The following is a 144,179-nucleotide window of genomic DNA, read 5'->3' on the forward strand; positions in this document are numbered from 1 at the left end:
CTTCTCCCGCCTTGAGTTCATGAGGTCCTTATTTCACCGTGGTCCATTTCCTCACTGAATCGTGGATCTCTCTGGCCTAACATGCAATCTCAGCCTTCTAGAGAAACTCGATTACTTACTAGCCGATGACGTGACTTCTGCTGATATCGTGATTCACTTGGTGAGTGGAACTGGAGTCATAAATTATGTCTAAATTTCGAATGTTCCGTTCCCTTCTAATGTGTTAGTGTCCATTTCATGTTTAACCCTTTGTTTACTTCCTCCTTTCTTTTCAAATATCGATCTTTAAATATATATTTCATATTTATTTTAATATTAATTTAATTTCTTAAGAGAAAGCGGTAATAACTTTCTTTCTCCCCTTCTCAACACCACTCAATTTGTGGAATGGATCATTTGTAAAAGGAGACCTCTCCAGTTTTCTTTTAATTTTTATTTATTTTAAATGTACACCCAACGATCTATATGAAATTATTCTCCATGAATTTCTACCTGTCGAACGTGGAATGTGATGAATTGTACATTCCTTTAGAGTATGACACTTATTTCTAAGTTCCTTCGATAGCCCTTTAGTAACATTAGACAAATATCCTATTTGTAAACCTATTAGACTTTGTACGGCTTGTCCAGCAATGACATCCCGGCCTATAATGGAAAATTTTCAAAAAATATAAAGTTCAACGATCTACGGACTTCGATCGCGTATACAGTGTTATTGAATATGCCGATCTCTACTACGACGTTGCGAACAACTGGCCAGCTTCTGAAAAGGAAGCACTGCCAGAGGAAGAATTCTGAATTTTCTTAACGAAAAGCTATTTTGAAATAATGAATATTTTAATGATGGTAATAGGGCTAGCTAGACCTCTAACTTAGATACTTTCCAAACAGAACAAATGTTACCTAGGCCATCAAAGCTTAACTGGATAGAGCATCCGACGCGAAATCGGATGGTTGTTGCTTCGGATCCTATTGGTGTCCGGTTGGCCACTTTTGTTCTGTAATTTACATCTTTTCTATAGGAACTGTATATAATGAATACGACATGATGTGTTGACAGTTTGTTTCCAATACTATTTGAGGAACTTTTCTTTTAATGCAAAAAGAAGTCATTACTATAATTTATATCCACATTATGATGGTTATGAATTATAATATTAAAGAATAAATAGGGCCGATGACCTTAGATGTTCGACCCCTTTAAATAAGCATCATCATCATCATCATCATCAAAGAATAAATTTATTCCAATGGTAATACAAGATATATTGTCCGGCTCCATGGCTAAATGGTTAGTTGCTGGCCTTTGGGCACAGGGGAACTGAGTTCGATTCCCGTCAGGGTCAGGAAATTTAATTATCAATGGTTAATTTCATTGGCCTGGGGGATGGGTGTAAGCCTACCTGTCGTCTTCATCATCATTTCATCCTCATCACGACTCGCAGGTCGCCTACGGGCATCAAATCAAACGACCTGCACCTGGCGAGCTCAACATGACTTCGGACACACCCCGCACTAAAATCAATACGCCATTTCACAAGATACAGTGTAAAAAAACAGTCCTTATTGTTTACCAAAACAAGTTAAGTACTTTGTTGTCATAAGACCTATGCGTATCGGTGCGACGTAAAGCCACTAGCAAAAAAAATCATTAGAATGACAGAGATTAAATATGTGTGTTTAATTTCTAAAATTTCAGTTCACTAGGGATACAAAAGAGAACAAAATTTATCTATTTTCCCTTCAGGGATGGAACCTAACATCAGCATTATGCGAATGGAAAATCCTTTACTTGGTGTACGAAATACCAAATACGGCTTTAAAAATTGTACTCAATTCCTGTTTATTGATATCGTTCTCTTTCCTGTAAAATTTACTTTTGTGGGTATGTATCATTTTCAAATACCAGATTTAGCTGAGATGAATATTGTTTTGTTTATGCTAACAGTGATATAATGAGAAACATTGTTCATAATGCCAGCATGTTCAAATATTCTGATCCCCTAGAAGGTCGGCGGACAATTCACACTAACCGTAACATTATATTACGAGATATGTCAGCTGGAAAACTAGGAAGATGGCTCGATTGTGTTCGCGTGCAGGTCTGAGTATCCAGTGGAACGAAACTACGTAGATTAGATTTCCAGACAAATTGCATCTCTCATCAAAATACTATTACACCGTAGTCGAGATTCGAACACGCTACCAGTAAGGTATAGTTGAAGGCATGCTATCAAGAGGAATGTTCACGAACTGTCAGGTAACTCTCCTAGACAAATAACCAAAAGATCTTTTGAAACATAACCGTAATTTATTTGCTATTCCGTGGGCCCTGCAAGATTTGCGAATCTTTCGGAGCTCCCGTTATTCGTCCTTTACACTCCCATTGAGCTACAAAGTCAGGAGAGAGATGTGGAAGTGGTAAACGCATCTTCGAGTTAGTACTAGAAGAAACGAGGAAGTGACTGTTTTCCTCAGTACAGATAATCTCATCTGCTATGCTGGCTTCACCCTGGTTTGAAACTAGTTTGCAAATTGCATCCTTGAAGTCAGCTCAAAACCACAAGTATAATGTTACTTCAGAGGTCAACAATGAGGAAAAAGCTACCTCAGCGGTTGCCTTAGTTTCTACCTCTTCCATTCAGTGTTTGTATCGCAAGGACACGCTTTACATTTAAAGTTAATTTAAAAGTCTCAAATGTTAAAATCAAACAGGAAAGCAATCGACTTTTAGGCTGCTGGTTAGTACAGTGAATGCCCATCAGAAACATCACAAAAATCAATCAAACAAACAAACAAACAAACAAACAAACAAACAAACAAACAATGCATAATAACGATGCAATAATATTACTGAACTTCGCACATTACGAACATATATTTGATTATTATTTTTTCCGTTCGGTAGTGGTGTTATACTGCTATAAGCAAAATATCTTGGTAATAATCGACAAACGAGCGGAGTTTAGTTAAATTAAGTTCTGATAATCTACTGATAAATCTAAATATATACTGTATATAAAAATAGAAAAATTTCACCTTGCAGCCAAAACTACCCACCGCAGACCACTGGTGTTTAGTGTGGTAGTAGCCCCGAGTTTCCCATCGTGCAATAAAGTGGTTGCGTGTCGGTAGCTGTGGCGGGGTAGGAGATGTGCGAGGTAGAAAGTGGCCGACTATATAAAAAAAATAGATGTGTCCGTGTGTTTCACCTTGCAGCCACAGTTACTCACTGCTGACCGCTGATGTCTGTGTGTGGTATTGCCCTCGATTCTCCCAACGTAAACTGTAGTGGTTGCGTGTCTGTAACTGTGGTTGTGGGGGAGATATGGGGCTTGAAATTGGCTGACTTCGTCATTGAACATACCGTATTAAAATGAGTGAGAATGTGTCTAGATGGATGAGATGTGTACTCCTTGGTTTTATATTTTTGATTCATCTCGCAGTATTATGGCGGTCTCAGAACTATGGCAGTTTGTTGTTTGAGTACATCTGTAATTCTTGAATATATAGCAGATTCTTACTAAAACAGCTCCTTAACTAAGAATTTGCTTTACGTCGCATTGACACAGATAGTTTTTTTCTTTTTTTGCTATTTGCTTTACGTCACACCGACACAGATATGTCTTATGGCGACGATGGGATGGGAAGGCCTAGAAATGGGAAGGAAGCCTTAATTAAGGTACAGCCCCAGCATTTGTAGGTCTGGTTCACATAAGGTCAGTTCTACTTTGCTTTCTCACGTGTCGGACAAGGAAAAAATCTGTTTGTGCATGCGCCAGACAATAAGACTTCAAATGTAGTGTATAAGAATGTATTTTTACGAAATGATACAGAATGTAAGATATTTATTTACCACGAAAAGAAAGAAGCAAAGAGTGGTATTTTGATGTACTTCTTTTGTATTATATAGAGAAAACCGCACGCACGTACAAAAAAACCAGAGAAGCGGGTTGTCTTCAGCTAATAATAATAATAATAATAATATTACGTCCCACTAAGTACTTTGTGCAGTTTTCCGCAGGAGTAAATCTAACAACACGAGGCTGACGTATTTGAGCACCTTCAAATACCACCGGACTGAACCAGGATCGAACCTGCCATGTTGGGATCAGGAGGTCAGCGCCTCAACCGCCTGAGCCACTCAGCCTGGCATTGACAGTTAGTAATGTGTGAGGTGTGTGAATCGTTGGAATGTTGGAGAGACACAAAAAGACAGTCTCCGAGACAAGGGAACTAAACATTTAAGATTAAAATCCCTCGACCCGGCCAGGAATCGAACATGTGGCCACGAAGACCTGAGTTCTACACGGCCCGGGCACATCCGCAATAAGCTGATTCGTACTCGGCTCGAAATGAGTGGATCGGGAAATGCCCCGAACGCGTGCGGTACAACCCGAATACATTGGGGACAGAGTAATAATCGAGGGTGGGATCGGGCCTAGAAGCAAGCAATATTACTGAGTCGGACTCAGGCAGGCCCATACGTCTATGTTTCAGCAGAATGACTAGGGATAGAGGACAAGGCATAGGTTCTCCGTAGAAAGTGCCGTATTTCTGAGAAATGCCACCGGCAAAGTGCTGTAGAAGGCGCACTCTTTCTTACAGCTACCTCCTAGCTTTATTTGATTTACGGTCATTTAAAACCGTATAAGTGACACTCCGACTTACAAACAGTACAGAAAAGTTTGTGTAATGTTTATGGTACATGTTATGAGTCTCATTGTGATAACCGTATTGGAGTACAGAATGTAAAAGTTTCATACAAATTTATTAAAAAACCACCATTCCAATACTTTACAATCTTTAAGATACAAATGTTACATGTATGTTAAAAATGGGGCATGTTTCGCTTAGGCTTTGTAAGCATCTTCAGCCATACTTAATCCTAAAGCTAAGTCAGGGCCCTACGTACTTGATTCTCTACCAACAACGTTCGAAGATTTATTTTTCGATATTTTAATTAATCCACGCTTCATTAATATCAAATAATCTGTACAATCCAAATGTATGTCAGATCATTATGACTATGTCTCGTTCTACAAATAACCAACTTGTACTTTTTTAGACAAACACTAGTATTCTTTCCTTGTACATATAATGCTATGAAAAGTTCATTATTGAATTTTAGTTGCATTTTAAGCATCGCTTTCTCCATAGACTAGATTTTTATGACTGTTTTATCTTGTATTAAAGCATGTATTATATTTTAATGAGGAACCCAGTTCAGGGCCCTGACTTAGCTTTAGATTAAGTATGGCTGAAGATGCTTACAAAGCCTAAGCGAAACATGTCCCATTTTAACATATATGTAATATTTGTATCTTAAACTTAAAGATTGTAAAATAATGGAATGGTGGTTTTTTAAAAAAAATTGTTTGAAACATTTACAGTGTTTATGTTGTCAGAATGCTTTGCAGTTAGCTGTGTATTAGGGACATAGTTCTTCCTTGCACAACACGTTTTATGCCATGTTCACCCAATGGAGTGACTGTGTGAGGCTAAGCTAAGCAACAGCATCTGGAAGCTCAGGATTGGCAACAACGGAGTTGTGCATTTTGAAGGACTAAGTTTAGTGCTGTTGTAGATGACGCAGGTGAGAAGAGAACTCTCGTCTCTTCTAAATAATGCAAGAAACTGTACTGTGATAAAACAGGCATGACACCTACACTGTCACATGCGGGAATTCTTTTCAATGAGGCCAAGACTGTTTCGCAAGTAATAACGTACACGTTGTGAGCACAAATGAACATACGAAGTACCGTGGTTCACAAGTGTTAAAATTAAAAGGTATGTATTAGAAAAACCATTGGAAACTGTTTTACAATTTTCTTTACGCCGCATCGACACAGATAGGTCTTATGGCGACGATTGGAAACTGCGGCCGGTAGTGGATTTATCAGCATTTCTTAAATATTAATTAGCGTGTGTCTCTCTGATGGTGAAGTTGATGCCAACAGTGTGCTGCGACGCACTGCACAGGAAGTCAGGAACGCTCTTCAACATGAAGTGGCGAACTCGATTTTCGTCCGCTCAGACGCGCTCTTAAAATGCAGGGTGGACAAGCTGATGTGGATTAGTCTAGGATGCATTTTATATATACATGGGGCTCGCCTTTACACTAGACCTTGCATATTTCTTAGTAGAATTGTGTTAAATACATTAATAATAATAATAATAATAATAATAATAATAATAATAATAATAATAATAATAATAATAATAATAATAATTTTACCGGGAGGTACACCTCAACGCCGCGCATTCAAAATTAGCGCCCTAATGAACTCCTATATCGACCATAAAGTGAAACTGATACCACATGAAGTTGGAACTTTAATCAGAAGATGTCACTACCAAAATATTAAGGAATTGTGTTATTGTGAGGTTTCCTAACCTCATTGAATTTCTCCTTGTTTTGTTTTGCCATTCATCAAGAAGTTCGGACATTCTTTCACAGATGACACTACTAAAAACTCTGATCATGCAGTCTGGTGCAAGGTGAAAGAACTTACAACTTAAAGAGGTTTAGTATTTCTAGATTTTCATAACTGAATCTACGTTCATTTATTTTTGGGTTGGCAACAATTCTTTTTCTTTCCGCCAGTTTTGAATCTAGCCAATCACGAATTTTTGTAATTAATTTTCAACCAATCCCGCATTTCTTGTTCACTTTGAATTTGCCAATAAAAATTAAGAGGGTGTGTCCTGATTAGTCCTGAATTCTCTCGAACCATCGCTGAGCGTATATAAACTGCGGTTTTTCTGGGTACCTTGTCTATTGATCGTCGTCTTGCTAAGTGTGTGTGTTAAGGCAGGAGGCGGGGCGCCTTTTTCTTCGGCCGCCAGAACATCTACCAGATAATGGCCACATAAATTCTCTTTTCTGTAGCTGTCTCCGCAGCTTTATCCGAGGGGAAGGTCCGATTCTTTAACTATGTAACAAACGTTTCTAAAATGTAAATTCTCTTTCGACTAATATAAAATTTCCTTAAAGCTTTTAACTGTAAATTCGGGGATAGGGAGTGAGTTACCCTCTCGAGCTCCCCTTCATCTTGGTTTGAGGTGACTACGCTTTCGTAATCGTTTTTTTCTGTAATGTATTAAAGTTATTTCCATGCGAGCCACCTGAGTAGATTGGGACTAGCCCCAGTTTCAGCCGCCTGAGAGCCCGGTGGGTTTTTAACATTTCATTATCTGGAGCGCAGTGTTCGGCTCCATTCCGTTTGTGTTCGGGCAGTTCATTTAACCTGTTCTTTTTCCGTAAAGGCCCAGTTGGTTGGGTACTAGATACCCCTGTGTAAAACTGTTTCCTTTTGTAATTCGTGCCTTGTGAGGCCAGAGAGTGTATTGTTTTGATGTAATGTTGCCTTGAGTGGGCTGTAAGAAATTGGGAGCATGTAAGCACTTTTCAAAGTTTTGTAATAGTAGGGGTTGCCTCTTGGAAGGCTAAATATTGTAACTTCTGGAGCAAGTGCTCTTAAATCGGGATATGTCCGTCCCCGTTTAAACCTTGTGGGTTATCAAGTTTTGTAAACTGGATCCGGTATTTCTGAAGTTGTAAACGAAGGGCTTGAAGCCTTCAAGCAGTAAACTTTGTTAATCTTGGATTTTTCCAAGTCTGGGTTCTAGAATGGCATTGTACCTGACTTGTCTTTGTTATTCCACCTAGTAGAAATTTGTTAAATTTGTTTTTTTAATATTGAAAGAAATATAACCTTTGTTAAAGATCTAATTGAATTCTTGATATGGTAGTTAGACCCATTCAGGCCCGCACCTTTTTTCACCTCTCTGCGTTCCACTAAAACACGGTAACAATAATAATATATAAAAAAGTATGCATAAATTTATGAACTCATTCTGCAATTTGCACTGCTGTAAGATGGAGAATTTTGATTTAGTTTATTTATTTTATTTTTTTATTTTTTATTTCGGATATTTGCAGAAGAGAATTTATATCTTCCACTTAGTTCAACTACTAGCTGTTGTACCCGTGCTTCGCTACGGAATTCGCAGAAAGACTGTCCTTGTGGATTTCCCAACTGAAGTCAACATAAATTATTACAATGACGTCAGGAGGAATGTAGCGATTAAAACAATGTTATATAAAATAATCGATCAAATGAAAAAACGCACATTTACTCACTTCTAACGAACAGTACGACGCGGCCGATCTAACAGTCTAAATTTCCAGTCTTAGAATGACCAGGTTGCAGACAGCCGTGAACACTCCTCTGCCATTATTCCGTCAAATGTGCACGCTGTTCATTCTAATCAGTTCCCCAGAGTAGGGATAATAGATAGAATGCTATGATGAACCATTGATTACGTACCGGTAGTATCAGGAAATTTGTGAATCAGATGAAAGGAACGGCATGCTAAATAAGAGAGAGATCTAATTTCCCAGCTACTTCCCGCCAATATTCAGGCAGGCTGCTATACCCCGTACGCAGCAGTAATCCCATCTATCGGAGATGAGTGGCAGCGGAAGACATAAAGCACACCACAGCAAACAATGGTCAATGTAATGTTATTGTTGATCAATTTTATGAGCATTCTACATTGTAGACCTTCACATTTAGTTTTCTTCCCCGCTCTGTGATATTAGTATAAAATTCTTTATAGCATAGACTGTAGTTCCTTATTCCCCGAAATTACATACTGATTTTCATTAAAATCTGTTTACCCATTTTCTCATGACTCGGCGCTGTTATCAACTTAGCGACAATAATACAAATTCTTTAACATCTCTGCTATTTCAACGTAGTGGACACACCATACTGTTCCTGTGATGCCCAGTCGATTCAGGACATAAACCATCTCTTTTTTGCATGTGCTCATTACCACCAACAGCAAAATGTGTTTATTCCAGCTCTACTTCATGCTAAGCAACAGTTACCAACCTGTGTAAATACACAACTGGCGACCAAAAACAAAAAAGTGTATGCTATTATTGGGAACTATTTAAAAACAACTTGTCTACAAATTTGATTGATTTTCTATGGAAATGTATGTGATTTTAATGTAATGATGTGCAACATCTATGTCTTTTATATGTACTGTATATATATTTTACACTGTGACAATGACTTGTAATGGATTGTAAAGTTCAAACTAGCGTACTGTAATATCCAGGTGGCTGTTTGGTCTGTAACTGATCCAAAGCCAAATAAATTTTAAAAAAAATCTCTGCTATCATAGCTGGTACGGTAAAATGGATAAGACATATTTGATCGTAAATTTAATACTATATAACTTTAATTATGTAGTATTTATCGATAGGACCACTAACAACATACATATTTGAGAATTAAATTTTAGGCCATTCCCTAAACTACTATTTCGCTCAGCGTGAATAAAATTATTTATGGCCTAGATTGTTGCGACTTATTCTACGACTTTACATACCGATTTTCATTAAGTTCTCTTCAGCCGTTATCTCGTGATTCGCGTACAGACAGACAGACAGACAGACAGACAGACAGACAGACAGACAGACAGACAGACAGACAGACAGACAGACAGACAGACATTACGAAAAATTAAAAACCGCATTTCCTTGTTACTGTGGACACTCACTGCAGTGAATATAAGTTTGTTACACAGCAGGGTTAGAATCAGAAGTACGTTCATATTGAAAGCCTCCTGCATCGACATCACGCCATGGAAGAATACAGGTAAGGTAATTTTAGAAATAACAGTGCAGCGTATTTTTGCAGTAAATCATCTTATAAATAAAGTTGTAGGGGGTCCGCTGTCTGTAATTTCGTTTGTTTTGCCAATTTTTCAGATTTTTATCGTTTTAGGTCAACTCAAGACCGAATCAGTGGTTTTTTACTTTTCGTGTCTGTTTGTCTGTTCCACCATCACGGCAAAACGGCTGGATAGATTTCAACCAAACTACATATTTGGAGTATACTCACCCCGAGGAAGATTTCTATATACTTTTCATTTTAAAATCTTTGATTATACTATTGATTTCCTGTAAACTCCGTGGACCGTATGTGAAACGTCTCTTCATTATAAACAACTTTCGTTATGTTCATAATTTACCTTACTATTCAAATGACTATTTACTATTTACTATTTTCTGCGGGTATCATGGTCTGCGTGTGTGAAACACCGTATTGGGAACCTCACTATGCTGTTTCTCGGATAACGCCAAGAGGCATGCCATTTTAAAACAATCTTATTTACTGTATGTACAGTATTTACGTCGATATTCGAATACAATGTAGAATACCGTAGCGAAGCACGGGTACATTTGCTAGAGAACTACATAAAAATATACTAAATGTTGACCTGAAATGTTACCTCAATTCAGTAAGTTCTATCACAAATAATATGTGAAGTGAGAGGTAGCAGCAATTCTCCAATTCGAATCACTTAGTAAGATATCTAACTGATGAGTTGCCGAGCTGAGTAGCTCAGGCGTAAGAGCCCCAGTCTCCTGAGCTCAACTTGGCAGGTTCCACCCCGCTTTAGCACGATGGCATTTAAAGGTGCTCAAATACGCCAGCCTCATGTCAAGAGATTTCCTGGCGTGCAAAATAATTTTTGGGACATTCTTCGGCACCTCGGCGTTTCCAAAAATCGTAAAAAATGTTGTTAATGGGACGTTAAACCATTATTATTATTATTATTATTATTATTATTATTATTATTATTATTATTATTATTATTATTATTATCTGATGGATGTTCAAATTATGCCTGTCAGGACCCAGTACCTACAACATTACGTTGGCTAAACGTGTTAGGACCGAGCTCGATAGCTGCAGTCGCTTAAGTGCGGCCAGTATTCGGAAGATAGTGGGTTCGACCCCACTGTCGGCAGCCCTGAAGACCGGTTTCCGTGGCTTCCCTTTTTCACACCGGGCAAATGCTGGAGCTGTACCTTAAATAAGGTCACGGCCGCTTCCTTCCCACTTCTAGCCTTTTCCTGTCCCATCGTCACCATAACACCTAACTGTGTCGGTGAGACGTAAAGCAACTTGCAAAGAAACGTGTTAGGAAATATGTTCCCTATCATATTTCGTAAGAACTTTTTCTCTGAATAAATTGCTGGATTACTACTTGTCGGCAAATCATTATTAATCATTAGTTGATATAGAAATTCCGCTTACCTATGATAGCACTTTTGTCAGTGGTTTTAAGAATGACACGTATCTTGGGCCGGGCATGCCCGATATATTACCCTGAACCGGAATAGGTAGGATCCGGGACAACCTGTCTACATTACGGCCTGACCTGGACCATGCCCGAATACAAAAAGCTCGACTGGGCCTGTCCGATTACTTGCTGATTCAGGCCGGATCGAGCCGGGGTTAGCAGGCCTCTGCCGAGGACCGAAGACAAAGGCACTGACGATTCAGCCATGCAGCTCGACAACAGAAAACGTATCTGACGTAGTGGAGTGTATCTGAAGTCCCATTATTTAGCGTACTAGAAAAATCTGCTTTTTAGTAATATGCTCTTTTTTACTTGCTCACTCATCACTCATCACTATTTTGACCATTTGCTTAATAAACGAGTTATTCTTTGTCGCTCTCGTCTTTGTCTCCAGGAAGGGGACTTAGTCATTGTTGCCAACTGTCCAGCGAGTGTGTGTGATTAAATGGGACTAGGATAGGAAAGGAAGTAACCGTACCTATACAATGCTTACTGTAAAGTTCTGACATTCAACTTCAAGGGAGGATAAAAAGAGCGGAAAATCCCTTTTAAAATAGTGCAAGATAAAATTTTGTGTTGGATGTGCCAAACGTGTTAAATCACTCAACCTGCAGGGTGCGGGGGATGGGATTACGTAAAATAAAATGTAGTTATATCACTAACTATGGATGGAGAATAGTACTAACCTTTCTTCAAACATCCATAAAATGCTTACATCTGCTAATGGGATTATACATATGATCCTAAACTTTCAAATGCGAATTGCATACACAGCACAGAATTTCTATATACTTCCGTATACTTCCGTTCTCAATTACGTTATTTTTATTTATTTATTTATTTATTTAAGAGCAATCCCAGTTTACACTGAAATCACGATATATTCTTAACTTAATGGCGTATAAACTTTTTAATTACTGTGGCTGAATTTTGTGGCAGATGCTACTCATGAGGCTGGTCGTGCTGCAATAGTACTTTTTGTCCCAGTGAGGAAAGCAATGACAGTCTTCATTTTGTTTAGTTCGCCTCATTTCGCGTCGCTATTGCCTTTTGTAGTTTCCTTATAACTGCAATACCTTTCGTGTTACTATCTGGAGCTCCAGCCAGCTTCTGGTCTGATTACCTTGCAGACAGGCATTCGTTATGTTTAATTTGAGTAGCTCTATCATTACAATTCAGGTCTGAAGCGGGAACTATTCGTTTGCTCTATGATGAATGTAATAAGAAAGAGATTACAGAGGATGGAGGCTGATTAGTAAGGAGAGTTAAAGATTAATGATTCAAATAAACATTTACACTGTATTTCAACTTTTATTTCAGTCAACTTACTTTCTACAGAAAAAATGATGGTTTCAGTATTAACCACCCAATTTTAGTCGACTTCAGTTTCTTTCTGTCCTTTTATGCTTTATTAAGTGACATTTCAGAACACAAGATACTTTTAAAAAACAAATATGAGGTGGATAACATAGAGAGCTATTGATTCAACCTTCTTGATATAAGCATTGTGTTGTTTTCCCTATTATTCCACAGTTGGATAATTTATAACTGAAATAAATATTTGGGGCAAATTCATTGGGAGGATCCATTTAATTCTACCTCCATATTATATTGAAAAATAATGTGTCGTCCATCAGGCATGTACCTTAATAAATTATTCTTAATTTGGTGTTAACAACGAGCAATACTGTAAATAAATAATTAATAATTAATTAAATAGGTATAGTGTCCCCTTCCGATCTAGTGACCATTGGGAAATTACAAGGAAAATGTTTCATATATTCCTCAACTGAAAGGCTGGTAATAGGAGTGTGGTTTGCCTCAGGTTTTCTAGTTGAGTAGTTAGTACATTTTTCTCTGAACCTGAACAGTATCCCTGAAATCGATAGGAGATATTGGTTGATTGCCTACGTGCTTGCTTGTTTCCTTGCTTGCACCCTTTTAAATCTTTGGTAGATGAGCTTGTCTGGTCATTATATAACAATTCAATAGATGAAATTAATTTTCTGTCAAAGAAAGTGTAAACGCTACCTTTCTTTTAAGATAAACTTATACCCCATGTCTACATGACTTTCATTATAAGTAGAATCTGTCGTAATGAAAATGTAATCTCACAAGTAGATTCATTTTCTGTATTGATTCTTGTGTTGATGAAACTGGTTAGTACACCAAATTAGCTTGCATTTTCATCAAAATCAGAGAGAAATGACTGCATTTGTTGTTGGAGTTAAACTTATACTCGGTTACTGGATGAATGTCTTTATGGGACGTATCTACTCCTTTGAAAATGTACCTTCATTTGCAGATCAATGTACTTTATAGCTCTTATTTTGATGAAACCAGTTGGAAAATCACAATAGATCTTTTATTGTCACTAAAATTAGACTGCATCGACCTTGGCAAGACCTTGGCAATTATACATTCTTCAGTGACAGCTACGGCTTAAAAGATATCTCTTTCTTCATCATTCACGATCATCCTCCTACTAGTCTCCATGACTATGATTATTGATTTTAATTCATACAGAGGGTTGATCTTTGTTCCTATACTGTAAACATAGTGTTCTTTATTTGGAGACAAATGACAAGTGTGACTAGACCGTGGCATATTACAGCCTTCCTTGGCAGTGTGAGAGGTGGAATGTCTAACACTAGTTGATACAGTGGCAGGTATCTCTCATGTTACGTCTCACCCACTCCAGGTACCGCTGTACTCGTGTATACACTCCAGGGTATCCCTCTCGTCCGCAGCCAACTCCCCAAGACACAATTCCTGGAAATTAGAGAAGAAGCGCGTTATTATTTTACAGCGAACACCGTAGTTATTGTGGAAAATCCTGCATAAGAAGGACAAGTTTTTCACATTTAAAGTTATAAATAAATAACATAAGAAGGTAAGCCAAACGAAGTCATATTTTGAAGATTGGCCAAAATAAACATCGTTTCACGAACTCAGCTGGCACTCACATTAACACTTCAATATTGGAACCCGTTCTAGTTTAACCCAAACACAATCAAGCCGACTGCAACTTAGTTTTATTAGAAATCACTAAGCCCTTTGATAATATGGAGCTCAAGCATCTGAGGAATGCCCTTTTGTGTGTTGGATTACCTTCAAAATTAACGCATTTCTAAATGAAATTACACGTCAATAATACTACTCAAATAGAATTACAACACAGGGAGATTAAACCAATTGTTATAGAGAAAAGTGTAATCTAGGGTTCGCCCTTATCGCTTGCACTTTACTACATTGCAACTGATCAGATTTTAGCAGGACTGCCTTCAAAATAATTTCAGGAAGAGTGTGGTTATCCTGCTATGGCCGACTTTCCTAAGATAACAGTCCTAGGTTTTACTGATGACACCCTGATTGTAACGAAAAACGAAAGTCAGCAAGAAAGATCACAGAATTTGCCATCAAGAGATTAGAATAAATCTGTTTATTGATTGATGTCAAGAAGAAAATCATTACATTATTGCCAGGAAATCGTATACCTATCACCTGAAGGGACAATTCAATACCTTGGTATAAACTGGGCAATGTTACAGTCTTATGTGAATCAACAATGGAAAAATCATAACAATAAACAATATGCTCCACTTTTGCAACCACATCGGGAATTCCACATGCTATAAACATTCATGTACCCATCTTTGATCTACTTATTTGATGAAATCCTTGGTCACATTTTAGGTTCTTGTTCATTTAATGAAACGGTGCGAAATTTACGACATCATCATATAAGATCTATGATTGCAGATGCTCTTAGAAGAAAGGAGCACAGGAAATGGATGGGGTGTATATACCGTGTCGTGCCGCAGGACTGACATGATAGCTATACCACCCAGTCCACACCATGACCTTCTTAGGTTTCAAGGTCTCAGTCATCGTCAATAAGAGGAACGCCTTTAATTTGTGGATGTTGACTGAGGAGATGTGTCCTATTATTGCGAGGCTAAGCCTAGGAATAATGTCAGAACGACTTTTCCTCTTGAGAGAAACGATGACAATCTTCAGATATTTTTGTTAAGAGGGAAGCTATTTTTCAGCGTTGACGCAGTTAATGGAACTTAGGCCTAAACACTTTTCAGTCTCTCGAAACGCGAAATGTAACACCGTTATAAATGTTATAAGTGTCCATTACATTTCGTGTTTGGTCAGAATATGTTCTAAAAATCTCTAGAAATAGAGGGAAGGTTAGAGAAAAGACTTCATGATCCTGGCTGCATTTTCCGAGATCACCAGTCACCTTCAAAGTTCCCAAACTTATCGATGCTATATTGAAACCACCTGATTTCACAGAAGTTTCTTGAAACTGAGGCGTTTGAGATAAAACATATTGAGGGAAAGAAGAGGAGATACAGCGCACTTCCTATACAGGCTTAGTTCAAGAAACAGGTAACATAAATAATTACATTGAAGTCACTGGATGTTCAAAAGAAGAATTTGCTACACTGTTCTATGATTCTTCAGAGCTCAAGCCCACTCTTGATTTATTTGTTAAACCCTTCTCCGTATAAGTTGAAGATGTTCCACATACCTTGCAGCTGAAGATCGTGGAACTACAGTGCAATATCAGGCTGATAATTCTCCTACTTTACAGAAGTATTACAGCAAATTTCTTCAAAAAGAGTAAGTGAGATGCCATAAGAAGGTGATAAAAGTGCTCTCCACGTTTGGATCTACTTACATCTGTGAAAATCGTTTTCCGACTTTAAAGCGCAGGTTTCGATGCTCTCTCTCTCTCAGAGACGACAACCTCCACCACTGTACGCGACTGACATTTTTCAAGGAAGCTTGTTCCGATACAGAAAAAATGGAAATAAGAAACATCGTCAGTAACTTACGGCAACAATAACTTCAAGTTATCATAGAAATAATTTGCTACCTGTACAAAATATTTCCTTCACCATGCACTTTGTGTCACTGTGAAAACTCTGGTATTTGGGGGAGTGATCGGAAAAGCGAAGAAAGGAAATTGTAAGTATGACACTCCGAATGTCCTCTACGAGATAGTTCTCCCCACTACTGACCTACCCTCGACGTCTTGTAACCACGACCGATTCTCACAGATGGGTGGTAGAGGCTCGGCACGCTTCAGTGCACATTGCCGCATCACAATAGCGCACCTGGGGCGCAAAGTCAGGACAATCCAGCTCTGACCCGTACCGTCATTCTAGAATAATATTAAACTTCTATCAAAACCAGCCAAAATGTTCCAACATTTCTAAAGTAATAGTGAACGCAGTATGAAACAGATGTTCATCAGTTCTTATAATATCAATGCGTGCCAAGCCATGGGCAAAGTATGACATACACGTGCCAGCTCCAAGAAATGACATTCTAAGTTCACATTCACTCCACAATTAATTACTATCTTCTTCATAAAATTAGCCGCTTAATGCGATTGCATGTGAGATTTTAAGTTGATAATTTTTAATTTGTTGTAAATATAATGCTTCATATTCTTAATAAATAACGCATTTCTAGCTGCTATAAAATATTTCATTTTATATACAATTCTTAAGATCAGTTATAATACACAGCAAGGGCGGTAACACGTCGATCGCGATCTATCGGTAGATACTGAGAACAAATTTAGTTGTTCTCAAGCTCTGATGAGAGAAGAAGGGTTTTCAGGAGAGACTCAAATCACCCCACGCTAAATCCCCACTCAGGCGCTAGGAGAAGTTTGTTTTGCATTTCGACTTTCATTTGTTCGTGTATGAGGTTCTGCAAGGGATGAAAATATTCCCTCGCATAAGTTAGACCGAGCGAGTTGGCAGTACGGTTAAGGTCACGTAGTGGTGAGCTTGCATTCGGGAGATGGTGGATTCGAATCCCACCGTCGGCAGCCCTGAAGGTGGTTTTGTGTGGTTTCCCATTGTCACACCAGGCAAACGTTGGGGCTGAACCTTAATAATGGCCATAACTGCTACAGTTCCCATCCTCGCGTCGCCGAAAATCTTCAGTGTGTTAGTGCGACGTTTAACCACGAGAAGTTGAGATTCTGATCAATCAACCAAACCCCTTTTAAGAGTTTGATCTCCATCAGTGCTCTCTGATCTGTGCTTCTGAGCTGGTAATCTTTCCTATTTCTGCTGAAAATTCTGTATTTCGTTTGACGACTTATAGCTATTTCGTCGTTCTGCTAATGCCGCAAATATTCTTCAGTAGTTGGATTCTCTCGTCTAAATGAAGTGACCTTCTGCCAGTTTTGTTGGATCCATCCTACAATGTTTCACGTACACGGTACTATCTAATCTTCTGAGAGCATGACCATAACTTACGATTAGCATCACACACTAAATATCGAGCATAGCTTTTCTTAAGACCGTCTGCAGAGGTCTGGCCTCGCACTCTGAATCAGTCTTGCTGTGTTAAATTAATTAGACAGTAGAGCGTTGGCTGGCTGTCCACAAGGTAATGGGTTTGATTCTGTGTTAGTTCAATGGTATGTGATAATGTGTAACTCGCGAAAAGCTGCAAAAGTGCCGGTAAATCGACCTGTACAGTACATAAATGAACTCTTGCGGCACAAAATATCCGCCTCTTCGGCTTCACTAGAAACATTGGGTCGTAATAATAATGGCGTATGAACTCCGGAGAGACCTGGTGCGGGTCTTTTTCTCGTAGACGGCCTATTAGGGTAAAACAACATTATTAAAGATGTCTTAGTCAATAGGGCACTAATGAACTAGGTAAAATGTCGGAAGCTCCAAATCCCACTGGACTACAGCCTACAGGCACGGGAGACTTGTCTTACGATGTCGAAGTCTTCTGTAGATGACTTAACTACTTTTTGCATATCACTTTGGGGACTTACCAACAATCTCATGCTTATCTCCAGCACTTATCACCAATGGACCGCCACTGTCACCCTGGAAACAAAAATAACACTATATACAATTTCATGAACGTGACAAACTAGCACCAGTACATGTTAACCCACGATACCTTTCATTGTGCATCGAAGGACATAGTTGAGTGTTTTAGCACAGCCTTCTAGTGGAAATATTTTATCTGACAAATTGAAGCTGGCCTTGTGAACTTTGGGATAACCTCAGGATATCTTTGAAAATTTGAAAATGAAATTGTGATATTTTGTTGGTTTGCTTTCATTTAGAATAAGTGAATTCGGAATTATCACAATATGCCACCATATCATACTTCCTTTCCTGAAATACTGTGGAATGGTTCAAATTTTACTCAACTGATTTATATCAATAACTTACTGTACCAGGAAGTATGCGTTTATCATCTAACTTGCGTAATTACTCTTTCACTTTTACGTAAGATATCCAAAGCTATAAATCACGAGAATGAATTATATTTTGAATACACATTCTTTTCCCATAACTGAAGGTTGCCTAGACTGATAAAAATTAAAAACAAGACAGCTTCAGGTATGACATTATATTTAAAATAGAATTAAAATAATGCTGTTTTAAAAACTAAAACTAACACAAATAAAAGTTATTTAGATAAAATTTATAACTGTGATGACAACGTGATATAAAATTATATTAATTACATTTATAGACTATAACGTTCTTGGATTCTGCATTAGCCATAAAACGTTCCGTAACGATACTTAGAAAACTGTTCACATTTCACTAATCAAAAACTGCCCTAGGTCGAACTTTGTAAATAAATTGAGAAATATTATGGATATTGTCCCTCTAGCACTAATCATAGTTCCTATGATTTCAACAGATGTTAACATATTCCCTGTAGTATTGATTGGTAGAGTAAAGTTGACACTTCTCTTTATGTACTTCTACAGGCTGATATTTATACTTTTCTTTTGGTAGGATCAGTAATAGGGCATAAGAGTTCTGCTCTCCTGGATAACGATCATGTCAGTATTCCTTGACGACCCATTCTCATCTGAGCTGTGTGCCCTTACATCCACCTGCTAGTTTCCTTCACACAAGGATTCGATCCTGTGGTAACAGGTGTTTCTTGATAATTCTCATTAAGGACAGGTTCTCAGAATGTGTGCAAGGCCTTCCTTCTCGTTATGGTAAGACCGATAGCGGGTTCTATTCTGAGTCCTGTCAGGAAGAGGATGTACAAGGCAAACGTTGGTGATCATTTTAATAGCACTTTGCCGTTCTTGCTTGTCAGGCTATCAGGTTTTCCTATCCACAACCGCTTTTCCTTTCTGAGGCAATGAAATTTACAAGTAAAACTCATTTTCTAGAAACCGTCAATGAGGTACTCTTATACATTCAGGCGGGTAGTTGAGATTTTATGACGCCTATCTATATTACCGATGAAGTCACGAGTATTACAAACATAGATGTTATCAATTTTATGAGGACCTTATAACCATTGATGAACTGCCGAAATGCTACCCAGCTTGCTTTATAAAGTCTAAGAAATTAGCGTTCACTTGATGGGTCATAAAGAAAAGTTGCGGTAAAAGCATATATAGTAACATTACTGAACTTTCAGATTCAAAACTATACGTAAACAATCATTGAGAGATTACCAGCGGATGGGATATTTACTTGTCTCTGGTTCCTTTAAGCAATCAAATGGAATACCTTTTCGAAACCAACAAGCTATGGATAGGGATTTTGTCTTCATACCGGAATAATTATGTAGCTGTCTCAAAAATGTATTTGTAAACGGAATTAAATGTAAGCTTCTCGTGGTCATTCTTAACAGGTTGTTATAATTTTACTGTACCCTACTGCTGGTTCGTGAAGAATATTAACATTTGGAACTCACTGATTCTAGTATATTGCTATGAAACGGGCAAATAGGAAGAGCATAACACTTTTCAGAACTTCTGAACTGTAGTATGTATTCTTGAAACTTCAGGAAGTCCACAACTGTAATTGTCCACATTGTTGCAGTGTAAGTGAATTTGTAGTTTCATACCAGTTGACTTGAGTTCGATTTCTGGTTGAATTGCAGGACACACATCCCCTCGACCATGTAGTTCATATTAAACAAGTTTTTTTTATTAATAGTTTCCCACTCAACTCCATGTGAGTACATGAATGGTCTCTACGTACAGGATATAGCCACTTAACTCTCTATCCTAGCTCCTCGTCATTACTTGTACACATACTAGTATCAATCCACTCGCAATCACACGTATTATTAGACAGTCTTCACCCGCACTAAGATCATGTTGTATGTTACCCCAGTATCCATAGCTTCTTACTTGAAACAATGACCGCAATTTGAATGATAACATTGGCCAACAGAGTTGATACCTTTCTGTCAAGCCTTCTATAATATTTCTACTGAAATTTTCTCCCGTGAATATGACTAATTACCAATGGAAAGAATTAATCTATTAGTTGCGACAGTGATTGACCAACTGGCCTGTCGTTGGTTACTGGGGTTTTTGTCGGTAAAATCAATACCTAATTTTCACCTAATAGTCTATGAAACTGACCCTTTAAAAGAACCATTTACTCAGTCTGCTGATGTGACCGCTGCTTCCCTCTCACATATGCAGATCTCTTCTGTAAAGGTCCTTCTTCTACCTCGCTCTCTTCTGGGTATCGAATGCACAGTGATGGTTGCGTTAATGAAAGGTTACGAACAAGAATCCAAACGACAAGAATGTTATTCACGGATTCGCAGATGTTTTCTATGATATGAACATGCCTACTCGCCTAAAATCAAATATATATCGCACATTGGTGAGGCCACTGGCACCGTATGGTATCGAGAGCCGGCCTACTCCTAGAAGTGCCAAGAGCTCGCTACATGTTGTGAAGATGTGAATGTTGAGAAGCATATAGGAGATTACTCTGTACTATCATTTCAATAATACAACCATCAAACAAGTAGCAGCGGAGGCTCCAGTTATTGAGAAAATACTCGAGGGGACACTTCGTTGGCATGGACTCGTCTTATGAGCTTTATTCTTAACCAATGTATCGGGACCATTGTCGGGAAGCAGGGTCTACGATTCTCTCTAAATAGCCGCAATATACTCGTCCGAAATTCTGACAATATCCCAAAAGTCTGGAATGAAGAATAAGAAGTGAAAACCTTGAAAGAGTTGATTTTAGGGCACAATGCAAACTCTCCTTGAAATAGATCATACCACGAAATGCATAGAGAGCTCTAATCTCTACCATCAAATACAAAGAGAACAGAATAGCAAAGGCACCTAAACCTATGATAATATTTGCAAATCAACTGATAAGCGTAACTCCCTGCTAAATAACCTTGGCAAAAAGACTGATGATAAGAAAACCTTATAGGCCTATAAATATCTTCTAATAACCCTTCGCATCTTTAAAATGTTCCATTGAAATCTGTAAAAATGTAAACATTGAAAACCCTTGCATTGGTATCTTCTCCTCAATCATGAAATTGTGGAGATGAGGGGTTTTCAGGACAGAGAGCATTTCCTGAGCAATCCATTAAAGTGATTTCTCAACTCATCGGCTGACCTAGAACTACTTTCAGCCCTTCCAACCTCCAGCCCGTTCCTTCCCCCACTCCCCCCACACTAAAATACAGCCGGTACAGAACTGCTTATTGACTATCGATTGGCCGTATTGTCGCAAAAATTTATTGATTTTTTACCTGACAAGAGTCCTGGTTAGCCCGTCCAGCGCAGAGCATATTGCTGGTGATACGACTAGGGCGGTATTTACTCTTGCGACACTGGTCTAGACTCAAGATGGGCACCTGTACCTCCTGGACTACGCCCGGTAACTCTCCACCTTCAGATGTGCGACCCCAGCCAACCACAGTACCAACTTTCCCTGCTGGGTCTTCTTTTTCTGAAACATTACAACACATTAGATATTTCATTTTTCCGTTCGACAAATGTATGAAGTTGCAGGAATAAGTCCAATGAAAGATTCGTACTACCTCCAAATGAGGTTTGGCAGTTAATTTAAAAGTTAGTGGAGAAGGTTAGTATCTTAAGTGGAAATAATGATGAGGATATGATGATGGCTTTTGTTACAGCCAAACATAGAGGATATCTGTCCTTAAGTCTTCTTCATGTTTCTTCCGTCGCTACTTCCGTACACTGGTGGGATCTGGGTATGATTTGTTACTCATTTTGGTTTGGACCAGTTTTACGACCGGATTTCCTTCCCCACGCTAACTCTATGTGGAGGGATGTATTCGCTGTTGCTTGTTTTTGTAGTGGCTGGTAGAGTAATGTGTTGTATGATTAAGAAGAAGAGTATATTGGGACGAATATAAATATCCAGTCCTCGGGTGAGAGGAATCAACCAGGCGCAGTTAAAATTCTTGATTGAGCCGATGAACTAGATGTTAGGCTCTTTTAAACAACAAGCAAGCAAAATTATTGATCCGATCAGGAACCAAAGCTCTCGACGCTGACAATTAAGCCAAGAAGCCGGATGTCCTTACGGAGGAAATTTTTATAATAATTGATATACATTCAAAAGTAATTGTTCTATCCATCGCTGATGGATTATTGCACAAATTAAAATTATAGGGTTAGCAGGGGTGCTAACTTGTGAGACGCGAGGGGCGAGCACGAGGATCCAGATGGGCCTTAGTTTAGCTCCTGGCCGTGCGCGTAGAGGCGCGCGGCTGTGACCTTGCATCCGGGAGATAGTAGGTTCGAATCCCACTATCGGCAGCCCTGAAGATGGTTTTCCGTGGTTTCCCATTTTCACCCCAGGCAAATGCTGGGGCTGTACCTTAATTAAGGCCACGGCCGCTTCCTTCCAACTCCTAGGCCTTTCCTATCCCATCGTCGCCATAAGACCTATCTGTGTCGGTGCGACGTAAAACCCCTAGCAAAAAAAAAAAAGTTTAGCTCCTGCCTTCTCGTATAAAATTTCTCATCGGCCTTCCTTTGTAAACTTTTGTTTTCTTTCTGTTCAGCGTTCTCAAGATATTCAAGGCCTGTGGAGTTTTTTCATCTCCAAAACTCTCATTTTTCCTTCAACCCCCCTTTCGAATGATCGTTCTACCATCTTTTCCTCCTCATTTCTATAGTCGCCATTATCTTCCTGAACGTTATATTTTTGATTCTTCTACTTGCGCAGTTAAGTTATCTCAAAAAGGAATCTAGGCTTATTACAACTTTTAACTGCTTTTGAAATCTGCAGTGCTGGGAATTCTTAATGTAATGAAATGTATGTATAGCTCTATGAAGTACGGCCTGATATATTTAAAGCAGCAGAGTGCTGTAATATTTGTGATGAAATAATATTAGCTCATTCCCATGGTTTATCTCCTCATAAAAAATAACCACACCAGTATCTACAACCATTTCCAGTGAACTCGTTCCCATGATGTATGAACAAAATTTCCATGTCAGTGATACTCGCGGTTGATAGACGTATCAATGAAATTCTAAATTCGTTAATGTCTTTGTTATCGCGACCCCTGCCCTGAAAATGTATGGACCGGACGAGTTGGCCATGCGGGTAAAGGCGCGCGGCTGTTAGCTTGCATCCGGGAGATAGTGGGTTCGAATCCCACTGTCGGCAGCCCTGAAGATGGTTTTCCGTGGTTTCCCATTTTCACACCAGGCAAATTCTGGAGCTATACCTTAATTAAGGGCACGGCCGCTTCCTTCCAACTCACAGGCCTTTCCTATCCCATCGTCGCCATAAGACCTATCTGTGTCCGTGCGACATAAAGCCCATAGCAAAAAAAAAAAATGTATGAGATATAAGAGATGAGGAATTGCATTTCCTACTATGTTTCTTGTGCACATTTTTAGACCGAACTAATATTTGCAAATATACGTGGATGTTAGTGAAAATGTACAGAATCATCGCCAAGGTATTGTTGTCCGTCTTAAGGTAAAAACGTAAGAACAGATAATTTGGGAAATAGTGTTTATTAGCAATGTTGTTTCGTATAAGTATTCAATACAACTCATTTTAACGGAGATATTTAACAATTCCTGTCTTGAACTCTCAACCAATGTTGCTACGTCACTGTACACTAAGGAAATAATATTAACTGTCTCTACGTACACTATCGAAATTTATACTGTAAAGTGCACACTGCTTCTACTTGTATATACTGTACTTCACCGTATGTGAAAGAAATTAAGGTAAACGTATTAATGAGCATGATAAAGCAACGCTAAGTACCGGCAGCATACTCAAGAGATTTTTGGCAGTTTCCTGTAAAACAACAAGTTACAGATTCGATAGTATACGTAGGGACAGGCAATATACAGCCTAGTGCACGCCCCAGCTACACCTGAACTTAAATACTAAGTTTCTGAAATTCTGCCACGTTGTTTTCTAATAATAATAATAATAATAATAATAATAATAATAATAATAATAATAATAATAATAATAATAATAATATTGTGTAGCCTCAGGAAAGGCTTGGTGCAGGTCTTTCGATTTGCCACCGTATAGGTGATTGCACGTCTGTGAGGATGGGGGCTTGTCTGAGATGAAATATAATGCTGAAGAGTCACAAAACCCAGCCCCCGAGCCTGAGGAATTAAGTGATGAAAGTCAAATTCCCCGACCCGACCCGGAAACGAGCTCGAGGCCCCTTGAACCGAAGGCCTGCATGTTAACCATTTACTCATGGAGCCGGATATAACGTCGTATGAAGCAAACAAACAACCAAACCAATCGTACTAACGTTGAGATGAACTTATTTTCTATTTCTGTTTTGCCTAATTCGAGGTTGGAACGAAGTATAGGGCAAAAATTTTATGTGTGTAGGATATATTGATATAGGTATTTTAGAGAAAATTATTGTAGATTTGAATGGTAAAATGAAAGGGAAATATAAAATAGAACACCAAAAATTGTCTCGTACATTGGCCACAAATTTCTACTAATTAAAAGTAATGATTCAGTTCCAGGAATTATGAAACTTGGTTCTTTTCAAGCAAGAGAAACTTTATTTTGTATTCTCGTGCACTTGGAGAATCATTTCTCAAACTACGTACGGTGAACAAAGTCAGAAACTGCGTTCATGCTTCAAACGTTTGAAAATTTGAATGTAGTAGTGTCAAAACGTGGTTTTGGTTAATGTAGCATTACAACCTTCAACTATTTTTAGTTTATAACTACTGTTAGATAGGGGCTGCCTGGCTGAGGCGGTAAACACGTGCTCGGTTCGCACGGAAGGACGTGGGTTCGTATCCCCGTCAGGAAGTCGTAAAAATTAAGAAACGGGATTTCCACTTCCAGAGGTGCATATGGCCCTGAGCTTCACTCATCCTACACCAAAAATGAGTACCAGGTTAATTCCTGCGGGCAAAGGCGGCCGGGTGTAGAGCTGACCACTCTACCCAATCACGTGCCGAGGTTACGAATGGTGGAAGCCTTTACCATTCACCCCTCCAAGGGCCTCCATGGCCTGTACCGAGATGACTTTGCTTTGCTTTGCTTTAACTACTGTTAGATAAATTTGAATGACAACACTTTAGTGTCACATGTTGCATGAGTCTCCCTTTAAATTCTACGAATACTGTTTCAAAGAGGAATAAATAGTTAAGGAACAAGATTCCTTTTCAGATGACTTTTAACATAGGGTGCGTTTACTGGCGAGACCTAGCGTTTACTTTGTCTTTTAGTATGGGCTAGAACAAATTTGTTACTTTCATTGAACTGTCTCAGTGCCATCCTTGGCTTTGAAGGTTAAGAAAGAGGCTGAGATATGAACGATGCTAGTAATGCCATTCCTGTTATGATTAGTGTAAAAATGTCACTCATAGAGTCGTTTGACGCATGAATTTTAGTGGGCTTGGTAAACTGAAGTATAATAGTAACTTTTTTTTTTTTTTTTGGTATTTGCTTTACGTCGCACTGACACAGATAGGTCTTTTGGCGACGATGGGATAGGAAAGACCTAGGAGTTGGAAGGAAGCGGACGTGGCCTTAATTATGGTACAGCCCCGGCATTTGCCTGGTGTGAAAATGGGAAACCACGGAAAACCATCTTCAAGGCTGCCGACAGTAGGACTCGAACCCACTATCTCCCGATTACTGGATACTGGCCGCACTTAAACGACTGCAGCTATCGATCTCGGTAATATAGTAACTTCTGGTTGGGCGAGGAAAGCAATGGGCAACTATCTCACTCATTTCCCTAGAATGCCTCTTCAGGGAGCCTGGAGCATCTATGACACTTGATGTTGGAGCTGTTGAGGATCAAACCAGTCTACGAGTTGAATACCTAACATACATACATTTAACTTATGATTATAAGTCACAGACCTACAATAATTGTATTTAGAAACCGAACGACAGGGACACAAATTTTCATTTCATAAAAATATCTCTTACTTTGGTCGGAATTCGAAACACAACCACATCTAGTGATGATGTCACTCAATAATAGTATAATTATTCTGCATTTAGATTGGTCTGTTGTAAGTTGTACGGCAATGAGGTGAAAATGGTACCTCTAAAAATTATCTGTTAATCGTGTAACAACTTGGTACCTTACCTAGAACAGCCATCAATAACTGTGATCTAGTCCCGCCGTGTAGGTGTAAAATGTCTGAATGCCTGCCTCTTACATGAAAGCCCCGATTTCCAACTATCCCATGTATATTAATTCTGGACTGAGAACTGGGTCGGCTTTCAGTTGGACTCGTGAGTTCAGCTGAGGAACTATCTGATGTCAGAGAAAGCGGACTCAGTCAATAGAGGCAAGCAATACACTGATGAAGTAGTCATTGAAATATTTGCAGGAAATCTCCGTGTGCTATTTGGAGTGATGCATCGCACTATAGATTGTGACAATCCAAGTGGAGGATTTGTGTGCAGCGAATGTTTGGAGAACAGTATCGGCCAGGATGCGAAGTGCCAACAGCTATATTTGGAGGGGTTTGAGGTGGTCTTTTCACGAAATTGACTTAGTTCTCTCTTAATATAGCACGGGATTCTAAACATAAAAATGTACGATGAGATTTTGACCAGCTGCATATTGAACACAGTAGAAAAACACTTCGGTTATGATTAATGTCTGCATTAGGATTATTATGTTCCCTATCATTAAACAAGGCCCAAGAATTAATTGTTTCTTTAGAAAGTAAGGTTCCAGAAATAGACTGGCCAGCCCGAAGCTCTGACCTGAGTCCTGTGAAACGGCACTGAGACAATTTAAAATTTCGACTACGCTGCAGACCCCAAAGACTCACAGCACTAGCTGCTCAGTCTATAACTCTCCAAGGAGAATGATCTACCATTCTTTCAGTGATGTTCAAACATCTGATGTGCCGACTCCCGGGCAAAAATAAAGATGTAATGAGAGAAATGGTTTGGCCTCCCCGTATTAATGTCCACTATTGGGAAGTGTGTCCCCGTAATTAGAGTTTCCAGTAGATATCTGAACACATTCGATCAGATTGTGTATACTGTCCTCGATACTATTTTCTACTTTCTGATGCAGTCTGTAACCTTGTAGTTTCAATTTATAGTCCTCGAAGAGTTCAATACCTTTTAAAACTGACAACGACCTGTCTCAGCATTAATGATTTCCCTCAGGTATATAAGTCCATATTTAAAGAATCCAAAGAGTACAATAATGCTTAAAGTAATAATATTACAGAAAAAGAAATGCACTTTATATACATTCATGTGCAATTGAATTAGAGATACTTGGCACCCCCTTGCGCCTTGGTGATGTGGCCTTGCATGGACGCCACAAGACACCGGAAACATTGGGGGGCAGTACTGATCCATGATCGCTGCACAAGGTGCATAACTGGTGTTAGAGCAAGCATATACACTCATGTTCATAAAAAGCAGAAACCTTGAAAGACTAGAGATAGGAAGTTCGTATTCACAGGGCATGTGCATTAGTATGTTCTGAAGAAATGATTAGCATTGGGAACTTGTAGGCCCTCAGGTTCAAGGTCCACATCGATATCTCGGCACACCACCACCGACGGGTAAAATATGCCTGCTGCTCTCGTTTTCTCTATAAACTGAAGCTAATGGACCAGTGTGACTTGAGCATAGGTGAGGATGCCTCGCAGACATATGCGACAACCGTACCGTCAAATGAGTGAGTTTGAAAGAGGGCACATTATTGGTATGAGAGAACGTGATGCATCCATCTGGAAAATTGCTGCTCATGTGCGACAAAGTGAGTCGGCAGTGCAACGGGTGTGTACGGAATGGCTCACAGAAAGCCGTAGAACACGACGAGATAAGTCTGGTCGCAGCACCATGACCATCCCGCGATAAGGTCGACCATCCGAATGACATTGCAGGAGAAATCTGCGTCCTCCTCGGCTCTGGCACAACAGTGGAACAGTGTAACACATCGTACACTATCAAGAGTGACAGTCCGTCGCCGTTTATTACGGCTTGGGTTAACGGCGCATCGTCCACTTCTCCGCCTTTGACTAATGTGCATAAACATGCTAGACTGCAATGGTGTATGGAACGACGTCACTGGGGACAGGAATGGCAGCAGATAATGTTTTCGGACGAGTCCAAGTTCTGTTTGTTTGAAAATGATAGCCGCATTTTGGTTCGCTGCAGACCGGGGGAAAGGCATCACATTGATGCATTCGCAGAAGGCATACAGTGCCAACTCAAGGCCTTATGGTGTGGGGTGCTATTGGGTACAATCACGAATTAAAGTTGGATTTGTTTCCAGGGCACTGTGACCAGTTTGACCTACGTGAATTACATCCTGCGACCCATAGCCAAACCCTTTCTGCACGACACCCCAGACGCCATATTTCAGCAGGACAATGCGCGACCACATTTTGCTGCACGAACACATGCCTCCTTGTGGTCACAAGATGTCAGACTGTTGCCATGGCGCGCCTGATCTCCGAAATTGTCGCCAGTCGAAAATGTGTGGGATATGATGAATCGACGGGTGCGGCGCTGTGACCTAATACCAATCACCAAAGATGAACTGTGGAACCAGGTGAATGCAACATGGATGGCTATACTCCAGGACGTCACTGGCGCATCATTCGCGTCGATGCCATCACGCATAGAACAAGTTATTAGTTGCCTACTAGGCAACATGACACATGCTGAACCTAGGTGACGGAAATGCTAATCTTTTCTGCAAAACATACTAATGATCATGACCTATGAATATGAACTTCCTATCTCTAGTCTCTCAAGGTGTTCTGTTTTTATGAACATGAGTGTAATTCTCGACAGCATCTCAGAGGTGCTCAATGGGAGTGAGGTCGGAGCTCCTCGGGGTTGAGGAAAGCAACTTTCCATCCGCTAAGCAGTCATCAGACCAGACAGTGACATTTCTGGAAGATGGGCTAGAGCATTATCTTGCTGTAGGTACAGGTCGCCTGCAGGGTTCTGGAAGCGATAAAGTGGAGAACAAGATCTTCCAGCAGGTTCCTATAACGTTCGCCGGTGTGGGACGTTGTCAGATGTACCAGGGTTCCCATTTCATCCTAGGTGAACAGTCTCCATACGAGGATATGACCACCACCGGCCTGAATTGTACGCTGCTGGCAAGAGGTATCCATTGCCTCATGTGACTAAGGACGCGCTCGTATCCGGCCATCAGCGTGTACCACCGGATACCTCGACTCATCTGCCCAGGCAACCTTTTTTTTTTTTAAGCTTCGGACATCCAATGGCGGTGTTCCTTTGCCCATGTAGTTAATTGTGCTTTGTGACGGGTGTTGAGCAGAGTTACCGTCGTTAGACGCTTACATTTATACACCATGTTGAGGTGATGCTTCTGAATGATATGGATGATTATTAGTAAATGTTGTTGTCCAGCACTGAATAGGCGAGTGATCTGCTGCGCTGTAGCCCATCTATCAGCTGTTACGATCCGAGCTAGCTGACAAAGTATTTTGTCATCAACGTATCGTACGCCTCGACAGTTGGCCCTGGCGGCGGTGATTTTGTCCCATTCCACGTACACACGGTACACGCTTGATCCCGTAACCTTTGAAAATCTCAGTCAGCCATACGTCTTACGCTGACAATCTGGCCGCGATCAAATGCGCTGAGGTCCCGTGTCTTATCCATCCTGTAGTCTACGGTTATTCATACAGCCCTACGAGGTCTGATGTCCTCGATGTTACATGCTACGCTCCCCTGTTACATTAACCGCACAGCGCCATTGCTGCGCCACGGCAGCTATTTCTAATTTAATTAATCATGAGAGAGAGCAATACTTGTGGCAGAATTCAAACAGCAAAATAAAGCTTGAAGTAGTAATATATACTTCAGTACATCTTCATTATTGTACAAGCATTAGAGATTTTCTGAAATAAACGCCTGTTGTGCAACATGCCTTTCAACATACTACACAGATTTTAACGAGTGAATAATGCAGTAGAAGGCTAATATTCTAACGGTTGTTTCTGCATTCCACATTATGATTTTGTAATTTTTGTGAGACCTATAAATGTCAAAAATGATGATAATTTAATAATTCAGATAATGAAAGGATATAAACACCGCATAGCCTGAAATACCAACTTAGAAGCGACCAGAGATTCATGACGAAATAGTAAGAAAATTCAAGATTTCAGGTAAAATGTCAACGATATCAGGCCAAACTTATGAACCGAAACCTAAAATTGATGAAACCACCATAAACAATTTCCAGAGGACGTACCAAACTGAACAGTTTCGTCTGTTCGTACTTGTGTATTTGGAACATTAATTCAGTTATGACAATGAACTTGGCTATATGCAGGACTTTAAGTCATAGTGGATATTTATTCCATCTATAATTTACCTATTAGTAAAAATTGAAAATGGGCACATTTGAAGGGCTTATTTCCAAACTGACGCAACTCCACTTTTTTCAGATTTCAAGCTAAACGTGAAAATGTATTCCCAAAATAGTACATTATCACGTGGAACCTATACATTTTCAACGTGGATTATATTGTGATTAAAATGCCAACGAAAAGTTGTACTTATTTCCATTGTGACGTAAATCCTGGATGTTTTTTATGTCCATAGTGCCACTATTCCACATGACCAATAGCTCGGCGCGCACATATCACGTGACAGCTTACTGGTTGTGGCGGGACCGCGCTCTATAGCTGCACTCGCTTAAGTGTGGCCAGTATCCAGTAATCGGGAGATAGTGGGTTCGAATCCAACTGTCGGCAGCCCTGAAGATGGTTTTCCGTGGTTTCCCATTTTCACACCAGGCAAATGCTTGGGTTGTACCTTAATTAAGGCCACGGCCGCTTCCTTCCCATTCCTAGGCCTTTCCTATTCCATCGTCGCCATAAGACATATCTGTGTCGGTGCGACGTAAATTAAATAGCAAAAAAAAGTGGTTGTGGTGGGGCTCTGCTCTTTTGTTCGTGGTTTTGCAGTGTGGAAACACACCCTTCTGAGAAAAATGTAGGAAATGGTTATTTCTTGAAGGGGAACAAGGACCATTGGGCAATGTGATGAAAGAAGACAAAATCAACGACATTAAGATCTTCCTCGATAAACTGGGTGTACGTGAAGGATATCCTACCATGGCATTTTATGATATAATGCTTTCTTCTACTTCAACTGCTGAATGTTGAAACCCACAAACAATAAACAGTACGTCCTTCAACTCGAATGTAATCATGATTTTTAAATGTATTTTTTGAGTTGAGCATGTGAAGTATATGGACCAGTAGGTCCTTCCAATCATTTCTCTACCGAAAATTTGTGTTTTCAAAAGTATGGGACAATCATCTTTATGTTTTTAATATTGTAGACATTTTAATTTCCATTCATGTTATAGGCCTATGCAGTTTGGAATTCTTAAATTGTGAATACATACAGCATTTATGAAGTATTAAGCAATATATCTTGAATATTTCAGCACCTATAAAGGAACCTAGCCTACACGGTTCTGCATAATTCGTATTTCGAGCCAGTCTTCATTTCCAAAGTGACGTAAATCCATGATATCTCGTCAATTTTTATGGAATTCTTTGCACTAAGATTTTAGCCACCATGACAAGCAGATTTTATTCGAAGTGATGATGAATTCTCTATCTTATCAGGAATTCAAGTAATTAAAAATGGTGATTTATGACAATTTGTGTACCTTGGAGATGCGTCACTTTGGAAATAAGCCGTTATTTTTTGGTGTTACCACGTTTCAGCGATTTATTTAACTCCTAACCACACACATGAAGTACAGTACATGTGTTAGGATGTGAGGCGCTTTCTAAGTTCATGAGGAATATTCGAACAGATAACGGCATTAACCTGGTGAGGTAGGGGTGTATTGAAACATACGGTATCCCCAGCGTGTCGGAGGGGTTCTTTCTTTATGTTCCCGCACGAGTTCAACGATACCTTGATTCTTCGAAAGGTCAGACCCTGTCCTTTTTTTACTCTTATTGTATTTAGTAGAGAAAGTGTATATCGTTTATATCCCTCTAAAACAATAATTATCAACATCAGTCGGTGACATTTCAGAGCATTCAAATACAAGATACAGACTCTACATTTAATGTTTGTTAAAGAACTTTCTATTTCTGAAGTTAATCTACATTAAAATAATCGTAAACCATATTACGTTTGTGTTTTAGCTTGGATTAAGCCTACTAGATAAGATTAGCTAATTCAGAGTAATCATACCAGATGCTGGTAAACAGACAGGTCGGATGCGCTTGTTGAAGCTCACAGTTTTTCTCAGTTTCAGTAGAGCTATATCATGGTTGTAGGAGTTCACGTCGAAATTCCGGTGTCTGATTATCGCCGTAACAGCTCGCATGATTGCTGGTCCATCAGTTGTCTGGAACTGATCGTGATCTCCCAGGAACACACGGATCTTTGACCTCTTCAGCCTGAAATGTGACCAATAAATGCAATGTATTAAAGCGTAACCCTACATGGAAGACACTCAATAGACTGAGGACAAAAGTTCCACGCCGTAAGGCCAATCCGAATAAGTAGAACATGCTCGAGAGGAGGAATGAGCTCTACGACTGCGATAATTCACAGCCACTAAATTACTTATTACGCTGCTCCTTGACGAACACTTGTTTATTGAACTTGTAGGATTTTACTCCCTACACAATTACAATCAAAACTCAAGCTGTATCAGCACAATATTTGTTACATGGACAGGCTAAAGAATGAAGGATTATACTCATAAGAATTAGCAGCACACACAATGAGAATGAACAAAAAGGAAACTTCAGTCAAGAACTTAGCGATGTCCCACATCTTGTACTTTTACAAAGAGCTCATGAACGCAGAACGTAACCATGGCAGGAAACAAGCAGTGAACAAAGCAATGACAAAATATTATTCATATGAAGCCGATAGCCGATAAGTTAGTAGTTTGTGTTTTGTCGAGCGCGGTGAAAGCCCTTCGGCCTGTGTAGAAGTTTCCTACAAAATTACGTCCATAACCATTACCACACACTAGCAAAATATTATTTGATCTGGACAGAAATGAGTCAATTACTTCAACATAATTAATTTCAATGAAAAAAATAAAATGGGGTATGGCTTTTAGTGCCAGGAGTGTCCGAGGACAAGTTCGGCTTGCCAGATGCAGGTCTTTCGATTTGACACCCGTAGGCGACCTGCGCGTCGCGATGAGGATGAAATGGTGATGAAGACGACACATACACCCAGCCCCCGTGTCAGCGAAATTTTTTATTATGGTTAAAATTTCCGACCCTGTCGGGAATCGAACCCGGGACCTCTGTGACCAAAGGCCAGCACGCTAACAATTTAGCCATGGAGCAGGACATTAACTTCAACTATTCCATAACAAACAAAAGGACCTGCTCTGCGTTCGGCCAGCGCAAATCTCATTCATTTCTTTTAAGTGCACCTCATATAGTGAGAGCAGGCAAGAAGGCAGAATCGGAGACTGCACGTTAACCATCTGAAACTTCTTCTTCCTAAATTTTTTCCGGCGGTGGGTGTAGATTAAGCCCATTTTTACGGCCAGATACCTTTCCTGACCACAATATATCCAATGTTGCATATTCTTTTGTGGTGGTCCGTAGTCCGAAGTGTCGTATGTAAATGACGACTGTGTATTGAGAAGAATTGCAGACGACCGCTGACTTTTAAGCAAAGAAACTGCTCCTTGTCCGCCACTGTGGTGTAGTGGTTAGCGTGATTAGCTGCCACCCCGGGAGGTCCGGGTTCTATTCCCGGCTCTGCCACGAAATTTGAAAAGTGGTACGAGGGCTGGAACGGGGTCCACTCAGCCTCGGGAGGTCAACTGAGTAGAGATGGGTTCGATTCCCACCTCAGCCATCCTGGAAGTGGTTTTCCGTGGTTTCCCACTTCTCCTCCAGGCAAATGCCGGGATGGTACCTAACTTAAGGCCACGGCCGCTTCCTTCCCCCTTCCTTGCCTGTCCCATCCAATCTTCCCATCCCTCCACAAGGCCCCTGTTCAGCATAGCAGGTGAGGCCACCTGGGCGAGTAACTGGCCATTCTCCCCAGTTGTATACCCCGACCCAAAGTCTGAAGCTCCAGGACACTGCCCTTGTGGCGGTAGAGGTGGGATCCCTCGCTGAGTCCGAGGGAAAAACCGAACCTGGAGGGTAAACAGATTAAGAAGAAGAAGAAACTGCTCTTTAATTGGCTTACACGAGTAGGTGGTAATTTATTGGCCTTTTTGACGGTATTGAACATGATAGTGAAATTCGCAAGTAAATCCAAAGAAATCTTTTCAAGTAAAATGTATATCAACTAAAATAAAACAAAAATAGAATGAAGCAATTAAAATTGTTGTTTCCGCTGGTTAACATTCATCTCGACATAAGGCGCTATTTTACGTGCTCGACTTCGCAGCGGCCGACCGCAGACAGTTATTAACTGTTTTAAACTGTTCAGATTAAAGTATTAAACCGCACGCATAATAACTGTAACTAGAAACGTAAATAAAAATAGAAATAACAATAAAATATTCGTGTTTCACAAACCGCTCTAGGATGGTTATTTCTTCTGTGTAACTCACAACTGATCTTCTCCTCTACCGCAGCGATGATAAGTGATTCTTTGATCTATACCGGTTGTTTCCTTAGCTGTTGCGCGCACGATACAACACAGATTCTCTCCAGAATGGATATAAATATTGTAAGATACATAAAGAATAAATACCGTAACTTAAAATTTAATTTATTTTTCTCCTCAATCTTTATTGTCCTCTTACTGGCATATTAATTGCGGTAGGGCTTGTTCTTCTGTCTACTGGTAAACTAGATGGCAACTATACTGGAGACCATCTACCCAGAGTTGTAACTCCTTTGCCACGGTTCCTTGTATACTACCAGCTATGTATAAGCGTTAGGTAGCTACCGGGGTCTAGACAGAAATATACAGGAGCTGAAAGGACTGATTTTCAGCTAATTTTCGCTTTCGTTTTAGTTTCTGATTATTTTCAGAAGAATGAAACTTATTTCGATCGTCTTACCTTTTCTCTACCTGTAATAGATGAGTATTACCAAAATGATTAAGCAAGAGCATCGTGTAACTGTGACAGCCTGAGAAGCAAATTCATGAGCAGTCTTAAGTTAATGCACAAGGTCATAACTGAAAACGAATGTATTCTAAGGTGACTGGGAAACATTAGTCAGGACTTTGAGAGAACGCCTCAAAGTTGCTAAAGAGGTAATTAGTCCCCAAACCTTGAGTAGTTTACGATAGTGAATTAATAGCCTTCTCAGTAACAAAGGCTAATCTTCTCCGGTCACCATATTGATTGCAGAACACATTCTTTTCAGTTATATCCTGATGATGGTGATTATTATTATTATTATTATGATTATGATTATGATTATTATTATTATTATTATTATTATTATTATCCAGGTTTTCTGAAGTTTCCCCGGTGTTCAGTTGATATAAGCCTAGTGATATACTATTGATATTTTGAGTATCTACATGTACGGATCCTTCACATCTCTATACTTCTATATAGCCTATATAAAATAAGAGTTTTGTCTGTACATTACTCGGAATTTAAAAAGGATTGTACTTCTGTATCGGTCGTGTCCACTGTAACGAGAAAATGCACTTTTAAATTTCCCGTAATGTCTGTCTGTCTGTCTGTCTGTCTGTCTGTCTGTCTGTCTGTCTGTCTGTCTGTCTGTCTGTCTGTCTGTCTGTCTGTCTGTCTGTCTGTCTGTCTGTCTGTCTGTTTGTCTGTCTGTCTGTCTGTACACGCATCACGAGAAAACGGCTGAAGAGAATTTAATGAAAAATCGGTATGCAAATTTGGGGATGAGTCGCCACAATCTAGGCTATAAATAGTTTTATTCACGTTGAGAGAAATGGTAGTTTAGGAGAAGGCCTAAAATTTAATTCTCAGATATGTATATTATTAGTGGTCGTATCGGTAAATACTACATAACTAAAATAATCATCATCATCATCTGTTTACCCTCTAGGTTCGGCTTTTCCCTCGGACTCAGCGAGGGATCCCACCTCTACCGCCTCAAGAGCAGTGTCCGGGAGCTTCAGACTCTTGGTCGGGGATACAGCTGGGGAGAATGACCAGTACCTCGCCCAGACGACCTCACCTGCTATGCTCAACATGGGCCTTGTGGAGGGATGGGAAGATTGGAAGGGATAGGCAAGGAAGAGGGAAGGAAGCGGCCGTGGCCTGAAGTTAGGTACCATCCCGGCATTCGCCTGGAGGAGAAGTGGGAAACCACGGAAAACCACTTCCAGGATGACTGAGGTGGGAATCGAACCCACCTCTACTCAGTTGACCTCCCGAGGCTGAGTGGACCCCGTTCCAGCCCTCGTACCACTTTTCAAATTTCGTGGCAGAGCCGGGAATCAAACCCGGACCTCCGGGGGTGGCAGCTAATCACACTAACCACTACACCGCAGAGGGGGACAACTAAAATAATATAGAATTAAATTTCCGATCGTTTATGTCTTATGCATTTTGCCGTACCGGCTATGATCACCGAGATATCCATGAATTTGGATTTTTGTTACTAAGTCCATATCAGCGCCGAGTCACGAGAATTTAATGAAAACCGGTTTGTAAAGTCGGAGAATAAGGAACTATAGTCTACGCTATTAATAATTTTATAAGACGCCCTATTATCACAGAGTCAAAAAAAAACTAAATAAAAATGAAATATCGTATGGCTTTTAGTGCCGGGATATCCCAGGACGGGTTCGGCTCGCCAGGTGCAGGTCTTTCTAGTTGACACCCGTAGGTGACCTGCGCGTCGTGATGATGATGATGAATTGATGATGAAGACAACACATACACCCAGCCCCCGTGCCATTGGAATTAACCAATTAAGGTTAAAATCCCTGACTCCGCCGGGAATTGAACCCGGGACCCTCTGAACCGAAGGCCAGTACGTTGACTGTTCAGCCAACGAGTCGGACAGAAAACTAAATAACTACAATATAGAAAGGTCAAAAGTGGATCAGCTGTAAGATTGTAACATTGTTTGTTGTGCTTTGTGTCTTCTGTTTCCACGGAATAATGGCAGAGGAGTATTCACGGCTGCCTGTGACCTGGTGATTCCAGCTCTGGAACTTTGGACTGTTAGATCGGCACCGTAGTGAGAAAATGTGCGGTTTTTCATTTGAATGGATGAAAACAATAACGGTATAAGTGACATTTAAAGAAAATGAGTTGAGTGCAGGATGTAACTCCGGGAGGATGTATCCTTTCACCAGCAAAGAGATACAAGTGATAGCGGTAATGTTCTGCGCTCTAGTGATGGGTGGTAGTTACAAATGAGTGTTAAGATGTTTAAAATGCCTTTTTCTCTGAATGAACAGAATGCTACTTATACCGTTACGGTTTTCATCCATTCATTTGATCGATTATTTCATATAATAGCATTGCTTTAAATTGCTACATTCCTATTGACGTTTTTGTAATGATCTCTGTTGACTTCAGTTAGGAAAACCACAGTCTTTCTGAGAAAACCGTAGCGAAGAACGTGTACATCAGCTAGTCCTTCATACGGCTGATGTTCTTGTTCTTGTTGAGATTTACCTTGTGAAGTGCATCAGACGGCAGGCGGGGAATTTTCATTATTATTATTATCATTATTATCATTATTATTCTCACCCCTACTCGAACAATGACAAATCTATCCTAATGACAAATCTCTCTCATTCCGTTATCCACGGTATGAATTTTTTTCCTTTTAGACCTGTTCTTTCTAGTTGTGACCTGTTTTTCTCAGTCCATATTTTACGGGTTGAATTTGTATACATAGTAGGATGTATAATCGGTACCCTTGCCCACACATATTCGCTGATAATGTCTTTAGCAACGTTGTCATGCCGCTAGGTGTTCTCTGCTGGGCTATTGCACAGAGGCCACTTATGATTTGCTCTATATTTTCTCCGCCCATAATACACATTGTACAATCCTTTGGTAGGTATCTGTCTTTGATCGTTCTTTCTTGGCTCCGTTGGGACTTATAACGGTAATCATGAATTAATCTGTTTCACAGAAAGTGTTATCCACTTATAAGATACATCAAAGTAAATATCTGGCTACTTAAAGAAGGTCGGGTATCTGCCATGAAGCTGTTTAACTTTCCATTTTTGCTGTTTTGCATCGTCGTCGTCGAACTTACTCGGACTGCTAACCTGATGGTTGTGAATTGTGATGCACACATACAGTAGACTTTAGGTAGTGCAATACGGAGTGAATCCTTCCAACTTCGTTCATGGAAATACTTCCTCAGTGCAGTTATTTATTATTATTATTATTATTATTATTATTATTATTATTATTATTATTATTATTATTATTATTATTATTATTATTATTATTATTATTATTATTGTGCTGTAAATCCTGGAAACACGTAACCTTTACAGTTCTGCTACAAGAAGTTTTCGGCCCTTGATTACTATTTGAAAAACTCCATGATCATCATTGAAACTATATCCGCCTCCATATGGTAACGTCCTTCTGACCTATGCCCGATTTCCAGTACTGCCAGAGATGAAAGAATGGTAGGAGGGATGACATGTGGACAATATGGCACAGGTGCCTGGAAGAAGCGGGACCGAGGACACGAGTTTACTTTTCTTTTTCTTTTTATTTGGTATTTGTTTAACGTCGCACTAACACGTCGAAGGTTTTCGGCGACGGAAGGGTGGGAGATTGGGATGGTAGCGACCGTGGCCTTCATTAAGGTACAGCCCCAGCACTTGCCTGGTGTGAAAATGGGAAACCACGGAAAACCATCTTCAGGGCTGCCAACAGTGGGGTTCGAACCCACTATCTCCCGAATGCAAGCTCACAGCTGCGCGCACGGCCACTTGCTCGGTTTACCGAAACTACTCAAGAACGTAATTCATTAATAAAATCTGTAAACGTAAATTTGTTCCGTGTAGTACGACTCAGTATTACTGTATAATGTTTTTGCTAAGAAATACTTCTTTGTGAAGGCATATATCTTTAGATTAACATAATTTACAAAGTACACGCATAATTTAGAATGAAATATTTCCCAATCTAGAATGAATTCAGCGAACCCGCAATGAACACCCTGAAGAAATACGTTTAAATTAATATAACTGGAGTCATATTTGGCTCAACCACACTAGTGCTACAGAAATTGGAATTCGGCAACCTTACCTCAGTTGGCTTTGCAGTATATCACAATAGTCATCTCCAGGTTCTTAGGTGTAAAGGATCGTCAGTTTTCAGACAGCACGTTGCTGATGGGGTAAAAGTTCCTTTTGGGGATCATTGCAAGTATCTAAGTGTTAATAAAAGGAAGGTTCTTCATTGGGGTAATCACATAAATGGTATTGTAAATAAAGGGTACAGATCTCTGCACATGGTTATGAGGGTGTTTAGGGGTTGTAGTAAGGATGTAAAAGAGAGGGCATATAAGTCTCTGGTAAAACCCCAACTAGAGTATGGTTCCAGTGTATGGGATCCTCACAAGGATTACCTGATTCAAGAACTGAAAGAAAATCCAAAGAAAAGCAGCTCGATTTGTTCTGGGTGATTACCGACAAGAGAGTAGCGTTACAAAAATGTTGCAAAGTTTGAGCTGGAAAGACTTGGGAGAAAGGAGACGAGCTGCTCGACTAAGTGGTATGTCCCGAGCTGTCAGCGGAGAGATGGCATGGAATGACATTAGTAGACGAATAAGTTTGAGTGGCGTCTTTAAAAGTAGGAAAGATCACAATATGAAGGTAAAGTTGAAATTCAAGAGGACAAATTGGGGCAAATATTCATTTATAGGAAGGGAAGTTAGGGATTGGAATAACTTACCAAGGGAGATGTTCAATAAATTTCCAATTTCTTTGTAATCATTTAAGAAAAGGCTAGGAAACAACAGATAGAGAATCTGCCACCTGGGCGACTGCCCTAAATGCAGATCAGTATTGATTGATTGAACATCGAGAAACTTTTCTCCTCACCAAGGGACGTTAAGGGTTCATACTTGAAGCAAGTTACATCTTCCTATTCAAAAACATTCACATCCAAATTTTCTCCTTCAATTATTTCACTTATCTTGCACATAATTTGATACCCCTAGATTTTTCAAGCATTAGTTTCATCTTTTGATTTCGTTTCATTGTCATTTGCTCTCTTTTCAGATGCGGTTCAAATATATGTATCTCCTAGAGAAAATATATTTAGGAGGTGATGGATGAACTAATGTTGATTTGAATTGAGAATGGGCAGTAAAAATATGGTTGGAAAGAGCTGAAGTGTAAAAAAGGCTTTAAGACCTAAAAAGACCATATCGAAAAAAAACGCTGAAAAAGGCAAAAAAGGACAAATGAAACCCACAATTTTCTGGCCAATAATAACCCAGAATGAACACATATTATGTTGGACCTTGTCTTCGGACATCTGAGAAAGAAAAGATTTTTCCTTAACTTCCGAGCCCTAGTTATAACTGTATATAGCATAGATAGCTGTTCCCTTGGGTAATTCTCTCTCTCTACACCAGAGTTGCGAATTTGAACGGCCTATTGCGGCCGTGCTGGCTTGACTGAAATGCGCGCAGCTTACGAGCCAAGCATACGTCACAGTCAATCGAGAGAGAGAACACGCTTGGCAAGGCACAGTAGTGACATTAGATTGTGACCGCGAAGCATTCCTCACATTATTTGCAACGAAATGTTGATTGGGGCACAGTGCAAAATAAACATTGTAATCGCTTGTAGAACCTAATCTTATTTTAATATTCGTGTTTGATTTGTACTGCGCTCGATATTACCAGTGATGGTATGATTTTTCTATATTTACATATTCGAAGAAAACTGACATGTTACAAATTTTTTCTTACAATGTACACAGATACGGCGTTTAAGCGTGCAGCCTACTATTTACAGTTTCGTGGATTTGAATGACAGAATTTCCACTATGAAAAGGAAAATTCCTGCCATTCATTTGGTAGAACGTTGGAATGCTCCCTGACTGGATGGTCATCGTATCAGCCTTCGGTTGGGAGAACCCCGGGTTCGATTTCTGGTCAGGTTGGGGATTTTTAATCGCGTGAGTTTGATTTCTCTAACTTAGGGTCTGGGTGTTTGTGTTCGTCTTAACATACTTTTACATACAACTCCACAGCCCACCACAGAAACATGTATTAGTAAATACATCCCTCCACATAGAGTTGGCGTAAAAAAGGCATCCGCCCTTAAAAATGGGTCAAATCCAAACAACGTGTCAACTACATGTAATTGGGAAAAGGCGAGGAAGACGAAGGTCATGATTTAGAAAAACGTAATACATTTACATAATGCGACAAATTTAATGCTTGAATTTGCACAGTGCTGTAGTGCTAAATGACTTTCCCAGTTCAGTGGGTATTGTAGTAGCATTCTTCATTATACCTTTTCGATAGAACAGGCTGTCCACAAAGTATTGCAGCGTCACCTGCTTGCGTAAAAGTACTGTTAGCGTCATGTTTCGGCACAGCCCGTCCCTTGATCTTTGTTCTCATCTTCCACCCTCTCTTTCTCGTTCCAGTTTCTTCCTCAGGATTTTTCTCTTTTTTCTCCAGTTATTGTTTCATCCCATACCGTCCTAGTGCCATCATCTTCACTGTTACCTTATAGAGTCTGATCTTCGCGTCCGTTGATATGTTTCTTTTAATGCACAATTCTCTGGATGCGAGGTAGGCAGTCTTCATCCATTTCACACTCACTTTTATGACCTCGCTGGTACTGTTCCTTCCAATCACACATTCCCCAAGGTACTTGAACTTCTATACCTTCTGAACGGTGTCTTTTAGTGTTTTCCAATCTCCATGGTTTTCAGAGTCTTCATCTTGTAATGCGATACGTAGTCCTACCCTTCTGGCTATATTGCTTATGTAGTCACAATATTTCTTTACGGCTTCTTTCGTCTCGCTTACTCTGACTATGTCGCCCGTAAGGCTAGACAATCTATCTGTCCCATGTTACCTTTCGTATCTCTCACATGTGTCTTTTGTATCCCCATATTGTCGTTTGTTATCCTCCGTTGTCTGATAACTTCGTTCAATGCTTCGTTCAGGCTTAATTCCTTCCTTTTCAAATAATGTTTGATTAGTTTGAATCTACTTTATTTCTGTGATCAGCTGTTGAGGATGTAGGCCTACTGTAAAGAGCCACCTCCATAGAGGGTTTATAATACTTAATACAGCTTCCATAAAAGAATCGTCATATATAAAATAACTGGTGATGTGTTCGCACATCGACATCATTCAGTGGTGATTGTAGTTGTGGCACACGGTAACCATGTATCTCAACAACATGCTGTGCCTCAATGAGCAATAACTTCAGGATATTTTCACTTTCAGTCAGAAATATTGTCCAAGAATCAAAAATCCCTCTCACGTCTGATATTAGATATAATCTAACTCATGGTGCAATAGGTTTCCTGCAGAATCGTTTGTTTGACAGTAGATTTTACAGCTCCAGGTTCTTATTTTCAAGACGTAAGTTAATCTAATAATTTGGGCCCGATCGTAAATCACAATGGCAATATTACTTTGTTAGACATGATTTACCCAGGGTTTTTGTGTCTTTCACATGGTAAAAACTCAAAAGATGTCGTGTATATTAATTTAGTCCGCAAAAGTACTAATCTAAACAATTTAGATATTTCATAGGAGACTGACTCAGGATAACTTATTCATAATCTCGAGTAACTGACATAAATATAACGAGAATGATTTCTGCTACAAGGAGATGGGAAGAACGACTGGAGAACACATGCAATGAAGATATGAAAACTGGGGCAAGATGAATTATACAGGTGAAGTATTACGTATGAACTAGAATTGGCAGTGGGATTATGTCAATAGATTAGCGAACCATAATTACCTAGGTGTTTCATCGAGGTTAAGACAGAGGGATACCAAGGAAAGGAGTTGATATTATCCGAACTGAATTAATGAGAAATTAGCATCATCAAGACAAAATTACTGGAAATATAACATTTCTTTTAAATTAAATATTTGAAAAAAGTACAACATTCCTGTTTACAGTACCTGCGTACACAATGAGCGGCTGTTAAGACGTAGTCCGAGTTGAGAAGAGAACCTCCGCAATGAAACCTGCCATCGTACACCAGACGCGCCACCCATGGGTAGCGGTTTACTCCTGTTGGTCGACCACCCACAATACGAATTTCTTGATTTGCAACTCCACATTCTGTAAATAAAAACGTATTTTTAGCCCAGGAAAACCAAAGAGCCCAAACAATTAGCGAGAGAATATGGGAGGTTATGATGGTGATGATGATGCTTGTTGTTCAAGGGGCCTAACATCCTGGTCATCGGCCCATATAACAGGATATCGTACCCTTAAATCATTGTTTAAACGTTCATCAGTGCATTCAAAGTATAAGCAACGTCTAGGATTCATCAAAATCGTATTCAAGGTAAGTTACAACATATCAAATATCTTAAACTGCACCCCCTACCAATCGCCACAATGCTTTTATCTGTAATTTACCTTACTGATGGCAATAATAATTAGTTTATATCACTGCACTAGAAACTAGCACGAAGATTTTCTGTCTTTAGAAGACCCAAGTCCATGTACGATATAACGGAGCACAAATTAAATTCGTTCTAATTCGGAGGTACTGTATATACCATGGTGCCATGTCTACTTACAATTTATACATTCTTCCTAAATATTACATCAGAGATTGTTAGAGGGAAAACTAGGATCGTCAATGCCGGATATGGTTTGGTTCGAGCTTGAAGACAACCATAAATATAAAGGTTTTTCACTCAAATCAGCCATGAGACATGCAAAACGGGCATTTTGGACGCACATTCTTCAGCTTTGTTGTGATGGTGAAGATTTAGTCCTACATAGTAGAGCACGTACTGCGGGTGTAGGTTGCCAACAGCTTAGCTATGTTGAAACACCAGATTCCGTGATATCTCTAAAGTTAAGCAACACTGGGTGTGGTAAAATCTTGGATGGGCACCCCATATGCGATTGGTTAGAGACAGAGAGGAAGGGACTGTCTAACCAACTTCTCAGCATGGCTGGTCAGTGACTTAAGATGACTGATGCCTCAAAGCGAAGCATTAAAAACTTGATTATGAGTCGCTTTTGCTACATTATGCACGTTACTGTTCTCAGAAAATGAACATTTCTTCTACATCATGACGAACTATTTGAATATAGTATTTTATTGTAAGGTAAAAGTAAAGGGCTTTCGAATATCTAAGCTGGAAAGAATGTCCTCCCCCTACCCCCCCCCCCCCCGAAATTATATGTGTACTGTATCTTCAGGGTAACTACTGTTTCAACGATGTATATGATGCATCTGTAATAATCAAAGAAAGTGTGTGTGTGTGTGTGTGTGTGTGTGTGTGTGTGTGTGTGTGTGTGTGTGTGTGTGTGTGTGTGTGTGTGTGTGTGTGTGTGTGTGTGTGTGTGTGTGTGTGTGTGTGCGAGGCGCAACGACGCTATACCGGTATAACACTGGCATGTACCCGCGACTTTGACCGCGTTTATTAATTCACCCATTAGATGGTTTTAAACCATTTCTTTAAAATCAAAACAAAAACATAGTTATTAATACACATCGTTTTTACATAAATTGCATGGAATACATAATTTTATTTTTAATGATATTGTTACTTTCCGTGCTTACTGTTACTGGATGGTACAAATTATATTAAAACAATGTAAAATACCATATTATAAAAAATAAACTAATATTTCCTTATAGAGATTCCAGGTAAACCATGTTAAGTGTTCTGTCATTTTGAGCTAAAATGTATAGAACGTTTGCCTTTCCAAATCTTAAACACCTCACGTACAGTTCACCATGCGAGAAACACCGCTCCGAAGATCGAGTCTTACACCTAGCGATTGTCATTGTACCTTGTTGATGTATACAGCGAAACTGTAACAAACGGGGAACTGCAGATGTCTAAAATGAAACATTACATCCTTTTTTTCTAGTTGTTTTACGTCGCACCGACACAGATAGGTCTTACGGCGACGATGGGACAGGGAAAGGCTAGGAGTGGGAAGGAAGCGGCCGTGGCCTTAATTAAGGTACATCCCCAGCATTTGCCTGGTGTGAAAATGGGAAACCACGGAAAACCATTTTCAGGGCTGCCGACAGTGGGGTTCGAATCTACTATCTCCCGAATACTGGATACTGGCCGCACTTAAGCGACTGCAGCTATCGAGCTCGGTGCGATTGTCCTTGTACCTTGTTAATGTATACAGCGAAACTGTAACAAACGTGGAACTGCTGTCGTCTAAATTGAAACGTTATATCGGAAAGCACGGTTTGTGTCCGAGGAATGAATACTACATCACCCGCGGCATGTCCAGTCATGATAGTGGATTCAATAATATTCTGCATCAGGATAGGAAAGGCCTAGGAGTTGGAAGTGGCCGTGGCTATAATTAATGTACAGCCCCAGCATTTGCTTGGTGTGAAAATGGGAAAACACGGAAAAACATCTTCAGGGTTGCCCACAGTGGGATTTGAACCCACTATCTCCAAGATGCAAGCTCACAGCCACGCGCCTCTAACCGCACGGCCAACTCGCCCGGCATGTATCACTTGGAACGAAAATTCGTTGATTCGTAACATTAGATGGCAGAACCATTCTGGTCATAGTTCTAAGCAAAAATATTATCACACACAGCATTTTCTCTAGGTGCAACGACCATATATATAGCTCAATGTTGTAGGTAAAATAATTAGATATATTCATATTTTAATGTTTTGCCAAAAAGGCCGTGGTTTGAATTTCAACCATAACGTGTGAGAGTTTCGAAAAGGGAATTTACGCCTCAGTGGTTCGGATTTCACATGAAACATTACGCCGCTTGGCATTTTGCTTGGGATTAACATCCATTTGGTACTCTAAGCTAGCATTTTACTTTAACTGCTGGGTGATAGTAGCCAAGAGGGAGGTATTTAAAACAAAAGTAATCTTACAAGCAAATATCACTAAAATAAGATGTAAAAATCGAGACGTATTCTTGTCCCTTTTCGTACCCGGGAAGAAGTAGCTGATGTGGTACTATGTGTTGTATTAGAGCTTTCATTACATTTGGTTTTATTTTATAACTATATACATTTTGTACATTATGAAAATCTCGTTACATCCCCCCATTTTAGGCCTTGGATAGCTAAAACTGCTGCTGGGCCAGTTAGCCTGCAGATATTTGAATGTAACGTGGTCAACATAATTAGTCGCGTTGATTGAATTGCATCCTTGGAATGACCTCGAATCGAACCAGGAGTCTCAGGTAAGCAACGTTACTTCTTCACTGTGTGACTGTCTCGTTAAAATACACAGAGAAGAATCTAAACACCGAGCGAGCTAGCTATGCGATCTGTATGTCGTGTAAATGTGGAAATAGTGAGTTTGAATACCACTGTCGGTGTTTATGAAGATGATTTTGCGCGGTTTCCCATTTCCACGCTAGGCAAATACCTTCATCAATTTCACGGCCTTTACCTTCGTAATATTAGACTTTTCGCCTCTTAGCGCTGTCGAAACCTTGTGAGAAGGGAAGTAAAGAAAATATGAACTATTTTCCTGCACCCAAGATAAATATTGAGTTCATATGATTCGTTTTAGCCTCCAGTAATAGCACAACAAAAGAAAAAAAAATACTGAATGACTGTTGTGTATTAAGTCATACTATATATAATATAAAGTGAAACAACTTTTGTATGTATGATCTGTGCCAAAATGACAAATTCTGACATGTTTTGAACACTGCGTACTAACTGAGAATCACAGCTATCCATGATATACTGTACAATACAAGTCAATATCTTACGACATGTGCAGTTTCTAATCTTCTCATCCTCATCGTCACCGTCCGAGCCACCTTCAGCCAACCCGAAGATGTAGTCGAAGAGAATCCTCTGGTCTCCATCGCGACTGGCTCTGGTTACTGGAAGTACCGACTGCAACATGTGAAAATGAATATTAAAACTGAATAATTTGAATAGTATATATTCATGTATTGAAACAACACTTAAATGCTCTTCCGGAATAAGATACCCATACTCGACTGGTAAGAATGCCTCCGTCGGCTAAATATCCAAGAAGAACACGAGTTCAATCTTCGCAACTACCAAATAAATAAATAAATAAATAAATAAATAAATAAATAAATAAATAAATAAATAAATAAATAAATAAATAAATGCATATTCACATCCATTATAATAAATCTTGTAGCACCAATTTATGTTACCATTAGGAAATGGTACCAAGCATTGGTGTACTGTCAAAACCATCTCTTCTATACCGATATCTTAAATACACATATGCTTAACTTATTTGTTAGTAACCTGTCCCAGTTATTTCTGGAGTGACTGAACCATCTTAGTTCATTCTGGGTTATGGCCCAAAGTTTAAGGTACCATTTCTGGGGTGAATATTCCACCCGAGGATTGACCGGGATTTGAACCTCTGTCATCTGGATAGAAAGGCAATAGCATGTCGTCCTATGTACCTAATTAGAAGCACTAAGCCTGTAAGTAAAAAAAGTCCTATTCCTTTCTGTTTACATATAGTCTGCCGGTCTTCGATGTCTCCACAAGCATACTTGATGTCTGCTGTATGCCCGCAAATATACCTAAAGGCAATCACAATGAGAAATTATACTTATTTTGTTATTGGATATAAGTAGAAAGTTGGAGATGGCTATCTTTCATCCAAATAAGCTTATGTTCTCGTGATTTATCCTACCAAAACCTTTGGATAGGTGAGTGGTGTTAAAGACCAATTGACCTCCTGAATCTAAAATATCTGCTACATCTTGCTGGAATCCCGTAAGTTGGGCCTTGCCGGAATAACCTTTCCGAAACGCCAACTGCCTTCTGTCAAACCAGTTAGCAATTTCACAAACGTGTGTAATATAATAAAAAATAATGGTTTCCCACGGAGTACATGCAACACATGTCAAACTGACTGGCTTGTAATTGTCCGCTTAATGTTTGCAACCCTTTCCTTTGTACGCTGGAGCTAATATAGCCATTCTACATTCATTTGGTATAGCTCCTTCATGCAAACAGTAATAATATAAGTACTTCGTATATCCAAATCCATTACCATCTTATCAATTATATCTTAAAATATCTCCAGAAATCTTATCAATTCCAGCTATTTTCTAACGTTCAAATTTTGTATCCTTTTGTAAATGTATCTTTATCATGTGTAAATTGCAGTACTTAGCTAATACTGGTCACCTCTTCTACCTGAACATTATCGTTATGTCCAAACATATTCATAATCTGCTGGTATAGGCCGAAGATAAAGCTTTTCGTTTTATTCTGGTGGTTTAACGTCGCACCAACATGTTGAAGGCCTCTGGCGACGCGAGGATAGAAAAGGGGTAGGATTGGGAAGGAAGCGGCCGTGGCCCTAGTTAAGGTACAACCACAGTATTTGCCTGGAACCACGGAAAACCATTTTCAAGACTGCTGAGTGTGTGATTCAAACCCACCATATCCTGAATGCAAGCTCATAGCTACTTAACCCTAACCGCACGGCCAACTCCCTCGCTGACATTTAAAATGATCTCATATATCTGACATAAATTAATTAATTAAATCATCTGTATAGAGTCAAATAGACAGAAAAAAATTGATGTATGTCACCAGGACAGGTAGAACAAAAACCAATTTAAAAATCGCGCATTTGATAATGTTCAAGATGTCAATAACAATGATATGAAAATAAAGGAGTGTAAATGAGAAGAAGAAGTCTGCAAAAAAAACTATTAACTTCAAAATTCACGCCAAGAAATTCAAAATTCAGAATATGAAAAACAATTGTCCAACCAGTGCTACTCTTTGTCTACCTCTCATTATGTATGAAGATAGCATTATTACTAAAAGAAAACAATACCTGGAAACTATGCAGCATTAAGGACAGACGAACGACTTACAGTTACTGATATAACTGCCCTTGTATAGATAGACGTCTGATATTGTCTGAACGTATTCTGTGAAATCGGAAATGATAGTCTGTTGCACCAATTTTCATTGGTTACTACGTGGGAAGAGACCTGTAGGTCGAAACTTCGCTGGAGAGAACAAGCCGTACAGCATCTCCAGGATATCAATGGAGAAGAGGAGCACGTGTGGAACATGAGCTAATAGCAGACACTTGATGGCAAGGCTAAAATACTGTTTTGAATACCCGTGGTAGTAAATTTAACACAATTAACAAGGTTAGGTCTATGCTGCAATATAAACGAGTTGAGTCTTGTACTAGACGGTGCCAGCTATCATATTCTGTAAAGAATTTTGGTGAACGAGTAGTACTGGCAGTTATTCTACTTAAGCCCATCAGTTAGAAGGTAAGATAAGCGGCATACATCTACCTGAAAAATGTGTGAATCTACAGACAGACCGAGTAAAAACACTCATATGTTACATTATATACACAGCCATTCAAGAAGCACAAGACCAGAGAGAGGAGAAATGCCATCTGTGCTATCAAGATATTATGACATCAGATTCTTAGAGCAAAAGGAGGTTTTAATTCCCTTTATCTGCTTTTAATCTTACGATACGCATGAATGCTGGGCTTTAATCTCGAAAAGAGGTTCAATAACGTCACAGTAAAATTGATTAGTCTGCAGAATATAAGCACTCTGGAATACTGCCCTTAATCGAATAGAGTGACTCAGTCGGTAGAGCCCAAGGTGAGGGGTTCAGACCCGGCTGCGTCTGGTGGATTTTGTAGATGCTCAAAAATGTCAGCCTCCTGTCGATAGATTTATCGGCACCTGAAAGAACGCAATTCCGGCACCTGGGTGTCTCCAAAAGCCTTAAAAGCAGTTAGTGCGACGTAAAAACAGTAATATAATTAACGACTGTTCCGGAATTCCATACCACAATCACCAGCACAGGATGCAGCTTCTAATCACCTGAGCAAAACAATTTACAGTACTTGATTGTGATGCGCGGAGTATTATATTTATTTCGATAATCGATTATGATAGAAGGCTCATTCCTTGCAAATAATAATTCATTGTATTATTTCATGAGGAGAGTGAGAAGCCACTTGTTTGCTGTCCAGGAGAATATTTTCTTCAGGAGAGCAACTTACGAATTAGCGAAGTTTTGCGTATCATCCTTGTCCGCTTACTCTCGAAACTTCTTGTTCTTCATCTTTGTCTTGTTCTTGCTCTTCTTCTTATTATTATTATAATCATCTTTCATATTCTATGAAAGAAATATTCTCTTTGCTCTCCGGATCTACCGTTATATGCTGGAAAGAAGCCAGCTACTTAGAAGAGATTTCCAGTCAGTATAATTTCACTAGTGTCGGTTATTTAGACGGAGAGCCAGCAACAAGATAATGTTTATGATGACGTCATCATAATGCTTTCCAATTCCATAACAAATGTTCTTTACTGTTTAACGTACGTGTACTGTTCAACAATAATAATATAATTCACTTGTAAAGCAAACTGTAGTTTTCTTCATGGCTGTAGGGTGAAGAATTACTGACATCCAGGTTCTTACCCTGAAAATCTTTTTAATTTGATGGCACTAAAAAGGCAGACTGGTGAACATAATGGTAGCAACATATCACAGCCAGGATCATTGATTGGTAAATTAACATTTTCAGCAATACTGATATTATTGGACTGTAAATTTACACTTTCACAGATACAATAAAGTTCATAATATCAATTTTGGAATTTGGAAAATATACAACGAAAAAATAATATACCCTACAGTGTAATTACAACTTAGTACAACTCAACCTCATCAACCCTTCCTTCTAATTCACTGTGATACTCTTATCTACAACAATCGAAACACCGCCACCGAGTTTATTATAGGATGTTGCCGAAAAATATTATGCCTAACATCAACTATTTCACTGTTGTACACAGCTTGACAACCAAGTCTCAGTGAGTACCAGAATGTTGTGTTGTGCTGCAAAAATACCCATATAGAGATTCCTTAGTATTGTATACGGATGGGCGTTATGACGGTTGAGAACACGTAGTACACTTGCCTGATTCATAAATAGAATAGAATAGAACAGAATAGAATAGAATAGAATAGAATAGAATAGAATAGAATAGAATAGAATAGAAAAGAATAGAATAGAACAGAACAGAATACTCCGATTCCTTAGTTCCGGATCGACTTGGGAGAGAGTAATCATTTATTGCAGTCCAAATTTTTTTATACATGCATGATTTTCCTTGTTACAATTAGTTTGTCTATTACTAAACATTACATTTAAGCCTGTTTACAACCAATCTCTACATAGTAGTTTTAAAAATTTTATTTATTTCTTTCCCAGACCGTAACAATGTTATACGAGCTAACTTTTACTAAGTTGCATTAGTGCAAGTATTTATTTATGTCACAAGTTATGAACAGAGTTATCCCCGACTTACAATAGACATTATGGATGAGCTGAATGACTGCATGAATGGATGAATGAATGAATGAATTATTGCATGATTGAATTGTATGCATGCATGAATGAATAAAACACTCCTCTCTCCCAGTCACGGATAACGACCAACTGGGGAGGGGACATTCATTATTGAATGAGTGATAGAATGATTGAATGAAGTGAATGCTCTCAGTCCATCTCTATGGAACTCCAGCAGCTAAAGAGAGAACATTCCAATATGGATGAATGAATGAATGAATGCCTGACTCATGCCTCTTCTTTGCGTGATTACATGGGACTAACGTGCGGACCTACAACAACAACAACTACTACTACTACTACTACATTAATTTCACTCTACTCTACAGTCACTCGTTTGTTTCTGTTAGGTTTTCTACAGTAGGTGTTACACTTTCACATAATTGGTTAAAGAGGTTCACAAATAATTGTCGACATGGTTGACGTCTATTGATATATCGTTCCACACGTAGAGCACAAGAACAAACACCATTCTTCCCACATTCTCCATACTCCATTTTCATGTCGATTTTTTCGCCATTGGTAAATACCATCTTCCTCCACGTCCTGCTTCTTGAACTATCACAAACTAAGTGACAAGGAAGTCACAATACAATCAGTGTACTATAAAAGAAACTAACATAAAACATCATAGCCTCGTAACTAGTCAGTTGAATGGAGCAGACAACTGTCGGTATTTACAATTTTCAAACTACGACAACTCGTAAACTCCCTGTACTAGAATCCTGGAACAAACACGATTGACATTCTAATTTACTATAGTTTGATTTTGTTGTCTGATGTCAATAGACATGGTTTCATTTCAAAATGAAACTTTCTAAAATAATACCGGTACATTAAAATCCACGTAGGACCTGTGACTTACAATAATTATGAGCCCTTCGTTACACTTCATTTCTGTGCAAACTGCACATCATTAACCCCTTCATCATCATCATCATCATTTGTTTACCCTCCAGGTTCGGTTTTTCCCTCGGACTTAGCGAGGGATCCCACCTCTACCGCCTCAAGGGCAGTGTCCTGGAGCTTCAGACTCTTAGTCGGGGATACAACTGGGGAGTATGACCAGTACCTCGCCCAGGCGGCCTCACCTGCTATGCTGAACAGGGGCCTTGTGGAGGGATGGGAAGATTGGAAGGGATAGACAAGGAATAGGGAAGGAAGCGGCCGTGGCCTTAAGTTAGGTACCATCCCGGCATTTGCCTGGAGGAGAAGTGGGAAACCACGGAAAACCACTTCCAGGATGGCTGAGGAGGGAATCGAACCCACCTCTACTCAGTTGACCTCCCGAGGCTGAGTGGACCCCGTTCCAGCCCTCGTACCACTTTTCAAATTTCGTGGCAGAGCCGGGAATCGAACCCGGACCTCCGGGGGTGGCAGCTAATCACGCTAACCACTACACCACAGAGGCGGACTAACCCCTTCAATTTCAGAAATATTAGGGGTGCATGTTGCAGGTGATTCACATTGTAATCTCCTTCTTTCCTATCTCCAGGAATTGTCTTGGCGAACTGGTTGTGGACGAGTATACACACGTGTGCAGCGATAATTGGTGTTGGTGAGATGCAACATGAGAGATCCCTGACACTGTATCAACTAGTGCCAGACATGCTATCTCTTTCACTGCTGAGTATGACGGTGATCTAAAGTGAGTTTCTCTCATCGGTTGGCCGGCAGACGCCCACCTTATCTGCCTCCCGTTGACTCACCATTCCCTGCTCCACGGCGCAGCAACAAGGGTAGCACTTTATCCTCGGATGACTTGAGTTAACAATTAAGGAAATGTGAATTAACAAAATTATTAATTAAAAATTAGTCCGTCCCCGCGGTGTAGGGGGCAACGCGTCCGCCTGTCACCCGGCGGCCCCGGGTTCGATTCTCGGCTGGGTCAGGGTTTTTAAATTGTAAATTATCAATATCCCTGGCGTGGGGACTGGTTTTTTTGTGTTTTCCTTAACGTTCCTTTCCTCACATTCAACACTCTACCCTTCCTCCATTCCAATTACACACAGGTTCATATCACATGGTGCAAGCAGGGGCAAAAGATCTCTATAGGTCGACGCCCCGAACAAACAGCATTCTTTAAATCAAAAATAAAAAACCAAACCAAACCCCATGGCACTACAGCCCTTGAAGGGCCTTGGCCTACCAAGCGACCGCTGCTCAGCCCGGAGGCCTGCAGATTACGAGGTGTCGTGTGGTCAGCACGACAAATCCTCTCGGCCGTTATTCCTGGCTTTCTAGACCGGAATAAAAAATAAACAATAAGGAAATGAGCTCGTACCTTATGATATTTTAACATTTTTCCCAGCCTTAGTTCTTAGAATGACCTGCTTCTCGTCCAAGTCGTCTTAGAGATTCTTTAGGCGTATGTTCTAATCTTTCTGCGATTTCATTTACTTTTCCCTCGTTTAGTACACGTTCTTTAACACTTTGCTTCTTATCGAGTAAAGAACCAGTTCCTCTCAGTTTGTTTACGAGTTTTCGCATGGTCTCTCTATGTGGAGGGCGTACATCTGGAAACTGTGTTACAAATCGCCTAACGACTACCCTGTATATTGTTATGGAATATACTGGAATGAAATACATGGATAATCAATGAATCCTTGAAGAACTGAATTTGAGATGCGTGTATAAGAAATCAACGTCCGTGTTGGGTTCTCTATAGGTATTAAATACTGAGACTGAATAAAATTACTTATACACGAATGTGGCGACGTTTAGTAAATTCACAGAGGCTTGCAGACTGAACGCTGAAAGGTATAACAGTCTATAATGATAATGTATGTAATGTATGTATGTACGAATGTCTTTTAGAAAAAAAATTCGCGCAAGCTTGTGGTTTTTTGTGACTGTTGCTATCGTGATCGTAGTGACGGGACGTCTAGTTTTACCCGGAATCCGAACCACTGGAACATGACATTTCATTTTAAAAATCCTGCGTGCATTGGCAAGAATTTCTGAAATGAAAATTACGTTCTTGTGGATCAGATTCTTCATAAAGCTGCGATCTACTTCCGATTATTCTGATATTAATAGTTACCTAGGACTACAAACGTGCTTGCTTTTCATTCTATTCCGCCAAGTATTTTTATGTGCAAAATTGAACTATTAAGGCAATTAATTTCATGGGATATCACGACAGAACTAGACGATTATGAGCCAGTAAACAAACGTGGGTGCCTTGAAGCGTGCAAGAAGTGAAAGTGGCAATGACCGGCCGGTCGACATCTCGCAGTTGACCGTGACTTTGTTCTTGGCAAGGATTTCTCTCTCACAAGAACATGACACCTTGGAGGCATGCTAGTGTTCCCATGAGTAACACATCCTTTCTTTGGTGACATTCTCAAAGGAACCTTCAGCATAATGCTCGTCTTCCTTTACTGCAACATTGTCTTACATCCGTTGAGGGTTTGCAGCCCCAGATTTTGAGTATTTAGTTATGTTTCATGGCCTCCGTATGGTGAGAGGAATTATCTAATTATGGGATTCGTTTCATATAATTGGCTAGTAGCCGAAGGATGATAGCTCGAAGGCTCTACCAGCATTTATTCTCTTTTCAACGACGACGACGACGATGATGACGATGACGACGATGATGATGATAACAACTGACTGGATTTCAGTGAAGGCTCTGTCGTATAGAAGCATGGCGGCTGTTGATGAGCATGATGCACACCTCCAGCAAAAAACAGTAAATCTCAGTACTGTTTTTGAAGACCCTTGGAGGATGGAAGATAAAGGCTTCCATCATTCATAACCTCGGCACTAAGAGGGATAGAGTGGTTACCATTTAAGCTGATACTCATTTCTAGGATGATTCAGTGAATTCTTTTTTTTTCTAGTGGCTCTACGTCGCACCGACACAGATAGGTCTTATGGCGACGATGGGATAGGAAAGGCCTAGGAGTTGGAAGGAAGCGGCCATAGCCTTAATTAAGGTACAGCCCCAGCATTTGCCTGGTGTGAAAATGGGAAACCACGGAAAACCATCTTCAGGGCTGCCGACAGTGGGATTCGAACCTACTATCTCCCGGATGCAAGCTCACAGCCGCGCGCTCCTAACCACACGTCCAACTCGCCTGGTGTAGTGAATTCTAGAGTTACATGGTTCTCACAAGGCACATTGAAAACGTACAAGCGAAAGATCTATTCAAATCTTTACCGGTAAAGCGATTCAAGTATAAATGGGCATAAACGGTGCCCGTTTTCAGTCAAAGTCTCTAGAAATAAATAAATGTGGACAATATTAACTTCACGAACTATCTACTAGACGACTGCGCACAGCAGTAAAGCACGAGAGACACTTGGCTCTAGGAGTATCGAAAGAACATTTTGGAGCTAATTCTTTTTTTTTTTTTTTTTACAGGTTACTTTACGTCGCACGGACACACATAGGTCTCATCGCGACGATGGGGTAGGAAGTGGCTAGGAGTCGGAAGGAAGCAACCATACCCTTAGTTAATGTACAGGCCCCAGTATTTGACTTGTGTGAAAATGAGAAACCACGGAAAATCATCTTTAGAACTCCCGACAGTAGGGTTCGAATCCTCTATCTCCCGAATGCAAGCTCACAACTGCGTGACTGTGACCGCAAGACAAAATCTGTTTGGGGCGAATCATCACTCAGCTAGGGTATCCTTCAGAAAACCTTTTCCCTTCAACTTCCTCTTCAACACGGTTATACTTTAAAGTGATAACGTTGAGAATGGAACTTCGTACATTCGTGAATGCATTATCAATTTTCATCCAAATAAGTCAATTGTAAAAAAATGGGTTTATCCGTTGGCCCTTTCCAGTGAATCGCAACTGTAATGGATATCTTATTTTATTTATAGTTTTTCCTGCAACAGTTGCAGACTTTCAGTGGAAAAAAGTATCAATAGAATAATATGAAACAGGCACTAATCTATATGACAATTAATGAATGTGTGGGGAGTACTATAAGAACAGTGTAATTTAATACAAATGAAGCCATATTTTGAGGCATATGAATAGAAAGAAACAATATCTGTGAAGGTTACGTTCAGTTATACATGAAAGGTATATTATGATTTCTGTCCGTGGCTAGGAATAATTTCAACGCTCCCAAAGAGATATCAATCAATATACCCTGATGCAGGCCGAATGTTCTACAGAAATTAACCATGAGATTTGGTATAGTTCCAGGAACTCCAATCATCAGACCCGTGACCGTCGTGGATTTAAGATGATATTTGTCCTGAAAGAAGTCGATTGATGGTTCGTTAAAAAGCTTCTTTTCAGTATTTACCTTCTCTGATTGTTGCTTACGAGATTGAAAACTGATCGTCAAGGCTTATACTGTACACCTCACGAGATGTAGGTTTGAAGGAGAGAATATATTTTCCGCCTGTTGACGCTGTGCCATCTTCATTGTAATTACCATGTAAAGGGAATTAAAGATCTTACTGTGTGCGATGTCGTGAATTTTCTACTGCCATCCCGATCTTTTTAATGATACCCGGATTATAAACGTCCATTTAGACTAACAAAAATAGTTTTGAGTATATTCATCATCCGTCCGCTTCAAAAGGAAAGAAATATCAAAATACCGAGGCGGGAAAGTTTTAGAAATGTTAATAAATTATGGACTGTGTGATTCTACGGATATTGTAGAAACATATGAAATATTGTGTTACGTTCTGCAAGAGTACATAAAGTTAAGACATTCTTTATAAAACTCATTACTAATAAACAAAACTTGTTTATTATTAAGAACAGAAGTTGTATAACATCGGGGCTATGTTTTATTAAATAATCTAGTCCGTTTATTCCCCGGCAGGCTTAAATGAAGTGAAAAATGTGAACACATTTCCGTTTGCGGGAGTGTTGAGCACAAGAGGAACTTATGTCTTATTCAATAACTGAAATCCATAAAACACTCACGATGATGGTTCGTATACTGTATATCATCTGTCCCAATCTCTGAGCGTTTTGACTCCATTTTATTTTTAATTCATTAGGGTAATTTGAAAGCAAGTTTTTTCCTCGCCTCTTCATGGGTTGCATTTACTTTCAACTTCGAGTATAAAACTAACAGTTTGTCGAGCACCCTATTCCGTTTATGTTTGTTCACATAAGATATCCTGGATTGGAAGCATCCCGCAATGCGTCGTTGAAGGCTTAGCAACTTATTGGTAGTGTAACCGTCCAGGCTTCTCCAGCCATACTAATTTATTGTACAGTCCTATTACGTGATATCACTCGATATCAAGATTATCCGTCATCGGAAATTATTCATTAACACATATTAATTTAACTTCAACCAATTGTAAATAAGGCTTTTGGAATCATATTGTATATTAGAACATCATTTATTATTTAAATTATAAGATAGGAATTCATTATGTACTGTAGATATGGTCAATATGTTGAGTCTGAGTTTGTGTCATTTCATCTCATGTTGTGTACACGAAAAAGTTATTCTTGAAGCGGGGAAGTTATGATGAGTCATTGGGTTTAACTCATGAGTACTGTACTATACAGCGACCCGCGTGCTAGGCTAGCAAGCTAGGAGACTACATAATCGACACGCCTACTGGTTACGGGTGAAGAATGAAGAGAGGGAAGATATGATATGAGATCAACGAATCCGATGCTACGTTGTCAAGAGATTTGGCATGGAGTAGTTACCAAGGGTAGGGAGCGCCCGGGTATATTATCTTGCGCGGAGCAATCCTCAACCCACAACTTTATTATTTTTGAAACAGTGAGTTGTCGCTTCAAGACACAGTACGTAGCTGCTGTGATGTTGTCGGGTCAGGGTGAGACGAAACAAGCATACAGATTCTGATATATTCTATAATTATTCTGGACGAAGAACTACGTTAGTTCAAGTCCACAGAACTTGGTACAAATCTGTATTATATCTGTAGAATAGCTAAGTTGGATTAAGATTTCTGATGACATGGAAAAATTCATAACACTGAATTTTCTCCTCATAAGATCAACGGTGACCAATTTTCACACGCATAGGGCCAATATCTAATTTAAAGACTAGGCAATTAGGGAGTGCTAGTCCAAATAGCCCAAACCATATCGCAGAAGGAAGGAAGGATGTCCATGAAGCCAGTCTGCAAGGAGAAAATGGAAACGAGTAACCACGGAATACAGTTGACCTTAACGGAAGCTATAATTGGTGAGCCACAATTAGACAATGCAAGCAACAGTAAATTACAGTAACGTTACATTCTTAATTCCCTCCAAGCTAAAAGGTACTCATCTCATTTTTCTTTGTTTAATAAATTCATTTGACCAGATATTGCGTTAATTTTCTTTCTCAAAGCGATACTTAATGGTTAATTATTTAAAATCCTACCCCTGTGATTTAAATATAAGTCTCTATGCTATTAAAAATAAATTTTGCTGTACAGTTTTGTTTAAAACTGTAAAGCTGGCGCCCAAACAATACATAGAGAAATGGGAAACCATGGAGTGATAATTGATTCTATTTGCGTGGCAATTTGCGGGCAAGCCACATATAGTTTATATTTATATTCATGTGTCCCCAGCTATTAACTTTCGTCTCCCCAAGTGTGAAGCTTAGGAGAGCGAACAGTTACAGTAGTTGGAAATTTTCTGTGAGAAAACCGCTCGTGAGACAGGCGTTGCGACTCGAATGCGTTCTGTCTTGTTTCTCCACAAATTAATAATATATCGACGTACTTGTCTCTGGAATACATCGTGAGTGAATGAATATGTGCGGTGATATGACCGGGTAGGTGTGAATAGACATTGTGTCTCCGTTATAATGAGACACGATCTGTCGTTCACAAAAATGCATAACTTCGGGTTCGAACCACTACACTAACTTCTCTCGGTTACCACAGGCGACCAGCACACTACCACCTCAGCCACAAAGACAATATATACATTCCTCGCTAGGAGTTTAGTACTAAACTATGTCCTTTCCACCTACAAAGTTAATATTCAAGCCAGAGTTTTCTTTCATGGTTTACGGCGTTCGTTAACTATCTACCATTAGAGATCAAGTGTGATGTCACCTATTAATTCGATAGTATTACGGGGTGCATGTGTTCTTTTACCGAAAGAATTGGCCGCGCGGTTAGAGTCGCGAAGCTGTGAGCTTGCATTCTGGAGATAGTGGGTTCGAATACCACCGTCGGCAGCCCTGAAAATGGATTTTCGTTGTTTTCAATTGTCACACCAGACAAATGCTGGGGATATACCTTAATTAAGGTCACGTCCGCTACCTTTCGTATCCTAGCCCTTTCCCATCCTTCCTCCGATGTGGCAGTGCGACGTTAAACAAGGAGCAATAAAAATGTTGTTTTACGGTGATATAAATCGTATATTTGTACAGTGGTCCATAGAAGTGGGCACGAAAATTCAGCATTGTCTTTTTTCCTTTGCCGGCTCCACGACTCATTTATATTACTGACGCACACGCAGGATGCAGTGTAATATCGACGTTAAGGAGAAATTTAATGTAGCAACATGGAAAGGGAGATAATTTTGTCAAATATGTGATCCTGAGATTTAGTGTTCATCATTGAGAAAGCACCATGCCGGAAACCATCTTCACATAGCCTACATCTAAGAGGCATGCATGCGTCAGTGGAGCTTCATCCTACACTACTAATTTTGTATTTTGGAGGGCTTCTACTTCACGTGTGTTTGGATTTAAGTTGCAGGTAGAATTAACGTTCAGAACGAATAGTATTTTTTGAACAGAATAATAGTTCATCCTCCAAGTAAACGTGCAGCTGCTATTCCGGTAGACAGTGCAACGAATTGCTGTTAATACAGCCCTTGATGAAACTTAAATTAAAAGAGCAATGTTTCTTCTTAGGTGGACCAGCAAGTAAGGCAAAACGTTCGTTTTCTTGACACTGCATCTTACAATCAGACAAAAGGGGGATCCAGCTACCCAGCTGCTAAGGCAGAAGATACGAAACTCATACCTTATATGCGTGATGCCCGCAAAAGGTGCCCCAACTAACTTTTGGAAATGACACCTGATTGTTGGACGAGTGTGAGTCTGAGTGTCCTAGATTCAAGTATATTTGTGCGAAAAAAAGGAATCCAACTCTTACTCGGTTTCATGGCAAACAGTAATGTGGAACACTTTCCCATCATATCTTCTCGGCTATCTCCCACATGTCATGCATAAAAACAGACTTGTCTTCTTCAGGACCAATTTATTCTCCTCACACACAAACACTACTTAAATACGAGGTATGACGAGGCTGACAGCCGAAGTTTGAAAAGGTTTGAATTATGTTTATTCAGAAGCAGATGAAAGAAAGCCTTAAGAAGACTAGATATTATCGTCCTTCTTTCTTTCTTTCTTTCTTTCTTTCTTTCTTTCTTTCTTTCTTTCTTTCTTTCTCTGTCTTCAATAACTTCTCTGTCTGTATTACACCTCAACATATAATAAAATAATATCTTGAATTTATAACTTCTTGTCCTTACTTTAATTCGATCCCCTGTGGATAGAGGCGGTAGAATAATTCCACAGTCCCTTATATCTTTAATAACAGGTGACTAAAAGGAGACCCAGAAGTCCTCAACTTGAGAGCATTGGTTGGTGACCACTTCTGCGTGTTTGTCTCAAATTCATCACAGTTGTCTTTTCCATCCGACCTCTGTTGGTCAACTCCTGTTCTCCACCGTCCTCAACGGTATTAGATTTGTGAAGTCTAGAGAGACTTTTATTTTCATGCCCTTTGTAGCTCTTTCCTTTCTGAAACCTTCATTCTTCGAAGGATTGAACCTTTTCCTCTTCCCTTATGATTAGTGTTAAGAGGGGATAGTTGCTTAACTGTACTCCAACTTTATTAATCACTACCACCACCACCACCACGTTACTTTAATTCTGTCCTTTCATCCCCTTTCATAACATAATAGTTACATCACGTTCTAAGTACGTCGTCCTGAAATTGACGATTGAAAGCACAGGAATAAAATTGACAATTCTGTGTGTGTCTCTCTCCTTGAGAAAATATGAATATTGAAACTGTTCATAGAAATTCCAATGACTTTTCGTCGTAATCTAGTAGTCTCGGAGTTGTTTCCACGCATGTACAGGTTTTCTAACACCTACTCTCGATTAATATGCTGGAAACTTCTGCTATTCCTTCCTTAATATATTTTAATGACTCACTTAAGACCAAACAAGACAACTAATTAACTAAGGTCATAGTGATGGTAAGTAATTTATAAGGCTGATGCTTACATAGTATTTACCGCCAAAAGATTCACTTCCATACTGCCAAGGACTGTGTCTTTGACTAATGATGCCTATCAGAACATCTTCAAGCACAGTTTATTATTATAATCTCACTCCCACAGTCAGAAAATACAGTGTGTTTCATCAACTTGAAGTCGAATATTTTCTCCTCTTGTTCCAATTCGTAACCATTTTCTTCATATCCACCATTATGAGCATCATCCCTTATAATCAATTCTTACTCCTATTCCAGTAGAAGTTTCGTTATTATAATCTCACTCTCACAGTCACAAAATACAGTGTGTTTCATCAGCTTGCAGTCGAAAATTTTCTCCTCTTGTTCCAATTCATAACAATTTTTTTAACCCCTGTGGGTGGGGAAGGCAGATGAACAATTCACCCACGGTATCCCCTGCCTGTCGTAAGAGGCGACTAAAAGGGGCGAATAAGGGATGACCCAATTAGAACCATGAAACTACTTGTAATTAGTACCATCATGCGGGGAACACCATGGATTGCATTTACTTGCGCTTAGTACCACTATGTTATGTACGCAATAGGTTTGTGAGTAATAGCGACAGTGTGTGAATCAGGAGGTGGGTCCTACAGTACCTGTGATTCGCACCCCTATATGAGCAGCACCATGGGATTAGCGACACCATGGTTCTGCCTTACCTATGCTCAGTTCCCACTATGTGAGGGATTCCACGGGATAATACGAGTCCCTGTGGTTAGTCCACTTACGTGAGGAACGCCAAGGTTTGCGTTGCCTGTAAATAGCGCCGCAATGTGCGAAACACCATAGGTCTGTGTTACATGTGCGCATTACACTACCTATGAATAGTACCATAATCTGCGAGTCTACGATACTTTTGATTAGTATCGCAACATAACAAATAGCATGGTTCTACTTTCCTAGCGAAAAATACCATTATGAGGGGCCGATGACCTGGATTTAGGACTTGTTTCGACTATCAGCATAATCGATTCAGCATCGTGCAATAGAAGCAGTCCCTTGGTCAGTAATACTTTAGTTTTGTGTCAGCTTCTGTGCATGTGCATGTGAGACACTGTGGGTCGGATCCGCTGACCGTTTTAAATTCATACCCGTCCATCCATTCATTCTTCGTCCTCATGCTTTGAATTCTCGTCAGTGGAGGATTTTGGACTTTTAAGTTGTCATTTCATTTCGTCTCATTTCATACCATTAGGGGCCGATGACCTCGATGTTAGGCCCCTTTAAACAACAAACACACCGAGCTGGATAGCTGCAGTCGCTTAAGTGCGGCCAGTATCCTGTATTCGGCAGATAGTAGGTTCGAATCCCACTGTCGGCAGCCCTGAAAATGGTTTTCCGTGGTTTCCCATTTTCACACCAGCCAAATGCTGGAGCTGTACCTTAATTAAGGCCACGGACGCTTCCTTCCCACTCCTAGCCCTTCCCTGTTCCATTGTCGCCATAAGACCTATCTGTGTCGGTGCGACGTAAAGCAACTAGCAAAAAAAAATAAAAAAAACAATAAATCAATCATAACCATTTTCTTCAGATCCACCATTATTAGCATCATCCCTTATAATCAATTCTTCCTCCGAATCCAGTTGAAGCAGTACGTATTGCAGTATATCTACCAGTAGAATGTTTGTCCTTGTTTTAGTATGAAACACGAAAATTTACCTGCAAGTTCATTGGAAAATTTCGAGATATCAGATTGTTCGTATGGGTGTTCAAAATCCGTACAGTGTGTAACATGAAGTTCTTGTCGCTGGGGAACATGTTACTTTCTTTCAAGGAAACACTCCCACGTACTCCCACGGAAAGGCTGAGAGATCTGGTTTTGGATCTCCAGATGTTCTTAATCACAGAATTCGCAGGGTGTCTTCCCGTACTGCATAAATAGGCACCTAATCGTATAAAATTGATATGGAAACATGGAAAAACGTACATAGGAGCGCGATAATGCTATGTGTACAAGATTTGAGTAATGTGTAATGTACAAGTATTTAATGATATGACAGCTATTGAAGCAGCCTAATATAGTAATTTTATTATTATTATTATTATTATTATTATTATTATTATTATTTACTGCAGTATTGTACTATATCTCTAACTGTTATTATTTATTTAAAGATCCGCCTTGTCAGTACAATTCAAAGCCTAGTATATTTGCTAATACATCAAATACATAAATATATAAGTACATGTTTTGAGAATCTATTAATATTTTCTTCTTCAGATTATAGATTAAAATCACATGCATGTAATAGACCCTATTAAAAATTATTCCCTAACATAAAACTGGTTAAAACAGCACAATAAAACACATTAAAATTAAAACATGAACATCATTAATGTTTTGTCCAGTCTCGTCCTGTAAGTATCGTAAGAATTCGTATTGTTAATATGTGGCGGTGGTTTTAATGTATTGTTTTTAACCAGTTTCATGGTAGGGCATAATTTTTTAAATAAGGTCTACTACATGGATGTGATTTTAACCTGTAGGCTGAAGATGAGAATATTAATGGATTTTCTAAACATGTACTTATATATATTTATGTATTTGATGTATTAGCAAATATATTGTGATTTGAATTGTATTGACGAGGTGGATCTTTAAATAATTAATACTATAACAGTGATTTATGTCAAACACGGATCATTGGTGGCCATTATGGTCAAAAGTTAGATACTACAGTACATCTCTAAACCAAAAGTCCTGTATGTAAGTATGGCTGTAAAAATTCTGAATACATTCCGTTAGCTACTTCACGACATGTTACCATTAACGTTATTGTAATACTGAAAGTCTGTGAGACTACTGTATAGGTTTTATTCAACTTGTAGGTAACAATGCACAGTAACATTAATTTGCGTTACTGGAAGTAGGCTAGGAAAGTGCGTGCAGCATATTGAGTAAATTAACTTTGACGTTTGGCAAAGCTCAATTCTCTACAGTCCCAAAACTGAACACGTTCTCCCACATATTATAGTCGTATGGTAATCTACTTTCTCCAAACCTGTGTCCATTTCTCCAAGGTATTTCATCCATCTTCATCTGTCAAACACACTTAGAGTGAGACGGATCATGAAAAAACTTTCTTACAGCGCTCTTTGAATATTCTGGAAAGATGATCAGTTTGTTTCGGACATTTTAGTCGCATAGGTATTTGTGCTTGAACGTATAATTGATTCATTAACTTGAATAGATCAGGGTTTTGATCTCTAGATGTTGTAAATCACATGAATGGCAAAGAAACTTTTCCTACTGTATAATGTATAGCTGGTACCTAACCATAACGAATTGATATGGAAATTTGGAAAACATACGGAGGAGCGGGATAATGTTATGTGTACAACGTTTGTGTAATGTATATGACGTGTGTGATGCATTCATCCTAACCATTGGATGCCAATAATTACGTGGTAAAGGCGTGCTCAGTTCACCTGGAAGGACGTGGGTTCGATTCTCCGTCAATGTGTGGAAATATGTTTCGCACGAATGCGGGATCTAATAGACAAATGGAAATATAGAGATGGGAGTGAGAAGCATAAGATACTGTGGAATATATGAGTAATGCCGAGTAGGTTCACAAGGTGTAGGATATAAAACTTGGAAACTGTCAACCATGACATCCTTATGATACATAATATTTATTCTTGGAGAGTACAGTAACCTTTACGGTGAACCCTCCGAATAGTTCCCCAGATTGTCCACAACACGTTGCCAACGATGTGAGAATCGTCGGATACCAGTCACCTCACCATGTACGTTGCAATCGCATGCTTCGCAGCGTCTCCCACGTAATGATTCTTTCACTTTGCACTTGACAAGTCTGGTGAGTATGGCGGCTGTTCCAGTAGTTCCCATCCCCATCGCTGAAGTTGGATGCGTACAGCCTCTTCTACATGCTATCTGGCGTTGTTATGGAGAAGGATGACATTATTGAGAAGATCCGAGCGTTTGACCCTAATGGCACGACGTAACTTTTTCTTCCGAAATATTTGTAGTGCATTGCTGTCACCTCCGTGCCATTTGGCGCGAAGTTACACGCAATAACACCTCTAACGTCGTAAGCCACAATAATTAGCATCACGGTGGAAGCAGTTCGCCGGAAGTTCTGTCTTTGTAGTGGACCTCCAAGTCTCCATTATACAGATTTACGTTTGAGCTCTAGTTCCTATGCCCTGGCCCAATTATGTTTTCCAACATTTGCTCGCCTGCCTGCCGGTGGAGTACCAAGTGATCAGAGCATGTGATATATGGTGTCCACTATTGCACGTCAGTGAGTGCACGTGGCACGCACCGCGATACATTTTTAACCCAGATGAAGATCTTCCCGTAAAATGCTGTGGATTATTCTTTTTTCGGCTTGTAACTCAAGTAGTGTCTATCTTCTGCCCATGTTCCATGCACTGCACGTGACACACCATTTCGGATACTAACAGGTTTTCCGGACTGTTGCATGTCGCTGTTTGTTTCACTCCGTGCCGGAATGCAGCTGCCCATCTTGGTACGGTTCGATACGGAAGGACATGATTTCCCACAGCTTCCATAAGCCCACTGTCATTCTCTAGCATTGCAACCCCGGCGAACTACCAGTATGCAAGCTGTAATTTGCCTCGTCACATCCGTTATGTATGGAACCTGACTAACTGCTGAAGTCCCATCACCCTGTGCCTGGTACCTGTCCAATGAACCACTATCTCGAGCTGTATCCATGTACTATGAGGGTAATGCTTTCCAGTACATATGTTAGCACGCTGCAAATGTCAGGAGGTATTAGTTGCAATGACTTATGGCCCAACCCTTGTATATGAAGATGACATTGCGGGGCGCATACCACGATTAATGGCGTGGTGGTACTGTGATCAATAAGAAAACGTTGTCCACCGAACTGAAATATTGACCACTATATGAAAAAACTAACCACAAGCCCCACGGTGCTACAGCCCTGAAGCGCTGATAGCCTTGAGCCACCAAGAGACGGCTGCTCAGCCCGTAGGGCTGCAGATTGAGAGGTGACGCGACGAATCCTCTGAGCCACTGTCAGATAGCTCCTGAATTGTTCTCTCATATGTTGAGTGGACCTCGAGCCAATTTTCAGATCCGGGTTAAAATCCCTGTTCTGGCCGAGAATCGAACCTAGAGTCTCCCAGTAGGGGTGAGCTCGCTACCCCGAGACCGCGCAATCGGAACACCGTGTAAAAGAACACACTGGGTGGCGCATCAAATATGGTCTTTAAAATGTTTAACACAGTATTTTGTATTACATCACCCGTACAAGTTGGTATTAAAATACTTACTTGAATGTGCGTTGGTACACAGTATGTAGCACGTGTTCAATATGTTCAACTTCTCGGTGAAAAAAATAATACAGGATACATCAGAACTATACCGACAAAAGAATCGGGGATGTTCTTGGTGTTGTGTTAAGGACAATGGTGCAATCGGATTGGCGGAGACAATTTTTCTTTTCGAGAAAATATTTTCTTTACTTCCGGGCACGTAATTCAAATTAACAAATTCGCCATATTTGCTATGCCGGAGAGCAAGCCACTGCCTGTTGCTGTACGTCAGAGGAGGGAAAGGAAGGGAGGGGAAGTGGGAGACAGTGATAATGCTCTGTTCGATTGCAAAGTTCCAGTTCGATTTTTTGTCGGTATATAGTTCTCTTCTGCGAACCATGTGACCTTACCGCGGTGGGGAGGCTTGCGTGTGCCAATGATGCAAATAGCCGAGCCGCAGGTGCAACCATATCGGATGGGTATCTGTTGAGAGACCAGACTAACGAATGGTTCATCGAAAGGGGGGTAGCAGCCTTTCGGTAGTTGCAAGGGCGGCAGTCTACATGATTGACTGATACGGCCTAGTAATAATACTCAACATGGCTTAGCTGTGTTGATACTGCTACACGGATGAAAGCAACGGGAAACTACAGCCGTAAAAAACTCCCGAGGACATGCAGCTCTCTCTGTATGAATGATGTACTGATGATGGCTCCCTCCCGGGTAAAATATTCCGGAGGTAAACTAGTCCCCCATTCGGATCTCCGGGTGGGGACTACACGAGAGGGAGCGATCATTAGGAAGATGGATACTGACATTCTGCGAGTCGGAGCGTGGAATGTTAGAAGTTTGAATCGTTGTGGTAGGTTAGAGAATCTGAAAAGGGAGATGGATAGGCTAAAGTTAGATGTAGTTGGTATAAGTGAAGTACGTTGGCAGGAAGAACAAGATTTTTGGTCAGGCGACTACCGAGTTGTCAACACAAAATCAAACAGGGGAAATGCAGGAGTTGGTTTAATAATGAATAAGAAAATAGGGCAGCGGGTAAGCTACTACGACCAGCATAGTGAAAGAATTATTGTCGTCAAGATAGACACCAAACCAATGCCCACCACAATAGTGCAGGTCTATATGCCTACTAGTTCAGCGGATGATGAAGAAATCAAAAGAACATATGAGGAGATAGAAGATTTAATACAATATGTAAACGGTGACGAGAATCTAATTGTGATGGGAGACTGGAATGCAGTGGTAGGCCAAGGAATAGAAGGTAGTACAGTAGGAGAATTTGGATTGGGACAAAGGAATGAAAGAGGAAGTCGGCTGGTTGAATTCTGCACTAATCATAATTTAGTCCTTGCCAATACTTGGTTCAAACACCACAAACGGCGGCTGTATACGTGGACGAGACCTGGAGACACTGGAAGGTATCAAATAGACTTCATTATGATTAAGCAGAGATTCAGAAACCAGGTGTTGGATTGCAAAACTTTCCCAGGAGCAGACGTGGACTCTGACCACAACTTGTTGGTCATGAAATGCCATCTGAAGTTGAAGAAATTGAAGAAAGGAAAGAATGCAAAAAGATGGGATCTAGACAAGTTGAAAGAAAAGAGTGTGAGGGATTGTTTCAAGGAACATATTCCACAAGGACTAAATGAAAAGGCTGAAGGAAACACCATAGAGGAAGAGTGGAAAGTCATGAAAAATGAAGTCAGTAGGGCTGCTGAAGAAATGTTAGGAAGGAAGAAAAGATCAACTAAGAATCAGTGGATAACTCAGGAGATACTAGACCTGATTGATGAACGACGAAAATACAAGAATGCTAGAAATGAAGAGGGCAGAAAAGAATACAGGCGATTAAAGAATCAAGTGGATAGAAAGTGCAAGGTAGCTAAGGAAGAACGGCTGAAGGAGAAGTGCAAGGATGTCGAAGTCTGTATGGTCCTGGGAAATGTAGATGCTGCATACAGCAAAATCAAGGAAACCTTTGGAGAAAGGAAATCTAGGTGTATGAATATTAAGAGCTCAGATGGAAAGCCACTTCTAGGGAAAGAAGACAAAGCAGAAAGATGGGAGGAGCATATCCAACAGTTGTATCAAGGTAAAGATGTAGATAATTTGGTTCTGGAACATGAAGAGGCTGTTGATGCTGATGAAATGGGAGACCCAATTTTGAGGTCAGAGTTTGATAGAGCTGTGAGTGACCTCAATAGGAACAAGGCACCTGGAATTGGTGACATTCCTTCTGAATTACTGACTGCCTTAGGAGAAACCAGCTTGGCAAGGTTATTTCATTTGGTGTGCAAGGTGTATGAGACAGGAGAAGTCCCATCCGATTTTCGGAAGAATGTTGTTATACCTATTCCCAAGAAAGCCGGTGCTGACAGGTGTGAAAACTACCGCATCATTAGTTTAGTATCTCATGCCTGCAAAATTTTAACACGTATTATTTACAGAAGAATGGAAAAACAAGTTGAAGCTGAGTTGGGAGAAGATCAATTTGGCTTCAGAAGAAATGTAGGAACACGTGAAGCAATCCTGACTTTACGTCTGATCTTAGAGGATCGAATCAAGAAGGACAAGCCCACGTACATGGCATTCGTAGATCTAGAAAAGGCATTCGATAATGTTGAGTGGACCAAGCTATTTATGATTCTGAAGATGATAGGGATCAGATACCGAGAACGAAGAATTATCTACAATCTGTATAAGAATCAGTCTGCAGTGATGAGAATCGAGGGCTTTGAAAAAGAAGCAGCAATCCAGAAAGGAGTGAGGCAAGGCTGCAGTTTGTCCCCTCTCCTTTCAATGTTTACATAGAACAGGCAGTGAAGGAAATCAAAGAGTAATTTGGAAAGGGTATCACAGTCCAAGGAGAGGAAATCAAAACCTTGAGATTTTCCGATGATATTGTTCTTTTATCTGAGACTGCAGAAGATCTCGAGAAGTTGCTGAATGGAATGGATGAAGTCTTGGGTAAGGATTACAAGATGAAAATAAATAAGTCCAAAACAAAATAATGGAGTGCAGTCGAACCAAGGCAGGTGATGCAAGAAATATTAGATTAGGAAACAAAGTCTTAAAGGAAGTAGATGAATATTGTTTCTTGGGTAGTAAAATAACTAACGATGGCAGAAGTAAGGAGGACATAAAATGCAGACTAGCACAAGCAAGGAAGAGCTTTCTTAAGAAAAGAAATTTGCTCACTTCAAACATTGATATCGGAATTAGAAAGATGTTTTTGAAGACTTTCGTGTGGAGCGTGGCATTGTATGGAAGTGAAACATGGACGGTAACTAGCTCTGAAAGAAAGAGAATAGAAGCTTTTGAGATGTGGTGTTAGAGAAGAATGCTGAAGGTGAGATGGATAGATCGAATCACGAATGAAGAGATACGGAATCGAATTGGTGAGAGGAGATCGATTTGGCTAAATTTGACGAGAAGAAGAGATAGAATGATATGACACATCTTAAGACACCCAGGACTTGTTCAGTTGGTTTTTGAAGGAAGTGTAGGTGGTAAGAACGGTAGGGGTAGACCAAGGTATGAATATGACAAGCAGATTAGTGCAGACGTAGGATGCAATAGTTACGTAGAAGTGAAAAGGTTAGCACAGGATAGGGTGGCATGGAGTGCTGCATCAAACCAGTATATGGACTGATGACTCAAACAACAACAACAACAACAACAACAACAACAGTTCTGATACACTCTTAACTTTTAAACGAACCTTCATGTGTGTGACCACTTTACTAAACAAGTCTCCAGCCAGAAAAATATTCAAAAAGTCCCTTCGTAACTGCAGAACATGTCGTGAATTGTATCGGTTGATCAGTTCCTTTAAATCTAGCACAGGAAGAAGATACAGGTGCCTTGTGTAGCAGGACTGAACGCCTTGAAAAAGTTCAGAATATCGATGAGATTTTCGCGCGGAATCCAAATGTATATGCAGGAAATCCAGAATAACTCTTGCTGTGGTCGTGTTGCCATGAGATCTGAAAGGAAACGTTTCTAATGTAGCGCACGCTCTTGACCGTGTAAATGAATGACCCAATGACCCAATGATGATATCACGGCTGTGGATCGCGGCTCAGATACACACCCCTTAGAACCATGATTTGTCACCTCTTACACTTCTCTTGGTGGTTCTTGACTCTACATAAATGTTGTGAACTCAACACTGAGCCGTATCCTGCCGGCCCATAAGAAATAGTCAGAGTATTATTTGACATAATATATAAATTTTATTCATATAAATTGCAATCATAAATGGTAAAGTAATGAATCCCAAGATAGCTGAGACAGGAAGTCGATGGAGACGTCAAGTCGCTAGATATTGCCCAACACTTCCTCGGGACAGTGAGAATAGCTTAGCGTCACCAAGCGTTGGTACAGATCGGCACGTGTACATAGTGCTGACCACGCTAAATATTCAGCCAATGAGAACGTGAGGATATGGCAAACACGAGTCTACGTCGCGCCAAGTCATTATCCCAGGTTGACCAACGTGTACAGTTGCTTGAGTTAAATTCTGTCATTTGTCGGGTTTCCACTGGTCTATAAGTGAAATATAATCAGAAATACGATATAAAAAATATAGGAAGAGATTTGCTATTATTTGAACTGTGTTTTATTAATGTACTATAATTAATACTGTGTCAATATATATGGCAAGCATTCTGATTGGTAGTTTGTCTAGACAAGCGGGAACCCCATAGTTGAAACGGCGTTACCGAAGCTTCTTTAGCATCCCAAGCTCTGGAGAGCATCATTCTGATCGGGCCGCTTGGATAGTGCAGAAGTGTAAATCTGATGGCAAGTACTGACGTGTTATATCAGTAACAGTATATGGTTTTAAACAAGTGTTTCAGTCGTACAGCTGGATACAATAACTGATGCAGAGTTAATTGCAGATTATATTATTGCAAAGTTCAATACCAACATATAGACGGTGATAATTAGCTGCAGTGTAGAAGGTGCAGGAGAGACGTGCCATTGTCTCAGATTTTCGTGTCGGTCGCATTCGCGAGGAACTCTCGATAAGTACCGCGTGCCGCTATCAATAACTGTGTATATATATACCCTTAAATATAAAGTTTGCAGTATTAATGTGTCAGTGTGTTTGGCTGAGTTTGTAACCGAAGGTTGTTCGGCACGTGTAGAATTGAGCGGTGAAGAGATAGTCATCCAAAGCCTTCTGTGTTCCAGTGTTAAATAATTTTCAGTAGGAGGATGGCTTCGCCTATGGAAGAAGGAAGTGTATTTCTACGTGTTGAAGCAGTGATCGACATGGAGTAATACCATAATATGGCAGAGATGTGAGCTGCTGCCATGTATCCAGAGAGTCATCACAAAATTAAGATAAGACGCATGCGTTAATTATGGAATGTTATATGGGTTATGTTAAAATACTAGTGCAGTTTAGAATAGGGATTTTATTTAACGTAAAGTAAACCTGACGGCATGTGTTTATTTCACCTTGATATTGTTGTATATACGGATAAGAGAGTAATGCATGTTCTTTTTATTTTTATTTTTATTTATGACTAGATAGCTGGGATAATGAGGGATTTGTTAGGATTAGTTTGTTGTTAATTTATGCATGATTACTTAGTGTGGCTTATTCCGATTTTTCCTTATATAATAGTGCTAGGAGGATTAGATTGACAAATTCATCCAAGTTCAAAGTTAAATACTTCCTACGTTATTTTATTTTGGTCATTTAGAAAGAAAATAATAGCTAATTGCATGACGCATGGTATTTTAGAAGCTGTACGTAAGGAGCTGCATAACGACGTTGAAAGAATAGGATCTTCGAATTTAGGTTGGAATCTCTTTTTTCCCAATGATTTGCGCAGGAAATGAACCGGGTATCATAATGTAGAAGGCTAATGTGATTCGTAAGAGATATGAGAAGTAAGATTGCATGTGGAATTATAAAGTGATTATGCAGGCCGATTGCATGCCTGATATGTGAATGAATAGTGTGCAGTGGATATGTACCTGCCAATTGTCTTCTGAGAGATTATTATCAGAATTGACGAAATTGATTCCAGACCAATGAGTCTGATGTGTGTTAATTTGTAAAAGCATGCTAGGAAGGAATGATTATACGCGAGTTTCCATATAGCCGACAAAAGATGATATCTCATTGCAAGCTGATATATTGGCCATGTTTTTATTAGACGGCGCGAATGAGATGGTATTTCCGTGTTACAATCTTGGGAGACAGAATCCAAATCTTAGTACAGTGTTGAGTTCAACATTTCCTTTCAGCTCACAGCCCACCAGGAAATACATGACGGATGATCGCGCTGTTGAGTGCGCAAATGTAGCAGAAGGAGGCAATGATGCCCATTGCTTTCTACATGATATTGGTGGATAATTATGTGTTTTTCCCTTACAGGATGATGTTTTATGATGTTTCATGTTGTTTGAATATCTTGTCTCGTTGTTAATGGGGAACAGCCGGAGTGCTGAGTTGTATTGATGGTCAATCTAGTTCTCACTAGATCCTTTGTGGTGAACCGCGATTCACGTAGAATCTGTGTAGTATGTAAGACTTTTTCTCTTTATCCGATGTAAATAGATGTGATAGTTTTGCTTATTGTTGATTTGTTGTAAATATAGCGTAGGGAAATGCCACTAGTGTTTTACATAACTCATATCATGTCCCATTGCGTCTTAGTTTTTCTTTTCATCGTAACTTTTCCTTTTATTGTAATTTTCTTTAACAGTAAATTTTGGCGACTCTCAATCTAAATTAAATTCGTAACCCGTATCGTTGTGATAATTTTGAGTGTGACTCCATGCGAAATAACTACATATCAGTGTATGCGTACACTTGTTACCCTATAACATGAACAATGGACAATAAGAAGAAGATCATTTCTGAAAGTATACACGTATTCAATGTTGTGCTTGATACTTTATTTCACTTTGTTTCTTTAAACAATTAACGTTGTCAATGTCCAGTTATTTCTTTATTTTGAGATTTTTGTTATAATATTTTATTATTTGAGTTAATTGATTTTCAAGTACTGTAGTATGATTCGGGGATATTTATAAATAAATTCATCCTACCCCATATATTTGTTTCTCATTTGAGTTATACCTCCATTTTCCTGTCCTTTGCTTATATTTAAGTGTTGAACTTCGGTTTTTAGCCTGACCCAATTGACGACCAACCCACTCTCTGCCCAACCCTGAGTTAGTCGGATGTTCATACAGGAATGGAGGCATCGTCCTAGAGGGTATTTACCCCTGGGTACGGTACTTTGAATGGTGGTTTTTCTACACATTCCTCCTAACTACCAACGGCCTAATGGATGGATTACGATAATATGCTCCTGTGTTGAAGCTTTAATTTCCAGGCGGCAAAACAACTCCTAGTATGGACGATAATGTATTCAGAATGTATTTTTGGCTAGTTATCTCCATCCGGCTTCGTATACTCCACTCCAGAACCCCATACCAGGAAATAAACCTTCTTGAGCAGAGCCGGGAAAAGAGGGCGGTTCTACACTCTCACAAGCTGTGATATTCCATGGTAAAATGACATGAAACGAACCTACATAAAATCGACTTCCCAAAATACTGCTAATAACAAATGGAGACTAATGATTGTCTACCCCCTGCCCCTTAGTCCCGTTTCTTGCTAAGGGGTCAAGGATGAGGTGAGAAGAATTGATATGGCATGGTTTTTGGCCGGATGCCCTTGCTGACGCCAACCTCATTTGAGGCGCTATTGAATATGAAATTAATAATGGTGAATTAAATTGGGTAAGGAGCTGGAAGGAGTTGGCTGTGGCCAATGAATAGGAAATGTCCGGGCATTTGCCTGAAAGTGAAAATGGGAAACCACAAAAGAAACTTTCTCAGGAGCCGGGCTGAGTGGCTCAGACAGTTGAGGCGCTGACCTTCTGACCCCAACTTGGCAGGTTCGACCCTGGCTCAGTTGGTGGTATTTGAAGATGTTCAAATACGTCAGCCTCGTACCGGTAGATTTTCTGGCACGTGAAAGAACTCCTGCGGACGAAATTCCGGCACCTCAGCGTCCCCGAAAACCGTCATTGATAATACTACGTTATATAACGTCACGTGTCGTCCACTTCTGGACAGAGCGTTTGTGTGATAAATCTATAAAATGACCCTACAATGCGATGAATAAAAGGGTAAACTGAAGTCATTAAACCAAACCAATTAAATTACATGGCGTTACAGCCCTGATGGACCCGGCCTACCAAGCGACCGTTGCTTATTCCAAACGCCTGCAGATTACGAAGTGAAACCTGGTCGATATGACGAATCCCCTCGGCCTTGATTTCTGGAGCCGCTATCTTACCGTCAGATAACTGCTCAGTTGTTCTCACGTAGGCTGAATGGATCTCGAACTAGATCCAAAATCCAGGTAAGATTGCCTGGCCTATCTTGGAATCAAACACGGGGTCCCCGTTAACAGTCAGGCTCGACCATGCAGCCAAGACCTGATCTCATTCTGATTGAAGTTAATCATAGATATTAATGGCACAAGTAATATGGATATCGATATCTGATAACCAATCTGTATTGGTGTAGCGTTAAACCGCTATATAATAATAACGAAAGAAAGAAAGAAAGAAAGGAAGAAAGAAAGAAAGAAAGAAAGAAAGAAAGAAAGAAAGAAGAAAGTATTGAGATAGCGTACCTCATGAACACTCAACCATATTGACTAGGAGATGATTTCGAAAAGGCTCCCAGGCCTGAATGGTTGAGCACTTGATGCACTATCCTTAACAGTAAATTTATCAAGTTAAGTACCCAGGTGGTAGTAGGTCATATGCACTTTCGTACTTTTAACAGGGATAAGAAGTGTTGACTGTTCTGTTCCAGCACTCTCCTCATGACGTAGAAACGAGTACTCGCACGATACGAGGACGGCTGGTATATGGATGAACAAACTTTCTTACACCAACTGTATTTACTCTAGTTTCCTTTAAGGAATACAGAACAATGGACTATCCACCTCCACCTATTGTAGAATGGGAAGTGTGTCTTACAGAGACGTTTAACATCTGTGTTTATGGATCATCATAAATCCCCAGCCTGTGAACTACTTTGTCTGAATGTAAGCTTAGGAGATACTAGGGTTTGTTTAAGAAAATATCATGAACTTTCCCCACTCATAGCTCTTTCTTCCTGTAAAGCTGGTAATGTTCTTAAAATGTCCACATTCAAAGCTGAACTGTTGGGCAGTCCTTATTTGATGGAATTTACCAGATCTACCTTCGGTGAGATACCGTGTTCAGATACAGTGTTATAACAAAGAAAAAGTTTATTATTTTTTTATATGTCTCATTCTTGGCTTTTATGATATGAAATGACATACAAGTAGTAGATGTACAGTATAACCGATACTAGTAACACTGTACATTCTGCACCTAGGCCTTGTGCTGAATAGCACTCGGTGGGCTTGAGAGGCTCATATAGCCTACAACAGCAATTTCGATGAAGAGAGTAACGGATTTAAGAAAGAAAAAAAAACAGTATTCATGAGGACATCGTGAATAAAATATGTTGTTAACCAACCAACCAACCAACCAACCAACCAACCAACCAACCAACCAACCAACCAACCAACCAACCAACCAACCAACCAACCAAATAACGACAACAGAAGCAAAATAAGCGGGATATATTTCTGTTTCTCCTGTTTCATTATTTGCAGTGCTCCTTTGCATCATAGGTCTATACTTGATGATAAACTGGTCAGTGGTAAAACGCTGGGTTGTCTTATAAGTGTCAATAACATCGGGAGACAGATGGGTTCGAATTCCATTTCTGTAAATCTTGAAACTATTTCATGCTTGTTTCTCAATTTTGTCTCCAAAAATCCCCGGTTGGCAAGGTCGCAATAACCCTCTTCCGATTCCCATCCTAATTCACACACAAACCTAACTGGCTTTTTTCACCTGCATGCTTCCAGTTTCTAAATAAGACTGACAATTTCAACAGTGGGTACCTTTCGGCGCAGCATCTCGAAACCCGTAAACATAGTTAGTGGAACGTGAAACTATTCTTCCTTTCTCTTTTTCTTTCTTCTGTAATACGTTTACCCTCCAGGGTTGGTTTTTCTGTCGGACTCAGCGGGGGATCCCACCTACCACCTCAAGGGCAGTCTTGGAGCGTGAGACTTTGGGTCACTATTAATTATTATTATTATTATTAGTAGTAGTAGTAGTAGTAGTAGTAGTAGTAGTAGTAGCAGTAGCCTTTGCTGAAAAGTATTATTCGATATGAAAATGTACTTATCCTTTATCATGACCATTATATAGGTCACTGTTAAAAATTTCTCTATAGTATAATTTTTTTTTCTTTACTTTCGTTCACATATTCACTTTACATCGCGTTGCCACAGATAGGTCTTCGAGCGACGATGGAACAGGAAAGGAAGTGACAGTTGCCTTAATTAAGATACAGCCCCAGCATTCGCCTAGTGTACAATGGGAAAACAACGTAAAACTATCTTTAAGACTGCCAACAGTGGGGTTCGAACCCACTATCTCGCGAACATAGCTCACAGCTATGCGACCCTAACCGCACGGCCAACTCACTCGGTATAATAATTTATCCTAGTGCTGAAGTGTGAATCATCTACCACTTTCTCCAAAAGTTATGATTTCATAATCTCTTCATAATTGCGTATCAATGTATGTCACAATAGCAACGAAAGTTCTTGCTATATATATAACTGATAGTTATATCCTGAAGGCCAGTAGAAAGTTTAACTTTCTCCAGGAGAAGAATTTCATTCTGCTCCTATTCTTGGGCACGCAGCGGCCTTCTTATTCTTCTTCTTATTTTTAATTTGTTTAACCTCCAGAGTTGGTATTTCCCTCGAACTCAGCGACAGATCCCACCTCTACCGCCTCAAGGGCAGTGTCCTGGAGCTTAAAACTCTGGGTCGGGGAATACAACTGGGAAGGATGACCAGTATCTCGCCCAGGAGGCCTCACCTGCTATGCTGAACAGGGGCCTTGCGGGGGATGGGAAGATTGGAAGGGATAGACGAGGAATAGGGAAGGAAGCGGCCGTGGCCTTAAGTTAGGTACCATCCCGACATTTGCCTGGAGGAGAAGTGGGAAACCACGAAAAGCCACTTCCAGGATGGCTGAGGTGGGAATCGAACCCCCCTTACACAGTTGACTTCCCGAGGCTGAGTGGACCCCGTTCCAGCCCTCATACAACTTTTCAAATTTCATAGCAGAGCCGGGAATCGAACCCGGACCTCGGGGGGTGGCAGCTAATCACACTAACCACTACCCCACAGAGGCGGACTATTAGCTGCCTACAGCAACAATTTACCTATAGAACAGGTGCAACATTTTAACTAGCTATGATAGAAACAAAGCCTCACAATATTTCATCCATATCAAGCAATATGGGGAACCTATGGGAAGACCACTTTCGAAGAAGACCAGAAAGATAAACAGTAGAAGAGTAGGGGCTTCCTGGCCGAGGCGGTAAAGGCGTGCTCGGTTCATCCGGAAGGACGTGGGTTCGAATCCCCGTCAAGAAGTCGTAAAATTTAAGAATTCCAGAGGTGCACTTGGCCCTGAGGTTAACTCAGCCTATACCAAAAATGAGTACCAGGTTACTTCCTGGGAGCAAAGGCGGCCGGGCGTAGAGCCAACCACTCTACCCCATCAAGTGCCGAGGATGCAGCTAGTGGAAGCCTTTACCTTCCACCTCTCCAAGGGTCTTCATGGCCTGTACGGAGATGGCTCTCCTTTGTTTTGACGTGAAACTTGGGTACTGATGAGCAATTATAAGTCGTATCCAAGCATCTGAAATGAGATTTCACGTGTACACAGGATTCGGAATAAGGATATATTCCTAGAACTGCAGGTGGAACCTCTTCCTGAGGAAATACTTAAACACAGAACACAGAACAAGCCCTATCCCTGCATCAAAATTGTATATCAGTAACGCTCCTCTGACTGAAAGGGAAAGATGGTTTGAAGCCGAAACAGGTGACTGAGTCTAATGCTCGTCAGAAAGAAGAAACTGGCGTCTTACGATGGAAAAGGTTCTATGTTAGCGAGAGATTTGATGATTAGATAGAACTTTCACGGTGATTATAGCTTTTAGCCATTACTGATTCCCAGCAAACAGAGAAACATGATTTGCTGAGAGACTCCTAATTACATGCACTATCAATTATTTATCTCAATTCAAGTCCTCCAGTAAACAAACTAAAGTTCCTAGTTACAACAGTTTATCAGTAATCCTATCGTGTATTACTGGCTTCAGTGGAGCAGATAATAATACAGGAGTGAGCAGCCAACATCATATTACATTGTAAGCTATATCTTAACATGAAATAATACCAGTTATAAATTATTTCTCTTAGCATATGTAAAATAAGAATTGTTGTTAGGAAGTTCACTATATTGTCCAACAGTTATAATCCTTAAACAGACCTAGGCACAGTTCTGAAAGGTACTTTCTCACTTCATTTTAAAAGGGACCCATTTGAAAACAAAGCTTAGTTCGCAGGCGATCCGTTCATCTATATAAATAAAGTGTTAGGGGATCCGCTGTCTGCAATTTCGTTCGATTTTGTAATTTTTCTGATTTCTGTCCTTTTTAGGTCAACTCAAGACCGTATCAGTGGTTTTTAGCTTCCATGTCTGTTTGTCCGTCTGTTCCACCATGACGGTGGAACGGCTATATAGATCTCGACCATACTACATATTTTCAGTATACTCATCCAGGAGCAGGTTTAGATTGGCACATCATTTAAAAATCACTGACCAGACTGGGGATTTATACAAAACCCAATACAGGTTTTTTTTTTTTTTTCAATTTTCTCTTATACTGCTTCTTTTCTGTAAAATCTGTAGACCGTATCTGAAACTTGTCTTCATTTGAAACAATTTTCATTATGTTCATAATTCGGCTTAACACTACAATGACGGAGGAAACTACTATTTTCTGCGGGTTTCATGCTCTGTATTGAGTGACGAACAGACCGATAAACGAAACTACAGGTTACCATGGCAACCAACATGCGAGTGCTAATCCCGAAAACTGGTATCTCTCTTTTCTTTGAGAAAAAATTCCAAGATGTTCAATTGTAGAAGATTTTGGGCCCGAAAAACATCGAAATATGGAGGCAATTTTCGTGACGGTGCAGACCTTCGTTTTGGGATAATTGGTGGATAAACAGTAAGTCGTATCAAAAAAAAAAAAAAAAAAAAAAAAAAAAAAACACAGATAGTACAATCACAGCTCAATTTGGAGAGATCTACAACTGTGGTCCTCAACTTTTTTTGTCGTACCTCGATCCCTTATACGTCACTTATTCGTTAGATAGAGCTGAAGTTCTCGATAATTATCAAATCCTCCCAACTTGATTGCGACTGGCATTAGAAAAAGGGACCTGTCTTTATAATGAAAACTCTCCATCTCTATTTTGAATGGCAGTAGGCAAGTGAGTCTGCCGTTATAGTAGAAACAACCGAACTCCATTATGATTGGCAGTAGGAAATGTGGCTTGCCATTTTCATCAAAACTCCCCTACGCGCACCTTACTTCAGAAACGACGTATGGGATCCTCCCACTGGTGCTTCTCGGATAACGCTAATCGACATGCAGTTTAATATAATCTTACTGTGTACAACAATTTACATAGAAATACACAGAATAATTAAGGTACAGCCCCGGCATTTGCCTGCTATCACGCTCGGTGGGGAGGCCTTGTAAGGCAGATCTTACGACGAGGGTGAACGGCGCCTGCTTTTTATATGAAACTACAAGTTTATATAGCGCAAGATAGTGTTGTGTGTGTGTTGCAGTAATTTTCGGGACAGCATAAACAACCAGTCCCCCAGGCAACAGAATTAACCATTTTAAAATTCCTCGACCAGACAGGGGATCAAACCCAGGTTTCCTAGAACCAGAGGTCAAGGGACTGACCACTTAGCCATGGAGCTGGACATTGAAATGCTACGAACTAATTATTGATTTCTACAAATATGTTCAATGTTCTCAAACACCTGTAAGTGTTAACACTATCATAGTCTCGACAATTAGGACGATGTGTCGATGGTCGAGCAAGTGGGTGCGTGATTTGGATTACGTAACTATCAGTTTGAATTCGGGAGATAGTGAGTTCGGACCCCCACTATTGGCAGCCCTAAAGATGGTTTCCCGTGGTTTCCTATTTTCCCATTTTCACACCAGCAAATCCAAAGGCTACGGCCGCTTCCTTCCCACTTCTAGCCCTTTCCTATCCCATCGTTTTCATAAGACTTACTTGTGTCTGTGCGACGTAAAACAAATTGTAAGCAAAAATGAATTTAAAATAATAATTTAGGGAGATTTGATGTCTCTTTGTGCATTCTGAACCGACCAGATTCATGTGATATCTATTATTGGGCTCGGGAGATAACTGTATTCGTACTGTCGGCCATTCTGAAAATCGTCTCCTTGTATCCTAAGTGAGATGGTCGACTATGTCAGTGTCAGTGGAGAAATACCGTGGAATAGCATTAGTAGACGAATAAGCGAGTTGAACTTTTAGAAGTGGGTAATATCATAATATGAATATAAAGCTGGAATTCAAGAGGACACATTGTGGTCAATAATTATTCATTTATAGAACATGTAGTAAGGGATTGGAATATTTTATTAAGGGAAATGTCCGATAAATTTGCAAGTTCTTTGAAAACATTTAAGAAACGGCTGGAGAAACAGTGGATAAGGATTCTGGCACCTGGGCAACAGCCCTAAATGCAGATCATTTTGATTGATTGATTGATTGATTGATTGATTGATTGATTGATTGATTGATTGATTGATTGATTGATTGAGATTGATTGATTGATTGATTGATTGATTGATTGATTGATTGATTGATTGATTGATTGATTGATTGATTGATTGATTGATTGATTGATTGATTGATTGATTGATTGATTGATTGATTGATTGATTGATTGATGTCATTTCTATCCTAATCATTGAAAATACACTTGTCAGTGCGATAACAATAGGCTATTACACACAGATTCTGCACCGATCGAATGTAGTTCGTGGTATTGTTGTGTACAATTAATCTTATCGTCTAACTCTGCGGCATATCTTAACGGTTATCGCTAACAAACGTCGTTTCGGGAGGCAAAGGTTCAATTCGCCGATCTGAAAAGGATTTAGCATGTATAAGAGGGCTGGTAGTGGTTACAGTGGAACATGCAGCACATATCCATCGGAAGTGTGCCTACACCTCATCGAGGAATGGAGGACACGCGTTTTAGATCCTGCTTTCGGGCTATGGTCGATTCGAGATCCAAGATGCTTTTGGCATAAGAAAAATGACGGACTGTGCCTTAATTAAATTTTTTATGCTAACTTTCCGGTCATAGAGCATTCATATCTCAGTGACACTTATGTGTATGTTACAAAAACAAAGACAAAGTCACCTCCGTATAGGCCATGAAGGCCCTTGGAGGAGTGGAAGGTAAAGGTTTCCACCATTGTTAACCGCGGCACGTGATGGGGTAGAGTGGTTAGCTCTACACCCGGCCGCCTTTGCCCCCAAAAATTAACCTGGTACTCATACTTGGTGTAGGCTGAGTGAACCTCAGGGCCTTATGCACCTCCGGAAGTGGAAATCTCGTTCCTTAAATTATACGACTTCCTGGCGGGGATTCGAACCCACGTCCTTCCGGCCGAACCGAGCACGCCTTTACCACCTCGGCCAGGCAGACCCTCTTATATGTATATTAGTACAAGAAAAAGAAAGGAAGAAAATACTTTTTCTTTTGCGAAAATCAAGTTATCATAAATATGTCTCGTTCATAGCCATCCATCAACGGCTGCTAATTTCAGATGATCACCGGCCAATAGACATAGCCTGAACAATAGGTAGGTATCATTGTCTGGCCATCCATCCATACATGACATCACAGCGTGCACGGTTGCTAGGGTATTACTTCCGTTCACGCTAACGACTGTATATAATAATGTAATGTGTATTGGTTTAATTTTTAATGGAAATAACTAGTATGGACACTCTCAGTTATCGGTTTTACGTCCCACTAGCGACTTTTACGGCTTTCCGAGACGCCATTGTATCATCTTCTTGACCGGCTCCATGGCTAAATGGTTAACGTGCTGGCCTTTGTTCACAAGAGCCTCGGGTTCGATTCCCCGAAAGGGTAGGGAATTTTAACCATCATTGATTCATTTTGCTGGCACGAGGGATGAGTGTATGTGTTATCTTCATCATCATTTCATCCTCATCATGACGCGCAGGTTGCCTACGGGTGTCAAATCAAAAGACCTGCACCTGGAGAGCCGAGCATATCCTCGGACACTCCAGCCACTAAAAGCCATACGCCATTTCATTTCATCACCTTATTTCCACAAGTATGCATGAGATACCATACGACAGTTTACTCCTTGAATTAATTTTACATTTCAATTAATACGGGAGTGGCAAATTTGACCCCGCACGGCTGCAATATCTGTAGTCCAGAAGTCAAAATTAACAAGCAGTTTTGAGTTGTTTCATAAATTATTATTATTATTATGAAGATTATATTCATGATGACGATAATGACGTTGATGGCAGGGTGGGGTAAGTTACATATTAATTTTACTATTTGAACTTGGTTAAGAGTAAAAGTAATTATTACCGTGTTAATTGTATCTAAAACAATAAAAAGTTCCAGTCCCAGACTACTAACGTAGGAATATAATTCGTTTCTTGAATTAATTTTTAGCGTAGGTGCGTTTTCTACAAATAATACTAGGCATAACACTTAAAATTAGATTCAACAAACCTCGTATTTAAGTTTTCGAAAGTCACTGTCAAAATCGTATTCAAATACCCCCATCATCTTCTTCTTCTTCTTAATCTGTTTACCCTGCAGGGTTAGTTTTTCCTTCAGACTCAGCGACGGATCCCTCCTCTACCGCCTCAAGGGCAGTGTCCTGGAGTTTCAGACTCTGGGTCGGGGAATACAACTGGGGAGGATGACCAGTACCTCGCCCAGGCGACCTCACTTGCTATGCTGAACAGGGGCCTTGTTGGGGGATGAGAAGATTGGAAGAGATTGACAAAGAGGTGGGAAGGAAGCGGCCATGGCCTTAAGTTAGGTACCATCCCGGCATTTGCCTTGAGGAGAAGTGGAAACCACGGAAATCCACTTCCAGGATGGCTGAGTTTGGGATCGAACCCACCTCTACTCAGTTGACCTCTCGAGGCTGAGTGGACCCCGTTCCAGTCCTCGTACCACTTTTCAAATCTCGTTGCAGAGCCAGGAATCGAACCCGGGCCTCCGGGGGTGGCAGCTAATCACGCTAACCACTACACCACAGAGGTGGACATACCCCTATCTTACGGTAATTTAATTTTTATCTCGATAGTTTTTTAAAATGCTATTTGTTCGTGGCGTCGACCCATATGGATGTTTTGCCCCTACTGGCAGTACATTGTACGAACCTGCGTGTAATTGGAATGGCGGTAGTGTGGAATGTTGTGTGCGAGGAAACACCCAGTCCCCAGGCCAGGGACATTAATAATTACAATTTGAAAACCCTGACCCGGCCGGCAGTCGAACCCGGGCCCGCCAGGTGACAGGCGGACGCTTTGCCCCATACACCGCGGGGCCGGACTTCTCGCTAGTTACTAGACCGAGACACGTAACATGCATGACTCACTTTCAGCATGGCTAACTACTTAGACCACCACACACAAGAATAAGACAGCGTTCCCGATCTTTCTCTAGGGCCTAACTCTCTCTTTCGTGATGCTATAAGTAAGTAAATTCTTTTATGGAACATTCTGATGAGAATGCCCTGTATACGGTGATAGTTCTTATGTACAGAAGGAGATCACGGCCAATGACAAAGGCGAAAGCGAAGTATCCCAGCTTTAATTTTTACAACTTACACCAGGTTTTATGTTCTTTTTGTAGTCTTATTGTGTTTATTTCCGCTACCAATTTCAGTAGCTCTGTTGACGAAACCATCAGACTGTTAACTATACATTCTTATGTCCGAGACTTGAAACCTACCATTCATTGCAGCCCTTTACAGTGAGTGCCCTTCATCCCCGAGAATTTTTCCCATGTTGAGATCAGGAAACGCGTTTAATTTTTCTCTTATTTCAGAACCTAGATCTCTCTAAGTCATATAATTTTTAATGAAAATCCCACCTGAAGTCGCCAGGTTTCGAAATGGGCACAATTGAGATGTGAACCGATTGGCTTTACTTCCAGTGTTCTTCTCCTTCTTCTTCTTAATCTGTTTTCCCTCCACGGTCGGTTTTTCCCTCGGACTCAGTGAGGGATCCCACCTCTACCGCCTCAAGGGCAGTGTCCTGGAGCTTCAGACTCTGGGTCGGGGAATACAACTAGGGAGGATGACCAGTACCTCGCCCAGGCGGCCTCACCTGCTATGCTGAACAGGGGCCTTGTGGAGGGATGGGAAGATTGGATGGGACAAGCAAGAAAGAGGGAAGGAAGCGGCCGTGGCCTTAAGTTAGGTACCATCTCGGCATTTGCCTGGAGGAGAAGTGGGAAACCACGGTAAACGCCTTCCAGGATGGCTGAGGTGGGAATCGAACTCACCTCTACTCAGTTAACCTCCCGAGGCTGAGTGGACCCCGTTCCAGCCCTCGTACCACTTTTCAAATTTCGTGCCAGAGCCGGGAATCGAACCGGGACCTCCGGGGGTGGCAGCTACTCACGCTGACCACTACACCACAGAGGCGGTCTACTTATTACATCTGCTTCAGCGTCCCTTCCCTTCCTCGTCCTAAAATATTATTATTATTATTATTATTATTATTATTATTATTATTATTATTATTATTATTATTATTATTATTATTATTATTATTTGTTTTCGAATTTGCCAATTATGGCCTTTCTTCTCTTCTCTTCTCTTCTCTTCTCTTCTCTTCTCTTCTCTTCTCTTCTCTTCTCTTCTCTTCTCTTCTCTTCTCTTTTCTTCGCTTCATAAATGAGCAGTTCGGGCTTCCATTTTAGTGGTTTCTCTTGAAATGATTTTAGACTGTCGATTCTTCTTCTGAACTTTCAATTGTGAATCATCTGTAGCGTAATTAAAACTTCTTCTGCATCACTCTTGACCTCTTCTACCCACTCGGAGATGGCCTTTAGCTCAATCATGTATTTGCAGATCTTCTTGGCCAGTCGTTTGTTATCCAATCTTACTAGGTGTCCGCAGAATTTCAGCATTCGTTTCCACATTGTTCTCCATGATCTTTTCAGTGTAGGCTACTTGTAGAACTCTTCATTTCTCCTTTTCTTCCAAGTCCCATCAATAGTCTTCTGCGGTCCTAGAATTTTCCTTGGAATCTTCCTTTCCTTCTCCTCGAGTTCTTCCAGCTCCCCTTTTTAAAATTTAAATTAAGGCACTCTGAAGCGCACAATCCTTCTGGTTTTCATTACCAAGTCATAATGTCGGATTTTGGCCATGTATTATTATTATTATTATTATTATCAATATTATTATTATTTATTACTGATACATTGTGTATACAGTTTTCTACAATAAGCAGTTTAAGCACATAGAATTCTAAACTTATTCTTTTATATCGCATTTGTATTGTCATAGCATCCAAAATCTGTGATAGTTCTAATCCACCAACAATTGCACAATAGATGGTGGTGTGTACCACCCCCTGGGATTTAAACTTCCGTTTCGTACCAGAGCTGTTTAGTCCGTTTCTTACCGGGCGAGTTGGCCTTGCGGTTAGGGGCGCGCGGCTGTGAGCTTGCATCCGGGAGAATCCTCGCTCACTAACGAGCAGTCCTAGCCTGTCGGCACGCGTCATAAGAGGCCTCGCCTGTCACAGTTCCTTTCCGTGTACGGCTAGCTAAAATGTATGTCTGCCCCTTATTCTCGAATCTTATCATGTGTACTACCAGTGATTAGGAAAAATTACAAGTTATCAGAAAGTTTCTAAAGACAAACGTCCGTAGGGATATTGACCAGAGAAGCAACAATGATATTAGTTCGAATAAAACTCAGTATATTGCAAATACGCTGCCTACCTTGCCTTCACTTTCCTTCATATCCAGATTCAGCACTACTTCTTATTATTATTATTATTATTATTTGAGTTTTAGTATCATGGAATTATCACCAGAACAGAACTTATCGATACACAAGCAGTTAAATTCCATGGCACTATGGCCCTGACGGACCTTAGCCTACCAAGAGACCGCTGCTCAACTCGAAAGCCTGCAGATTATGAGGTGTCGCAAAGTCAGTGCGACGAATCATCTCGGCCGTTATTCCTGGTTTTCTAGACCGGAAGACAAGCAGTTAGGCTTTTAAAATAATGAATGATCAGCAATTATATTCTGATACTGGAGGTAATCTGCTAAACCTGACTTCTTTTTCTTCTTTTTCTGCCGCTTTTCCCACACCTGTTGGGTCTCGGGTGCGAACTGTATCGCATATGTGGATTTGGCCCTGTTTTAGGCCGAATGCCCTTCCTGACGCCAACCCTATATGGAGGGATGTAATCACTATTGCGTGTTTCTGCGGGGGTTGGTTTTGTAGTGTGCTGTGTGAATATGAAGAGGAAAATGTTGGGACAAACACAAACACCCAGTCCCCGGGCCAGAAGAATTAATCAGAGGCGATTAAAATCTCCGACCCGGCCGGGAATCGAACCCGGGACCCTCGGACAATCAGCTAAACCTGACTGCAGTGAAGAAATAGGAGTTCCATCTAGATACGGAAACGATAAGGGGAAATATAATTCTTCGTAAATATCCGATGACGATCATTCATCTAATCTTAATTCTTAACGACTTACGGGACATATTGGACTACACGGATATGTTCACGACAGAAGAGCTATCAAATATAAGTGTGATTAAACCAAGAGTGTTGATTACTCGATACGGGTTGAGTAGCTGTAAGCTACCATTTGGGAGATAGTGGGTTCGAACTGTACTGTCAGCACTCCCATTTTTACACCAGCTGCACCTTACACTACCTTCCCAGCCCTAGCCCTAACCCTTTTCAGTTAAAGTGAATGTGTTGGTATCATACTAAGCTGATGATAACAAAAACAACAACAATAATAATAATAATAATAATAATAATAATAATAATAATAATAATAATAATAATAATAATTTATAATAATAAGGCCATGTCTCCTCCGGAGAGGCCTGATGCAGGGCTTTCGAGTTGACGCCGTTTGGGTGAACTGCAACCTACCTAAGATGAAATCTAATTCTGAAGACAGCACAAACACCCGACCCATAAACCATAGCAAATAACTAATGAAAGTTAAAAACCCTTGACCCGACCGGCAATCGATCCCGAGTCCCCTTGGACCAAAGACCAGCATGCTAACCATTCAGCCATAGAGCTCGATATAATAATAATAATAATAATAATAATAATAATAATAATAATAATAATAATAATAATAATAATAATTTATAAAACAGCATGCGAGGTAATAATTTTATTGCAATAATTATACCGTAAATATTAAATTGGTGAACGATTATGCCGTCGTTTCTGGCATCTTACCATGCCAGCCGCGATTCGAAATTTGCAAAAGTGACTTATACGATATTTTTGAAATGAAATATCATGTTCCCGTGGTTCGGATTTCACGAAAATTTGGATGTCCAGTTGCTATGATCTCAACATCAACAGTATGTAAAACTACAATATAAGCTTGCTTGCTCCTTTACATGAGATTGAATTATTGATTGTATTGGTTATTGACTCCGTTAGAAAATGCCCATAAGCCTAAAATATTATTATTTACTTTCTTAACTTGATTATTATATATCTAATTTCATTGATGGAATACCTCCTGTATTCCTAGCACGGTACCAAAGATTATGCTATATCACATTCCTTGTATGTATAATATTGAAATTTATAGCTAAATATAATAACAGAAATGTGCCCAACGTTGTATTTAACAACTATATATTCGTGAAAATGCTACTGTTCTTTCAGAAATTCCATAACTTCTTGAGCCGAAACTATAGAAATCATATTTTTTCTGTACTTACTCGCTTGCTGCTCCTGTTGAGAAGATCACCGCTCCCTCGTGCTAAAGGACACTCTAGGAGTACAAAGTGGCAGAGAAGAAGAGCCCAGCACAGCCGGTTCCTGAACACCGACATGTCTCTAGGGTAGGCTCTAACACTTTCAGTGAACCAGTAACCTCCTTCACTCGTGTGTCTTCTCAATGGCACAACTCTCACTGCAACATCACCGCACTCTAACCTCACAATATAAACGTAAGACTTACACCATTCACTCGCTTGTAAAATTGTGTTTAGAATTTCTTCACAACTTGACAGATGAGCGCATAATTCATTACTGTTTCTTGTGACCACTTTCCTCAGAGTATCGCCCTATGTTTCCGCTTTAAGTGCTGTTTTCGTCACCTACTTAGGAGTACTCGAGACTGATGTGAAGGTAGAAAGTAAGACTACCTACGCTATAACTTGCGAACTTACTTTTTTAGTAACCAATAACATATGGGTGGTTATGTTATTAATTCAAAGTGAGGATTTGTATTACATAGACATGCTTTCTTTTTTGTATTGTCAGTTATTTAGATTTGGACCCGTTAGACCACTGCCAAATGGCATATCAGTGTTCTAAATCAATATAGGATCGCTGTATGAAAAGTGGTACGATAAATTGAATATCTATGGAGGGTCCGAGATCTATAATTTGAGATGATGTGTATTGTATGACTTATTTACTGTCTTAAAATAGTAAACATTCTATTTAAACATAGAATTACCGTGCAATATCATAGAAGCCTTAAATATCACCATGGGGAAGGCTTTATTCATCCGTCAAAACTTGTTAGTGACGTCGAAGATATGCCTCAAAATGTTCTCCACAAAAATAGTGAAAATTCTTTGGTGAAAACCAGCAATTCCCTTGCATGAATATAATATCAATTACTTTCGTTTTGAAAGAGCAGCAATATATTCACAGTACGTGCTTGGGTATGCCTTCTAGTCAGACAGATCCTTTCTGCACTATCAAACAATTATTGCAAATTCTTCGGTAAAAATTAATATTTTCATTCGTGTGTAAATTACTTTTCTCTTGAAATAGTAGTAATGAATTCTAAGTCCTGCTTTATTATGCTTTCTAGTTTTATAGAACCTTTCTCCACTACGTGATATAAATTCCTTTCAGAGATTTAAAAATGTTCAAAATGAAAACCACATGCAGACATATGATTCCCTTTACTGTGTCGAAAATTCACACAGTGCCACTTCAGGGTTTGATTAATATGTTTACATCTTCGTCAAGAAGTCAGTTGCACACACTCACTCACACGCACGTCCGTCACCTTTACACCTCACCGCTGCGGCCCTCAGCTGATCAACTGGACGTTGCTCTGCCGTCTGCAGGCGGACTTCACATCCAGTGGCTCCTCTAGCTTTCTCCCGGCGTCTGCCCACGGGCGATGATGAAAGTTGCAAGCGAAGGAAATATATTCAGATTTATTTTGGGGAAGAAGCTGCAGGCATACATTCAACCACGTACTCGTTTCGCTCTCACTGAAGGAAGGTGGAGGTGGACACAAGGTCGCACAAGTAGGTTTACTTGTCAAGAGGAAAGGGAAACTTGAGAAGGGATTGAGTTGGTTTCACTACACCGCTTTCGTTACTAGGACAACAATGTACACTCCTAACGGTTCTTAGTAAATATATGTTTAACAGGAGAGTTCAGTCTACACAGAGTAGACACCAAACTCCTCCTTGAGCTATTAACATGGGCGGTTACCAGAAATACCTGACTTCCCAGTGTAGAAATGCCATTCTTAATTTCACCATTATGCTCTGACTGAAAATTGTTTAGACCTTTCACTTTCAAAATTACAAGATAGTGTTCTGATGTCGGCATTTAAGAGTTTTGAAACACAGAAATCTGTAGACTATCAGTAGATATCTTGGTGCAATACATAACCTCATCCCAGGTTGGAATTTCAGCGCTTTCGCATATGTCAAAACCAATAGTAGCTGAAGGAATGTTATGAACATCGCATTAAACATAGCAATTTCACCTGCTAATGATTTTCCAAGTTCTATTTTAAATCCATCACGGTGTTTCTCCAAACGTTCCTCTGGTATTTTCGTCTACATTTACGAAAAAATCTTAATATTTATACTAAGTTTATGTTATAATTTAGACAGTTTTTCAATCCTCACAGCAACTCCTCTCAGGTAAACTAACAAGGACTGTTAACCATACATACCAAGTTTCCCAGTGTAGAAGTATATTTTCCATTTCACGATTTTGCTCAGACTGAGTTAGACCTTTCGCCTAGACAACTACGAGATCGAATCCCAGCAAAGACAGATGACATTAAATTGTGCTTGAATGTGAGAGACTTGTGCCACTATATACACTAATACGTTAAAGAACTTCTCCCCAGTGTGAACTTCCAGCGTCTCTTAAATTATTATTATTATTAATAATAATAATAATAATAATAATAATAATAATAATAATAATAATAATCTATGGTCTCAAATATTGAGTTATAGATGTTCGAAGTGGTGCTGTCTAGCAATGAAAGCGGAATTTTACTTCCCGGTTCCTATCGCTGAGTTAATTACTTTGTCGGATGATACTATGTGCGCCACAAGATATCTGTAACATGCCAACATGACGTGAAGAGTATTAATTTATTGTAATCATAAATAATACATGTCCACCTCTGTGGTGTATTGGTTAGTGTGATTAGCTGCCACACTCGGAGACTCAAATTCGATTCCCGGCTCTCCACGAAATTTGAAGAATGGTACGAGGGCTGGAACGGGGTCCACTCAACCTCGGGAGGTCAACTGAGTAGAGGGGGTTCAATTCCTACCTCAGCCTTCCTCGAAGTGGTTTTCCGTGGTTTCCCACTTCTCCTCCAGGTAAAAGCCGGGATAGTACCTAACTTAAGGCCACGGCCGCTTCCTTCCTTCTTCCTCGTCTATCCCTTCTGTTCTTCCCATCTCCCACAACGCCCCTGTCCATCATAGCAGATGAGGCTGCCTGGGTGAGGTACTGGTCTTCCTCTCAAGTTGTATCCCCCCGACCAAAAGTCTCACGCTCCAGGACACTGCCCTTGAGGCGGTAGAAGTGGGATACCTCGCTGAGTTCTAGGAAAAAACCAACCGAAGCCGGTAAACGTACTAAGAAAGAAAGAAAGAAAGAAAGAAAGAAAGAAAGAAAGAAAGAATGCATGCACTTAGTTCTTCTCAATCCTTGTCCGGCCCCATCATTGCATCGCCGAAAACATTCGATATGATAGGGCCAGGTTAAATTCGCCAACCTTGTCTACTAGGGTTCATGATAGCGATGCTCTCTTTCGAAGACTTTTTTTTTTTTTTTTTTTTTTTACGGTTTCCCTATAACCGCGTAATCTTCGCTGATGCTATGTGGGAATCCAAACAGCATCTGATCTGATCAAACAATATTACGTGCGGGGAAGAAGGAATAGTTTCAACAGTCAAGCAATCATCTTCAGGCAAAAAGAAAGGTATATAAAATTCCTGTACATCGCGGAGATCCCATTTGTACATCGCTTAATTTGCAGAAAATTGATGATTACTGTATTACATAACAAGTAATTTATTTGAAAAACCTTTACTATGGATGTCTTAATTAACAGTTCGTATCCTTATTGAATGAATAACATTCCTTTAAACTACCATATATCCAAGGTTCTTATTTCCAAAAATAGGTCTAAGGGAGCTAATAACATAACGTGATATCTTGTTTAGAATTTAAACGAAAATGCAGACTCATGTAAGCAATCTTTGATTTTATCATGAAACGTTTTAATGGAATTGTTTGCAAAACAATTTAATTCATACTTTACATAGCACATTAGAGGACCTTGTATGGTGGTTAACAAGTGTTTCATCTTATTACACATTGGGAATATGGTGGGTGATTTTTCATGCTTCCCAGTCTTCAAATAATGGCCATGTACCTTAATTATTGGCATGTCTATTATCATTCGAGTTTTGGCCTCTTTCTACCCCAGCGAATCCGAAATCCTATGAAGGATGGTGTAAAGACAAACATATATCAAAGAAAATACATTATATTACTTGTTTTTTTTTTTTTTTTTTTTTGAGAAATAAAAGGCAGAATTATTCTCTTGAAAAGTAGTTCCTTATCGAACCAGTGAATCTACTGCTACTAACCTTTAACATTTCAGTGCCTTTAAATTCGAGTATGGTCGGGAGCGTGCTGCACATTGTTGCGCGTATCTGTATGTCCTGTGGCAATCGTAGCGTTCAGAACGTTCTGCGTGTATGTCGTGTGGCTGTTGTAGCGCTGAAATTCCAACCTGGGATGAAGATATATATTGCACCAAGATATCTACTGATAGTCTACAGGTTTTTGTGTTTAAAACACTATTAAATGCCAATATCAGAACAGCTATCTTGTAATCTTGAAATTGAACGATCTAACCAATTTTCAGTTAGAGCATAATGGTAAAATTGAGAATTGCATTTCTACACTGGAAAGTCAAATATTTGTGGTAACCTCCCATTTGAACTTAAAACCAAACCACAGTGACCATTTGAACTCTAAGAATTGTACCCTATTTTTAACCTTTCAGCAATACCATTTTTGGAATATGTGCCACTCATGAGACTCCAGTCAAAGCCCTTTAATTGTACCGTATGTATATATCTCGTATGACATAATGTTGACATACAGCATAGATTTTTGAACTTGACACCATAACCCCAGTGACTCTTTGAACTCTGAGAACGGTACCCTGTTTTTATTTTAGCAATACTGTTTTTGGAAAATGTGTCATTCATAGGACTACAGAAAGACAAAGCCCTTTATTGTACCATATGTAAATATCATAATATTATGTATTTTAATAGAATAGTGGCATTCTTGTTTAATTTTAGTAGTGTTTTATCTGCACTCTAAGAACGATACCCTATTTTAAACGTTTTAGCAATACTGTTTTTGGAAAAGGTGGCATTCATAGGACACTAGCAAGTCAAAGCCCTTTATTGTACCATATGTAAATATCATAACATTATGTATTTTATTAGAATAGTGGCATTCTTCTTTAATTTTAGTAGTGTTTTATTCGGCACAATCGCTATTAAGCAGGTTCATCAACAGCTGATGATGACCTATTTACAGGTCGAAATCGGTAGTCTTTTAATGTAAATAATTCTAGACACTTTGTAAAAAAAAAGTATTGATTAGATGGAAAACTCATCCTTCATATTTGTGTGCTCAAATTATCAATACGGACATGAAGCTGATATAGTATGGTGTGAAAGTGACAAGATTGCAGATTTTACCTCATTCATCTGTGCAGTTCAGAAGAAATTCGTTAAACCATTCACTGTAATAGTGAAGGAAGAGTATGCGTTGTTTATGAAGGTGGATGATGAGTCATTAATTAACGTTCCAGCAGTGAGTTTTAATGTTTCAAGTTCATTTGCAGTTCAAGTGATCCACGAAAGTGTGTTTGCCTACAGAGCATGTTAGGTTTATATTGGAATATGATGCTTGTGAAGACCTAAAATGTGACAGATGGACGAAGTTTGACACGTTGGTAAGTCATCGCAAAAGTTATTCTGATGATAATATTGGTCTCACTGAAAAACTTTCTCTTTTCACAAACCCTTAGAAAAATGCACTTGCGTTAGACTGTGAGTTTAATGCAGAGAGAACTAGTAAAATAAAATGTGTCCTGGAACAGTTAGAGCTCTATAATATAACTAATAAAATAAGATACTCTCCAGAACTATTGATATGGAATGCGACATTCTTTTATTGTACCAAACGTTGATAAGACATTTGCTGTTTTAAGTGAAGTGGCTAATATTGATGTTGTACGGGGTCAGTCTGTAAAATTACAACTACTGAGGCCAAATTTTCAGACCTTAAAGAGTTGTTTCATTCAGAGAAGAGATTGTTGCTAAAAGTGACTACAAATTTATCTAGAAAGGCTCTGTATCCAACAACAACAATAGAGACATAATATATCATTAGCAGTAAAGCCGCTGATCATAATAATGTTGCTGGTAGCACAATACAGTTTCTAAAATTAATTCAAAAGTGGTGGTCAGTCTGTAATGTACAGCATCCCATAAGAGGTACATATACCAGAAATGACGATACCAGTCCAATATCCTGATGATATGAAACATTCATTCCTTACATGTTTAGAAACAAACATAGACTTATGGCACATTTAATAAACAGATGGAAGGCTGACAAGTGAAACATATACTTACCTCAGTGATAGAACTGTGTAAATATATATTCAATAATTACCACTGGTTTTATGTGCTTACTGCCAAATCGCAGATAGACAGTTTGGAGGGGAGATTTGGTGTCTACAGGAAATTGAGTGATTGAACTTATAATGCTTCTGTGGAACAAATTCTTGAGTCTGAAATAAAGATTAAAGTGTTAGGTGTATTGAAGATGACGTCTGCGAAATTTGGTGAATTTTCTTTTGATGGAATTATTGATAATTTCGATGCGTTAGAGCCTGTAGTAGAGGAAGTAGTTCACATCACAGTTTCCCTTGAAACACTGCGGATTTTGGTCTGCATTGCCAGTTACACCAGTATGCAAGTGATTGAAATATTAGGTAAAAAGTGTGATGTCTGCGTTGAAATGTTGCAGACTGAAAACGAATTGCTTGTGAATAGTGACAAGGAAGTGATGATGTATTTTAATCCAGTGAAAGAGGTGGTTTTAAGTGTCCATTGTTGATGGTCATGTCCTTGTGTTGTAACGTGTTCAGACTTTTCCAGGTGTTAATTAGTGACAGTTACAAACCAGAATTTCTTAAGTTACAGAGTCAAAGAGAGGCACTGGTAGTGTTAGGATTTCAGTTAACTGAGAGCAGTGTATGTAACCTTGATCAGGAGTGTCAGTGCAGTATGAAGTTGAAAACGATGATTAAAAAGTGCATTGTTAGCAAATGCTTTCATCAATAATTATTATTTTTCTTATAAAAACATTCTTAATTGTATATTTCAAATAGGACTAGGCTGATGAATGTGCATTTGTTGAGAATGTATTCCATTGTCCTGAGTAATTTGTATTTTTCTTGTAATATTTTGTGCTTTTGTGTAATTTACCAACGAATGTTGGTTTAATTTTGTCATTTTCAAGTGTACTATTTTCTAACTATCGAAACATGATTTGTATTTTATATACTAATTCTTCTTTACGAAGATTATGTACGTTATCGGCGTTAGTTATATTATTAGCAATTAATGTCCAGCTGCGTCCCACAGCAGACAGGGTCCAACGTATCCGCCATGTTGGATTCCGCATTAATTCTTTCATGTCTTCTTTTATTTCTTTTATCCAGACAGGTTGTTGCTTTCGTTTCCAAAGCTTTTCCAAAATTCTGCGTATTAACTGGTCTTGAGGTGTTCTCAACAGATGACCAAAGAACGATATTCTCTTCTTTCTCATGAAATCCGTTATAGATTCTATTTCCTGATATACTGCTGAATTTTGGATGATGCGCCATTCTCCTCCTTTTTGGTACTTCTTATGAATACATGTTCTTACTATTCTTCTTTCTATTTTTTAAATTTTATCTATGTTATTCTTTTGCTTTAGTTTAAATAATGTTTCACTTCCATAAGTTATTTCAGGATTGGACTACAGTCTTAAAATGTTTCAATTTTGTATTTATTGACAAACATTTCTTGTTGTATGTATTTCTGGTTACTTTTTGGGCTCTGGATAATTTATTCGTTCTCTCTGTCCAATAAATTTTTTCATTTAAATTGTACGTTATAGTTTCTCCAAGATATTTAAACTGTTTTACAATTTACATTTCTTTCCCACATATCAGAACACTGCTTATTAAAAGGGGATCTATTGCCATTATTTTAGTATTTTTAATGAAATTGTAAATCCTATTTTCCAGCAATAGTTTGGAGACTTATGATTTGATTCCGAGCTTCAATAAAGTTATTAGCTAGTAGTACCAGATCATCTGCAAATCCTAAGCAATTTAGGTTAGTTTCATCTTTAGTGTATCCAATTTATTTATTTAGTTATTTATTTATTTGTTTATTTATCGCAAGACTTTTAGTGCCGCGAGTGTCTGAAGACATATTCAGCTCGTGGTGCAGGTCTTCCTATTTGGCGCCTATTTGACCTGCGCGTCTGGATGTGGGATAATGATGATGATGATGTTGAAAAATGAGGTAAGGAGAAGGTGCAACCCGGTGTTGGCACGTAGGCTAATCCTATCAAATAATGACAATAAGTCTGCAGGTAGTTTACATCCTCATCCGACGAACGAATCATCACCAACAGCGTCATATGAACTCACTCCACATGAACACTGCAGAGTGGTTTGGAATTGACTCCAAGCTTTCGGCATGCAATCTAGTGATTATAAATTTTATACCCTTCCGACCAATATTCTGATGGTGAAAAACCTGTTAACTGTGATGTCAGACCATATTGACATTCTTGAAGGTATCTGATATTCCACATAGGTAGGATATCACATAATTTAACTTTGATTATTGCTTTTATTTTTGGAAGTGCACTAGCGCAGTGACCTTGCCATTGGACTCCCAACCTGAGAGCCCAAGGTTCAAATCCCAGTGAGTTTTGGGTGGAATGTTTTGAACAGGAACAAAGCATGGAACTGGAAAGTCGTCCAGTCAAATCCAAAATAGAATCAGAGTGCCAGGAGAAGAGAACGAAGTGTGCGTCAAAGTAAGTTATGTACGAGTATTAGCTTAATTAAAATATTGCTAAATATGAAAACGGTCAGTTTGTGAAAGAGGGTCTCATCACTGCTGAGGAAATTATGTGCCCAATAAATATTTAAAGAATCAACTTTGTCTGAGGTAAATGTAGCACATCATATCTAAAAACTTGCCATTGAGATTGAAGGAACTTAAAAGACGAGCGGTCATCGGTACGTATTTATGTCAAATTCACTTGCCTTCAATGAGGACACAAATATTAAGGTTAGAGTACTACTGGCTTTGTCCGTGGCATTGATCAACAATTCAGTGCAACAGAAGAAATCCTAGCACTCGTAACTATGAACGATTTGACTGGACGACTTTCCAGTGCCAGAATGTTGTCCCTTAGGAGTTCTTTTACGTAACGCTAAGTCTACCGACACGAGTGTGGCTTATTTTTGCACTTTGAAATATAATCGAACAGAGCCGGGATTGAACCCACCAACTTAGACTCAGAAGACCGAAATTTCTGCATCTGAACCACTCAGTAAGACATTTTAAAATGAAACATCCACTTATGACCCCAGAGTTCACTCAGCCTACAAGAAAAATAAGTACAAAGTTAATATCTGAGATCAGAGGTGTGAGAGAAGTAATAACCGAATGACGTAGTCACTGGCTTCTCACCAAGTTGGCCGTGGTTCGAAACTCGGCCAGTACATGTGAAGCATTTTTACTGAAAAGACACGTCCTTCAGGTTTGAATTCTACTCTAAGCTGAAGATCTCGTGGCTGTAGGCGAGACATCCTTAGTCTCTTGAGACTGCAAGCACGCTTTACCTACGAGTCACCGCGTTTAGTACACGGGAAGCATTTACATTCCACTGCTTCATGAATCTTCATTGCCCGCACCTAGAAGACAATCCTTTCATTCCTTCGCTTTTTAGAAACAATCTGATTGTATGGAGTGAATAAATTACTTTTTGCTTTGTACTCCATTCCACGTAATGTAGAGGACATAGTAGCTGTGGCTGGAATTGGAATCTCAGCTACTGCACGTAGGATATTTCAGATGACAAGTCCCGTTCCTAGGTTTTGATTCCACGCAAACCTTGAGATCGCGTGTCTATGTTCACATCAATAGTCCCATGAAACTAGAAGCTTCTCTTTCATACGTGATACTGAGGTTAAGTACAGAGGAAACCTTTATTTTCCACTGTTTCCACCTTCATTGTCGGTACCGAGGTGACATTCCCTTCTTTTATTTTTCATTTGTTCGAAATAATATACGTCTGTAGTTTCGTTCTAGTACTGGGTCGTCCAGCTCCTTGACTGAATAGTCAGCGTTGTCGCCTTCGGTTAAAAAGGCCCCGGTTTCGGTTCCCGGCCGGTCGGATATTTTAACCTTAAAGGGTTATTTGCACTGACTCGGGGACTGGGTACTTGTACTGTCCCCAACATTCTTGCAACTCACAGACCACACATAATGCTATCCTTCGCTTTGAAACTCGCAGTTCCCATACACGGCAGATGCCGGTCACCTTCGTTTGAGGTCTGCATCAGTCGAGCCGAACATATCCTCGAGCACTCCCGACACTAAAAGCCATTGGTAAATAAATAAATAAATAAATAAATAAATAAATAAATAAATAAATAAATAAATAAATAAATAAATAAATAAAAATAAACAAGTACTCGCAAAAATATCATAAATGATATTGCAATGAGGAAGGTCCAAAGAGTCTACCTAAATAGTTTTCGAGATCATAATTATGACACAATTATTAACTGGCCGTGCATTCGCCATTTTGTAGTGAAATCGGAGCTCGGAGCGTACGGTAAAATTAATATAACTCGGGACCTTGCCGTAATAGGACTACCGCAAGGTGTCGTTCGTCTTATCCACGCGAGATCCATCGATATTGGTAAAATTATTTGTGAGAAAACATGACAAGTGTGAGAAAAATTGTGTCTTCTTCCACCTTTCCCCGTCTTTATATAGGATCGCTGTGTTTGATGAGCTTCGTTTAATCTTCTCTATCCAGTGCCCACTGCTCACGTAGGTTTTTTCCTTCAGTTCCCCACATCTTCTTTTGAGTCACCCATTCTTTCATTTACTTTCAATCTCCATCACCCTCTTCCCCACACAAATCCTCCTCTCTTCTCGTGACATGGATAAACCATCGCATTTGTGCCTCTTGAATGATCCCCGCTCTTTCTACAACTTTTACTGTCCCTCTGATGTGATCGTTTCGGACATGGTCCAGTCTGATTACTACACACATCCGTCTCAACATATTCACATTAACCACTCTCATTATATTGATATGTCTTTTATTCAAAGGCAAGATGATATACAGTGAAATTTCGATACAGCGATACCGCGTGGAGAGAAGAATATATTGCTGTGGACGGAATTATCGTTATTAAAAGGAATTTAGAATAACTGGCTCTCACGTCAATTGGTGAATGTTAGTAACATCTGAATATTGAATTACATTGACTACCTGACACGTCATATTATTCAATTCCCACCAACATGAGGTTTGCCACACAGAAACACCAAAAAATAATACCTTTGTTCAGCAGAGTATAGTCATATCGACCATGTAATTTTAATTTCTCGCACATAATTGTTGTTCTCACTATCCAGCACTACACTACTGTAAATTACGATAGTTAAAGAAATCTGAAATGACAGTCTATTTCGTAAATCTCTTCGTAGACAGAGAATTCACAGTTACAGTTACACCATTTCTCGAAATGTGCAACTGTGTGTCAAAACGCTATAATGAAGGGGCTATTTTAGAGTTAAGCAGCTGTCCGATAGCTACAGTGCTGTCATTGAAATTCTTCTCGTATACACACTAGTTATAACTTCCTGAAATTTCATAGCTGTCCAGTTCCCAGAGCTGCTCAACCGACACACCCCTCAGGCAATTACACAGCTATAAACACTCTTACTTCCTATTCTTACACTATAGAAAAATTCAATCTTAGTATGGCAGTAACAAATGTTCCTAATTAATTCTGTGCGTGGATTATCGTAATACGGGAGGAAGACACATTGCCTGGGTCTGAAAAGAGTGATTTATCGTTAACGAGAGTATCATTAAAGTAAGATGCATTTTATATTGAATTAATGACGGGAATGGAATATTTTATCTTTGCAGAGGGGATTATCGATCTATGTAAATTTCACGGTGTTGGTGACGTAATCTGAGACTGGTATCTACATGTTCTTTGAACTGTTGTTTATTTATTTTGCATCTTGCAGTTCTTATGTTTTTAGTAGTGAATAAATATGGTTCTGCATAAAACATTTTTTGGTCCTCGAAAAAGCCGGATTTTTCTGAAATCTGGTTAGAACATTGAGTTTTTATGTTATGTGAGCAGTGTTATTTTCTTTACACTGTATGTAACAAGATTTGTGAGTGTTTGCTGATAAACCACTAAATATTTCGTGATGCGTGTGTTCAGTGAAGATTCGAGAGATTGAACCATTGTGTGACGTCAGCCTGTGATATATAATCATTGATATCAATGTATGAATAGAGTTTTGTGAATACAATCAACGACCATTAGTGGGGGTTGGACCGATTGGCCAAAGAGTACTACAGCCACTACAGCTCCATACGAGAAAATGTTTGAACGGGCGAACGCCAACACCTCCTAGATATATAAGGCCTCACAACTGTTCTGGGAATATACTGTGACGTCAAAATCGGGAGGCAAGCTTGAACCTTTTCAGTAATGACACAGCAATGAGTTTGGCCCTGTAACGCTGAAATTAGAAGAGATTTAATTCGTTTAATGGTGCCAATTGTTAATACCGTTGTACGTAATGGTACTGATGTGTTGCGTACTCAACTTTAAGGAGAATTCCGGCAGTGATAACGAAGTGCATGCATTAAGTTTACGAAAGACGAGGTTATGCGGCAGATATGTTTACGTGCAATTCCAAGACAAGACTACAGATTTACTAATAACTCAATGGTGAGTAACTATTATTATTACATTCTCACACAATCATAATGAGTATAGGCCTATGACGTATTTAACTACACGCAACAGCTGGTGATATGTAGGCATATTTACTCTTCAATGATATAAGGTTATGTTAGATCACAATCATGGGATACATTATTTCAAAGGTATTATTATTATTATTATTATTATTATTATTATTATTATTATTATTATTATTATTATTATTATTATTATTATTATTATTATTATACGCATTAAAACATACCACCTGCAGGAGCTGCTGGTGTAGGCCGATTCACTCTGTAAATGCACGAATTTCGCTCACGGTGATACATTATTTTACAGGTATGCCACAGACATTTCAAAGTCGGTGATATTTTATGGGAAGTAACTGGTACTGATCCTGCCAGAATGTGACTATAAATATGATGGGCAGTTTGAAAAGATATAAGCCACTGCTGTCTCTGACAATCATGGTCTTGGAAGAGGAGTGGTTAAAAGAACCAGGCAAAAATGTAGAATAGAAAGGAGCAATAAAGAGAGCCATTGAAGATAGTACATATCTCATATACAGAATTTCAACACAGCTGAAAAGTACAATAAACACGTTGTTACCTGATGGTTGTTGTACTGTGATGAAGGGAACGTAAGTAATTTTTCTGTACGTCGATACATCAAGGCAACCATACTGCATGGCATATGTAATCATCTTATAAGACATGGCCTTCATTCTAAACGGGTTTTATTAAAGTAAAAAATATTTCTAATGAATATGTGGACAAAATTACTAATACAAATGCGGTATATTCTTTAGTTACAAAACATCATAGCTGCATCACAAGGAATGAGTGTAACAATGTGTAGAAAGATTCAATGAATAAGTTAATTCTAGTCCTAGTTGGTGAATTGGACACCGAGGATGATGTCCCCACAGTTAATTTAATAGCCATAGTTAAAATATTTCTTAGTTCATAAAGGAGTATGTGCATGATTTTCTTGTTATTTGTTCAACCTTCTGTCTGATATCTCCTCATGTTTACACATTTATGGCCGACCCCGTGGTGAGGGGATATAATGCCTGCCGCTTACCCGGAGGCCCCGGTTCGATTCCAGGCCAAGTCAGGGATTTTTACCTAGATCTGAGGGCTGGTTTGAGGTCCACTCAGCCTGCGTGTTTACATTTGCGAGCTATCTGACGGTGAGATAGCGGCCCAGGTCTAGAAAGCCAAGAATAACGGCTGAAAGGATTCGTCCTGCGGAACCCAAGACACCTCGTAATCTGCAGGCCTTCGGGCTGAGCAGGATCAAGGCCAAGCCCTTCAGGGCTGTTGCGCCGTGCGATTTTTACAAATTTATGAGACAGTAGCAATTTAATGTTGCCACAATATGTCAATACTTTTAAAAGAGTAGGCTCCAGTCCGAATGGTAGTCCAATATTAGGTTAGAAACTTACATACTTTCTGGAATACATAAAGGTTTCGAACAGAATTACAAATTAGTAACATCGATGGTAGGTGAAATTCTCATAACCATACATGAACTTCAAGGGAGGAAACATTGTAGGCTCATGTGCATATACTGCCAGTGATGCTACATCAGCTTAGATGTTAGGCCTATGCTAATATTATACGTGCTAGTTTTCTTTTAAGATCACGTAATGCCTATTTAAATTGAAATATGTTTGTAACATTCTGTTGTGATGTTAGCAATTCGGCCTAAGTGAGTTAACATTGCAAAATGCTGTCGTGTTTTACAACTGTCTGCTGTTTATCTTTAATGGCAGAGTCACTAAAATACGGTAACAACGACAGTATAATTCAATATCCTTCAAATTTGAAACGCTATTTGTTAGTAAATAAATTATTCCATTGGAAAAATATTAAAATCATGTCTGTGTTTAACTATGTTCCGCGTTTCTCTGCATTGCCATCGCCTCCGTAGCGTGACGTCACTACGCTGTTGTTAGGCCTTATTATCTAGGAGGTGTTGCGAACGCAGAGCCATCAGACATCCGTAGTAGTTATATTAGCACCACGGCCGACTGGATCCCTCGCTGCGCTCCTAACTAGAGCGACGCATCAAGTCGGCACTGATTAGCACTGAATACGTGAGTTAATCTGGTTTACTCCTTGTTTTTTAGTACTATTTCTTTTCTACAATGGAAGAAGCTCATAAAAGAGCCCTTGTCAAAAGATGAGCCACCATCAAGGCCCGCGTAACTAGAATTTGTTAATAATGTTCTGTGGACTCAATTCTTAACGACATAAAAGTAAGAGGACGCCAATGAACCTCGTGATGAAAATCGAGAGGGATTTGAAGAATTCTATTTCGAGCTGCAGTCAAAGATGAAAATATTACCAAAAGTCAAACCGCTGTCATCTGTTAGTGAAAGAAGTAACATAACAATAATAGTGATCTGAATTTGCCTGCCATTTCTCCTCCTAAATTTAATGGGCCACTGTCAGAGTTATGCATTTTCATGACACGTTTAAAAGTGTAGTAATTAATAACGATGCCCTGACATATATTCAGAGGTCCCGGTACCACTATTTATTGTGCTTAGAGATGAACCACATATGTTGATAGAGATTTTTTCAGTTACACAAAATAACTTGAAATTAGCATGGGAATTGATCTGTAACCGATACAACAATCCTAGGGTGATTCTGGATATGCATGTCAGACAGTTGTAATCGGTGCCCTTTGCCAAGAGTAATTATTCAAAGGAGCCGAGGACACTAACAAACCAAACATGCAGTAATTTAAGTGTCATTGAAGTAATGAAGATCCAAACGCCTTGCATGAAATTATAATGTCGCATTACATTTTATAACGAATTCGTGTTAGTCTTAGAAAACAATGGGAGGTCAAAACCTCAGGCAACCCTATTCTAGATTGAAAGAATTAATATAATTCCTTGAAAGTAGTTGTTGAACTTTAGAGCTAGCCAGTACTAATACACTAATGAATGAGAGACAAACCCAAAGGACCAGATACAGCAGTAGTAAGAAGGAAACTGTACGGCAAGGCTTTGTGACCATATCATCAAGGTGTAATCTCTGTAATGCACCTCATCACTTATTCCAGTGCTTAACATTTATGGATATGGATATGGAGACTAATGACAAAATGCAAACCGTCTAAACTTTGTTAAAATCGTTTGAGGAGTGGTCATCAAACCAGCCACTGTTCCTCTCGAAATTGCAAACTGTGCAACAAAAAGCATCATGCACTATAACGTTACTATACAAAGATACTAGCAGCATTGCCCAACAACAATCATATTGTTCTTTAAAGGGAAATTACCACACCTGTGATGTTTTGCTATATACTGCAATCATTAGAGTTACTGACAGCTAAGGTCGCGCTCATGACTGTCGCATTCTTCTGGATATTGCCTCGCAGACGAACTTCATGTCGAGAAAGCTTGCTGTTACATTAGGATTACCTCTCAGTCAACTCCACGTTCCTATTTAAGAAATTAGCAACTCCAGAGCTATAGAGTCATCACACATTTGCCAACTTCATATTTCATCTATTATGCATGATTATAGCCGCCACATTTTTTGTTCAGTTTTGCCTACAATTACTGCACAACTTTCTTCTTCTCACATCGACTGTATGGATTGGCATTTACCCTCTGACATTACTTTGGTAGATCCAGGATTCAACGAACCAGGAAAAAATGACCTACTGTTAGGAGATGATGTATTTCTTGAAGTTTTACGTTCAGGCAAGTTTACCCAAGAAGGACATCCTACCATTCAAGAATACAATATTTAGCTGGGTGCTGGCAGTTTGCATACCTACTGAAAATATAAGTCAGAAACAGTCTGCTGTCATAAGAAGGTGGAAAGTTTTTGGCAACAAGAAAAATTTAAAGGTACTTCAATCTCTCAGGAGGAAATAAGAACATTTTATGAAGCACTCAACGAGAGACGAAACGGGAAGATATGCGGTGAAATTGCCTTTTCAAATCCAGCCAAGTCAACTTGGAGATTCTTTCAACAATGCCATGCATTGTTTACAAAATATGGAAAGGAGACTGAAGCCCCAATCATCCATCAAGAAATCCTAAGTTGAGTTCATGGATGAATATACTGAATTAGGTCGCATGGAACCCGTTGAAGATATCTGGCAGAGGCAATCATCCTACTAAGTGCCACATCACGCTGTGCTCAAGGAAGAGAGTACCACCACAAAATATCGTGTGGTGTTTAATGCGTCAGCTAAATCTACCAATTCTCTGTCATTAAATTACATTCTTATGATAGGCCTAGCAATACAAGAAGATATGTCTGATACAAAGAATTGGAGACATGTTCGTACTCAAGATAACTGTTGACATCATTTCATGTGGAGTTGATCCTCAAAATTTTAAGCTAACTCGGCTGTGGTGGGTGTGACCTTCATGGCGTAAAGAATCTAAAACCACTTGACCAAAATCACAACAAACTGAAGCGAAGGAAGTCCAGAAAGAAAACATGCTAATATCAGTCTGTTTTCCCTGCATTTGCCATGGGAACACCTTCTGAGTGATTTCTCCTTATGGTCAAGATTATTGCGAACATTGGCATATGTTCTAAGATTTATATCCAATTCCAAATGCAGTGATAAAAGACAAAGCCTGAATGGAAGTTGATAACCACATAGCTTCATAAATCTATGAATGTCATTGTCCGTAATGTTCAGCTAAGTTCTAATCACAAAAAATCCAGACGCTGAAGCAAGGCCGTTTAGTTACCGTTGATAACAAGTTAAAATCTCTGCATGCTTTCCTGCATGCAAAGTATGTGCTCAGGGTGGGTGGTACTTTAGAGAAATCACCCAGCGATGCAGACGATAGTTGTGGAAAAGATAGTCCAGCGACTATCCGTACCAACTTCAGCAGCGCAATAAATGGTCTACAAACTAGTCTACGATATGGAACATTGATAATCGTGAAGGAGGACAATTTACCCCCTCTTGCGTGGCAGACTGGGGCAATAGAAGCAGTTCACCCTGGTGCCGATGGGAAAGTCCGTGTTGTACAAACAACATTTAAAATTGTTCTTTAACTTTCAAAACATCCTGAACCATTTTCTAGTTCTTTGTTATTTTGTTTTGAAGTTTTACAGGTTCTGAATATATAAATTGTTCCTAAAATTAGGTGGGCGGCGTGTTGGTGAGGCAATCTGAGACCGGTACATGTTCTTTGAATTGTTGTTTATTTATTTTGCACCTTGCTGTTCTTGTGTTTTCAGTAGTTAATAAACATGACTGCACAAAACACACTGCAATTGAGAAATTTGTGAAAATTTACGAAATATCTTAATATAAAGAGGGTCCAAACCTACCAAAAACCAAATCACATGAAACGAATGAGTGTAAGACAGTTTAACAAACCCGAAATATTCGAGGCCGAGTGTAAAAGAGTGAACATACAGCGTAAGAAAGTCTAAACGGCCGAGGGCCAGAACCACACCTGAGTTCGTCTAGTCTTATGCTCCCATCTAGTCTATGGAGATACATGCGCCAGAAGACACTCAAGACGATGTCATGGAGTCAATGGATTTTGTAAATACTGTAATTTGATTCCACAACATTCATAAGAAGAGGTCCCAGTGAAAACAGGAATCCTCTTTCAACCTAAACTCCACGCATTTACTTATTTTCTAACGCGCACTCTGTACCTCCACGACGTATTCTACGCCCAAAAATATGCAGCAATGGATTTGACACAGTTTCTGCACATTTACGAATGTCTATTTTCCAGTAAATTGTATTGAATATAATGGATAAATTAGATCAGACACGATCCCACCCCCCCACCCCCTCCCTAGTCCGATGCCATATATCCCTGTGGTTAATTTAAAACAAAACGTGAAGTGAGAGTTAATACATTCATCTCTATTTAGGCCAAAGAAACACTCTTAAAACAATGCATGTGCATTACACGCTACGTTGATTTATTTCAACAACCGGTTACCTATCCCCGTCCTATAATTGTACACATTTACACTTTCTAGAAGCGGATGCGTACTGATGTTTGTTTACAAAGCAAAACCTATAATTAGGTTAATCACATTCTGTATCACGATAAAAGAGCCCCTCATCTTCATGCTCAAGTATCACGTTAACTACATACTAAACACATTGTACGTTAATTATATGGTCTTAATGGATTTATTCCAAAGATAGTCACTATCACACTTCATGCAATTTGTCTGGTTTTTGTACGGTAGAAAGATCTAACAGATACTTGTAGCAAGTTCTAAGAACTTTTAAGCGAATTTAATTTTTAACTAATGATCACTTTCTCTTTCGTGGCCATGGTGACTGATCGCAATTTACGTCAGAAGGTAAAAGTGTTCGAATGAGAGTTACCGTATACATTTCAGAGATCTATAGTTCTGAAAGTGGTGGAACTTATTCTTTCATTTAGGCGGTGACACTCAGGGGGGAAAGTGTCATGGGACATGGCAGTCAAGGTAGCGACTGTGGTGTTAATTACAGTTTAGCTCCGGCATTTGCCCACGGTAAAGAAAACTTCGGTTCACTTGGAAGAGCATGAGCTCGATTTCCTGTCAGGAAGTTGAAAAATATGGAAATGAGATTTCTACTTCTGGAAAGGCACATGGCCCTCAGGTTCACTCAGCCTACATTAAAAACGAGTGCCAAGTTAATTCCTGGGGGAAAGGTGGACGGGCATAGAGCTAACCACTCTGTCGCAACTAGTACCTAGGTTGTAGGTACTGAAAAATTTCAGCTTTCACTTCTGCAAGGACTTCGTAGCTTGTACGCAGTTGGCTTTCTTTCCGGCATTTACTCCGAGCGAAAAGTAGGAAACCAAATACCACCCTTCAGTTCTCTCACTTCGAATATTAAAATATCGTGTCCATCAGCCCTGTTTGCATAAAATACTGAAACTTTGTGATCATGCGAGGTTGTGAATGGGAACATATGTTTCTTCAGTGTCTCTACTTTGACGTACACAATTGTAAATGTTAGAAAGTAAGTATCCATTGCCTTGAGGAAAATACCATCTGGTTATTTTGAGGATTTGAAGTGGGAGATCAAGAAGAACCAATTCGATGTTCGTCGACGTATATCGAACCCACCTATCTCTCGGTTCATGGGTAGTGGCCTCGGATTTAATACGCATTCCCACTGGTATTGTTTCGGGAAAACAAATGCGGGAATTATAGCCTAAGTTGTGTGTTATCCTGGAGGGGATTAACCAACCTAACTCCAATTACAAATGAAATTTAACTGCACCGCGCGAGTTGGCTGCACAGTTGGGTCTCGTAACTGTGAGCTTGTAATTGGGAAACGGTTTGTTCGAATCCCACATTGTAGAGCCTTAATGATGGATTTATATTGTTTCTCATTTCCACATCAGGCAAATACTGGGGCTATACCTCAATTAAGGCCGCGTCTGGTACCTTCGCAATCCTAATCCTTTTCCATCATGCCGTCACCGAAAACAATGTGTTAGTGCGACGTTAAACTACTTGCAAAAAATATTAACTGCCCAAACTCCCACAGTCGCTAGTAATGCAACTGGTATAATGTTCGAGCCGTAAGTACATTGTACTAATGACATATATATCTTTAGCACCTAAACTAAGTAAATAACAAAGAACTGTAGGTTGAAAGAGGGGCACGATAGCCGAAAAGCATAGTCACTTGCTTCTCACCAAGTTGGCCGTGTTGTGAGTCCCGCCCAATGGAGGCTACGTATGATTTTTTTGAAATGAAAATAAAATCTTGTTCCTTTTGCTCGGATTCTATGTAAAACTAGACGTCCCATGATTATGAGCACAATGCCAACATTCACGTAAAAATACAAGCTTGATTTTTTTATGTAGGTTGAATTCTGCGAAATTCTGTATGTGAAACGACTGATAAGCAAATACTTCATTATTAGCAAAATGGCCTGGAGAAAGCAAACTATTTTAGAATGGGTTGAAATATTTCCTACAGCAGAAGTAAGACGAACTAAGGTACCTGCATCCCGGCAGCGTCGGTGGTATTAGCAAGTGTTCAAATGTGACACCCCCGTCTCATAATCTCCAACATACAGACGCCCCTTAAAATGTGTAACATCATTATTTATTATGAAATAAGAAGAAAAGTATATGACAGGCCATTAACATCAAAGACCAATTGATAATAACGATTAAATCGACTTTTTTCTTAAAAGGAGTAGAGCAGGAATATTTCTAAGATGCCGAATCACTGTGACATCAGAGTTGTTGTGACGTACCCACGCTTGCCCACAGATGTGTGACGTGGCGGGTCACCTTAATTTTAATATAAATAAATAATATCTCATTATTTCTCCATAAACAATATCCCATGGGCTCCAGCCTTCAAGCTTATGGCTTGAAAACGATAGTTGATAATTAATAATGATAATAATAATACGTAATGAGACTCTAAAAAGTCCAACGGGTGGGGTGACGGATCACTAACCAGTAAGTACAGTAACTTGGAAGTTAAGGATCATTAATAAGAATTTCCGAAAATACAAATTAAAACAATTATTTATTATGATGGAAAACCTGACGTAACGGCGTATTAACGAAATCTGAACTTACGGAAGCAAAATAAAAATTGAATGAAATAAACTCTAAGAACATGAATCACTTGTAGTAATTTATGCCATTAGCTCACCATTTGTAGGCTCTGTTATCTTGATACGATCTATGTAGCATCTGATGTTTGATGGACCTCTCGTACAGGCGACATCATCTCTCCTTGTTGTTTCCAGTCCTATTTCTGATTCATGCATAGTACACTAGCTGTACTACGACTTTCCTGACTTTAACACTTCCTGCGGTACTCTTTACATAAAGTCGTAATGAGTCCTAATTTTAATAGCAAAACTACCATGAGTTACGTTCATGGAGAGAATACATTTGTATTCTTCCGTATTATCGAAATGTAGCGTAACTAAATACATAATAAAATCTCTCCTGCCCTATACCAGTCAAAACCTGTCTCCCGTTGACTTTAACTCTCGTCATTGAGATAACAGGTCTCAATGAGAATAAATTTTGAGTAGTACACTACTCAGATGCGAAGTGAACTAAGTTAAGATCTCCTCCGACGATAGATTAGAATTGTCCTCTCCAGCTCTTGTCGTCGATGCATATAGGTTCCAAAGTCTCCCTTCATCAACCATACCACATGGTCTAGTAAGATCTGATGTACTATCCCGTCTCCTATCCATTGCTGTGAATCCATCATGTTGCTTCATAACGTCCATTCACATAGGTTGAACTTTCCCGCGGAATCAAAGCGTCAGGTAGCGAACTTCGGAAAGTAGGCGTTACCAAGGTTTTAACTGTCTCCTCAGAGTATGGAAGGGATATCGTCTCTCGTAAGCTTGATGACGTACATTTCCTGGTAATGGACAGAAATTAGCCTGCTGACTCCGGTCACCTCACTAAGGCTATTGGAAAATTTACTGCAAGCTGTTAATACGAATGATGCTGAAATACTTTACAAAATAAGTCGTTCGATCAGAATACGTTATATTCCCGATACAAAGAAATGTAATGATAATATGAAATGGATGATTAAAACCTTATATATTTCGTATGTATACTAGCAGAAGTGCCCGTTCGTTGTACGGGTTATCAGAAACTGGATTTAGTTACTCATACTATCGGTGTGACTGACTTCATTAGATATTTATATCACTGGTGTATTTACTTAAGTACTTAGAAATTAATTGTCATGTTTGAAATTATAGTGCAAGTATACTGCCGCTAGATAGTACCACAAATATAAATATAATTGAATGTATTTGTTTGATCCGACATTACGTAACTGTTACAAATATAAGAATAAGATTAGGTCTATATTACTGACGTGCAATCTAGATACATTCATGTAAAGTTTTAGATCAAGTGCTGCAGTAGTTATTCTGTGATTGGCCCTTACATAAACAAAACACACATAAACTTTCTCTTATGATACTAAATAATACACTATTCGTGGAAATAGGTTCAGTAGTTTCATATTTTATCTGCTATAGCTTCCCTATAAAGAATATTTGATGTCGTTTTATTTTGTGGTAGTAAAATACATTGATTTTCGGGAGCTCCGACCCGCGATAGGCCAACATATAGTTGACCATGAGTAAAGCATTCTTTTCGAAAGTCAATCCGTCAAACCGTGGAACTTGTTGATTGTTAAAGCAAAAGATGTTTTCACCGTAAACTGAAGTCGTTTAAACGGAATTGACAAATCGGTAGGGATCATGGGTATCCCAGGAATATGAGCTAAGTAACTGGCTGCAGGGCCGGTTATAATGGTCGCTACAATTATTAAATTGTCCTTCAGTTCCTTTGTAAGTAGCCTCGTTCCATTGCACATGCTAGGAAGGGTTAAATTTCTCAAAAGAATGATTGGCGTTCCGATTTTTAATGTTAATTCATGAGGTGGCAGTCCAGAGGGGTTAAGTGCATTTAAAAATTCCTGTGGGTAATGCACTGCGTCTTTGATATTAGTTACTGTGTTGATCGATGTATACGTTTTGATCTGGCCGGGTACATTTTGTATAATCAAATTGTTTATTTCGTTTACATTATCATTCGTAGATGACACTATTGCTCTAGAACACAGCCAATGAACGTCCCTTTCGTGTAACCTTTCGATGTCAGGGTATACTGCATCTATTAAACTTTCTAAATTATGGACTGTTCGACCCAGAGACTCATCTAGAAGAACGTCATAATTACTGGTTACATTTCGAGAGGGAAAAATTCCTTCTCCAATTTTTAGCAGTTGTTGTGCGAAATTGTTATGTCTGTTTACACGCCTCTTTCCACCAAGATGAGATCTCATATTTGTTCGTAAGTTCAAAATTTGAATCGATGTCCATAGGGAGGACGATTTCAAGCAGGCTTCAATAATATCAGCACGCATCCCTCTGTTAACAACGGGGAGTGTCTGTCGGGAATCTCCAGCAAATACAAAGTAATGCCACCCATTATGGCAGAGGAGTTTCTGAGATCCTTTGATGTTCTGTCCACAGCCTCTACATGTGCTGTATGGCTCATGGTGCATTCATCCCATACATATAATAAATGACGCGTCTTGTAGTAATTTACCAAGAGGCCCATTTTTACGGATTGAGCCTGTGGATCGTTGCTGTAGAGATACGGATAGTAAAAGTTTAAAAGTAGAGTGAGCAGTTTTTCCATCGCGTAAGAGAGTTGCAGCAATTCCTGAAGAAGCAACTGCTATCGCTATCTTTCCTGATTTTCTTATCTTAGCAAGTATTAAATTTGTGAGAAACGTCTTCCCCGTGCCTCCCTGCGCGTCCAAAAAAATAATAGTCCTTTCTTATTATTCACGCTATCTACTATAGTCTCAAAAGCATGTCTTTGATCTGGGACTAATTTTTCCACATTCTCATTAACAAACGCTGTCAATTCATTGGTATTATACTGACGTACCATTGCGTCTGTAGTATTATTATGTGTACGAAGAGAAGACGGTAATCCAAAATCACTTAAGCTTTTATCGTGTAATTCCAATATATTATTTTCTATTTGTATCAAAACTTCGTTATAAATGTCTTCACTGAAAGGTAAAGTGAAGTCTTGATTTTGCTGTCTGATTATGTCTCTAATATCTTCACGTAATCACCTTTGAAATTATGCCATAATTTCAATGGTTCCGATGGCTGACAAAATGAAAGTATGACTACAAACAATTCTCTGAGTTGCGAAAACGAAGCAACTCTCAGAGTATTTTCCTAATGGCCATCGTTTTCGAGCACACCTCTGTCACGGCAAGCTGCTTGATAGGTCTCTTTGACAAACCCGTTTAAAGTTTTTAAGTACTCGAATGAGGTCGGACGGCGTACGTGATGTAGCAACATTCTGAGATAGAAACACTCTGATTGAGAAGGATGTATACCGTAGACTCTTCCTAAAGCGGCTTCCTTCTTTATGCCTGGATGACCAACTACGTCCTCTCCACGCCTCCTTCTTGTAAAATTGTTATTCGCCCATGTATAATATTGCGGGACTTCGTGGTATAGAAGAGTCTTTGCGAATTCATCTTCATTATATAGCTCAAAAAACGCCAGCAACGTCGTGTTACGTGGGTTTTCGGCAACTTGTTGAGCAGTTCCTGCTGAAAAATACATCCTTTGGCCATTCTCTACGTGAACGGCCAAATGCACGACTGTAGGATACCGGTCGTGGATCGGAAGTTCTAATATTCGCTAGACAGCTTCCGATGTACTTATGTACCGGCATTTTAAATAGGTTTCCACTTCGTCATTTGGATTTCTTACGGTGAAAGCAGCTTGGTCTGATCCTTTGTTGATATTTTTACAAATATATTTGATAGCTTGAACGGAGTGGCAGTACTCCACATTTATGTGAGCGTTAAACGTTCTACATAATATCGGGGAAAAAGGGACAATGCACCTATTATCTATAGTGAACCTACTTCCCTTGATATTCAAAGTACCGCTACGACCTCCATTTTCGGCGTCACGGCGAAGGTAAACTGGATACCCATCCTCTCCGGTCTGGGTATCGTTGACGATACGTCGAGGGTACTTTATGTACAGATACCGTTTTTAACTTATGGTGCTGCTAAGTTGTGCTCTCCACATGGTCCATGCACCATATTATTAGTTACAATATCGTACAATACCGGATCGTTTTGTTGGTCAGGTATTTCAGCAACTATATCACTATCAATTCCGTCTGGCTGGATTTTTCTTTCTAGCCAGAATAGCATATGACAGTGTAGTAAACCGCTCTTCTGCCACTCCACACTTGCCAAGTAACATTCCACTTTGCCGAATATCTTATCTTTGGTGAATAATTTTATGAATTTCTTCATCTTTAAATGAAATACCCTTGAAAGTATTTCATGACGGTGGAATGACCATTGACCAGGTAATAGTTCCGCTTTAATTTCAGCCCATTCCGGATTACATATAAACGAGACAAAAACGTTGGGTCTCCCATAATTTCGAACGTAAGTCATTGCGTCCTGCGTTTTTTCATGCAGATAACGTGGAGAACCTGTGAATGAAGATGTCAAGATTACATGTTAGCCGATATTTGATGGGTCAACATTGGCGTCTTGATTTAAAGCATCTCAGAGATGGATGCAATCAATCAATCAATCAATCAATCAATCAATCAATCAATCAATCAATCAATCAATCAATCAATCAATCAATCAATCAATCAATCAATCAATCAATCAATCAATCAATCAATCAATAAATAAATAAATAAATCAATAAGTAAATCAATCAATCAATCAATCAATCAATCAATCAATCAATCAATCAATCACTACTGATCTGCATTTAGGGCAGTCGCCCAGGTGGCAGATACCCTATCTGTTGTTTTCCTAGCCTTAGACACCACTCATACTTATTCGTCTACTGATGTCCTCCCATGTCATCTCTCCACTCACAGCTCAGAACATACCACTTAGTCGAGCAGCTCGTCTCTTTTCTCCCAAGTCTTCCCAGCCCAAAACTTTGCAACATTTTTTTAACGCTACTCTTTTGTTGGAAATCACCCAGAACAAATCGAGCTGCTTTTCTTTGGATTTTCTTCCAGTTCCTGAATCAAGTAATCTTGGTGAGGGTCCCATACACTGAAACCATACTCTAGTTGGGGTCTCGCCAGAGACAAATAAGCTCTCTCCTTTAAATCATTACTACAACTCCTAAATACTCTCATAACCATGTGCAGAGATCTGTACAGGTTATTTACAATCATATTTATATGATTACCCCAATGAAGAACTTTCCTTATATTAATACCGAGGTATTTACAATGATCCCTAAAGGGAACTTTCACCCCTTCAACGCAGTAATTAAAACTCAGAGTACTTTTCCCATTTGTGAAACTCACAACCTGACTTTTATCCCCGTTTATCATCATACCATTGCCTACTGTCCATCTCACAACATTATCGAGGTCATTTTGCAGTTGCTCACAATCTTGTAACTTATTTTTTACTCTGTACAGAATAACATAATCTGCAAAAAGCCTTATCTCTGATTCCACTTCTTTGCACATATCATTGATGTCTATATAAGAAAACATAACGGTCCAATAATACTGCCTTGAGGAAATCCCCTCTTAATTATTACCGGTACAGATAAAGCTTCACCTACTCTAATTCTCTGAGTTCTACTTTCTAGAAACAGAGCCACCCATTCAGTCACTCTTTTGTCAAGTCCAATTGCATTCATTTTTGCCAGTAGTCTCCCATGGTCTACCGCCCTATCAAATGCCTTAGATAGGTCAATCCCAATACAGTCCATTTGGCCTCCTGAATCCAGGATATTTGCTATAACTTTGCTGAAATCCTACAAGTTGAGCTTCAGTGGAATAACCTTCCTAAACACAAACTTCCTTCTATCAAACCAGTTATTAATTTTGCAAACATGTCTTATATAATCAGAAAGAATGCTTTTCCAAACCTTACATGCAATGCATGTCAAACTGACTGGCCTGTAATTTTCAGCTTTATGTCTATCATCCTTTCCTTTGTACACAGGGGCTACTATAGCAACTCTCCATTCATTTGGTATAGCTCCTTCAACCAAACAATAATCAAATAAGTACTTCAGATATGGTACTGTATCCTAAGCCATTGTCTTTAGTATATACCCAGAAATCTTATCAATTCCAGCCGCTTTACTAGTTTTCAACTTTTGTATCTTATTGTAAATATCATTGTTATCATATGTAAATTTGAATACTTCTTTGGCATTACTCACCTCCTCTATCTGGACATTATCCTTGTAACCAACAATCTATACATACTGCTGATTGAATACTTCTGCCTTTTGAAAATCCTCGTAGATACACTCCCCTTGCTCATTAATGATTCCTGCAATGTCCTTCATGGAGCCAGTTTCTGCCTCGAAGTACCTATACATACACTTCCATTTTTCACTAAAATTTGTATGGCCGCCAGTTATGCTTGCCATAATGTTATCCTTTGCTAACTTCTTTGCTAGATTCAATTTTCTAGTAAGTTCCTTCAATTTCTCACTCTATTTCTTTCCAACCTCCACCTCCTTCTCAGTCTCTTTACTTCTCTGTTATAATATAGTACCGGGCGAGTTGGCCGTGCGCGTAGAGGCCCGCGGCTGTGAGCTTGCATCCGGGAGATAGTAGGTTCGAATCCCACTATCGGCAGCGCTGAAAATGGTTTTCCGTGGTTTCCCATTTTCACACCAGGCAAATGCTGGGGTTGTACCTTAATTATGGCCACGGCCGCTTCCTTCCAACTCCTAGGCCTTTCCTATCCCATCGTCACCATAAGACCTATCTGTGTCGGTGCGACGTAAAGCCCCTAGCAAAAAAAAAAAATTATAATATAGTGGATCTTTACCATTCCTTATCACCTTTAAAGGTACAAACCTATTTTCACATCCATCAACAATTGCTTTAAACCCATTCCAGAGTGTGTTTGCATTTTTATTTACCGCTTTCCACCGATCATAGTTATTAAAAACTCCCTCATGCCTGTTTTATCAGCCATATGGTACTGCCTAATTTTAATGTCTTCCTTTCTTTCATATTTATTATTTATTACCACAAAAACAGCTTCGTGATCACTAATACCATCTATTACTTCGGTTTCCCTATGGAGCTCATCTGGTTTTACCAGCACCACATCCAGAATATTCTTCCCTCTAGTTGGTTCCATCACTTTCTGAATCAGGTGTCCTTCCCATATTAACTTATTTGCCATTTGTTGGTCATGCTTCCTGTCGTTCGCATTAACTTCACAATTGACATTTGGTAAATTGAGATCACCTGCTACAACCACGTTCCTTTCCTTATCGATTCCCACATAGTTGATTATCTTATCAAATAATTCTGAATCAGCATCTGCGCTACCCTTTCCTGATCCGTACACTCCAAAGACATCAAGTTGCCAATTATCTTACCCCTCGTATTTCGTGTTTGTCATCTTAAACTTTTTCGTAGCTTACAAATTCTTCTTTCACCGGAATTAATTCTCCCCCTCCTGCCATTCCTATCTCTACGATACACCCTCCAGTTTCGTGAGAAAATGTCTGCATCCATTATATCATTTCTCGGTCATGATTCAGCTTCTATTACAATATCTGGTAAGTATATCTCTATTAAATTAATTCTATTCCTTTCTTTACAATACATCTACAATCGAGCACTAACATTTTCATGTCATCCCTACTTGATTTCCAGTTCCCTGTTCCCTCAACACCGCTCCCTAGGCCAATCTGTTTTCCTGAATGTATCTCCCTATAACCCTTCTAAACAAATTTCCTAACTTATATGTACCACTGCGGTTTAAATGAAGGCCATCTGAGCGCAGATCCCTATCTCCTACCCACCCATTAGGATCTATAAATTATTATCTATTACGAGAGATAGGTTGCTCTACTGCTTCTACTTAGCGTAAAATATTCGCCCGCTGAGAAAGACGTTACAGAGTTATAACAAACCTTCCAGTCACACAGTTCAAGGACAATAGCCGCTTCAGGTCAGGAACGACGTGAAAATTCCTCCTCTCATGCCCTAGTCCTTCTTTAACCAGCGTCAGAATATTTGCATGTCAATATATTATTACTGATGCCACTACACCCTTACGAAGGGTTGGACATCCGCTCCGTGCATTTAAATGAAGCGCCTTTTAGAAGACCATCTATAACATTAACAATGAAACTCATTTCTGAAGAAGTTCGAACATTCATCGACAGATGTCCCTACTGTCAACTAGTGTGCTCTCTCTGATGAGAGGACGGACAATTAATTTCCAAGATAAATTTTGTAAACTTTAGTTTCCTAAACTTTGTTGTTTGTAGATTGTTTTTGGTGTTCCGATGTTAACAGCACTTCTATCTCTTCCCACCAGCTTAAAATTGTAGCCAATAGGAAATTTTGTGCATTTATTTAAGTACCCAATCAGGGTTTTTGATATTTATTTGATTGGCCAATGTAAATTGTGGGCGTGTCAGGGGTTTGGCCAAGAGAAATCTGGAACCTTCCTCTCAGCTATAAAAACTGGGGCCGTTTGGGCCATGTTGTCTCTTACCACACACAGCCATTCACTACTACACCACACGCCACACCACTGGATTCGACTGGTAACCTCAACCTAAACCCCTCCCTACCCATAATAGAAATGACGTTCTTAACCAGCCATCCTCTAGCGCCCTCCGCAATCCATCCTCAACCACAAACCGAAACCTGCCAAGGTCACATCCTACCACCCTGGCCCCCAAACAGCAAGCAACATCGACCCAGCAGGCAGAAAGCCAAAACCTGAACCAGCCAAGACAACCAAAAGTGAGAATTCCACCAATCTACATAAAATACGTGAAGGACGTCAATGAGCTGATCAAATCCCTCCGTGATAACCAAGTGGACTACCGCCTCAAGCACTTCCACGATGGGGTTAGGGTTGACACCTGGACCAAAGAAGACCACGAGCTGGTCACCCAAATTGTAAACGCTCGCACGTGGCAATATCACTCCAGGCCACTACTAGATAAGCGGTACCGTAAAGTGGTAATCAGAGGGCTGCACTCCACGCAAGATATGAATAAGGTACGAGATGTACTCGTTGCCCACGGATATGACATAGCATAAATTAAACAAGTGACCTCCCAGAGGACCCGTCAGAAAATTCCGCTATATCTTATGACTTATAATGGCACCAATGCCCAAGAAAGCTCCATATTTGAAATCAAGAACCTTGCTGCTACCATAGTAAAAATCGAGAGATACCGCGGCACTCAAGGCCCGGTCCAGTGTTACAGATGTCAAGCCTATGGGCACGGCTCCTCGGGTTGCCACTGCAACCAGAAGTGCGTTATTTGTGGACAATCCCATTATGCTTCGGAATGCCCCAGGCGGGGGCAACAGGTATTCAACCCCACTTGTGCCAACTGCGGCGAGAAGCATACCGCTAATTACAGAAAATGCAGTCTCTACCAAAAGATAATTAACGGAAACAACAACAGGCTTCCCTCTGCAAAAAACGGTCCTCTAGCGCCCACAGCAAACCGCTCCCGTAAATCAGCACTCACGAGAGAAGGAATTTCATTTGCAGAATCAATGAACCCTAACTCGCATCCAACCCAATCATCCTCCACCCTCCCCCCCTCCACACTTCAATGCCGAAAACTTTCCCTCACTCCCCCAGACAAACGCCACTCTCCCGCACTTCGACTCCTCAGAGAGCCCAAACAACCAAGCCTCTGACCTAATTGAACTCATCAAATTGCTGAAAGAACCCTCCATCAAAGGTACTATTTCCCTTATAATCAGCACACTCAAGCGTCTTCGCTCTGCAACTACTACAGATGAAAAACTTGAGATAATCTTAGAGGCAGCCCTCTCATGGTTCAGTGATGGGAACTAGGCCCTATACACGACCGCAACAGTTGAGAATCCTCTACTGGAATGCTGACTCACTGCTATACAAAACCGAGGAACTCGCTCTCAGAGCACCGGAACGACCGCCCCGGCACTAGGGACGGTGGCGACACGTGCATATTCATTAGAAGAACACTACGACACACACGCATACCAACACCTACTGACCTCACAACTCTTGAGGCTACAATAATAGAAGTTGAAACCAGTAGAGGACCCTTAACGATTGCCTCGTGTTACCTGCCGCCTAAAGTAGCGCTTAATACAGACGACTTTAACAAAATACTGAGAATTAACCCAAGAGTAATCCTCGCGGGAGACTTAAACTGCAAGCATACCAGACGGAACAGTCGAATGACCACATCCAGAGGCGAAACCCTAGTCAGATTCTGTGACAGAAACAACGTCCTAATCCATTCCACTGATAAGCCCACATACTACTCTTGCCGTACAAACTTCCTTCCTGAATACCTAGACATAGGCCTATCCAGAAACTTAAACCTATACCCTACCCTACTCACTCAAGACTTCCTAGACTCTGACCACAAACCAGTACTCCTCACATTACATGCTGCTCCTACCTACGAACCCGAAACCATCCCTCTACATCTCCGAGCTATAGACTGGCAACTCTTTCGCAATACCGTAAATGACTCCGTTAATGGCAATCCCAGCATCCGCTCCAAAGAAGACATCGACACGCTTGCTACCTACTTCTCTAATCTAATACGAAATGCAGCTATCTCTTCCACCGTGGGACCGACTACTTATAAGCCAAAGACCAAGACTCTCCCACTACACATCCTACAACAAATCAAAATTAAAAACAGGACTCGTCGACTATGGAATGAAACCAGAGATCTGCGTCTGAAATACCTTTGGCATCGTCAACGACGCAACCTACGTATCTTGCTGGAACACCATCGTAGAGCTGCATTCCAATCTAAGCTATCCGAATTAAGCGCTACTGACGGCTCTGTTTATCGCATGGCTCGCAGGTTTACAGGTGCTAGGACAGGCATACCCACACTCCACGGACAACAGGGACTAGCTTACTCAGACAAGGAGAAGGCTGAGGCGTTGGCGGACACGTTGGAAGCAACGTGCGCTCCCAACACTGAACCTTCCAATGACGACTTCATTGACGAGGTGGAGGAAAATCTGCTTGTAACAGACGACCCCCACCCGCCTCCTGACTTTAAATTTGTTACACCGTCTGAGGTCTTGTCCTACATCAAAAAGCTGAAAAACAGGAAAAACCCAGGCCTGGACGAAATCTCAGTGGTATTTTTAAAGAACCTTCCCAAGAAAGCTATTACTTTTTTGACTAAACTATTTAACGCCATTTTTCGCTTCGCACATTTTCCGGGTAGCTGGAAGATTGCGAAAGTGATAATGATACCCAAACCTCAATCTGACCCGACGTTCCCACAGAACTACAGGCCTATCTCACTCCTCTCTATCATTTCAAAACTTTTTGAAATGATTCTTCTATTCCGTCTTCAGGTGATTATTGACGAGCTCAACCTCGAACCGGACGAACAATTCGGTTTCAGGAAAAAGCACGCCACTACTCATCAACTCCTAAGACTAGTGGAAGACATCACCAAAAACTACAATGACAATAGGTACACCGGAGTCTGTTTCCTGGACGTCTCCCGAGCCTTTGACAAGGTCTGGCATGACGGTCTTATCTACAAAATGAGAGAATTCGGCTTCCCGCCCTATCTTACTACTCTAATCCACAGTTACCTCCTTGAGAGAAAATTTCATGTATCCGAAAGGAAGGTGCTTTCAACTGCCAGGGAAATCACAGCTGGAGTACCCCAAGGCAGTGTGATAGCTCCTATCCTATTCAAAATCTACATTTCTGACATGCCTAAACCTCCAAAGGCCAAACTATATATATATATGCTGACGATACAGCTCTCTCCTCGGTCTCATGGCAAGCACCCAGGGTTGAGCAATACCTCCAGGAAAGTCTCTCCATTCTCGAGCCCTGGCTAGAGAAAATGGAGAATCAAAATTAATGTAAACAAGTGCCATGCTACTCTATTCACAAAACGCATGGGCCGGCTCGAGGGCGGTCTGCGCTTCTTCGGAGAAGTTATCAGATGGTCCTCGAGTACGAAATATCTGGGCGTCACCCTGGACCGAGGACTGACCTTTCGACAGCATATATCACAAATTTCGGCCATGGCCCATAGCAGGGTCTCTAAATTATTCCCACTATTAAAAGCTGAAAACAGCCTATCCTCAGGAAACAAACTTCTACTGTACACCTCACTTATACGACCGCTACTGGAATATGCCTGTCCTATATGGGGCTTTGCCGCTGATTGGCACTTGAATAAGGTGCAAGCCGTTCAAAACCGGGCACTTCGTCTTATCACGGGTGCTGATTGGTACGTGCGCAATGACGACATTCACGTTGAATGCCACATTGCAAACCTCAGGGATAGAAGGCGGAGCATGGCTGAAAAATTCTACAGGAAGATACCCCACGCGGGTAATCCCCTCATCACATCACTCGGCAACTACGAAACCGAGGGCCTCAAACACAAGAGGCCCAAGGTTATCCTGAATTAGACAGCGCAGTGCGCTAGACCACACACTGGTCAGCCATGATACCACCAACTCCGTCTCTAACCCGAAACCCTAAAAACCATTCAGTCGTGGAATAAACTCTAGATAGGGCATTCAAGAGCGGTATCGGTCGACAAGCCATTAACTTCTCGGTCCTGGGGCTCCGCCTCAGTGCCGATGAAAGACCGGGTTCGTCGTCGTCGTCGTCGTCGTCGCCATGTTGTCTTTCGACCGCTCCAGTCCAGCAGTAGAGAGTATTAGTAGAGCAGGAGAGGGCTTGCCTCGTCCATCTCCGGAAGCCGGCAGCCGTATTTTAATCATGTAATAGTCTCAGAAATTTAACTCGAGGGGAAGGTTGCTAAATTCTTTCTTAATTTAATCCGGCCATGTAAATTCTACATCTGGTTTAAGATCTCATTTAACTTAGGGAATAAAGAGTGGGAACCCTCTTATATTCCCCTTCAACTTGGTCTTGAAGTAACTATGATTTACTTAACGTTAAATTAATCTTTTCCTTGTAATTTAAACTTTCTCTCGATCTAGTCACCCCCGTAGTATAGGCTTAGCCTCTGTAACTTGGGGCCATCAGCCCAAATAGGGTTTTAGGTATTTGTCAAGTGCATTTCAGAGGAGTGCAAATGTTGATTTTCGGCCAGTAACTTTAACCTTTTCTTTTTTAACTAAGGCCACGTAGAATGGGTACTTGTTACCCCTGTTAAAATTAACATCCATTATTCATTTCCCTTTAGATGTAACTGTTGAGCAGATAAGAGAGTGAAAATTGTTTGGTTTTGGTAAAATGTAGATTGTGCCTTTAAGAGGCCTGAACTTGTAAAATTTGGAGAATAGTCTCCTAGAGAGAATTGTGTGGAGCAAAGACCCTCTTCCTACTGTTGTAAATTTTGGAGCTCGGTCTCCTTGAAGAGTTATTGAAGGGAGCAGTAGTGCTATTGTTGAAGTTGTAACGGGGAAGCTTCAAGCTCATGTTGTTATGTTGACTGTTCTAGACTTTTTTCGAGCTCATGAGCTAAACTTTTGTACCTGACCATTGTTTATTGCTTAGCAAAGTGTAAAAACAGAAAAGAAAAGAAAAATCTTAGGAAAGAAATATATTCAGTATTTTAAAGTTTTAGGCCGCCTCTGTGGTGTAGTGGTTAGCGTTATTAGCTGCCACCCCCGGAGGTCCGGGTTCGATTCCCGGCTCTGCCACGAAATTTGAAAAGTGGTACGAGGGCTGGAACGGGGTCCACTCAGCCTCGGGAGGTCAACTGAGTAGAGGTGGGTTCGATTCCCACCTCAGCCATCCTCGAAGTGGTTTTCCGTGGTTTCCCACTTCACCTCCAGGCGAATGCCGGGATGGTACCTAACTTAAGGCCACGGCCGCTTCCTTCCCTCATCCTTGCCAATCCCTTCCAATCTTCCCATCCCCCTACAAGGCCCCTGTTCACCATAGCAGGTGAGGCCGCCTGGGCGAGGTACTGGTCATACTCCCCAGTTGTATCCCCCGACCGAGAGTCTGAAGCTCCAGGACACTGCCCTTGAGGCGGTAGAGGTGGGATCCCTCGCTGAGTCCGAGGGAAAAACCGAACCTGGAGGGTAAACAGATGATGATGATGATTTTAAAGTTTTAAATTACTATTTCATCTTCTCTACAGGGTGAAGCGTAATTCGCGCACTCGGGCGTCGCAGCGCGACTCCTCACATGCCAGCAATAAAAAAATGCCTCTTACCAAATTTCGTCTTGCGAGTATATCCGGTAGAAAACGGACGTTGAAAAGTAGCAATCTGGCAACACTGTAACCATATGTAGGGTAACTACCACTGTCAGCACATTCTTGTCGTGCTGTGTAGTTGGTGCAGTGGATAGAGTTTTGGGTTACCATGCAGGAGGTCGAGTGGTCGATCCTGGGTTCAGGCGTATGTTTTTTCTTTCGTAAATATAGTCCAGGTGGTATAGTATCTGGCATCTTAATCGTCAACAGCGATTGCAGTGGGTCCTCTAGAAACCATTTGCACTTACATACTACGATCCTAGAAATGGACGAACAATCTTTTCATTGGTCAGCTTTGAAAGGCGCCCTTTCCACGTCCTGAGCGTGAATGTATTCGCACCACTTCATCTACTAGTTGTGAAACCTGTTTGTTTCAGCTGTCTATTTCTTATTAGTCTAACCAGGTATTTGTTGTTTCAGCGTTACAAAATGTTGTAAATGTAGGATACATGTCACCTCAGAAACGGTGTCTTACTGTATTACAGTAGGTAATGTCAGATGGAAATTAGCAAATAAAAAATGCGCCTCAATCCAGGATCGAACCATCGACCTCCTGCATGCCAACCAAAAACTCTACCCACTGCACCAACTGTACAGCACGACAAGAATGTGCTGACAGCGGTAGTTACCCTACATATGGTTACAGTGTTGCCAGATTGCTACTTTTCAACGTCCGTTTTCTACCGGATATACTCGCAAGACGAAATTTTGTAAGATACATTTTTTTATTGCTGGCATGTGAGGAGTCGCGCTGCGACGCCCGAGTGCGCGAATTACGCTTCACCCTGTATATCCACCCATTCATGCCCGCACCTTCTTTTACCTCTGCGTTCCACAGAATCCCCGGAACAATTAAAATTTAAGCTTATCCTGTACAAACAAAGCTGTATGGTCATCAATGTATTCTGGTGCATAGAATTCAAAGGATGTTTTTAGACAAAAGTAAAATTTAAAATGCTAGGTGCTTGCATACGGAGGTAATGGGTTCGAACTCTAACGTAGGCAGCCTTGAAAATGGTTTTCCATGGTGTCCCATTTTCACACCAGGCAAATGCTGGGGCTATAGCTTAATTAAGGCCACGGCTGCTTCCTTCACACTCCTAGCTCTCTCCTATCCGATCGTCTCAATAAAACCTATCTGTGTTTATGGGTCGTAATGCAAAATTGTTTACAAACGAAACTTAAAATATGATATGTCAACAGTGAGGACTTGGACACCAGTTTCCGCTATCTTAAATTAATAATAAACAGTCGAAAGACGTTTCGTAAGGATACAACTGACATCTATATCGTGAAGTCTTTTAGTCACCATTTCTATGCCATTAAATTTTAATCGACTTTTTGAACCTTTCTATGTTTCTTGAATAAATAAAATGACCAAGGTTAATTGCTTGCATATGCCTAAAAATAAGAATTCCTAAGAATTCCTTGTCGTCGGATAATTCGTCAGAATTCATTGAAGTTAGCATTAGGGGCGATTTTGAAAATAGCGTCGTAGAAGGTAACATTACACTTTTTTACAATTTTGCTAGTATTTTCCGTGGTTTTCCATTTTCACACCAGGAAAATGCTGGAGCTGTACCTTAATTAAGAAGACGGCCGCTTCCTTCCCACTCCTAGGACCTTCCTCTCCCATCGTCGCCATAAGACGTATCTGCGTCGGTGCGACGTAAAACAAATTGTTAGAAACGAAAGATCACGTTGATCAGATAGAAGAGGATAACGACTATCATCTAAATGAATGAATGTCAATTCTTTCACAAGTAAGCCATATTTTGGTATCTTTAAAGCAGCTGAAACAAGGTTACTTTGTCCATCTTTCTGGGCTCGGTAATGAGGTCGCAACCGGCTGCAAGCGCGCTTTAACTAATAGCTGTTGTGAACCCTGGGCAAATACCATCGTTGAGACGTTGCGAATACTAATAAGAAGTCACGTGACCGTTAAGTATGGTTCGCCGTACGAATGTCAAAGAAGAGTCGGAGCTTCATGTCATGTTGCTTTCCGATGCCTAATATTTGGGTCACGTCTTCTCTCAGGAGCAGTATCAGACTATACACAGTAATATTGTAACTTGTATAGTGTTTTCTGCTTACAGTTCACTTTCTTCTTTACAGGGCACGTTTCAGAAAAAAAAATCTCATAACAACGAAAGACCACCAACTGCAGTGTTAAACAGACAGAGACTGGATAGAGCAGTGAAAAGAAATCATTGTAAGACATTTTCAGGTAAGCCATCTAAATGAACTCATTTGGAATTGCATAACTCTGACTTCCAATCCGTAACTAAACAAGACGTTTAGTTAGTTACGAGAAATATTCAAAATGTTAAATCGAGACACTTACCATGAACACCCCCAAACCCACAAAAGATACACGATGGACTGAGTTCAATGTAAATTAAAAGAAATAACCACAAATACTTTCTTCTAATGAATGATTCCGAAAGTAACGTATTGTGTATTCAACCCAAACTAATTTAATTGGGATGTACAAAGCAGAAGTAAAATATGTAGACGGAACCTTCATAAGTTCGCCAAAGCACTTTTCACAACTTTTTAATAATACATAAATGTACCTTTAGCTTTCTTCCTTCAGCCAGACAAACAGTGTAGATCATATAGTGTCGCGCTTCAGTGTTTAGTAGGAGAATGTCAAGAACGTTACTTCACATATCGCCAAAAGTCATAAATGCAGATAATGAAATGGCCATCCGCTATGCTGTTAAAATTATTTTCCCACCCACTTTTCTCAAGGGGTGTAGATTTCATCTTAGACAAGCTTGGTTCATAAAAGGAACACTCTGGTGTCGGTTTTCTGTCTGTGCTAAACTGATGTCGGTAATTCCAGATAGACTTCCAGCCCTAAAACATATCAATGTTAAAATATTCTTCCTCCCAAACCGTGCGACATACCAGGTAGAAAGTTTCAGCATGGTTGCTTCTATGTACCTTCCGGGGTTCAAATGTGGGCTAACTCCGAAAAGAACTTGTTTGTTTCTCCAGAACTGAATTATCACATGATGGTTGCTCTTTTAGTGTACATAGAAATAAAACATTCTACCCCTAAGAGGTTTAACTTGGGATTAGCCCCAAATCCGTTTGATGTGTGAACTGATGGTGCACTCTACAGGCGTCACAGGCAATTTTATTTCTTTCTTTCTTTCTTTCTTTCTTTCTTTCTTTCTTTCTTTCTTTCTTTCTTTCTTTCTTAATCCGTTTACCATCCAGAGTTCGTTTTCCTTCGGACTCAGTGGCCTGGAGCGCGAGACTTTGGGCCGGCGGATACAACGGGGGAGGACGATCAGTACCTTGCTCAGGCGGCATCACCCGCTATGCTGAACAGGGACCTTGTGGGGGGGAATGTGGAGATTAGACAGGATAGAAAAGGAAGAGGGAAGGAATCGGCCGTGGCCTTAATTTAGGCACCACCGCGGCATTTGCCTGGAGGAGAACTGGGAAATCACGGAAAACCACTTCCAGGATGGCTGAGATGGTAGTCGAAACCCCCACCCCAACCCCACTCCCACCCTCTACTCAGTTGACCTCCCGAGGCAGAGTTGACACCGTTCCAGCCCTCGCGCAACTTTTCATATTTCGTGGCAGAGCCGGGAATCGAACCTTGGCCTTCGGGGATGGCAGCTAATCACTAGGGCTCGGATGTTTAAGACCTAATAATAGCCCAAATAAGCAAGCAAATATGACCTCGAAAGTGACGAAATATGACCTCAAAAGTTGAGAAATATGATGTAAAAATCACAAAATATGACCCGAAAATGATTAACTTAAAAGTGGACATGTTTAATAAATTACTAGCAGTTTCCCGCTGGCTCCACCCGCAATGTACAAAGTATGGTGTTGTTCGTTACTATCCTCACGGATGTATTTTCAAAGTTTCTAGTTAATGAAATAAAGCACATGGTCTGCTGTGCTAATAGAATGTCATATTATATCAACAAAACACTTGAAAATACATCATACAAAGAAATTGAATTAAACGTTCCTTGAAACAACACTACGCGCCGAACTGTTAAAAAGTCCTTCAAAGATCTTCGTCATGGAGACAAATGTACTCATAACTTTTCTCAAAATCTACCAATTTAAGTGGTTATTACCTCAAAAGAAACTGCTTGATCCACTGAGTGTTTTTAGACCAAAACGAACTGCATTCCTCAATTAAAACGAAATATATGACTGCTTCAGTGAGAAAAAGATATTGAAGAAATGAGACGTCAAAATGAATGTGCATTCATAACTTTCCTCAGAATCAACCAATTTGAATAGTTAAGAGCTGAAATGAAAGAGATTGATCCACTGAGTGTTCTTAGGCCAAAACAAACTTCTTACCTCAATCAAAACCAAAGATATGATTGCTTCAAAGAGACAAAATATTGAAAAATCAAATAATTTGAGGAAGGCGGAAGTTAAGTGATTTATAGTACCTGATGACTACAGCCAGGATTTTTATGCATTAATAGGTTAGAATGCAAACCTCCTGAAGCGAGTAACAAGTATAGACTACATTCACAACTACTATGCTGTGGGGATTTCATAACATTAGGAGTACGGCCCATCAGAACCCCCTATATTTTATATTACTCTTGCTACATTATGGAAGAGTGGGTAGTAGACACTTCCTACTAACCAAATTAGTTTGTAATCTAACCTGTTACTGCATAAAAATCTGGGCCTTACTAATGACAAATCTGTGCATGAATACCTTTCAGTTAAAAAATAAATTAAGGAAATCGACCGGATAGAATGGCCGGACTTACTGACTTTAGTTTTCATAAAATTTTTAATATAACTTATAGATAAATCGAAAGGGAAATTCCTTCGATATATATTTGTTAACTAAATTCTTTATTCTTATTTTATTAATTTTCTGAATATACATGTTTAACAATTATTCACAGTCTATTGTCCTAGGTTTAATTATCGAACATTTGTCAATACACAGCTATAAAGTACCATTTTAAAAGTCAAAACATGTTTGTGCCCTGTAGTGGTGGTTTAAAATACGAGAAAACTAGAAATCAATCTATTTTTTTAAATATTCTGGAACGTTCAAGCCCAGATTTAATTAATATTATTAAATTAAATTGAGCACCACGAAACGAATTAAGTAGATGTCTTTCAGTGCAAACTGACATATCATTATCATTCTTTTCCGCAGGTGGAATTGAAGTATATGACAAGATTCATCTTCAAATCATCAGGCGCGAAAGAACTCTGATTATCACTTAACACATTTTTGTAAGAAGAGAAGCTCGTTTCTACGTCACAAGGTTATTGGTGGATATTTAAATCATGTAATAGGTGCATTGAAGTCTATGGCCTTCATTCTATACAAACGATATTCCACTTTTAATAACTGCAGATGTGATACCGAGAAGCAGTTTTGTGAACACTAGTTCACATTCGATAAGTTGATTTTGCACAGCTACAGCTGTCGTCAGACCGTCGAAATATGACAGAAATATGACGTTCCAACAAAAGTAGCTCAAAATATGACCTTACGACAAAAAACAGCCAAAATATGCATTTATATGACAAATAAAAATCGCTTAATTATGACGATAATCGCCTGATTTGCACCAAACTACTATCAGGCAAGAAAATAGACACAAATAAAAATGTGGCTTTTCCTAAACATCCGCGCTCTACTAATCACATTAAACAATACACCATAGAGACGGACAACAAACAGTGTTATACCCAAAATTTAAAACTGTGAACGAAAACTTTCAATTTAAAACCGTGGCAAAGCGCGGAATATATTTGCAGTACTCGTACACTGGTAGGTTATTGAGCAACTTAGTAATCCTGTTGGGCCGGGCTGAGTAGCTTAGGGAGTAGAGCGCTGGCCTTCTGAGCCCAACTTGGCATGTTCGACCCTGGCTCAGTCCGGTGTTATTTAAAGCTACTCAAATACGTCAGCCTCATGTCGGTAGATTTACTGGCACGTAAAATAACTCCCGTGGGACAAAATTCCGGCATCTCGGCGTCTCCGAAAATCATAAACATTTAGTTACTGATGTGTAGATTTAGGTACATTAAATTAGTGAATCCTGTAGGCCTATGCCCAAATGATTTATTCCTGCTCGAGAATTTAACTTGATTTAGGAAAGACGAAATTACCAGTTTATCTTTTTAAACACAGTTAGTACATATATTTATCGTATGTAAATGTAACTCCCTCTGTGGACCAGTGGAAGAGTGTCATCCTCGCGATCACAAGATCGCGGGTGCAAACACGGTAGAGGTCGTCGGAATTTTTAAGGGCGGGAGGAAGTCCATTCGACAATCCATGTCGTGCGATGTTAGCCTGTAAAATATCTCTGGTGAGACATTTGATGTTTATCCTACAACATTAATTAAATCCAACAAAGATGCAGTTTATTCTCTCATCTGGCTGAGTGATATGGAACGTTGAAATTAAGACGCATGCCGCCTAAATGACATCAAATGAAAATGCTCTCGCAGGGTAAACAAGACCATACCATTATTCTTGTTACCTGTACATGTAATTTCATTCCTCGTATACTTAAATAACACTATAATAATGTGTTTTTTTTAAATACAACAGTTCACAAAGCGTGAATGACCACAAGGATCCTCAATTTTTACGATTTAGGCGATAACTGAAAATATTAAAATGATTGCACAAAAGGAAAACACTAGATGATTTATCATATAGGAGTAGTATAACTGATGATTTAACATTGTCACCGAATCGTTTGAAATGTTCACTATATTTTTTTTCAATAATAATAATGTTATTTGCTTTACGTCCCACTAACTACTTTTTAAGGTCTTCGGAGACGCCGAGGTGCCGGAATTTAGTCCCGCAGGAGTTCTTTTACGTGCCAGTAAATCTACCGACACGGGGCTGTCGTATTTGACACCTTCAAATACCACCGGACTGAGCCAGGATCGAACCTGCCAAGTATTTTTTTTTCAAAGTTGTGTGCTGGATTCCAAGCTTTTTCAAAATTTCCTACGTATGCTTAGATACACTGCCTCTGCTTCCAAATAGCCGACGCATCACGGACCAGTTTTCTGGGAGAATGTTATGTCTCTCACTCAGATATGGGATGCATGGTTCATAATTCTCTTATTTTCCTGCTCAACTTCCTTGTCCTGGGATAAGTCCCTTTCAAACCGGATGGTTGGATCAAGAATAACAGCTGTACGTTTACACCTGTTGAAGTCACATTATTTTGGGAAAATGTTCAACTTTGTCGGTCTGTGTAATTGCCTGATAGCTGGGTAAAACGTCTGAACGGCCATGTAAGCTGGGAAAGGAGACTCCGTAGACCTGGAAAAATGAACACATTTGTGATCGGAAACGTTTGGCAGGTGACAGAGAGAAGTTGGCACCATAGTAAACAGGAGTTCCCAATTTTGATATCTGACGGTATTTCAGCGTGGTACTGCAATGAAGGCTCACAATAGCAGTCCAGACCGTTCAGTTGTGGTCTTCATTGTGAGTTCCTGTCGGACCTTTACTGATCCAAGTATAATTCTCCTACCTCTATAACGTAAATTTTAAAATAATGATTCACGCAGATTCAGAATTAAATGGGTAAGATTAAAAAGGAAAGGATTCCACTCGCAGAGTTTTGGATAAACTAAAAAAGAAGAACGTTTTACAACAAAACTATTACTCAGGTCCGCCACAGTGGTGTAGTGGTTAGCCTGATTAGCTGTCAACCCCCGGAGGACCGGGTTTGATTCCCGGCTATGCCACGAAATTCGAAAAGTGGAACGAGGGCTGGAACGAGGTCCACTCAGCATCGGGAGGTCAACTGAGTAGAGGTGGATTCGATTCCCACCTCAGCCATCCTGGAAGTGGTTTTCCGTGGTTTCCCACTTGTCCTCCAGGCAAATGCCGGGATGGTACCTAACTTAAGGCTACGGCCGCTTCCTTCCCTCTTCCTTGTCTATCCCTTCCCCTCTTTCCATCCCCCCACAAGGCCCCTGTTCAGCATAGCAGATGAGGCCGCCTAGTCTAGGTACTGGTCATATCCCAGTTCTATCCCCCGACCCAAAGTCTCACGCTCCAGAACACTGCCTTCGAGGCAGTAGAGGTGGGATCCCTCGCTGAGTCCGAGGAAAAAACCAACCCTGGAGGGTAAACGGATTAAGTAAGAAAGAAAGAAAGAAAGAAAGAAAGAAAGAAAGAAAGAAAGAAAGAAAGAAAGAAAGAAAAAAGAAAGAAAGAAAGAAGACTATTACTCAGATCGAAAATCGTATCATTACATTTTTGTTTGTATGTACATTAGTCACTATACTCTACTGTAGTATATATTACCAACTAATATTGATATTCTCCTCCTCTGTGGTGTACTTGTTAGTGTGATTAGCTGCCGCCCCCGAAGGCCCGGGTTCGATTCCCGGCTCTGCCACGAAATTTGAAAAGTGGTACGAGGGCTGGAACGGGGTCCACTCAGCCTTGGGAGGTCAACTGAGTAGAGGTGGGTTCTATTCCCACCTCAACCATCCTGGAAGTGGTTTTCCGTGGTTTCCCACTTCTCCTCCAGGCAAATGCCGGGATGGTACCTAACTTAAGGCTACGGCCGCTTCCTTCCCTCTTCCTTGTCTATCCCTTCCACTCTTCCCATCCCCCGGTAAGGCCCCTGTTCAGCATAGCAGGTGAGGCCGCCTGGGCGAGGTACTGGTCATCCTTCCCAATTGTATCCCCCAACTCAGAGTCTGAAGCTCCAGGACACTGCCCTGGAGGTGGGATCCCTCGCTGAGTCCGAGGGAAAACTGATACTGGAGGGTAAACAGATTAAGAAGAAGAAGAAGAAGTATTAATATTATGGCTTCTGGCTCAAATTAAAGTCAATGGAATCTTTTCCTTCTTTATCTCACTGGGTCTGGATTTGCAAAGAGTCAGCAAAAAATTAATCCTATTTAAGAATTTACGATAGGCTTATTTACTCTTCGAGGGTTCATATCTCTTTCTCTACCGATTAATAGTTTTAAAAGAGCTATTATCGTTCCTTATAATATTCACCACCATCAAGACAAACAAGTCGACTACAGATATCTAAATTATAATCGATTGGGTGAGATTAAAAATGAAAGGAATCCACTACAACGTACCCTGGTTCCTCTGTTTGGAAGCTCAGATGTTTGTACTTAATTAGAATGAGCTGGCCACCTCTTTTTAGTCCTCAATTTCTTCATTTACTACTGTGTGAACACAAAATAAAGGGGCTATCTTTTTTGCCTCTATAATAATTTTGTCATATCCTCTACCTTTTCCTGCCTCTATGATAATGTTATCATATCCCCCTAGCGTTACAAAAGCAAATTGGTTACAGGCTAAGTTTAAGAGAGAGGAATGGTTTCCTTTTTAAACTCACTCTCAACTTTAACCTCCCATAGCACCATAGAAAATCGTTGATTTTTTTCCTTCTTTCCACTTTTCGAAACGACTGCGTATAAGCTACATAATATCTACCTCAGTTTAATTTGACCCAAAAGTGGAATATTTTTCTTTTTAATCTCACCAAAACAATTAGATACGCCGAACTCTATTCAATGCATGGCTGAAAGTGAAAACTCACATACTTCAGTGATGGTGAATATAGTCGGTAGCAAAGAATATAACATGGCTTACACTCAAGATTCAGTGGGTTGCTACTTCTGTGCTATACACCGTTATGTCTAGACGTGAGCGATGAATGGAAGCTTCCTCATACCTCTGCTGCATAGCAATTGGAAGTTTGAATTCTACTTACCAAGCCGATTGCTATCACACACCTTCGTAAGACAGCAGAGTAGACCAATAATAGCTGAATCGTTGAACTATAGCTCAGAGGAACTTCCTCTATACTTCTCGGCGAGCATCTCAGTACAGTTCGTGAGTGCACCTGATTCTGAAAGCTTTCAGTCTTTCAGCACAAGTGATTCAGTACTTCCTTGAATAGTATGAGTAAACTAAACAAAACGATAAAAGAGCAATAATATGAACGAGGTACAGTTGAAAAATCTAAAATTGACTAATGAGAAAATTTAAAATTCTTCTATCATTCACGGGTGATGTGGTAGAGCTCCATCAAAAAGTGATGCAACTCGGTTATTGTTAAACGACACGTTCCTGTTAAATGCAACTGTCCGAATATCAGAATAATGTAAACTAATACAATACAATGGACGAGAAACTGCAATAATAGTGAAATAAAATAAATATATAAAGTGAGGGACACTCCTGGCAAGTGAAGTGAATTTCACGGCGTGTCATAGTTAGTATGGAGAAAATGTCCTTGGTTATCAACCAGGAGATCCGGGGTTCGAATGCTAGTATCAACATTTAACTGGACTCCGTTACTCTATTGCGTAACTGCACCATACGTAGATTCTTTGCATTTCCACCCCGAATGTTTTGCAATGAGGGCGTACTTTACCATCAGTAGGCTCTCGAAGGACTGTTATAGAGGTGTCAATATGCTATGTGCCATGCACGGTGAGGAATAGCCCTACAATATGAAGCGTGTTTATGAGAGTGCTATATAGTTCCAAAGAAGCGTACCTGCCTGTGAAGGTGAGAGACCTATTGTGGGCATTAAATCTTTAAGAACGTTAAGAGTGTTGCTTTAACCAAATTGCAAATTCTGTCATTGTGCTTTTAGTTACGTTAGTCCTGCAAGGGACAATACCTCGTCCAGTATCCTTCGCCTTGAACAACTTGTCGGAGCTGTTGTTCAACAAGCTTCCTAAAGAACGACGATCTCATCCCATGTATCCAACGTAACGCCCCCGAAGTATCATGTGAACGCGGGAGGAGGTCAGTGTTTCTTGCCCACACATGTTCGATGGGAAGTCTGGAGCTTGCAGGATCCAAATGAGCAGCTCAACGGAGAACTACTCAGAAAACCAGCCCTGAACAAGACCGCTCTTGTGGACTGAGGAGTTGTCTTGCACGAACGGTATTATCTCGTTTGGATAGCGCTCTCTCACACTTGGAACTACAATATTCTGCAGAATGTTCAAATATTGGTCCGATGTGAGACGGTCATCCATCCGATCAAGTACTCTAGCCCCATTGTACGATATCCGCCCCAAAACTACAAAAACGTGTGGCCAGTGCGTGAACATTCGGCTATATATATTTTGTCGTAACGGGCTTCCCGTGCCTGTAAATATGAACCGCCCAACTTCAACTGAACTGAAGAAAATTTCATCAGAGGTTACATGATCCTAATTCTGATTTAACTCCATCTCGACAAAAGTCCACCGATCGACCACCTGTTCATTGGGGAGAGAATCGTTAGCAGGAGCTTTTCTGTAAAGGAATCCAGCTTCTAGTAATCGTTTAAGGACCTTGTATGAACATCCAGGAAAATTAGTTGCGTGCATGAGCTCCACCGAGTTTAAGAACATTTAAGTTTAGAAAGTTTCAACAAAATTGTTATCTTCTCTCCTAGCAGAAACCGAAACTAGTACCCGATATACTTCCAATGCCCCGTAACGCCCGCCCCTGCTATATCCATGTCTGAGCAGCTCTCGGAATCGCTGCAACACAAATGCTAAAATTGATCTATTGACAAGTGCTAATAATGAGCCATGTTAGAATGATGTGAAGCATTTAGAATCGAAGTTAGCTCGGACAAACTTCTTTTGTTCGCTGTCTGACGTCATCACGATGTATTCATTCGCGAACAAAAACATATTTCACGACAGAAATCGAACTTTAGCTGTTATAGTTGGCACGAATTTTGTAGCCTATAGCTGACCCACGCGCCCTATGGTAGCGTGACAGGTGCTTATAATTTCATACTGATTTATGTAAGTGCATGTCACGAGGAGTAGAGATAAGGAAGGGCAACTGACACAATGAGTGTCATTTTTACAAGTGCAGGTATATATCTCTTTCAAAGCACCGTCATTGCATTGTCCTCCAAAGGAGGCTTACAGTGATGTCTCGACGGCGCCCTAACCGCCAGCTTATTAGAAAAGTGTGGTAATCCACAGGGCCGGATTAAGGGTGGGGAGGGGGGTTGATAAAGGGGCTGCAGCCCCGGGCCCCGCGTGCCAAGAGGCCCCGGCCCTCGGCCGAACCTACAATTGCATTAAAAGGCCTGCTGCTCCACCTCCGTGCATGGTTATGAATATTTACGCTCCCAAAATATCGAACATGCACTCTTCCTTCCTTTTTATCAGCTGTCCGCGTTAGTATTTCATCACTGCTAGAATCAATTACCGTCCGGAGACACGAATCCTCGCTACTTACGCGCTGTAATTATTGTAAAGGTTATTGTTGACGAAAATTTAAATCTGGCAGCTTGCGAGTACGGGCAGAGGGGGAATGGGGGAGAGGTCTAGAAAGTGAGCGGGAGGGGACAAGGGAAGCACGGTGGAATGCGCATGCTATACTATATCTTTGCATCAGGAAGAGAACTTCCAGTTCACCTCTGATTATTGAACCATTCGTAAGTTACAACTGTAATGTTCTTGTAAAATGGATAGAAAATATGCTAGTGGTGCCAAAAACGTAAGTTTTGTTTTGTATGTCGATTTAATAGTGATGATGAGACAATTGTAAAATATATTTTGGCATTATGAAATATTAACATGAAAAATAGAGAAAAATTATAGTCTGTTTCAGCACTTCCGTATTCATCAATTTAAGTGGAAGTACCCATAGTTATATAATTACTTCAGAATGCTAGTGTAACGTGATGTTACGAAGAAGGGGCCCCACATTTTTAAACAGCCCAGGGCCCCCAAACACCTTAATCCGGCACTGGTAATCCACCTGACCAGTCGACTGCCACTCAGGGGTAAAGCACTGCTAATTTGACAGAAAAAGTGTTGGGGTGAAATCTTGTTAATTTCGATGGTACTGATTCGCCATCCCCTGGCCCATACAGTTTCTCAATAATTTCTTGAAAATGTTGTTCGAGAAGGAATAATCAAATATATGTCCCGTGGGAAAAACTATATAAATTTACCCAAAAGGTTGTGCCATTGGGACTAGCGTACTCACTGCGAAACAATGAAGACTCGTAATATATGAATGTAATATTGATGTAATTTGGTTTGAAGTGTACTGATGAAAAAGTTATCTCAGAAAAATACAGCAGGAAAAGATGCTTCAGACCAACCTGATCTTTCTCCTCTCCGCCGGGCTGAGCTACTCAGACCAAGCGCTGTTTTCCTGAACCCGACTTAGCGAGTTCGTTTCCACTTCCGTGCATTGAAAATTGAAGGTGCTCAAATGTGCCAGCCTCGTGATAATAGATTGACTGGGGCGGGAAAGAACTCCCGTAGTAAATATTTGAGGACCTCGCCTCTCCAAAAAACCTAAAAGAAGTTAGTGTCTCGTAAAACCAATTATAACATTACTATTATTTCACCTTTCGTTCTCTATTTCTTATTTGTCTATCTTAATTCCATATTTCTTCATTACCGCCCTTATTACATTCTTTGATCGTTTCTTATCATCTTCCTTCTTTCCTTCTCTACTTGCTTCCTTTCCCGCGCTCAGAATCGCTTATTCTTTCCTTTTCTTACTTTTTCTTCTTTTTAGGTTCCTTTATTTCGTTTTTTCCTCTTTATTCGTAATATTGTTTTCTCCTATTATTCCTTCCTATCACAATTTTCCTTTTCTTTACCTCTTGCTTGGTAACTTTCCTTCTTTAATTTTTGTTCATTTTCATTTTCGTAATTCTTCTTTTCATCATCCTTGTTGCTTTGTACTTTACTTACTTTTATACTATTTTGGGACAAAATCCGTTTTCATAATTCAAATAAATTGTTTGAATTTTTATTGAAAATGAAAACCTACAACCTGTTTTCCAGTCATTGACCGGGTCAGGGATGTAATGAATGAAACATATATAGGCTGTTATTACAATGGGGTCGCCACTCCCAAGATGATTTATTAATGAGTGATGAATGCTATGAAATGATAATGGAGAGTGTTGCTGGAATGATAGATGACAGGGAGAACCGGAGTATCCGGAGAAAAACCTGTCCCGCCTCCGCTTTGTCCAGCACAAGTCTCACATGGAGTGACCGGGATTTGAACCACGGTATCCAGAGGTGAGAGGCCGACGCGCTGCCGTCTGAGCCACGGAGGCTCTTTGAATTTTTATTATTGACTTCAATTTAGTTCATTAATATTCAACAACTTATACCATTTATCTAAACTTGTAAGCTTTGTACTTCAAATTATTCGAGAGAAATGCACCAATAACACGACAGGAAGGTATTCGTGATGAAAGGAAAAATAACAAAACATGGACGGTGTCATCGAATGAAGCTGGTATTTAAATGTCTAGAAAATTAATTATTTAAAAACGGAATGTAACAGTAGGCCATTTTAGCACCACCTCTGAATAAGGAAATCCATCCTATCACCTAGATAGTGGCTTCGATCCTGGATGAAGTTGATGACACTTAAATGGGTTTTAATGCCACAACTCCGTGACGTTGACAGTTAAAATGTCTTGTGAAACAAAATGGATACGCTTACGCTTATCGTAAGATGCAACGAGCTAGAATAACATAGAGGGGCTGTAAGCCTGTCATCAGCGCTCCCTGCTTGAAGCAAGTTGGTAAGGGGCAGCCATGTTAACGGTTGTCAAACAAAGCGAATTGGCGCGAAAGCATATGTTGAGGTGACAGGGAGATTGTGCATGCCAATTTAATTCCCTAAGTTTTAAGAAGTGAAAACATAGATTCTCGCTTTCAAGAATGCCAGCCGTAAGCTCAGCGTATGGTTGTTCTAATCGGAGTAATAAAACCAAGGATATATCGTACTTTAAGTAAGTATTACTGAATTATAGCCGAGATTCCTTTTTGTAATTTCTGTTTGTAATTAAATCTATTTTATTGTTTACTTAGCGAAAGTACGGATAGCCACGGTTATTATTTGTCGAATTTTGTTTCAGATTTCGTTTAAAGAACAAGGAATCAACGGAACAATGCGTTGTGAGGGCGAAAAGAGATAAATAGTATCCCACTCAGTTCAGTTGCTTATGCTCTGTACATTTCCAGCCCTATTTAATTTTCATTCACATGTACAAATAAAGGAAATGGAGCGCCCACAACCGAGAAAACGTACCCACAAAAAAAAAAAAAAAAAAAAAAAAAAAAAAAAACACTTATTTCGTTCAAACGTACACCAAGTATGGTAAATACAGTATTTTACTGCTATTTTTGAAATGTATACAGCCTTTATTGTAGATGTCTGTTGCCTTGGTTTTTAAAACTATGCCACACTTCATAATGGACAACTTTTAAGCTTATCTTTCAGCTAGTAATCCCAATATGATATGGTAATGGGAGAAACATGATACCCCCCCCTCTATATTATAATAAATAATTACACTAAACGAATATTATGGTCAAGTATTCATGGGCCGCCTCTGTGGTGTACTGGTTAGCATGAGCAGCTGCCACCCCTGGAAGCCCGGGTTCGATTCCCGGCTCCGTCACGAAATTTGAAAAGGGGCACGAGGGCTGGAACGGGATTCTATCAGCCTGGGGAGGTCAACTGAGTAGAAGTGGGTTCGACTCCCACCTCAGCCATCCTCGAAGTGATTTTCCGTGGTTTCCCACTTCTCATCCAGACAAATGCCGGGATGGTACCTAACTTAAGGCCACGGCCGCTTCCTTCTTACCCCCCCCCCCACAAGGACCCTGTTCAGCATAGCAGGTGCAGCCCTCCCTCACAGTTGTATCCCCCGACCCAATGTCTCACGCTCCAGAACACTGTCCTTGAGGTGGTAGAGGTGGGATCCGTCGCTGAGTCCGTGGGAAAAACCAACCCGGGAGGGTAAACAGATTAATAAAGGAACACAGTACTCATGAGGATGCAATAATTTTAAAAATATGAACAGAATGAGGTTGTAACCTATTGTAGGTCCCTATGATTTTAAGGCTTCCTGTCATAAATATTTATGTCCATCGTTTTTATTCTAATTTACGCTTAACCACAACAGCCAAGCAGGGTAACGCTCTTGTTCCGATTTCGAGGCCTATTCGTATGTCACTGTGCGATGATTTCGAACTACCCTACAATCAACTGATCGTGATGTTGGTCTCGTGCCGCAATATGATGAAGTGGCGGTATTCGCTTTAATGCTTCAAGCTATCGGCAACGGTCTTTAATTCTCCCCCAGTGATTCTAAAATGCGTATTTTCTACACTTTTCGTCATTTAAAGGCCATGCCCCCTTGCTTGTGTGACAACAGGAAACATGGCGGACTTTCGTTCTATTAGCTTCACCCAGGCAGCGCTTCCGCCTCTCCATGTTATTCTAGCTCGTTGGTAAGATGTCTACAAATTCGGCAGATTTACAATTTTATTAATATGATCGTAATCATATTCATAATAACACTTGTTGACAAATCGCAGTTTTGTTATTTATTTACACCCATTCAGTAACCCAGTGAAAGATGTGAGTTGATGGGTCAGCAACAGTGTACTAAATCAGCACTCTCGATATCTTCGCCATGCGAGAGGAGGTTATGATTATGTTCCATAAGCGTCACATTCATGAATAAGACATTTCGTACAGTACAGTTGAACTGGAGAACTGGGCGATATATTTCTTTCTTTTTTTTTTTTTACTAGTAGCTTAACGTCGCAACGACACATACAGTTTTTTGGTGATGCTGGGATGGGAAAAGGATAGGATTGTAAAGGTAGGGGCCGTAATTTTCACTAAGGTACAGCCTCTGCATTTACTTGGTGTGAAAATGATAAACCATAGAAAATTATCTTCATGCCTAGGTTTGAAATTAGGACTACATCTTAAGTTTCACGTATAATGTGCACAGGTAAGTCGATCTCCAGTATTTCCACTTGCAGTGAGGTAGTTAGTTCTTCAATTTGTTGGGCGATTTTTATACGTAACGTTATTCAAGTTGACAGCAATGATAGATTTTACATGGATGTGTTTTTAAGGACTCATTTTATATTCGTTAAACAATAACATCATCTTTTGTGTTACAGGTTCTATTTAATATTCTCTACCGGAACTCAAATTTCTTAGATATCTATTCCAAATTAAAATAGTAGAATTTATTCAGCTATTAATTATCTACTGTTTGAAGGATAAAGAGTTTGTGGTTTTTAAACGTAAGTTATATCATTACCGTCCTCCTCTGCGAACCATGTGACCTTGCCGCGGTGGGGAGGCTTGCGTGTCCCAATGATGCAGATAGCCGAGCCGCAGGTGCAACCATATCGGATGGGTATCTGTTGAGAGACCAGACTAACGAATGGTTCATCGAAAAGGGGGTAGCAGCCTTTCGGTTGTTGCAAGGGCGGCAGTCTAGATGATTGACTGATACGGCCTTGTAATAATACTCAACATGGCTTAGCTGTGTTGATACTGCTACACGGCTGAAAGCAACGGGAAACTACAGCCGTAACCACCTCCCGAGGACATGCAGCTCTCTCTGTATGAAAGATGTACTGATGATGGCTTCCTCCCGGGTAAAATATTCCGGAGGTAAACTAGTCCCCCATTCGGATCTCCGGGTGGGGACTACACGAGAGGGGGCGATCATCAGGAAGATGGATACTGACATTCTGCGAGTCGGAGCGTGGAATGTTAGGAGTTTGAATCGTTGTGGTAGGTTAGAGAATATGAAAAGGGAGATGGATAGTCTAAAGTTAGATGTAGTTGGTATAAGTGAAGTACGTTGGCAGGAAGAACAGGATTTTTGGTCAGGCGACTACCGAATTATCAACACGAAATCAAACAGGGGTAATGCAGGAGTTGCTTTAATAATGAATAAGAAAATAGGGCAGCGGATAAGCTACTACGACCAGCATAGTGAAAGAATTATTGTCGCCAAGATAGACACCAAACCAATGCCCACCACAATAGTGCAGGTCTATATGCCTACTAGTTCAGCGGATGATGAAGAAATTGAAAGAATATATGAGGAGATAGAAGATTTAATACAATATGTCAAAGGTGACGAGAATCTAATTGTGATGGGAGACTGGAACGCAGTGGTAGGCCAAGGAAGAGAAGGTAGCACAGTAGGAGAATTTGGATTGGGACAAAGGAACGAAAGAGGAAGTCGGCTGGTTGAATTCTGCACTGACCATAATTTAGTCCTCGCCAATACTTGGTTCAAACACCACAAACGACGGCTGTATACGTGGACGAGACCTGGAGACACTGGAAGGTATCAAATAGACTTCATTATGATTAGGCAGAGATTCAGAAACCAGGTGTTGGATTGCAAAACTTTCCCAGGAGCAGACGTGGACTCTGACCACAACTTGTTGGTCATGAAATGCCATCTGAAGTTGAAAAAATTGAAGAAAGGAAAGAATGCAAAAAGGTGGGATCTAGACAAGTTGAAAGAAAAGAGTGTGATGGATCGTTTCAAGGAACATGTTGCACAAGGACTAAATGAAAAGGCCGAAAGAAACACAGTAGAGGAAGAGTGGAGAGTCATGAAAAATGAAGTCAGTAGGGCTGCTGAAGAAATGTTAGGAAGGAAGAAAAGATCAACTAAGAATCAGTGGATAACTCAGGAGATACTAGACCTGATTGATGAACGACGAAAATACAAGAATGCTAGATATGAAGAGGGCAGAAAAGAATACAGGCGATTAAAGAATCAAGTGGATAGAAAGTGCAAGGTAGCTAAGGAAGTATGGCTGAAGGAGAAATGCAAGGATGTCGAAGGCTGTATGGTCCTGGGAAAGGTAGATGCTGCATACAGGAAAATCAAGGAAACCTTTGGAGAAAGGAAATCTAGGTGCATGAATATTAAGAGCTCAGATGGAAAGCCACTTCTAGGGAAAGAAGACAAAGCAGAAAGATGGCAGGAGCATATCCAACAGTTGTATCAAGGTAACGATGTAGATAATTTCGTTCTGGAACATGAAGAGGCTGTTGATGCTGATGAAATGGGAGACCCAATTTTGAGGTCAGAGTTTGACAGAGCTGTGAGTGACCTAAATAGGAACAAGGCACCTGGAATTGATGATATTCCCTCTGAATTACTGACTGCCTTAGGAGAAACCAGCATGGTAAGGTTATTTCATTTAGTGTGCAAGATGTATGAGACAGGAGAAGTCCCATCCGATTTTCGGCAGAATGTTGTTATACCTATTCCCAAGAAAGCCGGTGCTGACAGGTGTGAAAACTGCCGCACTATTAGTTTAGTATCTCATGCCTGCAAA

The 144,179-nt window shown here is 40.0% G+C and overlaps 1 protein-coding gene across 1 annotated transcript; it reads right to left on the minus strand.

Annotated features, from left to right (window-relative positions):
• Positions 1–13,822: 13,822 nt before the first annotated feature.
• Positions 13,823–110,993, minus strand: LOC136866737 (trypsin-1-like). Its single transcript, XM_068226827.1, has 8 exons — positions 110,876–110,993; positions 89,541–89,734; positions 47,325–47,454; positions 43,532–43,694; positions 32,688–32,896; positions 21,742–21,941; positions 18,002–18,056; positions 13,823–13,944 (listed from the first exon to the last, which is right to left on the minus strand). The coding sequence occupies exons 1-8, from the start codon at positions 110,991–110,993 to the stop codon at positions 13,823–13,825; spliced, it is 1,191 nt and encodes a 396-aa protein (XP_068082928.1).
• Between the last annotated feature and the right edge of the window lie 33,186 nt (positions 110,994–144,179).

This window comes from Anabrus simplex, chromosome 3 (genome assembly GCF_040414725.1).
Source record: "Anabrus simplex isolate iqAnaSimp1 chromosome 3, ASM4041472v1, whole genome shotgun sequence".
NCBI lineage: Eukaryota > Metazoa > Arthropoda > Insecta > Orthoptera > Tettigoniidae > Anabrus > Anabrus simplex.

Excerpts from the sequence above, each read along its gene's own strand:
- LOC136866737 (XM_068226827.1), bottom strand. The coding sequence starts at position 110,993 with ATGCATGAATCAGAAATAGGACTGGAAACAACAAGGAGAGATGATGTC. Across the intron at positions 47,455-89,540 it reads TCAACAGGAGCAGCAAGCGA|TCGGTACTTCCAGTAACCAG; the intron begins GTAAGTACAGAA and ends CACATGTTGCAG. Across the intron at positions 21,942-32,687 it reads TGTCTGTTTACCAGCATCTG|AAAAAGAAGACCCAGCAGGG; the intron begins GTATGATTACTC and ends GTAATGTTTCAG.